General features: G+C 43.6%; 3 protein-coding genes and 1 pseudogene across 7 annotated transcripts; 3 read left to right on the forward strand and 1 right to left on the reverse strand.

Annotated features, from left to right (window-relative positions):
- The first annotated feature begins 7,085 nt into the window (after positions 1-7,085).
- TTL (tubulin tyrosine ligase) lies at positions 7,086-51,639 on the forward strand. 2 transcript variants are annotated; one of them, XM_063695707.1, is made up of 7 exons: positions 7,086-7,435; positions 10,895-10,973; positions 19,108-19,340; positions 26,460-26,595; positions 28,182-28,451; positions 39,524-39,667; positions 40,454-44,527. In XM_063695707.1, exons 1-7 carry the CDS (start codon positions 7,279-7,281, stop codon positions 40,536-40,538), a joined length of 1,104 nt encoding a protein of 367 aa, XP_063551777.1. In that variant the 5' UTR covers positions 7,086-7,278; the 3' UTR covers positions 40,539-44,527. The 2 variants fall into 2 exon arrangements, with proteins under 2 accessions (XP_063551777.1, XP_055234254.1); XM_055378279.2 differs by lacking the exon at positions 40,454-44,527 and adding an exon at positions 47,939-51,639 and having other exon boundaries at positions 7,089-7,435.
- Positions 51,640-61,072: 9,433 nt separating this feature from the next.
- On the forward strand, positions 61,073-98,248 carry POLR1B (RNA polymerase I subunit B). Of its 2 annotated transcripts, none has more exons than XM_004031616.5 (15): positions 61,073-61,861; positions 66,170-66,337; positions 66,579-66,725; positions 68,428-68,560; positions 70,191-70,327; positions 71,101-71,324; positions 72,034-72,205; positions 77,301-77,472; positions 78,684-78,965; positions 83,717-83,850; positions 87,381-87,551; positions 88,160-88,316; positions 91,983-92,179; positions 92,982-93,235; positions 94,258-98,248. In XM_004031616.5, the coding sequence occupies exons 1-15, from the start codon at positions 61,685-61,687 to the stop codon at positions 95,138-95,140; spliced, it is 3,408 nt and encodes a 1,135-aa protein (XP_004031664.2). In that variant the 5' UTR covers positions 61,073-61,684; the 3' UTR covers positions 95,141-98,248. The 2 variants fall into 2 exon arrangements, with proteins under 2 accessions (XP_004031664.2, XP_063551776.1); XM_063695706.1 differs by having other exon boundaries at positions 61,853-61,974.
- A 4,136-nt stretch (positions 98,249-102,384) lies between these two features.
- CHCHD5 (coiled-coil-helix-coiled-coil-helix domain containing 5) lies at positions 102,385-108,497 on the forward strand. 3 transcript variants are annotated; one of them, XM_004031620.4, is made up of 4 exons: positions 102,385-104,033; positions 105,352-105,492; positions 105,578-105,743; positions 108,323-108,497. In XM_004031620.4, coding segments are annotated over exons 1-4 (333 nt in total). In that variant the 5' UTR covers positions 102,385-104,031; the 3' UTR covers positions 108,347-108,497. The 3 variants fall into 3 exon arrangements, with proteins under 3 accessions (XP_004031668.2, XP_018877664.2, XP_018877665.2); XM_019022120.3 differs by lacking the exon at positions 102,385-104,033 and adding an exon at positions 104,115-104,299; XM_019022119.3 differs by lacking the exon at positions 108,323-108,497 and having other exon boundaries at positions 105,578-105,926.
- A 31,471-nt stretch (positions 108,498-139,968) lies between these two features.
- Positions 139,969-140,383, reverse strand: LOC109025294 (small ribosomal subunit protein uS10-like; annotated as a pseudogene).
- Positions 140,384-143,625: the final 3,242 nt, after the last annotated feature.

Genomic DNA, 143,625 nt, shown 5'->3' on the forward strand with positions numbered 1-143,625 from the left:
TTTTGTCCTAGTTTTGAGAAATACTTGGAGGGACATAAAGTCAAGGCACCTGCCTCAAGGGACCTTACAACCTAGTACACCTATGTGGTGTCTGTTGGCTTCCTGAGTGAGCTGGCTGAGAGCAGTGAAGAAGGGTGACAGATTGGTTCAGTAAATATTTATACATTATGTAACATATTATATATATTAAGCAGCAGAGACATCTTGGCACCTGTCTCAACGTAAAGTACAAAGAAACAACCCCAATCCCTGCATTATCAACCATTGATAAACTTTGTGGCTTCCTCCAATCCTTCTGTTCCATAGACATGATTGAAACACACCACCCCAAGCCTTCCTGTTCCCATTTCCATTGCTCTGTATGATCCTTTCCGCAGTTGGAAGTAAGTATCTTCCTTGTCCATGTTCATGGGTCACGACCTGCATACTCATCTCACTCTCAGAGTCAGGTGTAATCTGATGGGGAGAAGCTGTCTTGTGCAGAGCTTGCCTGGCTGTCTTAAAAGGACAGCACCTGGGACATGCAGTGGGGCCTTGGTGATGTGGGATAGGTGAGAGAAAGTGTTAAAAGATGTGTAAAGGCTGGGTGCAGTGGCTCACACCTATAATCTCAGCACTTTGGGAGACTGAGGCGGGTAAATTGCTTGAGCCCAAGAGTTTGAGACCAGTCTGGGCAACATGGTGAAATCCCATCTCTACAAAAAAATTAGCCAGGCTTGGTGGTGCATGCCTGTCCCAGCTACTTAGGAGGCTGAGGTAGTATTACCTGAGGCCAGGGAGGTCGAGGCTGCAGTGAAAGTGAGCCATGATTTCACCACTGCATTCCAGTCTGGATGACAGAATTAGACCCTGTCTCAAAAAAAAAAAAAAAGTAAGTGTGTGTGTATATATATATATATATATGTGTGTGTGTGTGTGTGTGTGTGTGTCTGTGTGTGTGTCTGTGTGTAGTTGAATTTCACCAATTTAACTATGTGCCTGGGGGCAGTCCCTTTTGCATAGAAAATGAAAATGTTCCTGCTCACCAGCAGGGACATCCCCACTCCACAGGCTGCTTTCCTTCTAACAGAAAGGTATTTTTGGTCTATTATATAAGTGCAGCATCTAAACTTGGTAACTTCTTATTTACAGACAGTTTATTATATGCCAGGCGTGTACTAGGCATTTTACATGTCATTTCATCCTCACAATTGTGACATCATTAGTCCATTCCTGAAAGACAGAATTTGAGGCCCAGAGTGGTCAAGAAACCTATTTCGAGTCACACAGAGAGTAACTGCAGATATGGGATGTTAGAGTAACTGCAGATATGGGATGTTAGAGTAACTGCAGATATGGGATGTTAGAGTAACTGCAGATATGGGATGTTAGGCCTGGTTGGCCCCAGAGCACCACTGTCTTCATCGCTCTGTCACACGGCCTGTGCAGAATTACAAGCCCAGACACAGTTACTTTCCAACTAAAGTGGCTACAAGCTCCATCGTCCCCTTGGAAACCTCAGTCCTCATGATTTCTGATTGACACCATCCCAAAACCCAGGTCCTGGTTCTGGAGTTTAAAGCCTCTTTCCATGTCTCGAGCTCTGGGTGGCCTGGAATATACTCTTGAGAAATTCCAGTCCCTCTTTGGGGAATTTTAAATGATAAGAGAGCGAAGAGGGGAACAGTTTGCTTGAGCTGAGAAAACTGTCTCCAGAGGGGTTGAAATCTTTGGTAGAGGTGCATGTGGGTGTTTGTGGAGGGGTGCAGAGCTCCCCCATTCTCCCTCTGGGATGTCCATATTCAGGTGTACTCCCATTCCACACACCATTGATAACCTGGCTGTGTCTCTTCCCTGACACTTCACTGGAAGAAGTGTATTCCAGGAACTGCATACAGAACCACCCTTCCTTCCAGGGCCTTTCCCTGCTGGACAAGCTCAAGCTGTCATTAAATGGCCCAAATCCACTCTTGTGGAAGAATGGGCATAGCTGGGATTTACAGGCTGAATAAGGAGAGCTCATGCAGAAACTTTGTATTAAAAAGACACTCATTATCCATAAACACTTGTGCAGCAAGATATCCAAGGGGGACCAGGCGCGGTGGCTCACGCCTGTAATCCCAGCACTTTGGGAAGCTGAGGTGGGCGGATCCTTGACTTGAGCAATCTTCAGCTCATTGCAACCTCTACCTCCCCAGTTCAAGTAATTCTCCTGCCTCAGCCTCCTGAGTAGCTGGGATTACAGGTGCATGCCACCATGGAATCTTAAAATCTTAAAAATCTTAAAAATCATGCCACCATGAAAATCTTTAAAAAGATTTTCAGTCTTTTTTAAAAAACATATGGCCGGCTAATTTTTTTGTACTTTTAGTAGAACTGGGGTTTCACCATGTTGCCCAGACTGGTCTCGAACTCCTAACCTCGGGCAATTTGCCCGCCTTGGCCTCTCAAAGTGCTGGGATTACAGGCATGAGCCACCGCGCCCAGCCAGTCCCTTGCATTTCTATATAAATTTTTGAATTACCTTGTCAATTTCCATGAATGGCTCTGCAGAGATTTTGTTTGGGATTGTATTGAAACTATAGATCAATTTGACACCTTAACAATTTTGAGTCTTTCACTCATGAACATGGTACATCCTTTCATTTATTTTATGCTTTTAAATTTTCTCTCGATTATGCTTTGTAATTTTCAGTGTAGAGGCAATGCACAGCTTTCATTAGATACTCCTAATTATTTCACATTTATATTGATGCTACTGTAAATCGTATCTTTTAAAAATTTTTTTTCTGTTTCTTTGTTGTTGACATATAGAAATACAATTTATATCTGTATATATACCTTGTATCTAGTGACTTTACAATGTTCAGTTATTCATTCAATTAGTATAGGTTCTTCAGGATCCACTATGTATAGAACCATATCATATAGGAAAAGTGAGTTTTATTTTTTCAAATTTTCCCTTAATAAATGGGTTATTTGATGGTACTATAAATGAAATTGTTTTCTTAATTTTTTCTTGGATTATTTTGGGCTGTTCCAAAAGTTTGCTGAATGTATTAATTCTAATTTGTTTATTAATTCTAACATTTCGTGGGTATGTATGTGTGGGTAGTCCTTAAGGGTTTTTTTGGTAGAATTTTCTACATATATGTTATCTGCGAATAGAATCAATCTCTTTAATAGGTGTGAAATTATTCAGATTTTGTATTTCTGTGGCATTTTTGGTAAACTGGATTTTTCAAGGAAGTAGTCTATTTTGTCCACACGTCAAATTCATTTGCAAAAATTGATCATAGGATCTTCTTTCTTTCTTTTTTTTTTTTTTTTTTTTTTGAGACGGAGTTTCGCTCTTGTTGCTCAGGCTGGAGTGCAGTGGCGCGATCTTGGCTCACGGCAACCTCCGCCTCCTGGGTTCAAGACAGTCTCCTGCCTCAGCCTCCCGAGTAGCTGGAATTACAGGCATACGCCACCATGCCCAGCTAATTTTTTGTATTTTTAGTAGAGACAGGGTTTCTCCATGTTGGTCAAGCCGATCTCAAACTCCCGACCTCAGGTGATCCGTCCGCCTTGGCATCCCAAAGTGCTGGGATTACAGGCGTGAGCCACTGCGCCCGGCCGGATCTTATTGTTTTTAATACCTTCAGGATCTCTAGTGATGTTTCTTTTTTCATTAAAAAATTTGTTTAAAAATATTTTTAAATCTTCTTGCATCTGACCTTTTTCATTTTAACTTTGATTGTTCTTCCTTTCATTTGTTGGTCTTGAATGCTTAACAATTTAAAATTTTTTAAATGTACCCCCTTTGCCTTTGTTGATTTCTTTATTGTACATTTATTTTCTACTTCCTTGATTTCTTCCCTTATGATTTATTTCCTTTTACTTACTTTGGGTTTTGCTTATTATTCTTTTTCTAGTTTCATGAGATGGAAGCTTAATTGATTTTCAGTCTTCTTTTAAAAACATACGTACTTGGCTCACGCCTATAATCCCAGCACTTTGGGAGGCCGAGGCGGGCGGATCACGAGGTCAGGAGATCAAGACCATCCTGGCTAACACGGTGAAACCCCGTCTGTACTAAAAATACAAAAAATTAGCCGGGCGTGGTGGCGGGTGCCTGTAGTCCCAGCTACTCGGGAGGCTGAGGCAGGAGAATGGCGTGAACCCAGGAGGCGGAGCTTGCAGTGAGCCAAGATTGCGCCACTGCACTCCAGCCTGGGCGACAGAGCCAGACTCCGTCTCAAAAACAAAACAAAACAAAACAAAAAAAAACACATATGTACTTTAGACTGTAATTTTTTTATTAAAAACAGCTTTAGCTGTATCCTACCAGTTTTGCTATGCCATATCTTTATTGTCATTCAGTTAGAAAATACTTTCTCATATTGTGATTTCTTCACGGATTCATGGGTTATTTAGCAGTGTACAATATCACTTAATCTCCATGCAACTTAATTCCACTATTGTCAGAAAAGTGTTTAGAATTATTTCAATCTTTTGAAATTGCTGGAGTTTACTTTATAATCCAGGATACAGCCAGTTTTGGCAAATTCCTTACATTCTTTGTTCCAATATTGCTGCTGACTGTACGTACTGTCTCCAGAAGAAGAGGGCACATCCAAATTCTAAGGTCTAAGCTAGGAAGTGATACATATCACCTGCTCACATTCTACTGGCAAGAGTATATTCACATATCCACATGGCTTAATGCTAGGAGCTTAATGCTTACTGCTAGGGGCTTAATGCTAGGGTGGAGGCAAAGCTGAATTTTCAGAACAGATTCTCCCTCTATAAGACAGCAAGACAGTGGCAAGCTGTCCCACACAGATAGTGTTCCATCAGATTGGTCTGATTTGGACCAGTTTCCTACGTTTTACCAGTCGCTGTGGCAAAAGGGATAGAGAGTAATCCTGTTGGACCAAGCCTGGATATTCATTTCCTTTATCAATAACAGACACTGTTAATCCCACAAGAGCCATAAAAAATGGGTTCCAAGGGGGTCAGGCGCTGCGGCTCATGCCTGTAATCCCAGCACTTTGGGAGACCAAGGCGGGCAGATCACTTGAGGTCAGGAGTTTGAGATCAGCCTGGCCAATATGGTGAAACCCTGTCTCTACCAAAAATATAAAAAGTAGCCAGTACAAGTGGCCTGTGCCTGTAGTCCCAGCTACTCAGGAGGGTGAGGCAGGAGAATCTCTTGAAACCCGGAGGTGGAAGTTGCAGTGAGCCGAGATCACGCCATTGCACTCCAGCCTGGCCGACAGTGCAAGACTCCCTAACAGACACACACACACACACACACACACACACACACACACACACACACACACACGTTCCAAGGAGGAAAGATGAGTTACCTTACAAAGAAAAGGGAATAAGCTGGGTGTGGTGGCTCACGCCTGTAATCCCAACAGTTTGGGAGGCTGAGGTGGGAGGATGGCTTGAGTTTAGGAGTTCGAGACCAGCCTGGGCAATATGGTGAGACCCTGTCTCAAAAAAAAGTGGGGTGGGGAATAAGTAGTACCGTACAGAACCTACAGCTAAAAGAAACAAAAATGGTGCTCACTACAAAAAGTGAGAAAAAGGAAAAAGGTAGCTTCTGGATTTGGAAATTCAAAGGTCACTGGTGTTCCTAATGGGATCCACGGTTGTGGAGTGGCAGAGAGAAGCCACCTGTGGCGCAGGAGTCGTCAGTAGGAGTCGCAGGAGGAATTGATGCAGCATGGTGGGAGTGGACGTCACTTTCAAGGTGATCAGCTGTGAAGAGCGGCAAACACAGCGTCGTGGCTCGAGTTCCCCCAAACGGTGCCCTCTGGAACAAGAATTTGAGCACAAGTACAGTAGTTTTTTGGGAGGTGATCCCAAGAAACATCGGTAGTCAGGGAAAGGAAGGAAGCCAACAGAAGATGCCTTGATGAGCAAGTTACAGCTGTGGACAACTGCAGCCGTGCCCTACAGAGGACCACCGCAATACGCCTAGGACACACGCCTCCCCGCAGGGCACGTGCGGAGGGCGAGAGAGCCAGGGCGTTCTCGACCAACTCTATCCCTCGTGGAGGGAGAGCAGCTGGGAAGGAGTGCAAGTACCCAGCACCTCTAAGTCTGCCCCATTTCTGCTCTGAGCAGGCTCTCCACAGCCAGCGATTGCCTACAGGTGGAGCCGGTGCGCAAGACAGGCGAGTGAGTGCCTGGCCGCCCTGTGGAATTTGGGCAACGATGGGAAGGAGAAGGGCGCTTTTACAATGTGTTCGGGTAGATACCGTGAGCATCGGGGAACAGGAAGGGGAGAGGCCCCAGGGTGTTCTTTATCTAAAGGAGAGTAAAAGATGCAAGGCGCAGGGCTGATGTGGGTAATTTATGAGGGACTGTAGGAAGTTTGTGGGAACTCTGATGATCATTGCCTTCTCTTTGTCTCTCAAATGCAGCAGCACAGTTTTCAGAGTGGGCTATCAGAACCGAAGGGACTTTTAAGAGCCACTCTCCGCCGCTCATAAGGGGAAATCGAGGTCCGGAGAAGGGAAAGCAAGTGGCTGAATGCCGGTAAAAGGCAGGAAAAGAGCGGAGCCCAGGGCTCCAGGGGGTCGGTTTGGGACCTGCTTCCACCAGCAGAGTCTAAGGTCATCCCCTTGGCCGTACGCCACCCTGGTCTCAGCCGAAGGAAGGAGCACTCGACACAAACAAAACCGACGCTCCGAGTCTCCGTAGTCGTTAAGCAAAGAGGAAGAGGAAGCGCTTCTTCACTAGGCCACAGGACCGGGCCTTAGAACTTTTGGGTTTTATCCATAAAAGGTCCTTTGGCAATAGAAGAAAAACCCAGATCGAGCCCTGCAAACTGGGATCTTCCGCCGGCACCGCCCCCCGGCTGCGACCCGGGGCTCGGAAAGAACCACCCCAGGCCCGGGCTCCGGTTCCACTGCACAGTCCGCCCGCTGCAGTAAAGCCGCGCCCACCGCCGCGGGTCTCCAACCCTGCGCCGCCGCCGCCCCCGGGGAGGGTACGGAAAGAGAGCGCCGCCGCCCACGGGCCCCTCCAGAGCGCGGCGGGGCCGGGCCGCGCGGAATCACGGGCCAGAGGCGGGGCCGCGCCGGGGTGGGCGGGCGTGCGAGCGGCGCTTTCCTCTCCGGCACCCGGCGGGCGCCCGGGCGCGGCGCCGCCGGCACCCGAGAGGCGCGGTAGCCGGCGCGGGCAGCGGGGGCCGGGCCGCGGCGGGCGCCCGGGCGGGGTCCGCGCTGAGCCGCCTTCTCGGCCGGCTGGTCCCTGCGGCGGCTGCCCGGCGGCCCGGGCGCGCGGCCCTTCGCCATGTACACCTTCGTGGTACGCGATGAGAACAGCAGCGTCTACGCCGAGGTCTCCCGGCTGCTCCTCGCCACCGGCCACTGGAAGAGGCTGCGGCGAGACAACCCCAGATTCAACCTGATGTTGGGAGAGAGGAATCGGCTGCCCTTCGGGAGACTGGGTGAGCCCTTCCCCAATTCCCGTCTGCCCTCCTCGGAGCGGCCCTGCGCGCCTCCCGCGGCCCGTTAGAACCAGCGCTTTTGTTTTTAAAGGTCATAAATTTTCCCCTCTGTCGCTTGTCGGGCATATCAAAAACGGATTCAGAAAGATCGAAACCTGTCGTTTTTAATGCTTTCTTGTCTCCTAACTTGGATTTAGAGTCGGAGTCGCGGTGCGGCCACTCGGGGCCGCAGCTACCTCCTGACAATGACCGGTCCCTGCAGCCCGGGAGACGTTGGCCGCCGGGGCTGGGACCTGAGGCGCGAGTATAGCTGCTCCCCCGGGCCGAAGCCCCCAGATTTGGCAGGTCCGCCGCGCGGGGCGCGGCGCGGGGCGCGGCTCCGCAGAGCCGGCGGCTGGCGTCGGCTGGAGTCATCTTGCAGCTCGTCTGCACTGAGGATTTCTCCCTGCTTGGCGTGGGCGCGGGAGGGGGAGCTGTAGGTGTTGAAACCCCTGAGGCTTCTGCCACCCGAAGGCGCGGAGGAACGATCAGAGGATTTGGAAAAGACCCCTGGATTCCAAAAGCAGGAGCTGCAGAAGAGACCCTAGCCCAGGGAAGTGTGGAGGGATGTCTGATTATAAACCTTTCCTTAGTTTCACCAAATAATGTGTTTTCGCAGTTCTGCATTGGATTAAGATCTTACACGAGGCTGCGTTCGCCCTCCCTGTCTTCCCTGCTCTCCCCGAGGGAATTACCTTCATCCACATGGTTGAAGCTGGCTGGGCACCACCATACCCACATGTCCACGGGTAGGAAAGCACAGGAGATAGGAGGGGACTAGCGGCTCCTTTGTAAGTGATGTCATCCAGAAGTTGCCCAGATCGGTTCAACTCACATCCTATTGACCTGAGCATAGTCTCATGGCCTCCCTCTCTGCACAGTCATCTGGGAATTGCATCTTCTCTTCGGGGAGCCATGTTCCTTGCCAGAATTCACCAGAGGTGGGGGCCAATTGTATTCCAAAGACAAGGGGAGAATCCATACGGAGGAAGAGTCACCTCTACCTTGGAGGGCAACCCAGAGAGAGCAATGTTCTATGTCCAGGAGAGAAAACAGTTTTTAGAAATAGGTGTGGTCAGAATTCAAATGGGTAAAAACTGAATACGGGCCATTTGGAATTGACTGGTCATTTATGAGCTTCCATAGACAGAGCCTTTGGGAGGGGGCTGTGTAAAACTCAAATCGTTGGAGGAATGAAGAGCTGCAGTGTAAAGTTGCTGGATTTTTTTCTTTTGAATAGTACCTGGGACAACTTTTCATTGGTATACAAGTTTATGATGTGGAATGGTGACTCCATGGAAGGACCCATTTGAACACCCAGAAATCTTAGAATATGGAGACTGTGCCTGGAGACTCCCTTTTGTTAACCGGTGTCAGGAAGACCCTAGCAAAGAGAATTCATGATCTGAAAGGAGAGGAAGAATTGCTTATAGTTGAGAACAATTATTTGTTCCTTGCATTGTCCACTTCCCCTTCCAGACTTCCTGACTTCCCTCTATATTCTTGGCAGTGCCTAGCTGTGAAAGCTTAGGTGGAATCATAACATTAAAAACAACAAACATGGCTCCGCCCAGGCAGAGGTAGGAGTGACTGGCATTACCCTGGTGCTTAAGCCTAGGAGTGAGAAGCAGAAGCCTCCAGAATTTGAATCCTGAACAGATACCACAAATTCAGGAGATGATCAGTAAACGTTTGAGCTTTTTGTTTGTGTGTGTTTTTGTTTTTTTTTTGTAGTTTTGTTTTTGTTTGTTTGTTTTGCGACAGAGTCTCACTCTGTCGACCAGGCTGGAGTGCAGTGGTGCAATTTCGGCTCACTGCAACCTCTCCCTCCTGGGTTCAAGCAATTCTCCTGCCTCAGCCTCCCAAGTAGCTGGGATTACAGGCGTGCATCACCATGCCCAGCTAATTTTTTGTATTTTTGGTAGAGACAAGGTTTCGCCCTGTTGGTCAGGCTGGTCTCGAACTCCTGACCTCAGGTGATCCACCCACTTTGTCCTCCCAAAGTGCTGGGATTACAGGCATGAACCACCGTGCCCGGCCAACATTTGGTTTTTATGGGAAAGAAAACAGCATCCTACAACAAAATTGGTTATATGCCATCACTGTTAAGGGATATTTACCTTTTGCTTAAAGTGTACTACATGAAAGCCAAGGAGAAGATTTATAGAGCTAGGTAAAGGCTCAGGAAGGCAGGTGCCCTGTGGATAAGAACGTAGGCAGTTCAGGTGGGAATCAGGTCTGTCTGCTCAGGGAGACCAGTGAGAGCCAGCTAATGCCTGCCTGAAACTTTTGATTTGACTGTATGCCATTCTCAGAGAAATTATTCTTTCTTCTGGCATTTTCAACTGAAAATTCCTTTGTTTGGTCTTACTTTGATTTTGTTACTGGAAATACAGTGTGTTTTATTAAGATTTGAAACAAAACATTTTTTATTTTATTTTATTTTTGAGATGAAGTCTTGCTCTGTCGCCCAGGCTGGAGTGCAGTGGTGGGATCTTGGCTCACTGCAACCTGTGCCTCCCAGGTTCAAGTGATTCTCATGCCTCAGCCTCCCAAGTAGCTAGAATTACCGGTGTGCGCCACCACGCCCAGCTAGTTTTTGTGTTTTTAGTAGAGATGGGGTTTTGCCATGTTGGCCAAGCTGGTCTTGAACTCCTGATCTCAGGTGACTTACACACCTCAGCCTCCCAGAGTGCTGGGATAACAGGCATGAGCCATTGTGTCTGGCTGAAAATACTTTTTATTTTTAATAAAAATTGTTTTTCTTTGTGTCCTTTCTGCTCTAATTCTATTAAAAAAGGCCACATGTAATAAGAGCTGTTGAAAATGAGTTTCCCCATGGAATGTGGCACAGAAGAAAGCTCTCAGGGCTTCTGATTTTGTAGACATGGCCTCTCCACTACCTTCCTTCACCTAGAAGCTTGCAGAGATAGACTTGTTTGAGACCAGCATCATTCTAGTTCTCCTTCCTTCCTTGGTATGGAAAGCCAGGTTACGGATGTGGAAAGCGTGACTGTTAAAGTAGCCTTATTGTACAGAGTGACAAGTCTATATGTGTTAAGCCAGGAGCGGAATGCAGTGTGCAGTCAGGGAGAGGTGAAATGAAAAAATACCCTCAATACCCTCTACCCTAACAAGAAAAAACAGACAAAGGTAGAAGCAGTTTTGGCAAACCTACGATGTTGATATAATATCCACTGTGGGGAGAATGAAGGTTGCCAGCAGAATACTGAGAGAAAGAGGGTCCCTGGGGACAGAGAAACAAAATTGTTCCATTTTCCATTTTCTAACAGCCAATCCTGAGATGAGAGAGAGAAAAGCTGGGCATGACACAGCTGTCCTCTCTCCTGCTTGCTGGGGCTGACATTGTCATTCCCCACCTGTCCTGTGTCCCTTCTGAGCCTCCTCTTTCCTTCCTAGGTCACGAGCCCGGGCTGGTACAGTTGGTGAATTACTACAGGGGTGCTGACAAACTGTGTCGCAAAGCTTCTTTAGTGAAGTAAGTGTTAAGACCGCTGTTTTCCATTTTTTACCTAAATGAAGCACTTAGGCAAAAATGTGGGGTTGTTTAAAGGACAAACATACTTTTATTTTAAAAGCCAACAACTATCAGTTCAGAAGCTTCCTCTAAGCCCCTTTGGTTGCGGTCCAAAACATGGTGCTTGATAAAGCCTGTCTGCCTCTGAGGTGAGGCTCCTAGAAGCAGAGCCTGACTCAGGGTCTCCTGTGTAAGTGATTTCCTGGGGTAGGGTTCTTAAGAGACAGCCATCGGGAAGCAAGGACAGGGCAGGGCAGGGGGAGAACCAAGTAAAGAGGTGGTTTCAGCCGAAGTCTTGCCTCTCCTGACTCCAAGGAGCACCAGAGTGAATGGCACCTCAGAGTTGTCACATTTTGAGCAAGGACCAGGCCTCTATGCTCCAGTATCAGTCAGCCATTGGCTGTGGGAAGAGATGGAGGGCTTATCTTCGCAGGCATTTCTGGGCAGGGGCTGGTCCCCAGAGAAGGGCATATATAGCCCGTAGCATCCATCTCTCATGGCTGTAAGGGGTCCCTCAGAAAGGATATCTGGGCAGGGTACAAGAGCATTCACTGCACTGCCCATCTCTGAGCAGTTGGATTATGGCTAGGTATCACAAAGTGGAAGGAGACGGTGTTAGACAACGATTAAGATCTAGGGTCAAAAGTGTAAGTTTTCACCCCAGCTCTTTCTCTCACTAGCTTGGGCAGATCTCCTCATCCCTCTAAGCCTCAGTGCCTCCCTCGTAAGGCTATTATGAGAATTAAATAAGGTGATGCATGTAAAGTTTATATAGCACAGTGGCCTGGTACATAATGAGAATTTGACACTATCTTAATTTTCTTGGCTGTAAAATGGGGAAATAATAATAACTACCTAAGGTTGTTATGAGGATTAATTGAGCTAATTTAGCTACGGGCTTTGAATAGTGCCCGTCTTGTTCATACTGTATAAGTGAAAGCACTCCTTATTATTGCTATTAGTATAGTTGTCATTGCTATTACTGTTATTTCAGTAGGAAACACTGGGTCGGGCCACTAAAATCAGGGCTGTCGTGGGCCTCCAGTATTCTTTCCATGATGACTGGTGAACATGTGTGTGTAGCCAGGAAGATATGACTCAATGCAAAATGCTCTTTTCCCACTAACATTTCTTTCTGGGCTCTAGATATTTACTAGGTTGGGTGCTCATAGGAACATTTCTGCTTTTTGTTCACTCATTGGCCCTGGTGACTTATGTACCCACTCCTCTCTATGATGGGTTTATCATGATTCATCCCACTCCTGAAGGAGAGTGAGGCTTCCTGAAGTCATTTTGTGACATGTTTGTATATTTAGAATGCAAATGACTGTTACATGGAATCAGGAATAGAAGTGGGACATGCTTGTTTATTCAAATTATTCACTTAGAAATTCTTATTAAATATTTATTAAACCTTTTCTGCTACAATTTTTCCCCTAAAGATAAAGTAGGAAGCAGAGGACTCAGTAAAAAAAATAATGGTTTCCATGTTTGTATATTTTGCAGTTATAGTGAAGCAGAGTGAGTACAGGGCTGGAGTCGTGACCAAGTGTGATAAATATCTGTGACCTTGGAGAGCACCACTCAGAATCCCCGTGTCTCATCTGTAAGATGGGGATGGATGGTGGTGACAGTACCTGCCCCTTGCCCCTCGGAGGCATGCAGTGTGATCTGTGATAGCACCTTGTAATGGTGACATGACCTATGCAGGCTGGAGGTTGCATCATCCTCATCAGCTTCCATCTTTGTCTCAGTTGTCCTGTGAGGGGCTTGTAGTAATTCCAGGATATGATGCTTCCCTTTATCCATTTGTCTCTCTCCCATGATTTTGTATGGCTTGAAAGGGCTCCAGAGAGTTAGAAATAAAGTCTCCTTGATTTTATAGGACAAAGTGGCAGTTCAGAGAGGACAGCCAGGTTGCCCATGGCCATAGTAGCTCCTGTTAAACCAGGACAGTTTTAATCTGCACAAATGGGACCCCTGGCCATTGTGACTGTGCACCCTTGGGAGGCTTCCCAGAGCCTTGGTGGGGTTCAGTGCAGGACCCTGTGCAGCCCAGTCCTTCCCCCTGTCACTTCAGGGAGTTCTGGAAATTTCACTGAGGCCTCAAGGCCATAGTCTTAGAACCCTGAGGGGCTCTCTTCTCCTGGTACAGATCAGAAGCTATCTTTTCCTCTCCTGAGCATTGCTGTTTTATAGATGTACATAAATCTCCATTTCTGATTACTTCCCAAATGGGCCCATGAGGAAATGGGACAAAAGCAAAGGACTTCCTGCAGAGCCTGGTCTTGGTTCTGTGCAGGAAATGAGGGCTTCCAAACCAAGGTCATCTTACAGACCAGCACTGTCCAACAGAAATAGGATGCTACCCACACATGTAATTATAAACCGCCTAGTAGCCACATTAAAATAAGTGCAGAGAAACAGCTGCAAGCCGGGCGTGGTGGCTCACGCCTGTAATCTCAGCACTTTGGGAGTCTGAGGCGGACAGATCACTTAGGGTCAGGAGTTCGAGACCAATCTGGCCACATGGTAAAACCCCATGTCTACTAAAAATACAAAAATTAGCTGGGTATGGTGGTGGGTACCTGTAATCCCAGCTGCTCGGGAGGCTGAGGCAGGAGAATCGCTTGAACCTGAGAGGTGGAGGTTGCAGTGAGCCGACATCATGCCACTGCACTCCAGCTTGGGAGACAGAGTGAGACTCCTTCTTAAAAAAAAAAAAAAAGAAAAGTAACAGCTGCAATTAAATTAATAATTTATTGCCGGGCGTGGTGGCTCACGCCTGTAATCCCAGCACTTTGGGAGGCCGAGGCGGGCGGATCACGATGTCAAGAGATTGAGACCATCCTGGCCAACATGGTGAAACACCGTCTCTATTAAAAATATAAAAATTAGCTGGGCATGGTGGCAGGCGCCTGTAGTCCCAGCTACTTGGGAGGCTGAGGCAGGAGAATTGCTTGGGCCCAGGAGGTGGAGATTGCAGTGAGCTGAGATCATGCCATTGCACTCCAGCCTGGGTGACAGAGTGAGACGCCGTCTCAAAAAATAAATAAATTAATTTAAAAAACCCAAATAATTTATTATATTTAACTAAATAAATCCAAAATGTTATTTTGACATGTAATTAATATAAAAAGCTATTATATTTTACGTTCTTTTATTCAGAGTCTTCAAAATCTAATGTGAATTTTACATATGTAGCACATCTTAATTCAAACAGTAAATTTTCATTGGAAAGCTTTGATCTGAATTTAGATTACATAAAAAATGTATGGTTGAAGAAGTAGATTTATGTACTCAAGTTGTACATAAAAGTTTTTCAACAACTTTGAAAGCCAGAAGATCTATTTCCTTTAATATTGCACACACATTTTCAAAACTAGTTCATCTTTTCTAGAAGAATTGATTTGACTATGAAGCAAAAGCTTATTTTCAAAATAATGTCCAAGTTAAGTAAATTCACCAACTCTTGTGTTAGTTCGATACTATAAATATCAAATTCAAAGATGTATTGAATATATTGGAAAGTAACTCTAAATTTATCAGTGTCAACAAAGTGTTCCTCAGATTTCTTTTAGTTTTTGCAGCCAATTTTCATAATGCTATTACAATTAACATTTTTTGCATACTGAATCATGTTGTAAAAATATGTGAAATCATTATTATCAACTTATGAAGTTGGAACATAAATTCTCACACCTGTCTGGGTGGATCATAAATAAGATCTTCTCTTCCCTTCCTTGGAGCTTTAAATTTATCTTGTTTATATGCAGTATAAAAATAGATGAGAAAATGCAAATGGCAGTCATTTTTTATTTTGATTATTGAAATAATGAATTACTGAGTGAAAATGATGATTTGACAAACATTCCTTTTATTTTCAAGAAAATCTGAATTGGAGTTGAAAAGTAAATCTTTATTTAAAAAGACCCTTCCCCTTCTCCATCAGTGAATACTGGCAGAGAACACAGTATCATTAAATTCATTGTCTTCTGTTTCCATGAACTGGAGAATCATTGAGTATATACAGAACCATTTTAACAACTGTATCTGTGACACTTAGAGTCTGCTTCAGAAAACCTAGCACAAGGCTGGACGTGGTGACTCACACCTGTAATCCCAACACTTTCAGAGGCCAAGGCAGGTGGATCATTTGAGGTCAGGAGTTCGAGACCAGCCTGGCCAACATGGTGAAACCCTGCCTCTTCCAAATACAAAAAAAAAATTAGCTGGGCATGGTGGTGTGCGCCTGTAGTCCCAGCTACTTGGGAGGCTGAGGCACAAGAATCGCTTGAGCCGGGGAGGCAGAGTTTGCAGTGAGCCGAGATTGTGCCGCTGCACTCCAGCCTGGGCAACAGAACCAAACCTCGTCTCGGATAAACAAACAAACAAACAAAAAGCAGACCTAACACAAATGTTTTCAACATGTAACACATAATGCAATGAAGCAAATGTTTCCAATATGTATCATACAATAAAATGAAGTAGTAAAGGAAACATTAGTCTACTAAAATCTTAGTAAACCTTTTTTTTTTTGAGATGGAGTTTTACTCTGTCACCCAGGCTGGAGTGCAGTGGCACCATCTCAGCTCACTACAACCTCCGCCTCCCAGTTCAAGCGATTCTCCTGCCTCAGCCTCCCAAGTAGCTGGGATTACAGGCACCCACCACCATGTCTGGCTAGTTTTTTGTATTTTTAGTAGAGACTTGGTTTCACCATGTTGACCAGGCTGGTCTTGAACTCCTGACCTCAGGTGATCCACCTGCCTCGGCCTCCCAAACTGCTGGCATTACAGGAGTGAGCCACTGTGCCCAGCCATAAATCCATATTTTAATACAACCTAACTGAAGTCCTATCTGTCATGATAGAATTTTTTTGCATGTAGGTAAAATTCTGTGACAGATGTAAAAGATTTTAAAATATCTATACTATGAGTTTGCGTGTGTGTGTGTGTTAGATGGAGTCTCACTCTGTCACCCAGGTTGGAGTACAGTGGCACGATCTCGGCTCACTGCAACCTCCGCCTCCCGGGTTCAAGCAATTCTCCTGCCTCAGCATCCCGAGTAGCTGGGACTACAGGCAACTGCCACCACACCCGGCTAATTTTTTGTATTTTTGGTAGAGATAGGGTTTCACCGTGTTAGCCAGGATGGTCTTGATCTCCTGACCTTGTGATCCGCCTGCCTCAGCCTCCCAAAGTGCTGAGATTATAGGCGTGAGCCACCACTCCCGGCTGAGTTTGATATTTTTTAAGCTGCAATTTGACAGCATTTTATCATACATTTGGAAATCCTTTGAGGCAAAACACCCAAAGTATTAATTGGACAGCATCTTTTATGTCACACAGTTCACCTAAAGCTAAAGAAAAATACTTAATATTTTTCAAATTTTGAGTCAATCTTTGATATTGTTAGAAAGGTTTTGTAGTCTGTGGGCAATTGTGAGTCAGCTGAAGATTGTTCATTTTTTGTAAATTATATTTTTAAGTCTTTTCCTTAAAATAGTTTTTTAAAACTACATTTGCATCTAAAATGGTTTTCTTTTTGTGTAAGAATCCAGGCCATTTTATAGTTGCCCAAAATTATAAACCCAGACTCTGTAAAACATTTGCTTAAAAAATGTGTTGGATATTGTGATTTTAGCCACTAGTTTCATTAATTTTTTTGAGCATTGAGAGGAAAATACTTATCAAGTTTATTATGTATTTGCTAAAAATGTCTCCTTTACACAACCGTTTTTTCATTTTACTTTTACCATAGCCTATTGCAGTCACCATTTCTTGTGAATCTGTGGCATACCTCCTTTCAGTTCTTTTTTTTTAAATCTCTTACTGTCCTTGTCATAGTTCTAGCTTCTGTGTCCCTACTCAATTCCACGTCAGTAGTATGCCTTTGTTTTAAATTTAAATTTTTGTCCAAATATTTTTTTAACTAGGAAGAAATTCTATTTCACCTTAGTCCCAATTGTGGTATATGTAGCTAGCACTGTAATTCATGCTCTCTGCATAGTAAACATATCATAATGTTTCATCACTGCACAGAAATCACTTGATCTGAATCAATCTATTGTCCCTGAATAGAATAGCGATGTGTTTGTGTGTGATACTAGAAATGACACATGGCCCTGATGTGCATGCTGCGATAACAAGAAAGTGAAGTATTATCTCACCATATTAATAAAGTTGTGCTTAATGGAAAAATATTTTATAATGCATCCATTTTTAAATTAAAGGCAAATTAAATGTTAGGCCTGGCACAGTGGCTCATGCCTGTAATCCAGCACTTTGGGAGGCTGAGGTGGGTGGTTTACCTGAGGTCAGGCGTTTGAGACCAGCTTGGCCAACATGGTGAAACCCTGTCTCTATTAACAATACAAAAATTAGCTGGGTGTGGGCCGGGCGCGGTGGCTCAAGCCTGTAATCCCAGCACTTTGGGAGGCCGAGGCGGGTGGATCACAAGGTCAGGAGATCGAGACCTTCCTGGCTAACACGGTGAAACCCCGTCTCTACTAAAAGTACAAAAAAATTAGCCGGGCGTGGTGGCAGGTGCCTGTAGTCCCAGCTACTCGGGAGGCTGAGGCAGGAGAATGGCGTGAACCCGGGAGGCGGAGCTTGCAGTGAGCCGAGATCGCACCACTGCACTCCAGCCTGGGCGACAGAGAGAGACTCCATCTCCAAAAAAAAAAATTTGCTGGGTGTGGTCACGGGCGTCTGTAATCCCAGCTACTCGGGAGTCTGAGGTGGGAGAATGGTTTCAACCCGGGAGGTGGAGGTTGCAGTGAGCCAGGATCGCACCACTGCACTCCAGCCTGGGAGACAGAGTGAGACCCCGTCTCAAATAAAAAAAATGAAAATAAAATAAAAAATTAAACTTTAAATTCAGTTCCTGAGTCACACTGACTACATTTCAAATGCTCAGTAACCACTTGTGGTTGGCTAGTGGCCACTGGATGGGACAATGCAGATACGGAGTTGAACTTTCAGTGAGTTAAAAATTTATTTATTTTGTTCCTTCAAGTTCAAGTAGCTTTTCAGTTCTTTCCCTTATGCTTTAAAATAAATTTATTTTTAATATCTATCTACAATGTCGTTATTTCCACCATTTCTTCACAGACTGGGTTTTGTAGGTGAATCTTAACATGGACTTGGCATTAACAGTTCTGTTCTAAACAGAAGAGGGAGCACAGCTCAGGGAAGGCCAGTGCATGTCTGTGGGCAGGTTCCTCCCTGTCTCTGATTCCTGGGGAGTAAGCAGGTTTCCAGTTAAGACTTGGGGGTTTTGTAGTAGCTTGAGCTGTTAAAAAAAAAAAAAAAAAAAAAGACTTGGGAGTTCGGGCCTGCATGTTGGCTGGTCCTCACTACCTTTATGATCTTAGGAAGTTTACTTCTCCATGACCCAGTTCCTAATTTGTGAAATGTGATGCCAGTGCCTCTAGCTCCAGGGGTCTGATTGCAGAGTAGATGCAGAGGGAAGCCCCTGTGTGCTAAGTGCCTTGCCTGACTTTATCTTCTGTGGTGTTATGGTATTTGGGGAGCAGGAGGTATATTTCACCATGACCACTGGTGTCCTATGTTCCGTTAGAAAAATACCTTTTTTATTCTGTCACCAAAGCCAGCCTGAGCTAAAAGCAAGAGCTTTAAAAAGTCTTTAGATAATTCAGATTCCTATGTAGCCTTTTCTCCCATAGAGAGTTGGGCCAGGATAGTCTTTTTGCTACTTAAATTTTCCTCTCTTCCCCATTTCATTTTTTTAGTATGGGTCTGGTTCAACAACATATTTGCTGAAAATATATCGGCTCAGGATTATGTCCAGTTAAGTTTCATTAGAGATGCATTTTAAAAAGAGCAAAAGTGTTGGACATTAAGCCTTTTGAATTAATTGGGGTATGCCTTTAAAGTTGCATCTAACAGCTGTGCGCTCCCCAGTAACGCATTTGAGCTTTGTCCAGGGAGACTAAGAGCAAACAGAGATGTTAGAAGACCAAGTCATGCTTTGCCTCCCGGAAAGTCTCTGGGGGAAAGGAGTGGCCTTTCTGAAGGGAGTGACAAAGTGCACTAAGAAGGGAGGCTGATCCTCTTCTGTCATCTGCCAGGCTAATCAAGACAAGCCCTGAACTGGCTGAGTCCTGCACATGGTTCCCTGAATCTTATGTGATTTATCCAACCAATCTCAAGACTCCAGTTGCTCCAGCACAGAATGGAATTCAGCCACCAATCAGTAACTCAAGGACAGATGAAAGAGAATTCTTTCTCGCTTCTTATAACAGAAAGAAAGAGGATGGAGAGGGCAACGTTTGGATTGCAAAGTCATCAGCCGGTGCCAAAGGTGAGTTGGCACTGCTGTCCCCTTCTCTATTCCTGGTAAGTTGCTATTGTGATGTATTTAGATGAATGACCCTATGTTAATCTGAATCATCGAAGGTTGAGACCGTGTCTAGTTACATAGTTATAAATACCCATCTATGTACTGATGCCTTCTAAATGTGTATATCCAGTATGGTCTTTTCCTTTAAGCTCTAGATCCATTGACACCCTCACCATCTCTAAAAGGCATTTCAAACTGAACACATCTGATACAGAACTTTTCATTTCCTTCCCAACTTTGCCCACGCCAGCCTGCTCCTCCTTCACGCTTTCCACTTAGTGTATGATCCCACTATTCACTCAGTCTCTGAAGCTTAAAACCTAGGATTCATCCTTGACTACTGTATTCTTTACAATCTACTCCTAATGCATTAGCAATTCTTGCTAGCTCTACCTTCAAAATATATTCTGAATAGACTGTTTCTTGCCATTTCCCCTGCTTCGCCTCTAAATCAAAACCCCCATTCTTTTTACTGTGTGTAACTGCCGAGCCTGCTCTCAACCAGTTCTCCTTCCAGACAATAATGTTTTCAAAACGTAAATCTAATCATGTTACTTCCTACTTAAGACTTACCAGCTGGCTTCCTAATGCAATTAGAATGAACTCCGGATTCCTAATGGTAGCCTGCACCATTTGACATTTGCCCATATCTCTGATCTCATCTCCTTCTATCCTCAGCTTTGCTCTCTGCACTGTAGACACAAAGACTGCCTAGTATCTCTCGAATATTCCAAACTTGTCTCTGTACCTAGAATGTGCTTACATGGATTGTTTTGTTTCTCTCACCTCAGATGCTGGCTCATCAGGGAAGGCTTTTCTAATCTAAAATAGCCTCCGTGTCCATTGCTTTCTTTCCCTTTCCCCTGCCTCATTTACCTCCTGGCATTAACCTTTTCCTGGCACTATACTACTTCTCTGTCCATCTCTCCTATTATTCTGTAGGCTTCACACAAACACAGACATTCTGTCTTATTCATCCTTGTACCTTCCTCATAGGCACTCAACAAATATGTGTTGAATGAATGCATGTAAGGGGTGAGGTTTATAATGTTAACTCAGGCTGAAAATAGAGGCAGTTCCCAATGTAATGAACACATAAACAATCTCTGTCTATGTTAATGCCCTCATACGCTCTTTATAAAACCATTCTGGCTGGGCATGGTGGCTCACTGCCTGTAATCCCATCACTTTGGGAGGCCGAGGCGGGCGGATCACAAGGTCAGGAGATTGAGACCATCCTGGCTAACACGGTGAAACCCCGTCTCTACTAAAAATACAAAAAATTAGCTGGGTGTGGTGGCGGGTGCCTGTAGTCCCAGCTACTCGGGAGGCTGAGGCAGGAGAATGGCGTGAACCCGGGAAGTGGAGCTTGCAGTAAGCTGAGATCGCACCTCCAGCCTGGGTGACAGAACAAGACTCCTTCTCAAAAAATAAAAAAAAACCATTCCATTTTGAACTCACTTCTTGTATTGCCTTGGAAGACATCTGGCCATTGGTACTCATTTCTGTTCCGGGTCGAAGGAACCTCACCTTCTTTTCCACCAGCCATGAGACAGGAAGGCCTCAACTGGTATCCCTGAAAGGGGGAGAGTTGGACTCTTGCCACAGGTCAGGTATCTCACCTACTTCTCTCTCCCCTCTTGTGACCTTTTCTCAACTACTGCCCCCTAGTGTGGTTCCAATGGTAAATGACGGAATTGGAAGAGGAAATAGACATCCCTTCTCCTGTGGGTTTGGGATTGGAGTCAGAATGGCCACTGTGAGGACACCTGGTGATCCCTGGACCCTCACTAAGACAAGACTCAGAGGGACACCAAGCAGCAGGGGAAAGTCAAGAGAGAATAAAATGCTAAAGACTTTTTGCTTTAGGAGTTGAAGAGATATATATTTGATATATATTTATTATGTTTGGAAACCATAAAATGAAACCAATAGGATGAATGAATGGCTTTTATTCTTGTTAAACAAGTATTTATTTGGTACCCACTACATGCTTTGTATAGTGGGCTCAACCTTCAAACTCTACCCATTATGAACCTACTGTTTACCATGTCCACTGCCTATCTCTAATCTAGCCACCTTCACCTCTCACCTGGAGCATGGGAACACACTACATCTATAACAGAAAATTATTGTTTAGAAACAACCCCATTGTTCCACTATTACAGATAACAGTAGTAAATGTCTTTGCTGTAGATCACCCTTGTTTCTTTTTTAATTTTAATTTTTTATTTTATATATATATGTGTCTGTGTGTGTGTGTGTGTGTGTCTGTGTGTGTGTTTTTGAGACAAGGTCTCACTTTGTTGCCCAGGCTGGAGTGAGATGGCATGATCTCAGTTCACCACAGCCTCGACTTCCTGGGCTCAAGCGATCCTCCCAATTCAACCTCTTTTTTTTTTGAGACAGAGTCTCACTCTGTCACCCAGGCTGGAGTGCAGTGGTGCCATCTCAGCTCACTGCAAGCTCCGCCTCCCAGGTTCACGCCATTCTCCTGCCTCAGTATCCCGAGTAGCTGGGACTACAGGTACCCGCCACCACACCCGGCTAATTTTTTGTATTTTTAGTTGAGACAGGATTTCACCACATTAGCCAGGATGGTCTCGATCTCCTGACCTCGTGATCCGCCCGCCTCAGCCTCCCAAAGTGCCGGGATTACAGGCGTGAGCCACTGTGCCCAGGCCCGCTCCCATCTCAAGCTCTTAAGTAGCTGGGATGACAGCCGTGCACCACCACACCCTGTTAATTTTTTGATTTTTAGTAGAGATGAAGTCTCACTATGTTACCCAGGCTGTTCTTGAACTCCTGAGCTCAAGTGATCTTCCCACCTCAAGCCTCCTGAAGTGCTGGGATTATAGGCATGAGCCATCACACCCAGCCTTGACTCTTGTTTCTTCTTAAAAATTTCATTAGAGTAAGTTTGAAACATGAGATTACTTGGTCAAATGATATGAAGCCTTTATGGCTCTTGCTATGTGTTATCCTCTTGCTTTTTCAAAGGGCTGTGAGCTAACAGGGAGCAGTTCATGACGAACTTTTACTAAAAGTATCACCATTTTTGTTTTCTTATTTTGTAGGTATAAAACGATACATAAAATTCAAATTTATTTTATAATTTTTGATACTGTTGTATCAAAAAATCTGAGTCTGATTCCTAAGGGAGATGAAACAGCATGAGTCATGTGTGTAGGGAAAGAGAAGAAGGGAGCTTTTCCAGGTTGATTTGCAGTTTCTTGTTCAAGAAGCTCACCAGATGGTTGAACAAGTGACAGGAAGAAGATAGTTGAAAAGGGCGTTAACGTTTGGGAAAGGTGGATCATTGAATTAATGAACTGAATTGAATTCATTTCTAAAGAAAGCATGGGATCCAGGTAGAAATCAGCTATAAATCTAAAGCATAGATCAGAAGATTCTAGCAAACTGAAACCACAACGAACTGTCACTACACTTTTATTAAAATGGTTATAATAAGAAGTGGTGACAACTCACTAAAGAGTGAGTTCAGCCATGTTACGGGATAGGAGAGCAACACACAAAACTTAATCACATTTTTATATGCCAACAATGAACATGTGGAAACCAAAGTTAAAAACACAAAACTACTTAGCTGGGCGCAGTGGCTCACACCTGTAATCCCAGCACTTTGAGAGTCCAAGGCGGGCGGATCACCTGAGGTCAGGAGTTTGAGACCAGTCTGGCCGACTTGCTGAAACCCTGTCTCTATAAAAATACACAAATTAGCCGGGCTTGGTGGCAGTCACCTGTAATCCCTGTTACTCAAGAGGCTGAGGTGGGAGAATCGCTTGAACCCAGGAGGCAGAGGTTGCAGTGAGCTGAGATCACACCATTGCACTCCAGCTTGGGCAAGAGAGCAAAAATTCCGTCTAAAAAAAACCAAAAAACCACAGTACTACTTACAGTCACCCTAGAGAAAATGTGATGCTTGGGTATAAATTTAACAAGACATGTATAGGCTCTGTATGCTAAAAATAGTGAAATGATTATGAAGGAAGTCAAAGAGGACCTAAAGAAATGGACAGACATACTGTGTTCATGGATTGCAGGACAGTATAGTAAAGATGTCAGTTCACCCCAAACTGGTCTATAGGTTTATGTAATTCTTATCAAAATCTTAGCAAGATTTTTGTATAGACATGGAGCTTCTTTTAAAATTTACATGGAGGGGCTGGGCACGGTGGCTCACACTTGTAATCCCAGCACTTTGGGAAGCCGAGGCGGGTGGATCATGAAGTCAGGAGATCGAGACCATCTTGGCTAACACGGTGAAACCCCGTCTCTACTAAAAATACAAAAAATTAGCCGGGCGTGGTGGTGGGCACCTGTGGTCCCAGCTACTTGGGATGCTGAGGCAGGAGAATGGCGTAAACCAGGGAGACGGAGGTTGCAGTGAGCCAAGATCATGTCACTGCACTCCAGCCTGGGCAACAGAGCAAGACTCCATCTCAAAAAAAAAAAAAAAAAATTTACATGGAGACCAGGTGCAGTGACTCACGCCTATAATCCCAGCACTTTGGAAGGCCGAGGCAGGTGGATTACCGGAGGTCAGGAGTTCGAGACCAGGCTGGCCAACATGGTGAAACCCTGTCCCTACTAAAAATACAAAAATTAGCCACGCATGGTGGCGGGCGCCTGTAATCGCAGGTATTTAGGAGGCTGAGGCAGAAGAATCGCTTGGGCCCAGCCTAGGCGACAAGACCAAGACTCCATCTCAATAAATAAATAAATAATAAAAATTCATATGGAAAGGCACAAGCCCTAGAATAGCTTAAACATCTTGAAAAAGAAGAATATAAGTGAACATGCTACCTGATATTAAGATGTATTTTAGAGCTGTAGTACTTAATACACTGTAGTATTCATGAAAAAATAGAAACATAAATCAGTGGGGCCAGGCACGGTGGCTCTCGGCTGAAATCCCAGCAGAGGCCAAGGCGGGTGAATCACCTGAGGTCAGGAGTTTGAGACAAGCCTGGCCAACATGGTGAAACCCCATCTCTACTAAGAATACAAAAAAATTAGCCAGGTGTGGTGGCGCATGCCTGTACTTTCAGCTACTCGGGAGGCTGAGGCATGAGAATTGCTTGAACCAGGGGGCAGAGGTTGCTGTGAGCCGAGATCACACCACTGTGTGACAGAGCAAGACTCTGTCTCAAAAACAGAAGAAACATAAATCAGTGGAAGAGAATAGATAACTCAGAAATAGACCAAAACATATATGCCCATCTGATATTTGAAAAAGGTGCAAAAGCCATTCAATAGAGGAAGGATAAACTTTTCAACAAATTGTACTAGATAAGGTGGATATCAACAGGCAGAAAAATGAACATCAACATAAGCTTCACACCTCATACAAAAACTAACTCAAAATGGATCGTGGACCTAATAATTTTTCAGAAAAAAGGAGATAGGGCTTGGCAAAGAGTTCTTGAGCTTGACTCCAAAAGTGTAATCCATAAAAGTAAAAATTGATAAATTGAACCTCATCAAAATAAAACTTCTGCTCCATGAAACACCTCATTAGAGGATAAAAATGAGTTACAAACTGGGTGAAAGGATTTTTAAGTCATACATATGACAAGGGACTCAGATCTAGAATATGTAAACAATTTTCAAAACTTAACAGTAAACAACAGACACACAATCCAATTAGAAAAAGAGCAAACAGTAAGACCCCAGCTCTACAAAAAAATACAAAAATTAGCCAATGTGGTGGCACACACCTGCATACGTAGTATTCCTGAGAATTGAAAATATATGTTCACAAAAACTTGTATGCAAATCTTATAGCAGCATTATTCATAAGAGGCAGACAAGAATGGAACCAATGCAAACGTCCATCAATTGATGACTAAATGAACAAAAATGACTCTTCAGCCATAGAAAGGAGTGAACATGATACTAATACACACTTCAATGGGGATGAGCCTTGAAAACTTTGTGCCTAGTGAAATTAGACACAAAAGGCCACATACTGTGTGATTCCACTTATATGAAATGTCCAGATGAGACATCCATAGATACAGAAAGTAGATTAGTGGTTGTCAGAAGCTGGGGTGAGGAGGGAGTGGTGAGTGACTGCTAATAGGTACAGAGTTTTTTTGGGGGGAGTGGTGAAACCGTTCTAAAATTAAACTGTAGTAGGCCGGGCATGGTGGCTCACACCTGTAATCCCAGCACTTTGGAAGGCCAAGGCAGGCAGATCACGAGGTCAGAAGACCAAGACCATCCTGGCCAACATGGTGAAACCCCATATGTACTAAAAATACAAAAATTAGCCAGGCATGGTGGTGCACGCCTGTAATCCCAGCTACTTGGGAGGCTGAGGCAGGAGAATTGCTTGAACCCAGGAGGCGAAGGTTACAGTGAGCTGAGATTGCGCTACTGCACTCCAGCCTGGGCGACAGAGTGAGACTCCATCTCAAAAACAAACAAACAAACAAACAAATAACAACAACAAAAACTGTAGTAATGGTTTAAAACTCTTGAATATACTCAAAGCCATTGAACTGTGCACTTTAAAAGGATGAATTTTTTGGTATATGAATTATACTTCAAGCTATTAAAAAGGATATATCAATTATTTAATGTTAATGGACAATTCCAATGTATCCAGTTTTTTCTATTGCAATGCTGCAAGGGACGTACTTGAACATTCATCTTTATGCCTTTATCTTCCTGGTAGTTCTATAAGATACAGTGAAGGAAGGGGATTTATTGTTGTTATAGTCTTTATTGTGGTAGCCAGTGACCAGTAATAGAATGGTATTTATTTTGAGTGCTTAGGCACTTCGAATTTCTGTAAAACTGAGGTTTCATGGTTGTAGCCAGCCAAGATAGTGTTGACAACCCATATGGAGAAAGAGTTGGTAGGATAATCCTGGGTGCTCTTGAGGGGAGAAGGGAGCATGTGGGAGACTGGAGTAAGGAAGGGAGGGAAAAAGGTGAGCAGGACATTGAAAGCCTCTTGTGGGGTTTTTGCTGTTCGTATTTCCTTTCTGGCTTTATAGAGAGCTCTTAGTTTGAATTGGATTGGTTTGTCTTTTGCTTTTTCCGTGTTAGGTGAAGGCATTCTCATCTCCTCAGAGGCTTCAGAGCTTCTCGATTTCATAGACAACCAGGGCCAAGTGCACGTGATCCAGAAATATCTTGAGCACCCTCTGCTGCTTGAGCCAGGTCATCGCAAGTTTGACATTCGGTAATGCATTCATGTCCATAGCTTTTGTTTTTATTCATCTGAAAAAACTGCCATGGTATGTGGTGGGAAGGGGGACATGGAATATGAGGAAGCGTTTGACCATGTTTAATATGTTACCAAAATTGAGCACAGCTGAATGGAACTTACCTTCTGTACCTAATTTTCTATTTTTCTTTCTTGTTTTTTCCATCTAGAAAATGTTACTACGATTATGGATTTTCTTTTTTAAAAAATATTCTTTTCTGGCTGGGCACAGTGGCTCACGCTTGTAATCCCAGCACTTTGGGAGGCCAGGGTGGATGGATCACCTGAGGTCAGGAGTTCGAGACCAGCCTGGCCAACATGGTGAAACCCCGTCTCTAGTAAAAATACAAAATTAGCCAGGCATGGTGGCAGGCACCTGTAATCCCATCTACTCAGGAGGCTGAGGAAGGAGAATCACTTGAACCAGGGAGGGGAGGTTGCAGTGAGCTGAGATTGCACCATTGCGCTCCAGCGTGGGTAACAGAGTGAGACTCCTGTGTCCAAAAAAAAAAAAAAAAAAAAAATCTTTTCTATGAAAATGACTTGTGGATTCAAAGAAATGAATATAAATGTATGGTCTTGCTCATGGAATAAACTGAGAGATGTGCATGGAACACGTAATTCAGACACAACAGGTTGTGCAACCTTGCCAAATAATTTCTCCTCACTTCATTGTTTGTGTCCCACTCTGTGGATTTTATGACCACACCTCAGGGGATTTTAAGTTTCTGAGCAAAGGGCTTGGCATGGAGAAAGAGGTTGTGTGGTGCATTCTAAAGCTAAACAGCCCTCCCTCTCCAACTTACCCTTGGCCTTGCTGTCAGCTCCTTGCCAAGGACTCTGTCTCCTTGATTGCTTCATAACGATTTGTCGCTTCTTGAACATCAACCCTATGTCAGATCATCTTCAGGAGGAACACTCTTTAAGATTACTCAAAGAGGAGACATAACAAATGGAGGTTTCATAGGTTAACCTTAAAATCCAACCCATCCAGGGCTTGGTGTGGTGGCTCATGCCTGTAATCCCAGCACTTTGAGAGGCCAAGGTGGGTGGATCACCTGATGTCAGTATTTTGAGACCAGCCTGGCTAACATGGTGAAACCCTGTCTCTACAAAAAATACAAAAATCACCCGGGCGTGGTGGCATGCGCCTGTAATCCCAGCTACTGAGGAGGCTGAGGCAGGAGAATTGCTTGAACCCGGAAGGCGGAGGTTGCAGTGAGCCGAGATCACACCATTGCACTCCAGCCTGGGCAACAAAAGCAAAACTCCATCTCAAAAAAAAAAAAAAATCGTCTGAATCTCTTCAAAATGCTTTATCTTTTGATCAAAATTTCCCTGTTATTTATGGTAAAATGTTTTGTTTGCCTCATTGTAGTGATAACTCACTATCTTAGCTAAATCATAACATGCCTTTTATAGTTTTAGAAACTTCCTCCTTCCCTAGTTGCCTCCCACTCCTTACCTACCCCATAAAAGAAGTCAAGATGTGGGGATTGATGTATATAATATGCAGAAACTTTGGATGACTTGAGTAAAGCAGTGTTTTTGTTGAATTGCAGAAGCTGGGTCTTGGTGGATCATCAGTATAATATCTACCTCTATAGAGAGGGTGTGCTTCGGACTGCCTCAGAACCATATCATGTTGATAATTTCCAAGACAAAACCTGCCATTTGACCAATCACTGCATTCAAAAAGAGTATTCAAAGAACTACGGGAAGTATGAAGAAGGAAATGAAATGTTCTTCAAGGAGTTCAATCAGTACCTAACAAGTGCTTTGAACATTACCCTAGAAAGTAGTATCTTACTACAAATCAAACATATAATAAGGTAACTTAATTGTATCTTTTTGGATTACGTGTTTCTTCTTGAAGGAGCTTTGGCGTCTATGCCTTTCAAAGAATTGCTTCATATAAGTTGTCTAATTTATGGGCAAAAATTTTTTGTAATATTCCTTTATTTTCCTTTTAATGTCTGCAGGTTCTGTAATGATGTCTCCTCTTTCATTTCTGATAATGGTTATATGTGTGTGTGTATGTGTGTATATATATATATATATATATATATATATATATATATATATATATATTTATTTATTTTTTTTTTTTTGAGGCAGGGTTTTGCTCTTGTTGCCCAGGCTGGAGTGCAGTGGTGCGATCTCGGCTCACCACAACCTCCACCTCCTGGGTTCAAGTGATTCTCCTGCCTCAGCCTCCCAAGTAGCTGGGATTACAGGCATGTGCCACCTCGCTGGGCTAATTTTGTATTTTTAGTAGAGACGGGGTTTCTCCATGTTGGTCAGTCTGGTCTCGAACTCTTGACTTCAGGTGATCTACCCCCCTCGGCCTCCCAAAGTGCTGGGATTACAGGCATAAGCCACCATGCCCGGCTAATTTATATTTTCCCTCTATTTTGCTTGGACAGATTGACTAAACATTTATCAATTTTATCAGTCTTTTCAAAAAATTAGCTTTTGGTTTTATTGGTTTTCTCTGTTGTTTTTCTTTTCAGCTTCTTTGATTTATGCACTTTATCATTCTCTTCCTTTTGCTTTTTGGAGGATATAATTTACTCTTTTTCTAGTTGTGCTTTTTGTTTGTTTTTTAAGAGATGGTGTCTCATTTTATTGCCTAGGCTGGAGTACAGTGGTGTGATCATAGCTCACTGCTGCTTCAAACTTTTAGGCTCAAGGGATCTTCCTGTCTCAGCCTCCCAAGTAGCTGGGACTACAGGTGTACACCACTGTGCCTGGCTAATTTTTTAATTTTTTGTAGAATTGGGTCTCACTGTCTTGCCCAGGCTGGTTTCAAGCTCCTGGACTCAAGCAGCCCTCCCATCTTGGTCTCCCAGAGTGCTGGGATTATAGGTGTGAGCCACCATGCCCAGCCTATTCCAGTTTTTAAGGTGAAAGTTTAAATAATTGATTTGAGATATTTCTTTTTTTTTTGAGATAGAATTTTGTTCTTATTGCCCAGGCTGGAGTGCAATGGCACGATCTCGGCTCACTGCAACCTCCGTCTCCTGGGTTCAAGTGATTCTCCTGCCTCAGCCTCCCATGTAGCTGGGATTACAGGCATGTGCCACCACGCCCGGCTAATTTTGTATTTTTAGGAGAGATGGGGTTTCTCCATGTTGGTCAGGATGGTTGAGATATTTCTTTTTTAAAAAAATAAAAGCATGTCTCAGTTTCCCTTTATCAGTTTCCCTCTAAATATTGCATTAGCAGAATCCCACAGATTTTGCTATGTTTTCATTTCCATTTTATTAAAATATTTTCTAATTTCCCCTATAATTTTATCTTTGATTCATGTGATTTAGAAATTTTTGTTTAATATCCAGATATTAGGTCAGGAAGAGACTTTGTCTGGTTTCATCTTTAAAAGTTGCTAAGGTTTGTTCCATAGCCCAGAAGGTCTTTTAATGTTCTATGTGCACTAACAGAATGTGTACTTGGTTATAATTGGGCAGAGTGTTGTTTTTTATTTTTATGTTTTTTGAGACAAGGTCTTACTTTGTTTCCCAGGCTGGAATGCAGTGGCACAAACATGGTTCGCTGCAGCCTTAACCTCCTGGGCTCAAGCGTAAGTAGCCTAGGTAGCTGGGACTACAGGTGCATGCCACCAGACCCACCTGATTTTTGTATTTTTTTTGTAGAGACAGGGTTTTGCCCTGTTGCCCAAGCTGGTCTCGAACTCCTGGGCTCAAGCAATTCTCCCATCTTGGCCTCTCAAAGTGCTGGGATTACAGACATGAGCCACTGCACCTGGCCTTATTCTGCTTGTTCTATTTATTACTCTTGATCTTAGCCAAAAGGCCGAGAAGCGATGTTTGTTCTATTTATTATTGAAAAGAGAGGCACTGAAGTCTACAAGTATAATTATGGATTTGTATATGTCTCCTTTCAATTTTATCTGTTTTTGCTTCATGTCTTTTGATGATCTGTTATTAGATGCATATATATTTAGGATTGTTATCTCTTCTTTGGGAATTGACTCTTTTGTCGTTATGTAGTTTTCTTTTCTTTTTTTTTTCTTTCTTTTTTTTTTTTTTGAGATGGTCTGACTCTGTCGCCCAGGCTGGAGTTCAGGGGCATGATCTTGGCAAACTGCAGCCTCCGCCTCCCAGGCTCAAGCCATCCTCCCACCTCAGCCTCCTGAGCAGCTGGGACTACAGGCACATGCTATCATGCCCGGCTAATTTTTGTATTTTTTTTTTTTTTGTAGAGACAGGGTTTCACCATGTTGCCCAGGCTGGTCTCGAACTCCTGGGCTCAAGCAATCTACACACTTCAGCCTCCCAGAGTGCTAGGATTACAGGCGTGAGCCACCATGCCCAGCCAGTATTTCTTATTTATTTATCTAATTTTTATATAACCAATCTAGCTTTCTTTTGATTAATGTTTCCATGGTATGTCTCCATGTTTGGAGTATGTTTCCATCCTTTTATTTTCATTCTATTCTATTCTATTCTATTCTATTCTATTCTATTCTATTCTATTCTATTCTATTCTATTCTATTCTATTCTATTCTATACTGTCCCTAGGTATTATATTCTATATTTAAAGTAGTTTTCTGGTAGACAGCATATAGTTGGGTTTTGTATTTGTATTTTATTATTATTATTATTATTATTATTATTTGAGACGGAGTTTCACTCTTGTTGCCCGGACTAGAGTGCAGTGGCGCGATCATGGCTGACTGCAACCTCTGCCTCCCGGGTTCAAGTGATTCTCCTGCCTCAGCCTCCTAAGTAGCTGGGATTACAGGCATGTGCCACCACGCTCAGCTAATTTTGTATTATTTTTTTTTTTTGAGACAGTGTCTCACTCTGTCACTCAGGCTGGAGTGCAGTGGTGCAATCTCCACTCACTGCAAGCTCTGCCTCGCAGGTTCACGCCATTCTTCTGCCTCAGCCTCCCAAATAGCTGGGACTACAGGCGCCCGCCACCATGCCCGGCTAATTTTTTGCATTTTTAGTAGAGACAGGGTTTCATCGTCTTAGCCAGGATGGTCTCGATCTCCTGACCTCGTGATCTGTCCACCTTGGCCTCCCAAAGTGCTGGGATTTCGGGCATGAGCCACCACGCCTGGCCTAATTTTGTATTTTTAGTAGAGATGAGGTTTCTCCATGTTGGTCAGGCTGGTCTGGAATTTCCGACCTCAGGTGATCCGCCCGCCTCAGCCTCCCAAAGTGCTGGGATTACAGGCGTGAGCCATCTCGCCCGGCCCTGTATTTTAATTTTAATCCAATATGATAATCATTGTCATTTAATTGGTGTGTTTATACCACTTAAATATAATGTAATTATTGTATTGGACTCACATCTGCCATCTTATTATTTGTTGTCTGTCCCCTCCTTTATTGTAGTTTTTGTTTTTGTTTTTTTGTGTCTCTTTTTCCCATCTTCTTTTTAATTATGTGAAATATTTTTAGAGTTTTATTTTAATTTTCTTGTTGAGTATTTGGCGCTATGTCTTCTTTTATTTTTTTTTAGTGCTTTTTTTTTTTAGTGCTTGCTCTAGGAATTACAGTATACATATCAATTATTTCACAGCCTTCTTAGAGTTAATAATTTACCACTTCAAATAAAATGCAAAAACCTTATAACATAGTTCACTAACTCTTGCCCTCTGTTATAGTTGTCATAAGTATATATCTACACATTGAAATCTCTACCACATAATGTTATTATTTTTGCTATCAACAGTTTTATATATATATTTGCACAGGTATGATAGATTATCAGATTGGATTATTTTTAAACTATAAAACAAAACTCTATACTGTCTATAAGAAATCCACTTTATAAAAGGAGAAAAATATTCTTTTATATTTACCTAGATACTACTTTTGTTTTTCCTTCAGTTGTGAAGTTCTGAGATTCTCTCTGGTATCATTTCCCTTCAGACTTAAGCATTTCTTTTAGAGTTTTTATATTTACCCATATACTTCCTTAAGTTTTAAAGTTCTGACTCTCTCTCTTATGCATTTCTTTTAGAACAGTTTTGCTGCTGATAAATCCTCTTAGTTTTCTGTCATCTGAGAATGTGTTTATTTCACCATCTTCCTGAAGGGTATTTTCACTGGATTTACACCCATATAAATATAAATATTTATACAAATATAAATATACAAGTATAAATATTTATACAAATATAAATATACAAGTATAAATATTTATACAAATATAAATATTTATACAAGTATAAATATTTATACAAGTATAAATATTTATACAAATATAAATATAAATGTTTATACAAATAATATTAAGCAAAAAAATGCAAAAATACAAGCTATATAGAAGATGCATACAAATTTATTTCACTTACATAAGTTAAAAAACAAGTAAAATTAAATAATGTTTTATTTAGCTGAATACACATGTATGGTAAAAATGTAAAGCAAAATGAAGAAGTGATAAACATAAAATTCAAAATAGTGGTTATTCCTATCCCTAGAAGGAAAGCAGAAGGGACACAGGGAAGAGGCTTAAAGATAGTGGATGGTGGGTACATGGGGAATAATTAATATTACATATATTTTAAACTCACAAGACAGCATTCCTATGATTATAGATAGTTAATATTCATTTAGAGTTCCCCACATTTTGACCATTTATGTTGTTTCTCTTCCTTTCCTGCATTTGCTTGCTTTTATCTAGGATTATTTTCCTTATTGTTAAGAAACTCATTTTTAGGCCAGGCGCGGTACCTCACACCTGTAATCCCAATACTTTGGGAGGCTGAGGTGGGCCGATCACTTGAGGTCAGGAGTTCAAGACCAGCCTGATACATGCTGAAACCCCATCTCTACCAAAATATGCAAAATTAGCTGGGCATGGTGGTGCACACCTGTGGTCGCAGCTACTCGGGAGGCTGAGGTAGGAGAATAGCTTGAACCTGAGGGGTGGAGGTTGCAGTGAGCCAAAATTGTGCTGCTGCACTCCAGCCTGGGTGACAGAGCGAGACTCTGTTTCAAAAAAAAAAAAACTAATTTTTAGTAGTTTTTAAGTAAAGTCTGCTGTGATAAATTAGTTATTATTTGTCTGAAAATATATTTTGTCTTTTTGTTTTAAAGGACATTTGCTCTGGACATAGATTTCTAGATAAGCAGTTAATTTCTTTTCCCACTCTGAAGGTTGCATACCATTGTATTCTGGCTTCCATCTTTTCTGCTGAGAAGTCAGGTGAAATCTTAGTATTGCTCTTAATGTATCTTTTCTCTATTTTTGAGATTCCTTTACATTGGTTTTTATAAATTTTACTATGAGATGTGTGTAGTTTTCTTTGTACATATTCCTGCATTTGGGTTCATAGTGCTTCTTGCACCATGGCTCGATATCTTTTACCAGTTTTGGAATATTCATGGACATTATACTTTCAGTTGTGTCTTTTCATCCATTCTCCTCTTCTTCTAGGTCTCTAATTACATGATTGTTAATGCTTTTCACTGTTTCTCACACTTTTATGGCATTTTTGTATCATTTTATCTCTCCATGGTTGTACTCATTCTTTTCGTCTGACATCTTTGTTTGCTAATCCTTTCTTTATCTATTAAAACCTATTAACAATTTTTACAAGGTAAGAGCTTTTAAAAGCTGCTGTTAAACTCACCTATTGAGTTCTTGATTTTAGTTAGCGTGCTTTTTAGTTCTGAAATTTCCATTTGTTTCTTTTTTTCATATTATAGTTGTCTTATGAAATTCTCCCACTTGCCTCATATTTTCTTGAAGATAATGGCAATTCTTTAACATCCTTATCTGATAACTCCAAAATCTAGATTACCCATGGCAGAGTAATCCAGAGTATGCCCTGTGTATGGGCTGCATATGGCCTATAGCTTGTTTTTGTAAGGTCTGTGGGCAAAGAATGTTTTTTATATATTAAAGATTGTAAAAATGAGAATATGCAACAGAGGTGGTACATATCCTGTAAAACCTAAAATATTTACTGTCTGGCCCTTTATAGAAAAAGTTTGTCAGCTCCTGACTTTTAGGTCTGTTTCTATTGTCTCTTTTTTCTCTTGGTCTTATTTCTAAATATGCCTGGAAGTAGTATTTTAGCATTAGTGTTCACTTACTACAGTTTACTAAGTCTAGTAAAGATTTTTTAAATGAGGTGTAACATCCACAAAGTGTACAGTCTGGTGAGTTTTCAGTTATGCATGTACTCATCTAGCTGTGATATACATAAAAATATAAAACATTTACAGCATCCCAGAAGACTCCTTTGAACTCCCTCAAAACATGTATTCCCTGCCAGGCCAGGTGCGGTGGCTCACGCCTGTAATCCCAGCACTTTGGGAGGCCGAGGCAGGCAGATCACAAGGTCAGGAGATTGAGATCATCCTGGCTAACATGGTGAAACCTCGTCTCTACTAAGAAATACAAAAATTAGCCGGGCGTGGTGGTGGGCGCCTGTAGTCCCAGTTACTCAGGGGGCTGAGGAAGGAGATTTGCTTGAACCCGGGAGGTGGAGCTTGCAGTGACCCAAGATCACGCCACTGCACTCCAGCCTGGGCAACACAGCGAGACTCCATCTCAAAATAAATAAATAAATAAATAAATAAATAAATACCCTGCCAAAGACAGCCACTTTTCTGACTTTTATCACCTTAGATTCATTTTGCTTGTTCTTAAACTTTATGTAAATGGAATTATACCATATTTCTTGTTTTATGTTCAGCTTTTCCCAGTGTTACATCTGTGGCATTCATCCATGTTATTGCACATAACAGTAGTTTATCCTTTTTATTACTGTGTAATATTCCATTGTGTAAATATTTCAGTTTATTCCTTCTGTAGTTGGTAGACATCTGGGTTTTATCTCTTATATTTTAGAACTATAATCTATCTGAAGTTGTTATATATCAAGTTTCATGTCTTTCCACAAGGATATCCCATTGACCCAGGGCCACTTGTCCTTTCCCCGCTGCATTGTGGTGTGTCTTTGTTACAAATCAGGTGGCTGGCTGGGCACAGTGGCTCACACCTGTAATCCTAGCACTTTGGGAGACCAAGGTGGGTGGATCACAAGGTCAGGAGTTCAAGACCAGCCTGGCCAATATGGTGAAACCCTGTCTCTACTAAAATTACAAAAATTAGCCAGGCATGGTGGCATATGCCTGTAATCCCAGCTACTTGGGAGGCTGAGGCAGGAGAATTGCTTGAACCCGGGAGGTGGAGGTTGCAGTGAGCCAAGATCGCATCACTGCACTCCAGCCTGAGCAACAGAGCAAGATTCCATCTCAGAAATCAATCAATCAATCAGGTGGCCATTTATGTGAGGGTCTGTTCTATGATCTCCATTCTGTCCCATTGTTCTACCATCCACCATGTCAATGCTACCCTGTCACAATGACTGAGACTTTTTCCTTACTGTATTCTCACGTAGAGCCCAGTAGAATAATTACAGGGCTTGGAGTCCCATTTCTTCAGGGAATATAGGTGGTTGGAATTCTGACACCAGATAAATCAAGTGTGCTGGAAAAAGAATTCCTATTTTAGGCAAAAGCTTTATTGGAAGTTTGCGGCATCCTTTCCGCATTGTTCATTGCTGTTCAGAGTGTTGCTGCTGTGGTGCTATAAATGCTCCCAGCAGCTCTCAGGTTTTCTTTCCTTCCAGCTAGCCTCCCCCTAACTTCCCACTCCAGCCAAAAAAAGATGCACTGTATAAGTCTCTGATAAGGGAGAAAAATCCTTTAAAGTGTATTATTAATCTTGAGCTTTCAGCAAAAAAAAAAAAAAAAAAAAAAATTGGTTTTGATTTGCTTCTGATTCTCAGGTTTTTCTTTATGTTGGAATGTAATACTTCTTTCAATTTTATTTTATCTTATTTTTTTGAGACAGAGTCTTGGTCTATCACCCAGGCTGAAGTGCAGTGGTGCAATCTCATCTCATTTCAACCTCTGCCTCCCGGGTTTGAGCAATTCTCCTGCCTTAGCCTCCCGACTAGCTGGGATTACAGGCATGTGCCACCACTCAGTGCTAATTTTTTGTATGTTTAGTAGAGACGAGGTTTCACCATGTTGGCTAGGCTGGTTTTGAACTCCTGACCTCAAGTGATCTGCCTCCCTCAGCCTCCCAAAGTGCTGGGATTACGGGCATGAGCCACTGTGCCCAGCCCCCATTTTATATTTTAGTATTTTTTTCTCTCTCTCTTTTTTACCATAAGCATCTGTTAAACTTTTAAATCTTCCTTAATTATAATATTTTAAAGAATATTCTAATTAAAACAGGCTAAGTACGGTGGCTCATGCCTCTAATCCCAGCACTTTGGGAGGCTGAGGCAGGCAGATCACTTCAGCCCAGGAGTTCAAGACCAGCCTGGGCAACATGGCAAACCTCTGTCTCCAAAAGTTACAAAAAAAATTAGCAGGGTGTGGTGGTGCGAGCTTGTAGTCCCAGCTACTTCGGAAGCCTGAATTGGGAGGATCGCTTGAGCTCGGGGAGGTCAAGGCTGACTGCAGTGAGCCATGATTGGGCGCCTGCCCTCCAGCCTGGGCGACAGAGTGAGACCCTGTCTCCTGCTTTTTTTTTGGAGATAGGGTCTCGCTCTGTTTCCCAGGCTGGAGTGCAGTGACATGATCTCGGCTCACTGCAGCCTTGGCTCACTGCAACCTCTGCCTCCCATGTTCAAGCGATTCTCCTGCCTCAGCCTCCTGAGTTGCTGGGTTGCTGGGATTACAGGCATGCGCCACCACAGCCAACTAATATTTTTTTTTTTTTTTAAGTAGAGAGCCAGGGTTTCACCATGTTGGTCAGGCTGGTCTCAAACTCCTGATCTCAAGTGATCCATCTGCCTTGGCCTCCCAATATGCTGGGATTACAGGTGTGAGCCACCTCGCCCAGCCAAGAGTATTTTAATTAAAGCAAAAGTTAAGGGTATTCTTGTGTAGAACAGGGATTTTTTTTTTTTTAATGTGATGTGTGCTTGTCAATTCAGGTTGAACATGAATGGGAGAAGAAATTTTTATTATAATTAGTTTTTAAATGACTCATCTTAAAAGAACCATTTAAGCCAAAATAGTTTTTAAAGGTTTAAATGTATCAATTAAAATATTTTTCTTTTTAGGAAAAAAGAAAAGGAGATTGAAGTTTGTGGAGGGCTGAGGGAGGAGGATTGACCCTGGCTCCAAGTTCACAAAGGCCTCAGTTCTTTATTAAAGTCATGAGTCAAAACCTGCATCTAGAGCTACGTCTTAGAGTTAGTCACATGGACGGCAGTACCCTGTATCTTTTTCTTTTTCTTTTTCTTTTTTTTTTTTTGAGACAGAATTTTGCTCTTTCACCCAGGCTGGAGTGAAGTGGCACAGTCTTAGCTCACTGCAACCTCTGCCCCCTGTGTTCAAGCAATTCTCCTGCCTCAGCGTCTGGAGTAGCTGGGATTATAGGCACCTGCCACTATGCCTGGCTAATTTTTGTAATTTTAGTAGAGATGGGGTTTTGCCATGTTGGTCAGGCTGCTCTCGAACTCCTGACCTCAGGTTACCCACCCGCCTCGGCCTCCCAAAGTGGTAGGATTATAGGCGTGAGCCACCGCGCCCGGCTGGCCCCTGTATCTTTTTCCTTCCAAATACACAGCTGTGTAGAAGGACAGTTATCTCTGGTACCCCAGAGTCATTGTAGCACATTTTATTTACTGAGAGAAATATTTTGCCCCAGCATTCAGTTGGGTGAAAAATCAGGGAAGATCTTTATAAAACAGAAATGGCATAGGTTTTCTGGGATAGTTGTAGATAAGAGGTATTTATTATTCCTAAATAATAGATATATGGTTCTCATAATGAAATATGATGAAAAATTGTTCATAACAGTAACATTTATTAAATGCTTCCTAGGTTCCAGGAGTTATGACAAGTTCCTTATGTAATTATCTCATTGAACAATCACTTGTCCAAGATTTTGGTCTGACCTGAGACATCATGTACTTGTTCATTGTATTTCCGAGATACACCTTCAACTTTTTTTCTGTGTCACTAAAATCCTGCCATTTTTCCATTCATTGTTGCTAATAATACTTCTACATTTCAACATTTAGTTTCAACATGTATAGCTCTTAAATCTTTTAATTAGCAATAATTTGCCATTGGAACTAGAACTAGTGACATCGTGAGGTCAACATGTTTTTTTTTTTTTTTTTGCAAATCCTGCCCTTCACGAAAGGGCAGTCCACTCTTTACATGGCAAAAATACATGGAAATGTTTTATGTGTTATAAACAAACATGGCAGCAGCCCAGCTGTTGGAAGAATCTTCATTTACAGAGGCCACAATGACTCGGCACTCTACAGCTTCTTGAGACATGGGAAAGTGGCTTTTGCCTGGAAGAGCACGAGTGGTTGCAGAGTTTTCTAACAAATGCTTGATAAGTAACATTCTCTTGAATAACCTAATGGTAATAAGTTGAAAAGAGAGAATTAGGCCGGGTGGTGGCTTGCACCTGTAATCCCAGCACTTTGGGAGGCCGAGGTGGGTGGATCACCTGAGGTCGGGAGTTCGAGACCAGCCTGGCCGAGGTGGGTGGATCACCTGAGGTCGGGAGTTCGAGACCAGCCTGACCAACATGGAGAAACCCTGTTTCTACTGAAAATACAAAATTAGCTGGGTGTGGTGGCGCATGCCTGTAATCCCAGCTGCTCGGGAGGCTGAAGTAGGAGAATCTCTTGAACCCAGGAGGCGGAGGTTGCCATGAGCCAAGATCATGCCATTGCACTCCAGCCTGGGCAACAAGAGCAAAACTCCGTCTCAAAAAAAAAAAAAAAAAAAAAGGAAACAGAGAATTTAAGCTGATAAGCTGATATTTGTATTCATCTCATATAAAATCTTTCAAGCACACCTCATGTCTTCCTTCTCCTTTGACCGCCCTGTTCTAATGAGCATTTCCCCTCCTGCCTCATAGGAACTGCCTCCTGAGCGTGGAGCCTGCCATTAGCACCAAGCACCTCCCTTACCAGAGCTTCCAGCTCTTCGGCTTTGACTTCATGGTCGATGAGGAGCTGAAGGTGTGGCTCATTGAGGTCAACGGTGCCCCTGCATGTGCTCAGTAAGCCTGCACGTCATTGTGTTTTTACAAGTGGGAAGTTGGTTCTGCAGTTGGGATAGTCTGTGGGTACAAGTGTAGTCACTTTGACTGCTGTGAGGGAGGATGCCACAGTGATAGGAGACCCTTGGGAGGACTCTGTCTGGCAGGGGGCTTTGCTGAGTCACTTCCTTTCCTATTTCCCCGTGTATTGTAACCAGATAGGCCCAGTGTGGTAGCTCATGCTTGTAATCCCAGCACTTTGGGAGGCCAAGACAGGTAGACTGTCTGAGCCCAGGAGTTCAAGACCAGCCTGGGCAGCATGGCAAAACCCCATCTCTACAAAAAATACAGAAATTAGTCAGGCATGGTGCTGTGTGCCTATAGTCCCAGCTGCTCGGGAGGCTGAGGTGGGAGGATCACTTGAGCCTGGGAGGTTGAGGCTGCAGTGAGCCATGACTGCACCACTGCATTGCAGCCTGGGTGACAGAGAGACCCTGTCTCAAAAGTAAAAAATGTAAGCAGATAGCCTGTGCTCAGGTGGGTGGGAGATGCCATGAGAGTGTTAAAGTTCATTACTGCCAGAGAGACCCGTGTGACAAGCTGAGTGAGCAGGATCCTATGATGTGGCGACCCAGAAGTTCAGAGCCTCCTGAGGCAGGAAGGAGTCAGAGAAGGCATCTTAGACATGGGGGGTCTGGAGCTGGGGTGCAAGAAAAGAGGGTTCCGCTGCACCAAAGGTTGGTGGGGAGAGTCTTCCAAAAGAGGTGCAGCGTCCTGTGGGCTCTCACCCTGTCCCGGGCTCTGCAGGTCTGGGAGATGCCCAGAGGAACAGAAGCTCCTGAGAACCTGCTCTCTGGAACTTCTGCTTCTCTCGGGAGAAGGCTGGTTGTAGCATGAGCGTCATGGAGTCATTAAGGAGGAAGGAAGGTAAGAGAGGACCTTCTGTGGAAGGCCTTACGTGTCAGGGAAAGTCACTCGGACTTGTGCTGAGGGTTCTTCTGAAGATCCTCTTTCATCATGTCAAGACCCTTTCGTGGTTCCCATCTACATCTTGAAGAAATTGAGTGATTTTTCAAAATGTTTAAGAGAAAGTCCTGTACCTGCAAGGGAGGATGTCAACACACCAAAGTTGTTCTTTACTTAGAAGCTAGGCCTTTGCCATTGCCTGATGGTTACGACAGGCATGATTGCATGATTCCATCTTGTTCATCAGTCTCTGCAGCCGATAAGTGCTTATTAGGTGCTGCCTACCTGGCCAGGCTCTGTATGAGGCCACGGGTTCACAGTGGGGAGCAAAGAGAGACACAGGCCCTACCTTTCGTGGGGAGAGACTGTGAGCAGACAGATACCAGGCAGATGTCAATTACAAGCGAGGACAAGTGCTTCAATGGAGAACAAAGGATGTTGAAAGGTAATGTAACTGAGCCAAGGGCCCACGATGGGAAGTGATGTTGGAACTGAGATCTGAAGGCCAAACGCAAGTTAGATGGGCTAAGGGCAGAATAAGGCAGGGCTCCGCACCTTCCCTCACCAAATCAACAGTGGTGTGCCCAGTCTCACCCACTGTCCTTTCCTATCAGGGGTTTGTCCCTCCATGGTGCTCTAGACCTTATCCTCCTCCCGCTCCTGTCCTCTCATCTGGCAGTTAACATTGTCACCTTTTTCCCTCTCTGATGCATAATTCTTGTCAGCATATGCAGTCCCAGCAGATTTTCCCAACTATTCAAAAAGATGTCCTCCCCTGATGCCACATCCTGTTCCAATGATCACGCCTTCTCCAGTTCCCTTCACAGCCAAGCTTCTGGAGAGCAGCTTCTGCACAAGCTGTCTTCTGTTCCTCTGTTCCCATCCATGTTCCAGTCCATTCCAGGCTGGCTCCCATCCTGATTGCCTCACAGAAACTGTTCTTTGCAGGTCCCCAACCAAGTCCTTATTGCCACCTCCAGCAGCCTCTTTCTGTCCCCACCCCCTTGGACCTGTCAGCAGCATTCGAGGCAACTGACAGCACTCGCTGAGCTGCTCTCCTGTCGTGGCTGGACACGTGGTGCTGGGCAGGCTTGCCTGGTGAGGTGTGGGCAAGCTGGACTCCGTCTTCTTCATCCAGTGCCTCTGGTCTTAGGCCTGGGTGTTTGTCTCCTCTCTGTGTATGTGATCTCATCCAACTTCATGATTTTGAAATTACCAAATTACATCACAGCCCAGAGATGCAGACTAGTATCTGCACCTGCCTTCCCTGCCAGAATGTCTCCCGTCTGCCTCCCAGACTTACCCATCTTGGTCGGTCACCACCCCCTGCTCCCCCCAGAGACTAAGCTCGAACCTGACAGTGATCCTGCCTCTGCCTTCCCTTCCCCTCAAGTCCTGCCCATCAGGGCCCTGTGGTTGTACCTCTAGCCTCCGGAGTCCTTTGCCCTCCATTTGCACTGTCACCCCTGCAAAGGGTGTCTTCCACCATAGTGAAGGTTTTGGCATGGAGCCTTCTAACTGGGGTGCACTTCTGCTCTTGCCCCAGTGAAATCCATCCTCCCAGAGCAGCCAGTGTGTAAAGTCGACACCAGACCATGCCATTCTCCAGACTTGCCATTGCATCTGGGACACAAACCAGACTCCTCCCTCCACCTGCAAGGCCGCTGCCTTACCCACCTCTCCAGCTTCATCCCAAGTCACCATTTCCCTTGATTGCTCTTATCTGCAGTGGGCCTTTGTGCTTTCTGTTACCTGTGTGTGGAATCCCCACCACCATTACCACCACCACCACCAGCCTTACCATGGCTGGCTTCTTCTTTACCAAAACATCTTGAGGAAGCTTTCTCTGAACAGTCCTAGCTCTGATTTTCTCTAGGCAGAGCCTTTGCAGTTTCCTTCATTGCACTAACTGCCATCAGATTAACTCATCAGAAGAAATTGTTTGTGGGTGTGTGTCTGTGTGTGTGTGTGTGTGTGTGTGTGTGTGTATCCGCCCCTTCTTCTTTATTTCTACCCTGTCATCCATTCTCTGTCTGTCTTCTATTCATCCCTGGGTCTTGGCTTAGCTGCCACTGGAAAGTCTTCCCCTGTCACTGGGGAGTCTTCCTCTGTCACTGGGGAGTCTTCCCCTGTCACTGGGGAGTCTTCCTCTGTCACTGGGGAGTCTTCCCCTGTCACTGGGGAGTCTTCTCCAGTGTCCCTTCAATTATGCTGAGTTGGTCCTTTTCCTGGGTAGGGCCTGCCCCTCTCTGTAATGCACGGTGGCTCTTACATGCTCTTGAAATGCCTGCCTTCCCTGCCAGTTGTGTGCCTTGTTCACCTGCAAGGCCTTCCGTAAGTATTTGCTGAGGGAATGCTTTATCTTCGTGCAAAGCCTTCTGAAGCATTTGTATATACAGTGGCAACCAGTTTTTTCTTTTCTTTATTTTTTTGACATTTTGTTATTATTATACTTTAAGTTCTAGGGTACATGTGCACAATGTGCAGGTTTGTTACATATGTATACATGTGCCATGTTGGTGTGCTGTACCCATTAACTCATCATTTACATTAGGTATAACTCCTAATGCTATCCCTCCCCCCTCCCCCAACCCCACGACAGGCCCTGGTGTGTGATGTTCCCCATCCTACGTCCAAGTGGTCTCATTGTTCAGTTCCCACCTATGAGTGAGAACATGCAGTGTTTTGTTTTCTATCCCTGTGATAGTTTGCTCAGAATGATGGTTTCCAGCTTCATCCATGTCCCTACAAAGGACATGAACTCGTCCTTTCTTATGGCTGCATAGTATTCCATGGTATATATGTGCCACATTTTCTTAATCCAGTCTATCATTGATGGACATTTGGGTTGGTTCCAAGTCTTTGCTATTGTGAATAGTGCTACAATAAACATACATGTGCATGTGTCTTTATAGCAGCATGATTTATAGTCCTTTGGGTATATACCCAGTAATGGGATGGCTGGGTCAAATGGTATTTCTAGTTCTAGATCCTTGAGGAATCACCACACTGTCTTCTGCAATGGTTGAACTAGTTTACAGTCCCACCAACAGTGTAAAAGTGTTCCTATTTCTCCACATCTTCTCCAGCACCTGCTATTTCCTGACTTTTTAATGATCACCATTCTAACTGGTGTGAGATGGTATCTCATTGTGGTTTTGATTTGCATTTCTCTCATGGCCAGTGATGAGCATTTTTTTCATGTGTCTGTTGGCTGCATAAATGTCTTCTTTTGAGAAGCGTCTGTTCATATCCTGTGCCCACTTTTTGATGGGGTTGTTTGATTTTTTCTTGTAAATTTGTTTAAGTTCTTTGTATATTCTGGATATCAGCCCTTTGTCAGATGGGTAGATTGTAAAAATTTTCTCCCATTCTGTAGGTTGCCTGTTTGCTGATGGTAGTTTCTTTTGCTGTGCAGAAGCTCTTTAGTTTAATTAGATCCCATTTGTCAATTTTTGCTTTTGTTGCCATTGCTTTTGGTGTTTTAGACATGAAGTCCTTTCCCATGCCTATGTCCTGAATGGTATTGCCTAGGTTTTCTTCTAGGGTTTTTATGGTTTTACGTCTAACATTTAAGTCATTAATGCATCCTGAATTAATTTTTGTATAAGGTGTAAGGAAGGGATCCAGTTTCAGCTTTCTGTGTATGGCTAGCCAGTTTTCCCAGCACCATTTATTAAATAGGGAATCCTTTCCTCATTTCTTGTTTTTATCAGGTTTGTCAAACATCAGGTGGTTGTAGATGTGTGACATTATTTCTGAGGGCTCTGTTCTGTTCCATTGGTCTATATCTCTGTTTTGGTACCAGTACCATGCTATTTTGGTTACTGTAGCCTTGTAGTATAGTTTGAAGTCAGGTAGCATGATGCCTCCAGCTTTGTTCTTTTGGCTTAGGATTGTCTTGGCAATGCGGGCTCTTTTTTGGTTCCATATGAACTTTAAAGTAGTTTTTTCCAATTCTGTGAAGAAAGTCATTGGTAGCTTGATGGGGATGGCATTGAATCTATAAATTACCTTGGGCAGTATGGCCATTTTCACAACATTGATTCTTCCTATTCATGAGCATGGAATGGTCTTCCATTTGTTTGTGTCCTCTTTTATTTCGTTGAGCAGTGGTTTGTAGTTCTCCTTGAAGAGGTCCTTTACATCCCTTGTAAGTTGGATTCCTAGGTATTTTATTCTCTTTGAAGCAATTGTGAATGGGAGTTCACTCATGATTTGGCTCTCTGTTTGTCTGTTATTGGTTTATAGGAATGCTTGTGATTTTTGCACATCGATTTTGTATACTGAGACTTTGCTGAAGTTGCTTATCAGCTTAAGGAGATTTTGGGCTGAGATGATGGGGTTTTCTAAATATACAATCATGTCATCGGCAAACAGGGACAATTTGACTTCCTTTTTTCCTAATTGAATACCCTTTATTTCTTTCTCCTGCCTGATTGCCCTGGCCAGAACTTCCAACACTATGTTGAATAGGAGTGGTGAGAGAGGGCATCCCTGTCTTGTGCCAGTTTTCAAAGGGAATGCTTCCAGTTTTTGCCCATTCAGTATGATATTGGCTGTGGGTTTGTCATAGATAGCTCTTATTATTTTGAGATATGTCCCATCAATACCTAGTTTATTGAGAGTTTTTAGCATGAAGGTTGTTGAATTTTGTCAAAGGTCTTTTCTGCATCTATTGAGATAATCATGTGGTTTTTGTCTTTGGTTCTGTTTATATGCTGGATTACATTTATTGATTTGCGTATGTTGAACCAGCCTTGCATCCCAGGGATGAAGCCCACTTGATCATGGTGGATAAGCTTTTTGATGTGCTGCTGGATTTAGTTTGCCAGTATTTTATTGAGGATTTTTGCGTCGATGTTCATCAGGGATATTGGTCTAAAATTGTCTTTTTTTTGTTGTGTCTCTGCCAGGCTTTGGTGTCAGGATGATGCTGGCCTCATAAAATGAGTTAGGGAGGAGTCCCTCTTTTTCTGTTGATTGGAATAGTTTCAGAAGGAATGGTACCAGCTCCTCTTTGTACCTCTGGTAGAATTCAGCTGTGAATCCATCTGGTCCTGGACTTTTTTTGGTTGGTAGGCTATTAATTATTGCCTCAATTTCAGAGCCAGTTATTGGTCTATTCAGGTATTCAACTTCTTCCTTGTTTAGTCTTGGGAGAGTGTATGTGTCCAGGAATTTATCCATTTCTTCTAGATTTTCTAGTTTATTTGTGTAGAGGTGTTTATAGTATTTTCTGATGGCCATTTGTCTTTCTGTGGGATCAGTGGTGATAACCCCTTTATCATTTTTTATTGCGTCTATTTGATTCTTCTCTCTTTTCTTCTTTATTAGTCTTGCTAGCGGTCTATCAATTTTGTTGATCTTTTCAAAAAACCAGCTCCTGGATTCATTGATTTTTTGAAGGGTTTTTTGTGTCTCTATCTCCTTCAGTTCTGCTCTGATCTTAGTTATTTCTTGCCTTCTGCTAGCTTTTGAATGTGTTTGCTCTTGCTTCTCTAGTTCTTTTAATTGTGATGTTAGGGTGTCAATTTTAGATCTTTCCTGCTTTCTCTTGTGGGCATTTAGTGCTATAAATTTCTGTATACACAGTGCTTTAAATGTGTCCCAGAGATTCTGGTATGTTGTGTCTTTGTTCTCATTGGTTTCAAAGAACATCTTTATTTCTGCATTCATTTCGTTATGTACCCAGTAGTTATTCAGGAGCAGGTTGTTCGGTTTCCATGTAGTTGAGCGGTTTTGAGTGAGTTTCTTAATCCTGATTTCTAGTTTGATTGCACTGTGGTCTGGGAGACAGTTTGTTATAATTTCTGTTCTTTTACATTTGCTGAGGAGTGCTTTACTTCCAATTATGTGGTCAATTTACTTCCAATTATGTGGTCAATTTTGGAATAAGTGAGATATGTGGTGCTGAGAAGGATGTATATTCTGTTGATTTGGGGTGGAGAGTTCTGTAGATGTCTATTAGGTCTGCTTGGTGCAGAGCTGAGTTCAATTCCTGGATATCCTTGTTAACTTTTAGTCTCATTGATCTGTCTAATGTTGACAGTGGGGCGTTGAAGTCTCCCATTATTATTGTGTAGGAGTCTAAGTCTCTTTGTAAGTCTCTAAGGACTTGCTTTATGAATCTGGGTGCGCCTGTATTGGGTGCATATATATTTAGGATAGTTAGCTCTTCTTGTTGAATTGATCCCTTTATCATTATGTAATGGCCTTCTTTGTCTCTTTTGATCTTTGTTGATTTAAAGTCTGTTTTATCAGAGACTAGGATTGCAACCCCTGCTTTTTTTGTTTTCCATTTGCTTGGTAGATCTTCTTCCATCCCTTTTATTTTGAGCATATGTGTGTCTCTGCACGTGAGGTGGGTCTCCTGAATAGAGCACACTGATGGCTCTTGACTGTTTATCCAATTTGCCAGTCTGTGTCTTTTAATTAGAGCATTTAGCCCATTTACACTTAAGGTTAATATTGTTATATGTGAATTTGATCCTGTCATTATGATGTTAGCTGGTTATTTTGCCCGTTAGTTGATGCAGTTTCTTCCTAGCATCTATGGTCTTTACAGTTTGGCATGTTTTTGCAGTGGCTGGTACCAGTTGTTCCTTTCCATGTTTAGTGCTTCCTTCAGGAGCTCTTGTAAGGCAGGCCTGGTGGTGACAAAATTTCTTAGCATTTGCTTGACTGTAAAGGATTTTATTTCTCCTTCACTTTTGAAGCTTAGTTTGGCTGGATATGAAATTCTGGGTTGAAAATTCTTTTCTTTAAGAATGTTGAATATTGGCCCCCACTGTCTTCTGGCTTGTAGAGTTTCTGCCGAGAGATCCGCTATTAGTCTGATGGGCTTCCCTTTGCGGGTAACCCGACCTTTCTCTCTGGCTGAGTGGCAACCAGTTTTAGAAATGTGGTCATGACATAGAATTTCTAGGGCAGATCTTGGTAAAAAACAAAAACAAGAAAAACTGCCAGGCATGGTGGCTCACGCCTGTAATCTCAGCACTTTGGGAGGCCGAGGTGAGAGGGTTGCTTGAGCTCAGGAGTTCAAGAGCAGCATGGGCAACATAGCAAGACCCTGTCTCTACAAAAAATTTAAAAATTAGCTGGGCATGGTGGGGCACACCTATAGTGCCAGCTACTTGGGAGGCTAAGGTGGGAGGATCCCTTGAGCCCAGGAATTTGAGGCTGCAGTGTATGTACCATGATCGCACCACTGCACGCCAACTTGGGAGACAGAGCAAAACCCTGTCTCAAAAACAAAAAACATCTGTTTTTTTTGCTTGTACTTTGATGAACATCCTCAATGATATTTTTAAAAACACATTTCAGGAAGCTATATGCAGAACTGTGCCAGGGCATCGTGGACATAGCCATTTCCAGTGTCTTCCCACCCCCAGATGTGGAGCAACCTCAGACCCAGCCAGCTGCCTTCATCAAGCTGTGACGGAGGGCACTCCCTGCTGCCTTGGAAAAAGCACGGGGTCCTGCTCCAGGGAACGGTGAAATGACTGGATTGCTCTTTATCCAGCCCACAGCAGGGGAAAGAAAGGCAACTCGCAAAGATGAGATGGAAGAAGGCACGTGAGCAGAGGAGGCAGCTCCCAAAGAGAGGGCTGCTCAGGGGGCTTCCCAGGTGTAGCTCTCAGCAATGCTGTTGAGACTTTTGAAAATAACTTTGGTACACAAAGGCAGCTTTGTGAGCAGAGCTCCTTCCCCTCTCCCCGGGAACGGCAGGGCACTGGGACCTCTGGTCGGTGCCTCCCACCCACTGCAGCCCTAGTGCCTTAGCTCCATGCCCGGCTGCAGCCCCACTGCTCTGGACTATGGATTGGACGTCAGAGCATATTGGAGGTTGCCTGTGTGTTCCCCGCCCATCCCTTCGGTAACACTCTGCCACACTAAGCTCTGTACAAGCATGCACCAACAGTCCTTAGTTTTGTGCTGTGCACTGGCCTCTCAGCAAAGGTGGTTTCCCTCATCACCTTCCTGATGGTGTTTGGTCAGTCACCTGTCAGGGTTTGTGCGGGTTGGGCCCCAAAACAGCATATGCTGCTCTAAGTCTGCTCTCTGCATGTTTTAGAAACAAAGTGGCAAGTCTGCCCTGAACCTGTAAGCATCAAATAAGCATGAGAGAGAAAAAAACATGATATATTGCTTTACTTAATAGGTTGAATATGGTAGGTCTTTGAAAATATGATGATTCAATTTTCTCAATTTTCTTTGCTTTAACCAAAATTCTAAATGCAGTTTTGCCTAGTTCCCTTTTTTTTTTTTTTACTTTTTTTTAAACGTTTGTAAAAACCTCTTTGAGGATCAGGAGTCAGTAAAATTCCACTCCCCAAGTGGCCCTGCCCCAGACAAAGGTTGCTTTCCCCCTTTTTGTTCTTTTTATGCCCCCAAGCACTTTCTGCAGTAGCTAGAGGGACAGGTTTCCTTCCAGGAAGGATTCGAGTTCCTGTGCCTGTAGGTATTAGGAGAGTATATATCCTGCCTGAATGGGAAAGTCTTCTAAAATGGGAAAGAAGTGGTTTCATCTCCACACAGTGTCTTGTAAATCTCAACAAATGTGTACTGTTAGAAGTGGCTTCCACTTACTGGATTAACTAATACTTTATAGGCTTTTCAGGAGGCCACATCACTAGCAGTAGGGAGAACAAGATGTCATTTGTGTTCAGTGTAAGCTGAGTAAACAGGCCCTTCCTAGAGTGTCCTGGAAATCACAGCAACCCATTGAAAACTGCCTTCCCCACCAGAACGTGCTATGTTCTTTCTTCATGCCTATGTGTGCTCCATTCCTCGTTTCTAATTGGCTCAAGAAAACGTTTCTGCAGTCAGGTGAGACTTTTACAAAAGAGGAGAAAATCAATGCCTCCTTGAACATGATGAGATGTGAGAACTTACAATGAAAAAGGCAATAATGATAGAAATTATTTCTTAGGTACAGCAATAGTTGATAGGATGTGAGGGTGTTACCTTGGGGTGAAGTGGAGAAGGTCCCAGGTGAATTGGCTCTCATGGAAATTTGGAATTACAAAATAAACGTCCTGGGGGTTACCCAGAATACAGATTTAAAAGTTTGCCTGTAGAGCAAAATAAAACAGTCAGTTGTAGTCATTAATCCTTGAGGCCCAACGCAGCCGATGGGTTGGTGTTTGGGAAATTCTGAGATGGGAATGAGATCTGATCGGATCCTGGGAAGATGTATACCCAGTTAGAACGTGTAGGGTTCTGGGTCCCTGGCAAGTCTAGGTGGGCGGGTGACAGGGAAAGCATGGGCATTTTTGTATTGCTGTCACATGCTAACAGAGGTTTGTAATTATCTTTTGGACCCAAATTATAGAGACATTCACAAGTTTTCTAGCCCTCACAGTAACAGAGCTAAGAATTCAGATGTCAGGAAGTCTGTGAATCTTGATGGATTTTCTGAGAAACCTGACTCAATGGCATATATAAGAGGGAAGTAAGACTTTTAAGAAAAGAAAAAGTTATGCCTCATTCCTCATGTGGCTTCCAATAAGTATCTTAGGAACTTATTTCCTTTTTTAAAAATATTTTTAAAATTTTTAAAATTTGATTTTAAATTTTAAATAAATTTAAAATAAAATTTTACAGAGACGTGGTCTCACTATGTTGCCCAGGCTGGATTGCAGTGGCTATTCGCAGTTGTAATCATAGCACACTGCAGCCTCGAATTTCTGGGCTTGAGCAGTCCTCCCGTCTCAGCCTCCTGAGTAGCTGAGACTACAGGTGCACACCACCAAGCCTGGCTTTATGTATTTATTTCTGTTCATGTGGAATGATTGGTTCAGAACTGTTCCTTTCCCTTCCATGATGTCCTTGACACAGAAGGTCATGCCTGGCTCCCAGTCAGGCTTCATACTTTTGGTCCATGTAAGTGCTACCCGTTGCTGGGGGAGGAGTCATGGTTTATTTGGAAATGTCAGTTGCAATCATGGTTCTGTCATTTGACTGCACAGTATCAGAGGAGCCTGTTAACCTCTCTGTGCCTTAGTTTCTTAGCCCATGAAAGAGATCATTGCCTGACCCAGGGACTACCTCAAGGGCTTTTGATGAGGACAAGTGACAGTAGGAAGACGCAAGAGCCTTTAGTACCAAGGTTCTCAACACTGACTACATGCTGGAATGACTGTGAAGCTTTTAAAAAATGTTAGTGCCCACTCTTCCACTCTACCCCCGGCCAGTTAAATCAGAACCTCAGACAGCAATATGCCTTGAGATGCCTTGAACCATGCTTGAGAAGGAAGGACAAACACATTATTATCTTGGAAGAATTGCATAAGGCTTATGACTTAAAAAAAAAATTCTTTTTGGAAACACAAGCATTTCTTTAAGAATGACCGGATGTTGCCGTATGTATTTATGGCACAAGCAGGTGTTGTCTAAGCAGTTTCTCTGTTTGCTTGTCATAGCAGCATTTGGAAACTCAAACATGCTTTCATTTACGTAAATAGTTTATGAAGCTTTGACAGCAAATGTAAACAGACATGAAATTATAAATCTGCTAAATATGTATTAAGGGTATTAATTATTGAAAGTCCCTTTCCCCAAAACTCAACTCCTATGGCAATTATGAACTCCATTTTACCAAGAACATTTAAGTGCCTCAGCACCTGTATGATATAGTGGAGCAGGTGCTGACATAGGTACCAGCTGACATGATGTGTCACTAGCTCTGTGGGATGATTGCCACATACATGGAACACCTGGGAGTGCTGGAAATGTACTGGGATTGAAGCGACAAAGTGTGTTTTCATTCACAGTGGAGGCTACATCAAGCAAGGGGAGGTCCAGCCCTCTTGCAAGTGTGGTGAGAGGCTCTACTAGCAAAGACATGGGCACCAGAGTAGGTCCCGTGTAGCATGCGGGTGCTGTAGAGAAAATTCAGTGACGTACATGGCTCTGGTTCTGGACACAAAATCTGTACTGGAGAGGAAATGACTGCTGAAATAAGGCAATTGTATGAATATTTAAAATGCCTGGAACACTAAAGTAAAGTAATGATATTTCAAGTGTTTTTGTGCTCTTTGGTTCTTGTTGTAGGTATTGACTGTCCTGGGATATCACTGGTCATTTAAATTCACCATATAATTAGCCAGGCATGGTGGCATGTGGTGGTGGCTGAGGTGGGAGGATCGCTTGAGGCTGAGGTGTGAGGCTGCAGTGAACCATGTTCACACCACTGTACTCTAGCTTGAGCAACAGAGCAAGACCCTGTCTCAAAAGTAAATAAATAATAAAGTAAATATAAATCCATGATACCGTTACTCAGGGGTAGACAGACTTTCTGTAAAAGGCCAGATAATAAATCTGCTAGGCTTTGCAAACCATGTAGGGCCTTTGTTGCATATTTTTTATTTTTTTCTCCAACTCTTAAAAAATAAAAAACTATTCTTAGCTCATAGGCCATATAAAAGCAGGCCAGATGTGCAGTAATTTGCTGACCCCAGGATGTTACCCAATACATAAGCCAACAGATTGTCCTTCAAAACTGATGAGCTGCTCAGTGAAGCACTGAGACTATTTCAGCTGCCAAAGTCCCAGCCCATCGTTTCTTACGTGTCTTGTGTATCGAGTTCTTATAAAGCATTTCACCAAGGCCAGGTTTTTAAATACCTATAAACCTCACACACCTGAGGTGCTTAGTCTTGTGGATAGAAAGAGTTTCATTAATGCAAATTGTTATTAACTTGTAACTTCTTGTGCAATAAGGCTGAATGCTTTGGACATCTTTCCTTTGTATGGCTGGCCTGCCTTCTGTGGCTGCTTCCACTTCATAAATATACCTCTGGCACAGAGGAGGTTTCCATGCCAGAAGCCCTGTGTAGGCACTCCACTCCGAACAGGTTTCACATACACTATGACACATTCCCAGTGGACTCAGCAGAGATTGCATGGGCAGGGTGCAGGGTGCAAGCAGACATGGATCCAGGCAGGCAGCTACTTAGGACCCTGAGAGTGGACAGGCCCAAAGCCTTTGGAAGACTTCTCTTAAAGACTGGTCCCACTTGCTGTCAGTAGCTACACCTCCTCCTTAACCTTAAGTTCTCCCATAACCCATATTTTAGAAGTGTTTTCCCCAAAGCATCCCTCCATATCTTAGTCTATTTTGTATTGCCATAACAGAATGTTACAGAGAAGTGTATGCGGCTCACGGTTCTGGAGGATGAGAAGTCCAATATCAAGGGGCTATATCTGGTGAGGGCCTTCTTGCTGCCTCAGCATGGCAGAAGGCATCACATGGCAAGAGAGGAATGGAGTCTAACTCACCCTTTAACTAGCAACCCATTCCTGTGATAACTAACCCACTCCTGGCATAACATCATTAATTTATTCATGAGTGTGGAGCTCTCATGACCTAACCTCTTACAGGTCCCACCTCTCAACACTATTGCAGTAGAGATTAAGTTTCCAACACATTTACTTTGGGGAACACATTCAAACCATAGCAGTCCCTGAAGGCAAAGGAAAATGAACCCCTCTCCAATGCAATACATAGTAGCAGAACTTGAAGATTGTTGCAAGCATAATTCCTTTCAAAAATTATGAGAGGACATCAGTGGGCATAATAGAGTAACAACCTCTGAAAACCCTCTCTTCCATAAAAGCGATGAGAACACTAGCAAAACTGTCTAGACATTAACCAGAGGCTTGCAGCAATCCATTTATTCAAGAAAAGGCCTGTAATCCCAGCACTTTGGGAGGCCAAGGCGGGCGATCACGAGGTCAGGAGATGGAGACCATCCTGGCTAACACAGTGAAACCCCATCTCTACTAAAAATACAAAAAATTAGCCGGGCGCGGTGGCGGGTGCCTGTAGTCCCAGCTACTTGGGAGGCTGAGGCAGGAGAATGGTGTGAACCCAGGAGGCAGAGCTTGCAGTGAGCCGAGATCATGCCACTGCACTCCAGCCTGGGCGACAGTGCGAGACTCTGTCTCAAAAAAAAAAAAAAAAAAAGGAAAGGGTTGCATCTGAGTAAGAAAAGCAAGCTTTCTGACATTTTAATGTACCCTATTCCCAATCCCCCTTTCCCCAGCTCCACAACAGCCTCGGCCACACAATCATGCTGACATCCAGCAGCAGAGCAGCCACTGTAGGGCTCAGAAGGGGATTGGAACTCCTCCAAAGCTTCATTACCAGAGAATTGCCATTTGGCCTTTTTGGTAGTTCCATGTAAGTCCGTACTCCTAGGTCTTGTCTTTATTTGATGTGACTAAGAGGTTACCCAGTGTGAACAACCTTTTCCCTGGGTGCATTTGTCAAAAAAAATCAACAGCAATTGTTGAACATCTCAACTTCCTAAGGTGGCTGTAACAGTTGGAACAAACAAACTGACCAAAAGACTTAGAAAGAAAAACTGGGAATGAGATTTCTATAGGACGTTTTGAAAAGCTTCAACCTATTCCTAAGAATGCAGAAGGCCACACACATGTGTAGGACTGTGCACATGCCCAGAAGAGACCTGAGAATTCCCCAGCTCTTTCGTCTGACCTTAAGTGTCTGCACAAACAGAGAGGACAGAGGCAGAAGGAGGGAGAGAGGGAAGGAGGAAAGGTAGGAAGGGGAGAAAGAGAGAGGAAGAAAGAGAAAGGAAAGAAAGGCAGGCAGAAAGAAGGAGAAAGGGAGGGAGGGAGGGAAAGGAGGGAGGGAAGAAAAGAGAAAGATTGAGAGAGAAAGAAAAAAGAAAGAAGAAAGAAAAGAAAAAAGGAAAGAAAGTTAGTTTATAAAATAGAACCAAGTAGAAATTTTAGAGTTGCAAAGTACAAAAATGCAAATGAAAGATTTACTTGAGAAGTTTAAAAAAATGTTTGAACTGGTAAAAGAAGGAATCAGCAAATTAGAAGTCATTTGAGATTATCCAGTCTGTGCAACAGAAAAAAAAAATCAGCAAAGAAAAATGATCAGTGCTTCAGACACCCGTCAGACACCATCAAACATACCAACATACACATAATAGGAGTCCTAGAATAGATAAGTGAGAGAGAGGGAAGGGGATAAAACATATACTGGAAGAAATAGTGGCCAAAACCTTTCCCACTTTGAGGAAAAACATTAAAGTGAATCCAAGAAGCTCAACAAATTCTAAGCAGGAAAGACTCAAAGAGTCCACCTCAAGACACACCAGCCACTAAGAAAATAATTTTAAATATATAGTAAAAAATGACAAGGAAACGGAAATGTTACACTAGAAAATATATAAGAAAAGAGAAGGAAGTAATGAAAAATAGAGGAGAAAAAAAAAAGGCAAGAGGCCTAGGAAACCAACAGTAAAATGGTAGATAAATCCTGCCTTATCAGTAATTTCATTAAATGCAAATGAATTAAATACTGCAATCAGAAGGTAGAGACTGGCAAATTGATTTTTTTTAAATCATGATCCAACTATATGCTATCTACAAAAAAACACACTTCTTTTTTTTTTTTTATTATTTAGAGACAGAGTCTTGCTCTGTTGCCTAGGTTGGAGTCTAGTGGTGTAATGATAGCTCACTGCAGCCTCAAACTTCTGGTTTCAAGTAATCTTCCCACCTTAGCCACCCAAGTAGCTGGAACTATAGGTGCCTGCCACCATACTTGGCTAATTTAAAACAATTTTTTAAGAGATAGGACCTGGCTTACTTCAAAACTTGCCTGGCTAATTTCACTTCACATAACGATCTTCAGTTCCATCCATGTTGTTGGAAGTGACAGGATCTCACTCTTTATGGCTGAACAGTACTCCATTGTGTATAAGCAATATATTTTCTTTATCCATTCATCTGCTGAAGGACACTTAGGTCGCTTCCAAATCTTGGCTATTGCAAACAAGGCTGCAGTAAACATGGGAGTGCAGATATCTCTCCAAAAAAAAATTTTTTTTTTTTAGAGATAGGGTCGTACTGTGTTTCCCAAGCTGGTCTTGAACTCCCGTCCTCAGGCAATCCTCCTGCCTCAGTCTCCCCTAAGCAGCTGGGATTACAGGCATCAGCCAATGCACCTGGCAAAACACACTTTAGATTCAAAAACACAAACAGGTTGAAAGTAAAATGATGGAAAAAGATATACCATGCAAACAGTAACTCAAAGAGAAGTGGAGTAGCTATACTAATATTAGACAACATAAACTTTAAGAAAAAAATTGTTTCTATAGACAAAGAAGACTTTTTTTTAATAGTTCCAACTTTTGTTTTAAATTCTGGAGGTACATATACAGGTTTGTTACATGGGTCCTGAGGTTGGGGTACAGATCCCATTACCCAAGTAGTAAGCATAGTACCTAATAGTTAGCTTTCCAATCCTTGCACCCCTCCCTCCCTTCTCCCTCTTGTCGTCTTTAGTGTCTCTTGTTGCTATTTTTGTGTCCATGTGTATCTAATGTTTGGCTCCCACTTATGAGACTGTGCAATATTTGGTTTTCTGTTCCTGCGTTATTTCACTTAGGATAATGGCCTCCAGCAGCATCCATGTTACTGCAAAGGACATGATTTCATTCTTTTTTATGGCTGCATAGTATTCCATGGTATATATGTACTATATTTTCTTTATCCAATCCACTGTTGATGGGCACCTAGGTCGATTCCATGTCTTTGCTCTTGTGAATAGCACTGTGATAAACATATAGGTGCATGTGTCTTTCTGGTAGAACGAATTGTTTTCTTTTGGATATATACCCAGTAATGGGAGGCTATGTTGAATGGTAGCTCTGTTTTTTGTTTGTTTGTTTGGTGGAGTCTCTCTCTGTCACCCAGGCTGGAGTGCAGTGGTGTGATCTGTGCTCACTGCAACCTCCGCCTCCTGGGTTTAAGCGATTCTCCTGCCTCAGCCTCCCAAGTAGCTGGGACTATAGGCGTGTGCTGCCATGCCCAGCTAATTTTTGTATTTTTAGCAGAGACAGGGTTTCACCATGTTGGCTAGGCTGGTCTTGAACTCCTGACCTCAGGTGATCGACCTGCCTCAGCCTCCCAAAGTGCTGGGATTACAGGCATGAGCCACCATTCCCAGCTGCTCTGTTTTAAATTCTTTGAGAAATCTCCAAACTTCTTTCCACAGTGGTTCAACCAATTTACATTCCTGCCAGCAGTGTATAAGCATTCTCTTTTTTTCCTTAGCCTCTTCAGCATCTGTTATTTTTTGACTTTTTAATATAGCTATTCTGACTGGCGTGAGATGATATCTTGTTGTGGTTGTGATTTGCATTTCTCTGTTGATTAGTGATGATGAACATTTTCTCATATGTTTCTTGGCCACTTGTATGCCAAGGACATTTTATATTGATAAAAGGGTCAGTCCATTAGGAAAATATGACAATTATAAACATATGTACCTAGCAATACAGCCTAAAGATACATGACATAAAAACTTAGAGAATTGAAGGAAGAAACAGACAATTTAACTACAATAGTTGGAACCCTCAAAACTCCATTTCAATAATAGCTAGACCAACTAGGCAGAAGATCAGCAAGAAAATAGAAAACACTATAAACCAACTAGACTTGACAAATATCTACAAGGCACTCCACCCAACAGCAGCAAAATACACATCCTTCTCAAGTGCACATGGAACATTCTCTGGGGTAGATCACATGCTAGGCCATAAAACAAGTCTCAGTAAATTTAAAAGAATTGAAATTATACTGCATATGTTCTCTGACCATGTTGGAATAAAATCAGAAATCAGTAACAAATTTTGTTAACTTCTGTATTAATGAAGAAATATACAAGAGGTTGGACTAATAATAATTCTTTTAAAACTTCCCACAGGGAAAAGCCCAGGACCAGATTGTAAGCCAGATGGTAAGGAATTAACACCAATATTTCATAGAGTCTCCTAAAAAATAGAAGAGAAGAAAATACTCCTCAATTGAGAAGAGTGTCCTCAACTTTATGAGGTCACTCTTAATACCCTGATACCAAAACCAGACAAAGATGTCACAAGAAAAGCAAATAGCAGACCAATAATCTCTTGGGAATACAAACGGAAAAAATCTTCAACAAAATACTAGTAAACCAAATCCAGCAACATAGAAAAAGGATTATACATTATGACTAAGTGGGACTTACCCTAAGATTACAAAGTTTGGAATAACGCATGTTCTCTTATAAGTGGAAGCTAGGCTGAGCATGGTGGCTCACTCCTATAATCTCAGCGCTTTTAGGAGGCCAAGGTGGGCAGATCAAATGAGGCCAGGAGTTTGAGTCCAGCCTGGGCAACATGATTAAATCTGGTCTCTATTAAAAATACAAGAATTAGCCAGGCATGGTGGTGCATGCCTGTAGCCCAGCTACTCTGATGGCTGAGGCACAAGAATCGCTTGAACCTGAGAAGAGGAGGTTGCAGTGAGCAGAGATCGCACAACTGCTCTCTATCCTAGGTGACAGAGCAAGTCCTGTCTCAAAAAAATTAAAAAGTGGGAGCTAAACATTGGGTACACATGGACATAAAGTTGGGAAGAGGCCAGGCGCGGTGGCTCACGCCTGTAATCCCAGCACTTTGGGAGGCCGAGGTGGGCAGATCATGAGGTCCGGAGATCAAGACCATCCTGGCTAATATGGTGAAACCCCGTCTCCACTAAAAATACAAAAAATTAGCCGGGCGTGGTAGCAGGCGCCTGTAATCCCAGCTACTCAGGAGGCTGAAGCAGGGGAATCACTTGAACCTGGAAGGCGGAGGTTGCAGTGAGCCAAGATTGCGCCACTGCACTCCAGCCTGGGTGACAGAGACTCTGTCTAAAAAAAAAAAAAAAAAAAAAAAAAAAGATGGGAACAGCAGACACTGGGGACTACTAGAGCCAGGAGAGAAGGAGGGGAGCAAAGATTGAAAACTACCTATTGGATACTGTGCTCGCTACCTGGGTGACAGGTTCAACCATACCCCAGACCTCAGCATCACCCAATATACCTTTGTAACAAATTTGCACATGTACCCCCCTGATTCTAAAATAAACGTTGAGAAGGGGAAAAGAAAATGCAAGGTTTTTTTTAACATACAAAATTTACTTAATATACCACTTTAATAGAAAAAAGAGGACAAAAAGCACATGATCATTTCAATATACACTGAAAAAGCATTTGGCAATACACAACACTCTTTCTTGGAAAAAACCTTTCAACAAACTAGAAATAAATTACTTCCTCAACATGATAAAGAGCATCTTTGGAAAAACCCACAGCCTACATCATATTAATGGTGATGTGAAAGCTCCAGTTGGGAGCTTTCTTCCCAATATCAGGCACAAAACAAGTATATTTATTCTTGTCACTTCAACATTGTATTAAATGTTCTAGACAGAGCAATTAGACAAAAGGAAGGAAAGAAGACTGCGCATTCAGATTGGAAAGGTAGAAGTATGATGATCTCTCTTTGCAGACGACAAGATACCATATAGAAAAAGTCCTAAGAAATCCACTAACGCTGTTAGAACTAATAAAGAGTTTAGCAAGATTGCCAGACACAAGATCAATATACAAAACTCAATGGTATTTCTACATATTACAAACAATTTGAAGTTAAGAAAACAATTCCATTTATATCAACACCAAAAAGAATGAAATACTTAGGAATAAATTTAACAAAAGTTCATTTCTACACCAAATACTACAAAACATCTCTGAAAGAAATTAAAGAACACCTAAATAAATGGAAAGACATCCCATGTTTATGGATTGGGAGATAATTATTGTTAGGATGAAAATAGGCCCCAAATTGATCTACCAATTGAACACAATCCTGATCAAGAATCTCAGCCTTCTTTGCAGAAATTGACAAGCTGGGCCGGGTGTGGTGGCTCACACCTGTAATCCCAGCACTTTGGGTGGCCAAGGCAGGTGGATTACTTGAGGTCAGGAATTCAAGACCAGCTTGGCCAACATGGTAAAACCCTGTCTCTACTAAAAATACAAAATTAGCCAGGCATGGTGGTGCATGCCTGTAATCTCAGCTATTTGGGAGGCTGAGGCAGGAGGTGGAGGTTGCAGTGAGCCAAGATCATGCCACTGCACTCCAACCTCAGCAACAAGAGCAAAACTCTGTCTCAAAAAAACAAAAAAACAAAAAAACAAAAAAAGAAATTGACAAGCTAAGCTGACGCTAAAATCCATATTGAAATACAAAGGATCAAATAAATCTGGAGAAAGAAGAACAAAGTTGGAGGATGTGCACTTCCTGATTTCAAAATTTATTACAAAGCTATATTAATCAAATCTGTGTAGTTTGTAGACAGATATACAGATAAATGTAGATAGACATACAGATCAAGAGAATAGAACTGAGAGTCAAAAATAAACCCTTGCATCTATAGTGAATTGATTTTCAACAAGGAGGCTAAGACAATTTGATGAGGGAAAGAATAGTCTTTTTAACAAATGGTGTTAGGACAACTGGATATCCACATGCAAAGGAATAAAGTGATATGCCTTTCTCACACCATATACAAAAATTAGCTCAGAATGAGTCAAAGACTTAAATGTAAGAGTTGAAACTACAAAACTCTTAGTAGAAAATATAGGTGAAAATCCCCATGATTGAAAAATATCTAGTATTTGATAGCACAACAGGGTGACTGCAGTCAGCAATAATTTGTTGTACCTTTACAAATAACTGAGGAAGTACAATTGGAATGTTCATGACAGAAATGATGAATGCTTGAGGTGATGGAAACCCCATCTACCCTCCTGTGATTATTACATCGTATGCCTATATGAAAACATCTCATATACCTCATAAATATGCTAATTATGTACCCATAAATTTTTTTTAAATCCTCATGACCTTGGATTACACAATGATGTCTTAGATATGATATAAAAAGACAGGCAACAAAAGAAAAAAACTACACTTCAAAATTAAAACGTTTTGCTTCAAAGGACACCAGCAAGAAAGTAAAAACCCACAGAATGGGAGAAAAATATTTGCAAATCATGTATCTGACAAGGACTAGTATAGGCTATATAAAGAACTACAACTACTCAGTTGGCCGGGCGCGCGCGGTGGCTCATGCCTGTAATCCCAGCATTTAGGGAGGCAAAGCGAGAGGATCACTAGAGGCCGGAAGTTCAAGACCAGCCTGTGCAACAGACTCCCGGCTCGAATTTTTTATAAAAAGTGATATAGGAATGAAAAGTACCAGCTGAACTAGGAAAGGGGAAGTTGACAGTAAGGAGGGACTATCGGGGCAGGAAGATACTGGGTAGTGGTGGTTTAATTCATTGTTTTAATTGTGGTGATGGCTGCATGGTTGTATACATAGGTCAAAACTTAACGCGTACACTTTAAATGTGTGGTTTATTGTATGCCAGTTATAACGCAATATAGCTGTTAAACACAAACACAATAAAGTTGAAAACCCAGCAGGCATTCCCTGATTAATCAGTATTCTGGGGAGGTAAGGGGCTCACAGGAACGCAAAAGAAATTCCGGCTGTAAATCCAGTTGGACGCCCCGCTGCCCCATCCCCTCCATCTGGGACCGCCCGACTCCTCTCCCACCTCCTTCCCCAGGCCTCCCCCAGGACTCCAGTCCGGAAGATGCGAGGAGGTTAGCGGGGCCCGACCACTCCTTGGCTTCCCAGGGGTGAGCCTCGCGAGTTAGGAGTTGGGTAGAGAGTCAGCCCGGGGCCCGGCATCCGCTTTTTCGTTGAAGCAACGACTTTGGCCGGATGACTCCCCAGGGTCGGCATCAGCGTGGGACTGGGAACAGGTTAAGGGAAATAGAAGAGAACCTGAGAAGACCGCTCTCCTCCAATCCTAATTGACTGAGCCAATGAGAGCCAAAGAGGTCACATGCTCAACTGGGCGGGGAGCGGGTTTCCACCTGCGGCATCTTTTGCAGAGCGGGGAGATGAGTGGGGCGGAATATGGGAGAAAGGGAGGGCCCGCCACGCTCTGGCTGGACACGGCCTTAATCGGCCCGTTCACTCGACGTTTTTGGTTCCACGTTGACCCCAAGAAACCGAAACCGCAGGGCCTAGGGCGGGTGGAACGAGAGGGGACTACATTTCCCAGCAGGCTGCGGAAACGGGACTCCGGCCATTACTTCCGGCGTGTACCAAGAGACTGGCGTCCGGTGTGCAGGTGGCCACATGGATCCTGGCAGCCGGTGGCGGAACCTGCCCAGCGGGCCTAGCCTAAAGCACTTGACTGACCCCTCTTATGGAATCCCGCGGGAACAGCAAAAGGCAGCGTTGCAGGAGCTGACGCGGGCGCATGTGGAGTCCTTCAACTACGCTGTGCACGAGGGTCTCGGCCTCGCGGTGCAGGTGAGCGCGGCGTCCGCTGGCGCCCTTGCCGCGGCGAGGCCAATCCCAGGGAGATGGCTGGGAGGTCACAGTATGACCCCAAATGCATGTGCTCCTTGATCCTGACAGGCTTGGTGGGTAAGCGGGAGAGCACATGTTAAACAGAACGCGGTACTGGCCTTCGTGAGACTTGTAGTCGAGACGTCTTAAGAGATGTATTCGTGATTCTGGAGTGAAAAGTGATTGTGAACTGTAGTTTGGACAGTTTCGGGGTGCTGTGAGAGTGAGGAAGTGGCTTATCTGGGGTGTGCTTCACAATGCACACGGCTTTATATCACTTGAAGACTTACCTCTCCAAAACGTACCTCAAAAGATTCCGAACGTATTTGTAGGTACAGTGTAATGTTCAGGGTTATCCTTCAGTTTCCTTCTCTTAGAGCTTTAAAGAGAGAAACTACTCGTCATTTGTTATGAATTAAGCAGGTGCCGAGGAAGGTATAAATGAGTCATAAAAGCAAGATTGACTCGAAAAGTGTAATTGCATTATTAGCGTAGAGTAATGGTAGCAGAATTCAAGTGAGTATGGTGGGGGAAAGTTTCGTTTATTAAGCATCCCCAGTGTCTCCAGGCAATAGGCTCAGAGGATGTGGAGGAGGCAGTCCCGTGTACGAGACAGTTCATGCATTTAAGTGCTCCCTGTCGTGTTTGGGGGTTGAAGGGGTGAAGATATGAAAGCAGTCCATGCCAATGTTCTTGAGAACTGCTCTGCCAAGGGATTGTGTGGGCTACTGTGGGAGCATATGGGCGGCGCAACTAATCCAGGAGTTTGAGAAAGAGCAGGATTAGATGAGTTCAAGAAGTGAGAAACGTGCATTTCGTCCAGGGGAAGAGTAGAGCAGAGTCACATGCTTAGGGGACCCTACCTGTGGTTTTGTTGGGTAAGATTTGTGTTGTGCGAGATAGGGATACAGATAATGTGGAGAGCTTTGATTGCCAGTCTGATTCTTGAACTCTATTCGGCAAATAATATGGGAGCCATTAAGATTTATTGTTTAGAAAGACTAGAGAGGTGGGGGTTGTTTGTATTGTGCCTGGATTGTTACAGTATCATGTCTGTGAGAAAAAATACCTAATTAAAAGTTAATCGGGCTGGGTGCAGTTCCTCACACCTGTAATCCCAGGACTTTGGGAGGCCAAGGCAGAAGGATGACTTGAGCCCAGGATTTCAAGACCAGCTTGGATAACATAGTGAAACCCCATCTCCATAAAAATTTAAAAATTAGTGGGGCATGGTGGTGCGCACCCAAGTAGCTGGTCCCAGCTACTCGGGAGGCTGAGGTGGGAGGATAAGTTGAACCCAGGAATTTGAGGCTGCAATGAGCTATGATTGTGCCACTGCACTCCATCCTCGGTAACAGCGTGAGACCTGTCTTTAAAAAAAAAAAATCCAATTGAGAAATTTTAGAAAAGCACTAATTTAAAAATAAGCCAGTCGGCTGGGTGTGGTGGCTCTTGACTGTAATCCCAGCACTTTGGGAGGTCAAGGCGGGTGGATCACTTGAGGTCAGGAGTTCCAGACCAGCCTGGCCAACCTGGTGAAACCCCATCTCTACTAAAAAATACAAAAATTAGCCGGGCATGGTGGCACATGTCTGTAATCCCAGCTACTCAGGAGGCTGAGGCGCGAGAATCGCTTGAACCTGGGAGGCGGAGGTTGCAGTGAGCCAAGATTGCGCCACTGCATTCCAGCCTGGGTGACAGAGTGAGACTCTCCCAAAAAAAAAAAAATACGTAAATAAATAAACCAATTATATGTTAACATTTTTAAGAAAAATATTTTCCAAAGCAAAAAAGAAGTTAGATGAATTGTATTATTAAAAATCTTTTTAATGTCTGGCTTAATGAAAAGACAACTGGATTCTCATGTCTGCTTGTGCATTCAGTCCCTTGTGATAATTGTTTTGGTTGAAGTAGATGAAGAAAATTTGGCCCTGCATAGAAAATGATGCCACAACTTAGCTAGGACTATAATAATATAGTATTTGAAAAAGTTCTGTAAAACACAGTAACATAAATAACTAATACTTATAAAGCCAAGGGAAAAAATAGTTATCATATTTTTTACTTACGAAACATAATTTTACCAAATTTCTTTGGAGTGAATCCCTCCTTTCTGTGAGTCAGAATTTATGTGTCTGTCTTTTCAAAATACAATTGATTTTTATTACTTGGGGATTCTATATTTGCAAATTCACCTACTCACTAAAATTTACTTCTACTCCAAAAGCACCATGCCCAGAAGCAGCAAAAAAGTTGAGTTGCTCAGTGTCCATTTTCCCAGCTGAGATCTAACAAGGTGATGCTCGGCCTTCTTGTTTTAAGTTCTTAAACTATAAACAGAGGTTGTCTTCACTATCTATTTAGTGCCGTGTTTTGTGCTTTTTGTTGGTGATTTTGCTGTTTAAAATGTCCCCCAAGCAAAGTATTAAAGTATTAAAGTTCTGTATAAAGTTCCTAAGCACAAGAAGGCTGTGCTGTGCCTTTAGGGGAAAATATTAATACATGCATTTAACATAGGCTTTGTTCAGGCATGCGTTAGGGACTCAATAATATATATTAAATAAGCTGTCCTTAAACAGAAACCCACATAATGCAAGGTTGTGTATTGATCAGTGGATGAAATCATAGGCTTTGTTCAGGCATGAGTTACGGACTCAATAATATGTATTAAATAAGCTGTCCTTAAACAGAAACACACATAATACAAGATTGTGTATTGATCAGTTGATGAAATGTGACCAGAGGCTCGCAGGAAGCTAACCATGTATTTACCCTAGGAGCAGTGGTTCAGTATTGGCTAATTCAGTGTTTATGGCAACTGTATAGAACATACCTATTACGAATAATGACAGTTCACTGTATTTCTTTCTAAATAGTGCAGCTGCGTCTTGAGAAAGCAAATCGTCTAACTCCATTCTTTTTTTTTTTTTTGAGACAGGATCTCACTTTGTCACCTAGGCTGGAATGCAGTGGCATGGTTATAGCTCACTGCAGCCTCGACCTTCCAGGCTCAAGTGATCCTCCCACCTCAACCTCTTGAGTAGCTGGGACCACAGGCATGCACCACTATGCCCGGCTAATTTTTTTATTTTTATTTTTTGTAGAGACAGGGTCTCCCTATGTGGCCCAGCCTGGTCTCAAACTCCTGAGCTCAAGTAGTCCTCCTCCCTCGGTCTCCCAAATATTGGGATTACAGGTGTGAGCCACTGCATCTGGCTTTTATTTTTAAATAAAATATGAATTTCTAAAATAATACCAGCTTTAGATAACATTTTAAAATTTAGAAAAGGTAAGTTAACTCACGTGAAGGTGGAGAACCTCCTTGGTATTCTTTCTTGGTTCCATTTTTTCATTTTCATTATTCTAAGACTAAGTCTAGGAGGTTGCTTGTAATTAATATATAGGAGAGCTTGGTGATGCCCCTTCCTCAGAACAGCAAAGCTTCCCCTACAGAATGGTACAAAGAAGTAACTTCTGTGGAAGGGGAAACCCAGCCTGGCCGCCATCTTTTCCTTTGCATGGCTCTGGCTTCAGTTTGACGTTGCCATTGTACATTAAGCATCTAGTCTTAAATCCTAAAGGATGTTTCCGTATCCTTGCTCTATTAGCAGTAGTCCCATTTGTCTTGCTATGCACATAGACAAGTTAAGAATACACAAGGCTCTTGGTTCAGAGAACAGAAATTTTGTTCTGTTCACAGCTGTATCCCTAGAGCCTACTACAGTCTCTGACACATGTGGTCACTCAAAATGATCTTGTACTAATAATGCATTGTGGTTTTAAGTATTTAGTGAAGTTATGAGTAGACTGGAGGTAGCTTTTTTTTTTTTTTTTTTTGAGACGGAGTCTCGCTCTGTCGCCCAGGCTGGAGTGCAGTGGCGTGATCTCAGCTCACTGCAGGCTCTGCCTTCCGGGTTCACGCCATTCTCCTGCCTCAGCCTCCCGAGTAGCTGGGACTACAGGTGCCCACCACCACGCCCGGCTAATTTTTTTTGTATTTTTAGTAGAGATGGGGTTTCACCGTGTTAGCCAGGATGGTCTCGATCTCCTGACCTTGTGATCCTCCCACCTCGGCCTCCCAAAGTGCTGAGATTACAGGCGGGAACCACTGCACCCGGCCAACTGGAGGTAGCCTTAACTGTCCTTTTTAGGTGTGTCATGGTGGCATCACAGGCATCAATGTTTCTAGAACACATAAGATTTGGAAGAGTCTTAGAGAAAAAATGCCTTGGAAATGCAAGCAATTTAATAGTGTGAATTGCATTTCAGGCTATACCTCCCTTTGAATTTGCTTTCAAAGATGAGCGTATCTCTTTTACTATTCTGGATGCTGTTATCAGTCCACCTACAGTTCCAAAAGGGACCATCTGCAAAGAGGCCAATGTTTATCCAGCAGAATGCCGGGGCCGAAGGAGTACCTACCGTGGGAAGTTGACAGTGAGTACTAGTGATGCTGTGTGACTCTCAACACTGCACATATTTGGGAGTAGGGCGGGTGCCTAATAAAGTTTATGCCAGAAATTGCTTTCTTGGTGCTATTGTCTAAGAGATCCCACCTTCTAAATCTAAGGCATAAAATAATTTAATTGATCTTCTTCCTCAGTCTTTGAAAATACTCATTTGTTCTCGTAAATGCAGATATTTCTGTTAAGTAACTTTTTCTCTTGTTTTCATTTAGGCTGATATCAACTGGGCAGTGAATGGAATCTCGAAAGGAATCATTAAGCAGTTTCTTGGCTATGTTCCCATCATGGTGAAATCCAAGCTTTGCAACTTACGTAACCTTCCCCCACAAGCCCTCATTGAGCACCATGAGGAGGCAGAGGTAATCACGGGCGTCCAGGCATGAGGCAGTAGAGAAGGCCTGGGTTGGGAGTAAGAAGACAAGAAGTGTGTCAGTGTTTTCTTTCTGTGCTCCAATTTCTGGATAGGTGAAAGAGATATCAGTATCTTGCCTGCATACAGTGTATGGCTCTGAATAGCTATCAAATTAGACAGTATGAAAAAGTGGCTGTAAAATTAGAGAATATTATTGTTTGGGGGGAAGAACTGGTAGGTTTTTCCCTAATTTTCTGAATGATAGAGACATACTTCCATGAAATTTGTTTTTTTTTTTTCAAGCTGTCTTAATCCACAAAGCTATTGTCAAAAATGTCTATTTATCTGGGCATGGTGGTGGCATGGATCTGTAGTCCCAGCTAACTGGGAGGCTGAGGCAGGAGCATCAGTTGAGCCCAGGAGACCTGACTACAGTGAGCCATGATTGTGCCACTGCACTCCAGCCCGGGAGACAGAGTGAGACCCCGTCACTAAAAAAGTAAAATAAAAATGTCTGCTTTGCTAACAGTAAGATTCTGTGCGCATATTAAATGACTTATATGCATTCCCTTCATCATTTCTTTCAGCTATATTAGGTGGCTTTGCAGTGTTGAGTTGAGGTAATCAAGATGAACAGACAGTGCCTACTAAATAGGTAGATGGTGTTATGTGGTGGGAAGAGGGTTTTGGTGTCAGATCTGGGTTTGACACACAACTCTTCCGCTTATCAATCTTGTGGTTTGGGGAAGTTAATCTCCCTGAGCCTCAGTTTCCTCTGCTGCAAATGGGTATAATAGCTACCCCACTCATTGTTATGAGAATTAAATGTTATGATAACATAGAGCACCTACTATAATATGCCTGATTCATAGTAGGCAATTCGTAAATAGTAGCTGTTTATTACAGAAATGTGATATTGAGCAGAGCTATTAAAAATATTTTTCTATTTAGCTAATCCAAATTTCTGGTTTCCAGAGCTTTCATACAATCAAGTTTTTGAACTTATTTGGGAAACCATACTCGAGTATGGAAGCAAAGTGGTTACAGTTTTTATCTTTCTTTTTTTTTTTTTTGAGACAGAGTCTCCCTCTTTCACCCAGGTTGGAGCGCAGTGGCACAATCTTGGCTCACTGCAAGCTCCGCCTCCTGGGTTCAAGCCATTCTCCTGCCTCAGCCTCCCGAGTAGCTGGGACTACAGGTGCCCACTACCACGCCTGGCTAATTTTTTGTATTTTTAGTAGAGATGGGGTTTCACCGTGTTAGCCAGGATAGTCTCGATCTCCTGACCTTGTGATGCTCCTGTCTTGGCCTCCCAAAGTGCTGTGATTACAGGCGTGAGCCACCACGCCCGGCCCAGTTTTTATCTTTCAACACCTCTTTGGAGTAAGTTTTTTTTAGTGTTGTTTGAAGACTGAAGTCATTTTAGGGGACAGAAAGGCAAGTTAGGTTGAGCCTGTCTGATAAAGAGAAGTACCCTGTTTTTCTTCCATACTTTTTTCCCGTGTCCCTAGGACCTTTGTAATATACTTGAGAAAACTGTTAATTCACACAAAGACAGTGTCTGTGTACTGTTTTCAAGGGATCAGTAGTACATTTCACCTCTGTGTTCCTATTCTGTGTGTTGTACTACCTTTGGCTAGGAGTGAGGTTCATGTTTACAGTTAGTCATGTATCTTTGTTTAACAAGTTGCAATTCATCTTTTTGGCAGGAAATGGGGGGCTATTTTATAATCAATGGCATTGAAAAAGTCATCCGAATGTTGATTATGCCTCGGAGAAATTTTCCCATTGCAATGATAAGACCAAAATGGAAAACCAGAGGGCCTGGTTATACTCAGTATGGTAAGTTCTGGAGATTATTAGAATATTTTTTAAGGAAAATTTAAAACTTTTTTTTTTTTTTTTGAAGTAGATGCATCCACATGGTCTTTGATATTTTTGTTTCTTTTTTTTTTTTTCTGAGACAGGGTCTCACTCTGTCACCCAGGCTGGAGTGCAGAGTGGTGTGATTACAGCTCGCCATAGCCTCAACCTTCCCAGGCTCAGATGATCCTCCCACCCCAGCCTTCCGAGTAGCTGGGACCACAGGCACGTGCCACCATGCCTAGCTAATTTTTTTTTTTTTTTTTTGGTAGGGTTGGGGTTTCACCATGTTGCCTAGGCTGATCTCGAACCCTTGGGCTCAAGCAGTCCTTCTGCCTCAGCCTCCCAAAGTGCTGAGATTACATGCATGAGACACCGTGTCTGGTCTTTCTTTTGTTTTTTGTTGTTTTTCTATTGAGCATTCTTGTGTTAAGTTTTCATAATTGGGATGGAAGAAGAAATGGAGAGATGTTAGAGGATACAGACTTGCAGTTACAAGATGAATAAGTTCTGGGGATCTGATGTACAGCCTGGTGATGATAGTAATACTGTACTGCTTAAAATTGATGAGTACATTTTAAGTGTCTCAACCACACACGCGTGCACACGTACTACAGATGATAACTATGAGTGGTGATTGATGTTTTCATCAGTTTGATTGTGGAAATCATTATAATATATGTATATGTATATTCAAGGTATTGTACACCTTGAATATATATGATTTTTATCATAAGCATTTTAAAATTCACTTTTGCTAACTGAAAGAGCATGTGTATTTTTGTTACTACTTATGAAGATGAAAGCTAGTCTGGCTTGGCCATAAGTGGGTGTGGGTCTTGGCTGTCTTCTGGTTCAGGCTGCTGCACTTTTGCAAACTGAAAGAGCATGTGTATTTTTGTTACTACTTATGAAGACGAAGGCTAGTCTGGCTTGGCCATAGGTGAATGTGGGCCTTGGATGTCTTCTGGTTCAGGCCACTGTGGTACACCCCTCAGGGTCTCTGTCTGACAGCCACCTGGCCTCTGTTGGAACATTCTCTTTGACAATGCCTAAGACAGCATGTTGTATTCTTGAGCAACCCTGACAGTTAAACAATTTGTCCTGATAGTTGAGCTAAAAATCAGACCTTAATTATAGCCATACATACTATACCTAGAAAAACAGCATACCCGAATGTCTAGTGATTTTCTTTTGCATCAGTTGATGGTAGTATGTCTTAGCAGTCTTTGCCTGAAACTGAAATAAAATCTAAAATTCTACTTTTCTCCATTGAAACTATTAGATCAAGCACCATGTCTTGACCAGACTCCACAGTTTAAGGCGGATATAAAGTGCTAAAAGATGTGGACTCTGTCCTGGAGGGAAACTTTGAAGTTTGCTTAAATTCATAGTTTCAGTTATTTTACATTAGTGTTTCTCAATCTGGGTAGATTTTGCATGCAAGAGGACATTTGCTGAGGTTTAGAAACATTTTTGATTGCCAGTCTTGGCTAAACTTAGTGATTTGGCTTTAATTGTGTCTAAGAGGGTAAGATTGTTCAGAAAGAAAATGGTTGAAGCAATTAAGATATCAATGAGTTTCTGATTTTTTTGTTTGGTTCAATAGGAGTTTCAATGCACTGTGTGAGGGAAGAACATTCTGCTGTCAATATGAACCTCCACTACTTGGAAAATGGCACTGTTATGTTGAACTTTATTTACCGGAAAGAACTGTTTTTTCTTCCTTTGGGATTTGCACTTAAGGTATGACTTAATGAATGCATTCTTTTGTTATGAAGAAATTCATTGGGGTTAGTATCCTGTGCACATTGGATGGATTCTCCTTGTTAAAATAATACTGTACTAGTTGTCTACTGCTCCAAAACAAATTACCTCAAAATTCAATAGCTTAAAACTCAATAAACATTTCTGTCTCACAGTTTCTGCGGGTCGGGAGTTTGGGAGTGCTTTGGCTGGGCAGTTGTGGCCCAGGGTCTCAGGAGGTTGCATGGAGATGTCAGACAGGACTGCAGTCATTTTGAGGACTTCCAAGGTGGCTCACTCACATGGCTGGCAAATCTGCTGGTTGTTGGCAGGAGGTCTCCTCATGGGGTTGCTCTCTACATGGCCCTTTCTGTAGGCTGCTTGAGGCAACTGTCTTCCTCCATATAGTTAGCTGAGAGAACAGAGAGCAGAAGATGCAGAAGGAAAAAGCTGCAGTGCCCTTTGTGATCTAGCCCTGGGAGTCTCCCATTATCTTTTTCACCACATTCTCTTGGTCAAGCAGGCCAGCCTTGATTCGGCATGGGATGAAACTACACGTTTGTGAACACCAGGAGATGAGGACCCTGGAGGCAATTTTGCTGTCTGGCTATCATACAAAGAATGCTTTATTTTAGAGAGTTTACTTTGATTCAGCAATAGCAGAGTGCTAATTTTCCTTGGGTATTAAAAAAATGAGAGAAGATAATTATTAGTGAATAGATAAAGTATTTTAGTTATTAGTGAGCAATTAAACCTTTTATTTTCTATTCTAGGCACTTGTCAGCTTTTCTGATTATCAGATCTTTCAGGAGCTCATCAAAGGAAAAGAGGATGATTCTTTCCTTAGGAACTCTGTTTCTCAGATGTTAAGGATTGTAATGGAAGAGGGTTGTTCGACACAAAAACAGGTCCTTAACTACCTAGGTGAATGCTTCAGAGTAAAACTCAATGTTCCTGACTGGTACCCAAATGAGCAAGCTGCGGAGTTCCTGTTTAAGTATGTGTGCTTTGTCTAAACTGTTTTTGGAGGGGCAGAGGGCTGTCAGTGGTTCTTTGTATTGGTTGCAGTTTGGGCGGGCGAGTGATTTGGGAATGAGAATGAATCTTGGGGTAGAATCCTGGTCCTTGCTAGCCGGGGGCTACCTTTGTTTTTGCGGCCCTCCTCACTTGTATTTTTTTAGTAGTTGTGTTTTATTTTATAGTACTTTTTAACTTTTATTTTGAAATCATTTCAGACTTCCAGAATAATGTCCAAATAGTACATTGGATTTCAAACTTTTATTTTGAAATCATTTCAGACTTCCAGAATAATGTCCAAATAGTACATTGGATTCTAATTGTGAACATTTCATTCATTTACATTTACTTTTTTACTTTCTGTGTACACAGATGTACATTTTTCTTTCTGTACAATCCCTGAAAGTTGCAGGGATTGTATCACTTTATTTCTCCAAAGCAAGGACTTTGTCTTATATAACCACTGTATAATTACTAAAGAAGCCAGCTCCATACTGGTGCTGTCCAGTGCATAGCCACCAGCCACATGATAAGCACTTCAAATGTGGCCAGTGTAGCTCAAAAACTGAATGCTTAATTTTATTTAATTAAAGTTAAGTAAGCATGAGTTGGAGATCTTGGTTAATAGAACATTAAGTAGTATTACCAACTGAATTGTTTTAAGCTTTTTTTTTTTTCTGTTTTCACAGCCAGTGCATCTGTATCCACTTGAAATCCAATACTGAAAAGTTTTATATGCTTTGTCTCATGACTCGAAAGCTCTTTGCTTTAGCCAAAGGAGAGTGCATGGAGGACAATCCTGATAGTTTGGTGAACCAGGAAGTCCTCACACCGGGTCAGCTCTTCCTTATGTTCCTGAAGGTAAATGCGTGCTATGTCCACCCTTGGCCAGTGGTACCACTTGTGGAATGGTGTGACTTTGTCCAGCACTACTGTTTTCTGCATGTTTATAGTTTCTAGTTTTGGCATTTTGTGTGGTCTCTTTTTTGTTTGTTCATTTAGCAGTAAGGGAATCAGAAATCCTAGCTTACACCAGGTTTGGAAATTTGCTTAATATTTTTATATAAAGATCACATCAAATCTTGGTCACAGTGTTAATGATAAAAAGCAAATGGCCTGTATTTATACATATGGTTGATCCTCATTATTTGTAGATTCTGTATTTGTGAATTCACTCACTGGCTAAAATTTATTTGTAACCCTAATGTCAGTGCTCGGTGCTTTCATGACTATTCACATACATGAGCAGAGCAGTGAAGAATTTGGGTCTCCTGAGGCAAATGTGACAGCTGAGGCGGGGCAGGGCGATGCTCTGCTTTCCGGTTTCAGCTCATACTATAAAGAGGGTCCTTTTTGAGGTGCATTCAGTGCTACGTTTTTCACATTGTCTTGCTTCTTATTGGTGACTTTTTTGTTTTTTTTTGAGACAGGGTCTCAGCCTCAACCTCCCAGGCTCAAGCAATCCTCCCACCTCAGCCTCCTGAGCAGCTGGGACTATAGACATTCACCACCACACCCGGCTAATTTTTAATTTTTTTTGTAGAAACAGGGTCCCACTATGTTGTACAGGCTGGTCTCAAACTACTGGGCTCATGTGATCCTCCTGTTTCAGCCTCCCAAAGTGATAGGATTGGAGACATGAGCCACTGAGCCTGGCCAGTTTTTGCTGTTTATAATGGTCCCCAAGCATAGCACTGAAGCGCTGTCTAGTGTTCAGTTTTAATGAATTAACAAGGTATGTTAAATAAGGTGCCTTTCAACAAAAGCTTACATTAAACAAGATTGTATATTGATCCGTTGACCAGAATGTTATGACCAGAGACTTGCAGGAACCCAGGCCTGTATTTTTCCCCAGGAGTAGTGGTTTTATATGTGTTAATTCAGTGTTCATTAGAACATAACTACTGTGAGTAGTGAAATTTGACTGTAGATATATATAGAGAGAAAGTTGGCATGGCACAAAAATGATTTCATAAGAATATTGATTCAGTGGCATTTTATATTTTGCATCTTATCCTCAAAAAGATGTAATCTAAGAGTTAATATATTTTTAGTAGAGATGGGGTTTCACCATGTCAGCCAGGCTGGTCTCGAACTCCTGACCTCAGGTGATCCACCTGCCTCAGCCTCCCAAAGTGCTGGGATTACAGGTGTGAGCCACTGTGCCTGGCTTCTAATTTATTTTATTTTATTTTGAGACAGAGTCTTGCTCTATGTCCCAGGCTGGAGTGCAATGCTACGATCTCAGCTCACTGCAACCTCCACCTCCCGGGTTCAAACAATTCTCCTGCCTCAGCCTCCCGGGTATCTAGGATTACAGGCGCGTGCCACCATGCCCGGCTAATTTTTTTATTTTTAGTAGAGACGGGATTTCACCATGTTGGCCAGGCTGGTCTCGAACTCCTGACCTCAAGTGAGCCACCCACCTTGGCCTCCCAAAGTGCTAGGATTACAGGCGTGAGCTACCACACCCGGCCTTCTAATTTCTTATCTAGGTAGTAATTCTTATTTACATTCTTCCCGAAAGGTAATAATCTTTGTTTCTGTTTGCTCTGTCCATAAAATTAGATTGAAAAATTTCAGCAGCCTAGAATTTTCGTGACAAAAATTGAAAGCAGGCAGCGTAAGTTTTCTCTTATTAATTTAATCTGTTATTAAATTAACCTTTCAAGTAAAGGTTAATTTACATTTCCCATCTACTTAAAGTGAAGCATGGTGGGCTCATTGTATTCCACACTTATAAATGTGTCTTCATTCCACATCAATTCCTAATTAGGAAAAAAAAGAAAAGAAAAAGAAATGAGACCAGGAGTACAGTGGCTCACGCCTGTAATCCCAGCACTTTGGGAGGCTGAGGCAGAAGGGTAACTTGAGCCCAAGGAGTTTGATACCAGCCTGGACAGCACAGAGAGATCACTACAGAAATAATAAAAACTATTAGCAGTGGCTGGGTGCCGTGGCTCACACCTATAATCCCAGCACTTTGAGATGCCAAGGTGGGTGGATCTTCTGATCTCAGGAGTTCAAGACTAGCCTGGGCAACATTGCAAATTCCTGTCTCTACAAAAAATATAAAAATTAGCTGGGCATGCTGGCATGCTGCTGCAATTCCAGCTACTCAGGAGGCTGAGGCAGGAGAGTTGCATGAGCCTGGGAGACGGAGGTTACAGTGAGTTGAGATCATGCCACTGCACTCCAGCCTGGGCGACAGAGCAAGACCCTGTCTCCAAAAAAAACCTGTTAGCTGGGCATGGTGGTACATGACTGTGGTCCCAGCCACTTGGGAGGCTGAGGTGGGATCCCTGAGCCTAGGAGGTCAAGGCTGCAATAAGGGGTGATTTTGCCACTGCACTCTAGCCTGGGCAAAAGAGCAAGACCTTATCTCAAAAAGAAAAAAGAAAAAAACACCTGGTGCGGTGGCTCACACCTGTAATCCCAGCACTTTGGGAGGCCAGGGTGGGAGGATCACTTGAGCCCAGGAGTTTGAGATCAATCTGGGCAAACAGCCCAGAGACAAAACTTCGTCTCTACAAATAATTTTTAAAAAATTTAGCCAGGCCTGGTGGGCCACACCTGTGGTCCCAGCTACTCAGCAGGCTGAGGTAAGAGGATTGCCTGAGCCCAGGCGGCGGAGGATGCAGTGTGCTATGATCACGCCAGTGCACTCCAGCCTAAGTGACAGAGCAAGACCCTGTCTCAACAGGAAAAAGAAATGAGTCTTCTGTAGCAAGGTGTTGCTAAGGTGACCTGTGTCAGCAACAAGAGAAACCAAGGGAAAATTGGGGCTTTTTCAGAGAATTCATTGCCGAGTATCTGATTTCCTTACCAGCTATGTTAAAGCTTTTAAACCTTTGAGTTTGGAGCATAAAAACAATCTTCAGAAGATACATAACCATGACATAAGATGAATTATAGACTGTTAAAAATTCACATTGTATTTACATTGAAATAAGCAATATAAAATTGAAAAATAGCAACCATATTTTCTGTATTATTGTAGATTAACCATAAAACACTTCAGTTAGCTTTTCTGGTTTTGATTTTAAACCCAAATAAGGAAGTAGACATAGTTATGAAAAAAAAGGGAGAAGAACACAAACAAATCAGTTGTCAAGATCCAGGACTTCTTATTCCATCTTGACTGTGAAGATGAAGTGTTCAGTGTACACCTGATAAAAACGTTTATGACACAGGAAGATGTAGGCTCAAGAAAGGAATCTAAACAGCAACCAGCAGAGGTGGAGCAGTGATGCCAGGCTCTTCCACTCAAACTTGATTCTCTAGTTTCACTTGATAAAGTCCAAACCTACATTAACACCCTTGTTGGGTGAGCTAACAGCTTCCTTCACTCCCTGGTAATTCCCTTATCTGTACATTACAGATTTTTAGCAGTGTACTTACAAATCCTACTAGTGTGTAGTCAGTTGTGAGATTCATTGTAACATTTTATAAAATATATTCCTTCTTCCCACACCTCTCCAAAATTTATTCCTTCCAAGTACTGAAAATTTAATATTACTGCACCACAGTGATATTAAATGCAGTGTCAGTGCCAGAGAATATGCAGAAATGAAATGTGTCACTTCCAGTGCTGTCTTCTAGAAGAAGAGTTAGGTCTTCCAAGTATGAGTGTTCAAACACTGATAGTTTGAAGAGGTGGATTATCAATAGTCAATGGCTAATGTGTTGACTCAGGGGCCTGCTGGAAAAGGTATATATTAGTGACCTATGTACATCTTCCATGTTTTCTTCCAAATATCAAATATAGGAGAGAACCTATCTCAAACATTCTCTTAGGTATTTTCAGTGGTTTCTGAACCACCCATAGAAAGCGCTGATGGTGTATAGTCTTTTTTTCTTTTATTTTTAGTTGACATGTAATAACTGTGCATATTTATCAGGTATACAGTGATTTTTCCATATATGTCAATAATGTATAATGATCAAATCAGAGTAATTAACACATTCATCACCTCAAACATGTATCATTTTTTTGTGTTGTGAACATTCGAAATCCCCTCTTCTAGCTTTTTGAAAATATACAATAAGGCTGGGTGTGGTGGCTCACGCCTGTAATCCCAGCACTTTGGAAGCTGAGGCAAGAGGATTGCTTGAGCCCAGGAGTTTGAGACCAGCCTAGGCAACAAAGTGAGACCCCCATCTCTACAAAAAAAATTTAAAAATTAGCCAGGCATGGTGGCACATACCTATGGTCCCACCTACTTAGGAGGTTGAGGCAGGAGGATCCCTTGAACCCAGGAGGTTGAGGCTGCAGTGAAAAAATATACAACAAATATAGTTAACTGTATTCAACCTCCAGTGCTGCAGAATACCAGAACTCATTCCTCCAGTCTAGCTGTAATTTTGGAATTGCAGGCTGTTTTAGGCTTTTCACTTAGTGTTGGCAGCATAGATTAAGATGGACTGTGTAGTTCGTGTGATTGGTTTTAGATGTATAACAAGTATAATGGGTGAAGGAGGGCATCCCATTGAAGAGCTATCCTTTCTGCACCTGAAAAGCCCTCTTTCAGGTTTTTGGTTTTGATGTATGTTAGTAGACCTTTGTTAAAGATCGTACAGATTACATGGGAATAAATATGAAGTTTGTGATAATTGAAACACATACTATTTTATTTTATTGAGAATAGGGTCTTGCCCTGTTTCCCAGGCTGGAGTGCAGTGGCACAGTCATGGCTCACTGAAGCCTTAGGCTCCTGGACTCAAGCGATCCTTCCGCCTCAGCCTCCCAAGTAGCTGGAACTACAGGCACGCCCCACCCCCTCACCCCACCCCCTCTGGCTAATTTTTTTGTAGACAGGGTTTTGTTTCACCGTTTTGCCCAGTCTCGTGTTGAACTCTTGGTCTCAAGCAATCCACCCAATCCTGGGATTATAGATGTGAGCCACCACACCTGGCTCACATACTATTTTATATTAATTTTTTTTTCTTATTTCAGGAAAAACTGGAAGGTTGGTTAGTGTCTATTAAAATAGCTTTTGATAAGAAGGCTCAGAAGACCAATGTTTCCATGAACACTGACAATTTGATGAGGATTTTTGCAATGGGCATAGACCTTACAAAACCATTTGAATACCTTTTTGCTACTGGGAATCTGCGTTCTAAAACAGGTAAAATTAAATAGATCGTTTTAGTTATGTTTTTCAGATTATTTGCTTAGTGTAGATTTGCCTGTCCCTGAGAGTTCTTTTTAAAAGCAAACCCCACGAAAAAAGTAAATTTCTCGTAACTATGACTTCGACAACTATTGGTCTAAAGGGCTTTAGACAAGGTGTCTGTATAGCTAAAATTTAATTCAGATAACTGAATACATTTTCTCTGCTTCCTTCTAGAAAATGAAAGACCACTTAGACTTCTGAGGAAGGCTTACCTAACAGGAATTCTAGATGGGTTGCTGTACATGCCCATCTCTTAAACCATTTGCCTTGCCTCAGTGACCTGAGAGGCGAGGTGTGGTGGCTCATGCCTGTAATCCCAACACTTTGGGAGACCAAGGTAGGAGGGTCACTTGAGCCTAGGAGGTCAAGGCTGCAGTGAGCTGTGATTGCACCACTGTACTCCAGCCTGGTGACAGAGTGAGACCCTGTCTCAACAAAAAAGAGAATGACCCTAGAAACTTAAAAAGTGGTAATTGGGAATTCAGAATTTTTTTTTTTCTTTTTTGAGTCAGGGTCTCACTCTGTCACCAAGTCTAGAGTGCAGTGGCAGGATCATGGCTCGCTGCAGCCTTGACTTCCCAGGCTCAGGTGATCCTCCGACGTCAGCCCCACGAGTAGCTGTGACTACAGGCACAAGCCACCACACCTGGCTAATTTTTGTATTTTTTGTAGAGATGGGGTTTCGCTATGCTGCTGAGGCTGGTCTGGAACTCTTGAGCTCTGGTGAACCACCCACCTTGGCCTCCCAAAGTGCTGGGATTATAGCATGAACCACTGTGCCCGGCCTTTTTTTTTTTTTTTTTTAAACCCATGTTACTGTTGCCGATTCTTTCATTAGCCTGCTTTCTTGCTTGTCTATTATCTGACTCTCTCAGATGAATTTAACTACTTGCTATTTTATTAACTCATTTAATATTCACCCACAAAGGAGGTCATAGAGGAGACAGGGAACTAGTTGGGGCTAATACAGTTTGTGAAATCCTGGGATTATTTTACATATTTTTTTGTGAACTCTTTACACTCATCAGAGCTAGGAGAATAAATGTTGTAATAATTCATTCTATGATCTGTAGAGTGCTCTGAGGTTTTGTCGTCATAAAGCCTTAACAGTTTCTGTTTTTTAAAAGATTGGCCCATTTTTGAATGACTTTTGTTTTATTAAGGTCTTGGCCTCCTACAAGATTCTGGACTTTGTGTTGTGGCTGACAAGCTGAACTTCATACGCTACCTCTCCCATTTCCGCTGCGTGCACAGAGGGGCTGATTTTGCCAAGATGAGGACCACCACAGTACGCAGGCTGCTGCCAGAGTCCTGGGGCTTCCTTTGTCCCGTGCATACCCCAGACGGGGAGCCCTGTGGCCTGATGAACCACCTAACTGCCGTATGTGAGGTTGTCACACAGTTTGTGTATACGGCATCTATTCCAGCTTTACTGTGCAACTTGGGTATGTAGTGTACAGTGATAAACATCTTGTTTGGTTATGTGGGTTTTTTTGTGTTTTTTTTGTTTGTTTATTTTGAGATGGAGTGTTGCTATGTCGCCCAGGCTGGAGTGCAGTGGCGCGATCTTGGCTCACTGCAAGCTCTGCCTCCTAGGTTCACGCCATTCTCCTGCCTCAGCCTCCCGAGTAGCTGGAACTACAGGCACCCGCCACCACACCCGGCTAGTTTTTTGTATTTTTAGTAGAGACAGGGTTTCACCGTGTTAGCCAGGATGGTCTCGATCTCCTGACCTCATGATGTGCCTGCCTCGGCCTCCCAAAGTGCTGGGATTACAGTTGTGAGCCACCGCGCCCGGCCAAGGTTACGTGGTTTTTAATCTGTTAAGTTGTGCTGCTTTTGGAGATTCAGCAGAGATTTTCTGTAAGAATTCTTTTTTACTCTTCTGTGCAGGAGTTGGGCTGCTTTCTTGGCTCTTCTGTAGAAGGCTGAATGCATTCTTTGAAAGTGAAAACAGGAGAAACTAAGTGTTATAGGTATTTTGTTTTCTTTGGGAAAAAAAAAAAGATAATGGAAGTGAGGATCGCTTGAGCCCAGGGATTTGAGGCTGCAGTGAGCTGTGATTGTGCCGCTGCTGAACTTTAGACTGGGTGAGAAAGTGAGATCCTATCTCCAAAATGAAAAATAAATGAATAAGAATGATACCAAAGCATTTGAAATAGACTAGTCATTAATATTGGAAGTATAGAAGCTATTGAGTAGTTTTTTGGGTCATTTCTTTTTGCATCTCTTGGTGGATCTTTGCATTTCTAAATAGAAAACAGTGTTGGTTTGCAGGAGGACAGTTTAAAAGGAGGTTTCCCAGTCTACCCTGATGTCATCAGATATATAACGTTTTTTCCTGATAACCTTAAAGCTGCTGTCTCTGTCTCTGCTTGGCTTGATACTTGGTTTGAATTTACCTTCATACCTAAAGATGTCAGCCTTCTCTGCAGTCTTCTAGTCCCAGGGTTCTCCATTTATGATTTGGAGACTAGAAATGTTCTGTCTTTGGTGGTCTGTGGACAGGGTCCTCAGTGGGATTAATATGTGTACAGTAAAACTTCCAGTTCATGGGGATCAGATGATAAGTGTTCTCAAGCAACTAGAAGGGCATTGACTCAAGAAAGTTCTGCTTAAAAGTACTTCTACCAATTAGAGTGGCCTGGCCGGGCGTGGTGGCCCATGCCTGTAATCCCAGCACTTTGGGAAGCCGAGGTGTGCAGATGACTTGAGGTCAAGAGTTTAAGACCAACCTGGCCAACATGGTGAAACCCCATCTCTACTAAATATACACACACACAAAAATTAGCTGGGTGTGGTGGCATGTCCCTGTGGTCCCAGCTACTCAGGAAGCTGAGGCAGTAGAATCACTTGAATCCAGGAGGTGGAGGTTGCAGGGAACCAAGATTGCACCACTGCACTCCAGCCTGGGTGACAGAGTGAGACTCCATCTAAAAAAAAAAAAGAGAGAGAGAGTGGCCTATAAGAAGAAGGCCCTACAGAAAGTAATCAAGAAATACTCAAGATTCAGAAGATGTAATCAGTGTAATTTGAAGGTTTATCCTCTACGAGGAAAAGAATTTTGTTACTTGTAATTCAAAATGTCAAAGTCCAGGAGAGGGTAGAAAGGAGAAAAGAGAAAGTGGAGAGGTAGAAAGTATATCCAACTGCAGAAAAAGAGATGGGGAAGGGTTTTTTGCTCTAGCACTGGAGAAGAAGACAGAATCGCTACCTAACTTTCGATAGAGATGTTCATATTGTGGTGACAGATGAAACACGAGGTGAGTAACTTCTGACACTCTAACAAACACTTGATGTCTTCAGAATGTATTTATGGTTCATGGAAGAGTGTTCTTTTTTTTTTTTACTTAATTTCAGTTGATTCTCATTATTTGTAGTACTCATCTTTAAAGTCACCAGTGAATATTGAACCATTGTGCCTAGGGGAAATACAGGGTAAGGTTCCTTCAAGCCTCGGGTTACATTTTTGTTAGCTGATCAATATGTAGCCTTGTTTTTTGTGTGTTTCTGTTGAAAGACACCCTTTAAAAATATATATTGTTCACGTGGTAACACTGAATTCTCAGCCAACAGCACTGTAATTATAGGCTTATCTAACACACATGTTTTTCTGTTAGGCACATCACACCTTTTTGCATTTATGAACACTAGGCAGCACTTCAGTGCTGCACTCGGAGGCAATTTGTTTTTTTTGTTTGTTTGTTTGTTTTGTAGAGATGGGGTCTTGCTATGTTATCCAGGCTGGTCTCAAACTCCTGGCCTCAAGCATTCCTTCTGCCTTGGCCTCCCAAAGTGCTGGGATTACAGGTGTGAGCCACCATGCCAGGCCTGGAAGCTGTTATTTAAACAGTGAAATCACACCAACAAAAAGCACAAAAATGCTGAAAACGTGCCAGTGAACAGACTGGGCAAGGGACACTTGTTTATAGTATGAGCTGACAAGAAGGCATGGCATCGTCTTGTTTGACTTCAGCTGCGGGGAGCATCTGCATCAGGGGACTCAAAGTTTTTTGCTGCATGTTCTGAAATGACTTTGAAAGCATCCCCAGTATTAATTTTGTGGTTACAGAGATAATGTAGCAAGTAGGCAAATGTGCACATAATGAGGATTAACTGTAATTACATTTTGGGGGTTAGTGCATTTAATACATTTAGGAGGCTTAGAAATAAAAATATTAAGACATACAGTGAAATGCTCCCTCCCATAGGCCCCTGTCCCCTTGCTACTTCTTTCCTGTGTGTCCTTGCTGAAGCGATTTAAACTTCCACAAGCAATACAAAAGCCTTCAGGCTTACCCCGGAGATATTGCAGGTTTGGTTCCAGAGCGCTGGAATAAAGTGAGCCACATGAATTTCTCGGTTTCCCACAGTGCATGTGAAAGTTATGTTTACACTATGCTGTAAATATTTCAATTTTAAGAATACTTTATTGCTAAAAAATATTAAATCATCTGATCCTTCAGTAAGTTGTAATCTTTTTGCTGGTGGAAGGTCTTGCCTCAGTGTTGCTGGCTGCTGACTGATCTGGGCGGTGGTTGCTGAATGTTAGGATGGCTTGTGACAATTTCTTTTTTTTTTTTTTGAGACAGAGTTTCGCTCTTGCCCAGGCTGGAGTGCAGTGGCGCGATCTCGGCTCACTGCAACCTCCACCTCCCGGGTTCAACTGATTCTCCTGCCTCAGCCTCGCGAGTAGCTGGGACCACAGGCATGCACCATCATGCCCGGATAATTTTTTTTGTATTTTTAGTAGCGACGGGGTTTTTCCGTGTTGGTCAAGTTGGTCTCGAACTCTCGACCTCAGGTGATCTGCCTGCCTCGGCCTCCCAAAGTGCTGGGATTACAGGTGTGACTGCACCCGGCCAGCTTGTGACAATTTCTTTCTTTTTTTTTTTTTTTTTTGAAATGGAGTCTTGCTCTGTCACCCAGGCTGGAGTGCAGTGGCGTGATCTCGGCTCACTGTAAGCTCTGCCTTCCAGGTTCACGCCATTCTACTGCCTCAGCCTCCCGAGTAGCTGGGACTACAGGCACCTGCCACCACGCCCGGCTAATTTTTTTGTATTTTTTATAGAGACGGGGTTTCACCGTGTTAGCCAGGATGGTCTCGATCTCCTGACCTCGTGATCTGCCCGCCTCTGCCTCCCAAAGTGCTGGGATTACAGGCGTGAGCCACCATGCCTGGCCTGTGACAATTTCTTAAAATAAAACGAAGTTTGCGACACCAATTGAATCTTCCTTTCACACAAGATTTCTCTGTAGCATGTGATGCTGTTTGATAGCATTTTACCCACAGAGGAGATTATTTCCAAGTTGCAGTCAGTCCCCTCAAACCCTGCCGCTGTTTTATCAACTAAGTTTATGAAATAATCTAAATCCTTTATTGTCATTTCAACAATGTTTACAGCATCTTCTCATTTCTTGAGATCCCATCTCAAGAAACCATTTCTGCTGGGCACAGTGGCTTAGGCCTGTAATTCCAGCACTTTGGGAGGCCAAGGCGAGAGGATTGCTTGAGCCCAGGAGTTCGAGACCAGCCTAGGCAACACAGGGAGACCCTGTCTCTACAAAAAAAAAATTTAAAAATTAGCCAAGCATGATGGCACACATCTGTCAGCTACTCGGGAGGCTGAGGTGGGAGGACTGCTTGAATCTGGGAGGTTGAGGTTGCAGTGAGCCATGATCATGCCACTGCACTGCAGCCTGAGCGACAGAGCAAGACCCTGTCTCAAAAACAAAACAAACACATTTTTTTTGCTTATCCTCTAAGAAGCAATTCCTCATCCATTCAGTCTGATTATGGGATTGCAGCAATTCACTCATAGCTTCAGGCTCTACTTCTAATTCTAGTTGTCTTGCTATTTCTACCACATCTACAAGTTCAGTAGTAACATCAGAGATCACTAATCACAGATCACCATAACAGATATAATAATAATAATATTTGAAATATTGCAAGAATTACCAAAATGCCAGCACAGAGACACAAAGGGAACACTTGTCGTTGGAAAAATGGCATTGATAAGCCTGCTTGAAATATCTGAAGTGCAGTTAAAAGAAATAATGCCTGTACCTATTTTAGAGACAAGGATAATTTGATATCTGAACTGATACAGCAGCTGTTGACCCCATCTGGAGGGAATCTGGAATGTTGGATGAAGCATTCTGATGTGATTGTGCTGTTTGTTCCCTTTACCAGGGGTCACTCCCATTGATGGAGCTCCCCACCGATCATACAGTGAGTGCTACCCTGTCCTGCTGGATGGTGTCATGGTTGGCTGGGTGGATAAGGATCTTGCTCCAGGCATCGCGGATTCTCTTCGTCATTTTAAGGTGGGCTTGAGGCTTTGTGAATTGTCCTATCCCTTGACCTTAGGTTTTTCAGTTCCTTTCTAGTTTTGGGGTTAACCCCTGGGTGGTCTAGAGTGATCAAGTGGTCAGGGGGTCACAATGTCCAGAATGCCTGTGCATTCCCTCTGGTGACAGAGGCTTGCCTTATACTGGCCTCATTGGTTGGGGTCAGTGACAGATATTTGACCCATATACATTCTTTGGCAGTTTCATTGAGGCACCTCAGTCTGCTTATCTAACTAATTTTAACTTTTTTCCCCCTTCTTAATACTAGTGGCATAGAAGGGATCTCAAAATACAGATATTTCAGTAATATTCAAAATATGCAAGGTAGAAGTTATACCCCATTGCCTCCTAGGTTTTGAAAATATATTTTTAAAAAGTAGAATGACATTCTTTGAATAACTTACCTTTGGGATTTCCTCCTAGTGAAGAGTATTTGTTGCTTTGATAATGGCCATTGAAAGAATTATCCTTTGGCAACAGGCTGAGTTTGTGGTTTATATTCTGTTCTGTGTTTTTATTTTTAAAAAATGTTTAAACTAATTTTAGTTTTCGTTTAAGTGCTGTATCGGACACTTGGGTTGTTTCTACCTTTTGGTCATTGCAAATAATGCTGCTATGAACATGAGTGTACAAATATCTATTTAAGTCCTTGTGCTTTTAATTCTTTAATTCTTATATTCCTATAAGTGGAATTGTGGCTCATTTGATATAATTTTACACTTAGAGCAAAGATGTTTAATCAGTACATGGGACCCGCCTGTATACACATTACCCAAATCCACCAGTTGCTATGCTTTGCCCTACATCCTTTATCTTCTGTATACTCTTTATAATTTTTTTCTTTTGAACCATTTGAGAGCAGTATTGAGACACTGTCTCATTTTCCATAAAGATTTTAGTGTACTTTTTCTAAGAACAAGGACTTTCTCTTCAATAACCACAGTACATTTATGAAAATCAGAGAAGGTCATGTGGGTGGGATCCATAGTTGATACTCAGATTCCACCAGCTGTCTCAGTAATGCTCTCTTTTTTTCTTTTCTTTTCAAAGAGACGGGTCTCACTCTGTTGCCCAGGCTGGAGTGCAGTGGCACAATCACAGCTCACTGCAGCCTTAGTGCCCCAGGCTTAAGTGATCCTCCCACCTCAGCTTGCGAAGCAGCCTGACCACAGGACTGTACCACTGTGCCCGGCTACCCTGACCCAGTCCTTTGGGTTGTTATGGAGGCTTTATTACATAGGATGACTGATGGAATCATTGGCCATTGGGGATTAGCTTAACCTCCAGCCCCTATCCCCTTCCTGGAGGTTGAGGGTGGGGCTGAAAGTCCCAATCCTCTAATCCTGGCTTGGTCTTTCTGGTGACCAGCCCCATCCTGAAGCCACCTAGATGCTGCCAACCACCAGTCTTTTATTTTTATTTTTTTGAGTCAGAGTCTTGTGCCTCAGCCTCCTGAGTAGCTGAGACTACAGGTGTGTACCACCACGCCCGGCTAATTTTTTTTATTTTTAGTAGAGGTGGGGTTTCACCATTTGTGTCAGGCTGGTCTCCTGACCTTAACTGATCCACCCGCCTTGGCCTCCCGAAGTGCTGGGAATCACAGCTCTCCTGTAATTTAGGTTTATGTTTTGCTTCCTCATGATGAGATTCAAGATATTTCAGGAAGCACATGACATTGGTTTGTCCTGTTACGACTCATGTTAACTGATCCCTTCAAAGTTGTGTTCTTTAGGTTAATTCACTGTACAGTTTCTGTTTTTCTCTGTAATAAGTAACTTGTGGAGAGATAGTTGAAAGCTATGTGGAGCCCCCTTTCTTCATATTTTCACCCACTAGTTGATGGATTATTAGCTGAATTACTATTCCATTGGTGGTTCTTTGCTGAGTTAATATTACTGTGATGGTTACCACATGGTGTTTTCCCCCACCAGCATTTTTTCTATGTTTATTTGTTGCTATTCTGTAAGGGAGGGCTTTCTTTTCTATTAGTTGTTCATTTATTTATGTTAGCGTAGATTTATAGATGCTTGTTTAATTTTGTGAATATTCTGTTACTACTTATTTTGATGCTCCGAAAGTGTATGAGATTTGATCTAGTGTACAGTTGAGGGTTTTAAGTACATTCATGTTGTGGAGTCATCATCATCTTCAGAACTTTCTCATCATCATAAATTGAAACTCTGTAACCATTAAACAATCATTGTGGAGTCATCATCATCTTCAGAACTTTCTCATCATCACAGATTGAAACTCTGTAACCATTAAACAATCATTCCTCTTCTTTTTTTTTTTGAGGCAGAGTCTTGCTCTGTCGCCCAGGCTGCAGTGCAGTGGTGTGATCTTGGCTCACTGCAGCCTCCGCCTCCCATGTTCAAGCAATTCTCCTGCCTCGGTCTCCCAAGTAGCTGGGATTACAGGTGCACACCACCACGCCTGGGTAATTTTTGTATTTTTAGTAAAGATGGGGTTTCTCCATGTTGCCCCGGCTGGTCTTGAACTCCTGACCTCAAATGAGCTGCCTGCCTCATTAGTCTCAGATTTTATCTTTTTTATAGGGAATTTATTTTCATTCTCTTTTTTTTGGTTAGCATTGTGGAGCATCGGAGGATGAGGACACTTAAGATCTGCTCTCTTAGTAAATTTCAAGCATGCAATATAGTATTCTTAACTATAGTCACATGCTGTACATGAGATCTCCAGAAACTTAATTTTGTTGCATAACTGAAGCTTTATACTCTTTGACCAACATCTCCCCATGTCCCCCTCCACCAAACATTCTCTCATTTTTAATGATAATGCATTTAGCTGTGAATCCCCATGAGTTCTGACACATGGGTTTTGTTGTTGTTGTTGTTGTTGTTGTTTTCAGGTTTCTGTAATTTAGGTTTTTATTTCTCCTTTCACCCGGGAATTTGTTGGAGTTTTTTTGTTTTGTTTTTGAGACAGGGTCACTCTGTCACCCAGGCTGGAGTGCAGTGGCATGATCATGGCTCACTGCAGCCTCAACCTCCTGGGCTCAAGTGATCCTCCCACCTCAGCCTCCCAATTAGCTGGGACTACAGGCACGTACCACCACACTCAGGTAATTTTTTAATTTTTGTAGAGACGGGGTTTCATCATGTTGCCCAGGCTGGTCTTGAACTTCTGGGCTCAAGTGATCCACCCACTTTGGCCTCCTAAAGTGCTGGGATTACAGGTATAAGCCACCCCCGGCCCACCCATGAGTTTTTGGTTTATTAAATTTACAAATAAAACCAGTAATCTACTGTATTTTAGATCACAGAGGACAGAATTTCCTTTAGTGTATCGACACGTGCATTCATGGTGTGCTTTATCCTTAGCCTCAGTAGTTAGTGATTTGCCTACTAGCTGGGGTGAGCACCCAAGGAAGTAGGGCTTTTACCATGGCTGAGTGTGGATGAGTGGTATTCCATGGGGCATAAGACTGGCAGCGACAGCCATGGCCGTGGGACAGGTTTGTTAAACTCTGTTTTTGTTAAAAACAGGTGTTGAGAGAGAAAAGAATTCCTCCCTGGATGGAAGTGGTCCTTATACCCATGACAGGAAAACCAAGTCTGTACCCAGGATTGTTCCTTTTTACCACTCCTTGTAGACTGGTACGGCCTGTGCAGAACTTAGAATTGGGCAAAGAAGAGCTAATTGGAACTATGGAACAGGTAAATACATATGTGTGATGGATGAGTGTATGTGCTTGTTTGTATAGTATACAACTTTCAGAGACTTAACTCTTCCTTTTTTAAAAGGGTTGTTAATGTTACAACAACAGTTGGACATTTGAAAGAAAGTCAGACTTTCCACCTCCTCTGTGATCAGCACAGAGTAATTTCCATGTCTGATCTCACTCCACAGAACCTGAGAGAGGGCTGGTGGTCACATTACCTGCCTCCCATCTTATCTAGCTCCCAGAACTCCTTTGTACCTGGCTCTGCCTCAGCCGTGAAGTGAAAACATTCCATTAGATTCACACTCAATCTTTGCCTACATATTTACAGTTGCAAAATTATAGGCTTTGTGCTACTTAAAAATTTTTCTTCCTATTCCCCTTCACAATTGGTCTGGGGTAGTTTTAGAGTGAGATATGTAAAGCAAGTGGTATTTCTAACTGGTCGCTTCCCTGTGCTTCCCAGTTGATCCCTTCAGCACTCATGATGCTGGGTGGGGATGGTTTTCTCTTGAGTCTTTGAGTACTGAACTCTGAGAAATGGTAAGAGTAAATGTGTAAGCAGTTGCAGTTATTTTGTGCCTTGGACATCTGCTCTTCCAGATCTTCATGAATGTCGCTATCTTTGAGGATGAGGTTTTTGCTGGAGTTACCACACACCAGGAACTCTTTCCACACAGCCTGCTGAGTGTGATTGCCAACTTCATCCCTTTCTCTGATCACAACCAGAGTCCACGGAACATGTACCAATGCCAGATGGGTAAGGAAGAGGGATGATGTTATAGTCACAATCAGGAAAGTAAACTTGATACTAGCATATTCTTTTATTGTCCTTATTTACATATGCTGACCATTTGTTCCAAAAATACAGTTTATGGCAAGTTTTTCTTTTTTCTGTGCCACAAGCAACCAGCCCAGGATCACTCATTGTATTTAGTTGGCATGTCTATTTAGTTTCCTGTAATTTATGACAGATCTTTAACCATTCTTTGTCTTTGACATTGACATTTTTGAAGAAAAAGGTATAGAATGTCCATAGATTTGGGTGTGCCTGAGGTCTTATTATTTGATGTTTTGAAGAATACAAGCAATTATAATCACCCGCATATTTATCACTTCCAGTCCTCTTCATTCCTGCTGCAAGATTCAAGTTTTCATTGCATACAATTTTCCTTCAGCCTGATAATCTTCCTTTAGCATTTTTTTATAGTGCAGGTTGCTGGCCACAAATTCTCTTTGTTTTCATTTATCTGAAAATGTCTTTATTTTGCTTCACTTGAAGAAGGAATCTTTCACTGGATATACAATTCTGAGTTGACAGTTATTTTTCTTCCAACACTTAAAAGTTGTTGTTACACTGTCTCTTCTTAGTCTCTGTCATTTCTAGTTAGAAGGCAGCAGTCTTCTGAATATAGTGTGTTTCTTTTTTTTTTTTGAGACAGAGTCTCGCTCTATCGCCTAGGCTGGAGTGCAGTGGTGTGATCTTGGCTTACTGCAACCTCTGTCTCCTGGGTTCAAGTGATTCTCCTGCTTCAGCCTTCCAAGTAGCTGGGTCTACAGGGACTCACCACCACACCCAGCTAATTTTTGTATTTTTAGTAGAGACGGGGTTTCACCATGTTGGCAAGGCTGGTCTCGAACTCCTGACCTCAGGTGACCTGCCCACTTTGGCCTCCCAAAGTGCTGTATTACAGGCGTGAGCCACTGCGCCCAGCCTCAAATTTTTTTTTTTTTTTTTTTTTAGTTTAATTAAATTGCTAAACTCTTCTGTCATTATTTTTAAAAACATTGCTCCTATCCTTTTCTCTCTTTCCTCCTCTTCTATCAGTTATTCATATATTTAAACCTTTTGATATTGTTCCATAAGACATTGAGTTTCTGTTCTCTTTTTTCTTTATTTTCTTCAGATTGGATCTTTTTTTTTTTTTTTCCGAGATGGAGTCTCGCTTTGTTGCCCAGACTGGAGTGCAGTGGTACAATCTCGGCTCACTGCAACCTCTGCCTCCCATGTTCAATAAATTCTCCTGCCTCAGCCTCCCGAGGAGCTGGGATTACAGGCACACACCACCATGCCCAGCTAATTTTTGTGTTTTAGTAGAGATACGGTTTCACCATGTTGGCCTGGCTGGTCTCAAACTCCTGACCTGAAGTGATCTGCCTGCCTCAGCCTCCCAAAATGCTGGGGTTACAGGTGTGAGCCACTGCACCTGGCCCAGATTGGATTATTTTTATTGACCTATTATCACAGTCACTTTTTATTCTGTCTTCTACTGAATTTTGGCTTACAGTCATGTGCCCTTAACGACAGGGATACCTTTGAAGAAGTGAGTCGTATGTGATTTTGTCGTAGTGTGAACATCATAGAGTGAACTTACACAAACCTAGATGGCAGAGACTACTACACACCTAGTATGTGGTATAGCCTGTTGCTCCTAGGCTACAAACCTGGGTGGCATGTAACTGTACTGGGTACTGTCTACAGTTGTAAGACAATGGCAAGGATTTGTGTAGCTAAACATAGAAAAGGTACAGTAAAAATATGGGATCACCATAGTATATATGCCATCCTGCATTGACTAAAACATTGTTATGCAGTGCATGACTGTATTTTTCAAGTCCAGCACTTCTACTTGTTTCTTTTTTTTTTCTTTTTTTTTTTTTGAGACAGGGTATTGCTCTGTCACCCAGGCTGGAGTGCAGTGGCATGATCTTGGCTCACTGCAACCTCTGCCTCCCCAGTTCAAGCAATTTTCCTGCCTCTACCTCCTGAGTAGCTGAGATTACAGGCATGTGCCACCATGCCCAGCTAATTTTTTGTATTTTTAGTAGAGGCAGGGTTTTATCATGTTGGCCAGGCTGGTCTCAAACTCCTGACCTCAAATGATCTGCCTGCCTCAGCCTCCCAAAGTGCTGGGATTACAGGCATGAGCCATTGTGCCTGGCCTGACTTGTTTCTTTTTTTATAGTTTCTTTCTTCTCTAAGATTTCTTATCTTCATTCATTGTGGGCATGTTTTCCTTTATATTTTGAGCATAGTTTTATATGATGGGTGTTGTAAAATCATTATCTGCAGATTCCAATGTCTGGGTCATCTTAGTATCAGTCTCTTTGAGTATAAGTCAAGTTTCACCATTTCTTTGTATGCCCAGTAATATTGGATTGTATTATGAACATTGCGAGGAGTATGTTTTAAACCCTGGATCCTGTTAGGGTCCTCTGAAGAGGATTGGTTTTGTTTGTTTTTAGTGTGGTGTTTGGCCTTCAATTACATTTTAATTTTTTTCATTTTATGTCTTTCCTTCTTAATACACAGTCCATCACCTGGCTCAGTGCATGTCACCAAAAATTCTCCAGGGGAAGAGGATTGGTTTTTAGTTTTCACTGGTACTTAACTTGGTGAACGTGGCAGTTGAAGTACATTCTTCAGCCTTAGGTGGGCTGCTGTGATCTGTCCCATGCATGCATAGTTCAGGAGTCCACCAAAGATTTGGACCCAATTTATATGCTGAATTTAAGAGTCTCCCTTTGTGGTTCTCTCATTTCTGAAATGTTCCCCCTTCCCAATTGTTGTCATGCTCAGAACTCTATTTCTTGGTTCTTCAAGCCAGTAAGACTGTGGGTTTCTATCTAAGTTGTAGCTGCCACACTGGGCCATAAGGCAAAAATAAATACATAAATACTTAAAAACCTGGAAATTCACCCAGTGTGTTCCTTTTGTCCAAGTAAAAATTCTTCTCAGCTTCTGACAGCTTTTGGTTACTCTCCAGTGCTATATGTGTAGTTGGGGGTCTGCGTCTCATACTGATGTGTTGAGGGTGGTCTTGTAAGAGTAACCCTTTATCACTGGAAGCTCTAAGTCTATCATTTTTTTTAAAATTTCACTTGTATGTATTTATATTTTAAAATCATTTTGTCGTGAAATGATTCTCTGTACTGTGAGGTAGTACACAGAGGAATCTCACCCCATGCTCCACTACTTAGAATTAAATACATATTCCGCTGTAAGAAAGTAATCTAATTACGTAATAATTCCTATCCCCTTTTCTCCCCCGAGTAGTGATAGCCTGTAATTTGTGTACTTCCTTTCTGTCCCCTTCTAAAGCTTTTATTACATCATACATGTATCCATAAACTAAGTGTAGAATTGTTTGGGGTGTGTTGCAAATACACATAAATCGTATCATATTAAATGTCAGTCTGCACTTTCTCCCACTCAGCATGGTTTTCCTGGTCTGGTCACGTTGATACATTTAGGTTTACTTCATTTTCACAGCTTATGTATTAGTCTAAAGTAAGCATCATTACCATGACTATTTATTTATTCATTTTCCTCTGATGAATATTTAGTTGTTTCCAGTGTTGCGTATCACACCTATAATCAAGATGAAAGAAGCAGAAAATGCTAAGATGTTTTTTCTCCATGTAGGTAAGCAAACTATGGGCTTTCCACTTCTCACTTATCAAGACCGATCGGATAACAAACTGTATCGTCTTCAGACTCCTCAGAGTCCCTTGGTGAGACCCTCCATGTATGATTATTATGACATGGATAACTATCCAATTGGGACCAATGCCATCGTTGCTGTGATTTCTTACACTGGCTATGATATGGAAGATGCCATGGTAAGTTTTACTGGGAAATGTTGTTCCAATCTTTTTATTTTTTAACTTGTTTGTTTACTGTGAAATCACTGAAGGAATATTTTTGTGTACCCAAGTACCTAGTATTTGGCACGTGATGTTCTATTAAATGATTAGTTCTTAGTCTAAGTTGAAAGTGGGCAAGCCTTGAGGAATATCCACTAAATATTCAGATACACGTATGTCTTGCATATTTGAGTGCATATTATGAGTAAATTTTGAAGTTTGGTTTTGGATCTATCTTGTTTTATATTTAACTATGATTAGATTTTAAGCTATTTCTGTGTGCCTGGATTTTTGTTTTTCTTGTTTTTTGTTTGTTTGTTTTTTGTTTTTTATTTTTGAGACGGAGTCTCGCTCTGTTGCCCAGGCTGGAGTGCAGTGGCATGATCTTGGCTCACTGCAACCTCCACCTTCTGGGTTCAAGCAATTCTCCTGCCTCAGCCTCTCGAATAGCTGGGACTACAGGCACCCATCACCATGCCTGGCTAATTTTCATATTTTTAGTAGAGATGGGGTTTCACCATGTTGGCCAGGCTGGTCTCGAACTCCTGACCTCAAGTGATCCACCTGCCTTGGCCTCCCAAAGTGCTGGAATTACAGGTGTGAGCCACCGTGCCCAGCCATGTCTGGGTTTTTGTAGTTAGTATCAGTGATTTGGAAAATGTGAGGAAAGTTAAAATGTGATGCCAGTTATCCTAAACCAAGTATCATAGTCCCACCTAGTTTTATTTTGAAAATCCTCAATTGGCCTCAGTGTTTTAACGATTCTTTTACTTCACAGATTGTGAATAAGGCCTCTTGGGAACGAGGCTTTGCCCATGGAAGTGTCTACAAGTCTGAGTTCATAGACCTCTCTGAAAAAATTAAACAAGGAGATACTAGCCTGGTGTTTGGAATCAAACCTGGTGACCCACATGTTTTGCAGAAGTTAGATGACGATGGATTGCCGTTTATAGGAGCAAAACTGCAGTATGGAGATCCTTATTACAGCTACCTAAACCTCAACACCGGGGAAAGTTTTGTGATGTACTATAAGTAAGTTTGGGTATCCAAGCTGTTTTTTTTTGTTTTTGTTTTTGTTTTGAGACAGGGTCTCAGTGTGTCAGCCAGGCTGGAGTGCAGTGGAGTGATCTCAGCTCACTACAATCACCACCTCCCGGGCTCAAGCAATCCTCTCGCCTCAGCCTTCGAGTAGCTGGGACTCCAGGCATGGACCACCATGCCCAGCTAATTTTTTGTATTTTTAGTAGAGACGGTTTCACCATGTTGCCCAGGCAGGTCTCGAACTCCTGGGCTCAAGTGATCCACCTGCTTCAGCCTCCCAAAGTGCTAGGATTACAGGCGTGAGCCACCGTCCCTGGCCTATTTGTGCTTTTTTTAAAAACTGTATTATCCAAACTTTGTCATCTTTCTCATATACAATGTTAGCAATGTTTCCTAGCCAAAATGTTGAGCTCATACCTCTTATTAGAAATGTCTTATTTTAGCTTATTTTACAATATAATTTATTTCAATAGGCTTTCATAATAATTTTTCAGTTGCTTTTGTTGCTAGTTTTCTTTCAGATGAACATAATTCTGTAGTGAATATCCAATAGCTCTATTCATACCATCTCTGTTTGTATTGGAGAATAAAGGTAAGAATGAGTTTTGCAGGCCAGGCACAGTAGTTCACACCTGCAATCCCAACACTTTGGGAGACCAAAACAGGAGGATTCCTTAAGCACAGGAGTTCATGATCAGTCTGGGCAATGTAGTGGGACCCTATCTCTACAAAAAAAATTTAAAGACTAGCCAGGCCTAGTGGCATATACCTGTAGTCCCAGCTACTCAGGAGGCTGAGGTGGGAGGATTGCTTGAACCCGGAAAGTCAAGGCTGCAGTGAGCTGTAATTGCACCACCGCACTCCAGCCTGGGCAACAGAGTGAGACCCCATCTCATTAAAAAAAAAAAAAAAGTTTTACAAATATCCTTTATGAAGCACTAATTATATCAATGAAACTTATCTCCATAAGTTAAAACAAATAGGTTGACCTTATACGGTTTACTTTTTCCTAGGAGTAAAGAAAATTGTGTTGTGGATAACATCAAAGTGTGCAGTAATGACACTGGGAGTGGAAAATTCAAGTGTGTTTGCATCACTATGAGAGTGCCTCGGAACCCAACTATCGGAGATAAATTTGCCAGTCGCCATGGGCAGAAGGGCATTTTAAGCAGATTGTGGCCGGCTGAGGACATGCCTTTTACTGAGAGTGGGATGGTCCCAGACATTCTGTTCAATCCCCATGGTTTTCCATCCCGCATGACCATTGGGATGTTAATTGAGAGTATGGCCGGGAAGTCTGCAGCTTTGCATGGTCTCTGCCATGATGCTACCCCCTTCATCTTCTCAGAGGAGAACTCGGCCTTAGAATACTTTGGTGAGATGTTAAAGGCTGCTGGCTACAATTTCTATGGCACCGAGAGGTTATATAGTGGCATCAGTGGGCTAGAACTGGAAGCAGACATCTTCATAGGAGTGGTTTATTATCAGCGCTTACGCCATATGGTCTCAGACAAATTTCAGGTAAGGACAACTGGAGCCCGAGACAGAGTCACCAACCAGCCTATTGGGGGAAGAAATGTCCAGGGTGGAATCCGTTTTGGGGAGATGGAACGGGATGCGCTTTTAGCTCATGGTACATCTTTTCTCCTTCATGACCGCCTCTTCAACTGCTCAGATCGGTCGGTAGCCCATGTGTGTGTGAAGTGTGGCAGTTTACTCTCTCCACTGTTGGAGAAGCCACCCCCTTCTTGGTCTGCCATGCGCAACAGAAAATACAACTGTACTCTGTGTAATCGCAGTGACACTATCGATACTGTTTCTGTGCCTTATGTTTTTCGGTATTTTGTAGCTGAACTGGCAGCTATGAACATCAAAGTGAAACTGGATGTTGTTTAACTTGATGTTGACCTTTTGGATTAAGAGGACTATCAGATTAAAGCAAAATGTAATTTTAATTCAATGAAGATATCATTACCATGTTACTCTTGAGATTTTTCAAGGGTGTTAGAACTCTCAACCAAGACCTGAAAACCAAGAATGCAAGGTTTCTGAATCTCTCTGGTAGATTAACTGTTGACAATGATTTTCTGTTATCTTTGTTCAAAAAGTTCATGTCTTCTCAAAATATGAAATATTGATAAATGGAAGAGCATACGGTGACAAGTCTCCTTTCCAACCCCAGGTTCCCTACACCCTGCTCTCAGCAGGCAGTGACTGTCACACACCTGTTAATCCATCTTGAGCAGGACAGTACTATACAAATAGAATGCAAGCTGTAATGTAATTTTATATTTTCTTACAGCCACATTGAAGTAAAAACAAACAGGTACAGTGTTTTTTACCAGCTTTATAGAAGTACAGTTGTTACATATTTAATGAATGCAATTTGATGGGTCTGACTATATGCACACACCTTTGATACCATCACCACAATCAGGGTAATAAACATATCTGTCATCTCCACAAGTTTCCTCCTGCCCCTTTGTTTTTTGCTTTTTGGTTGCTGTTGAGTTTTTGTTTTGTCTTCTGTGGTAAGAACACTTAACTCAAGACCTACCCTCTTAACAAATCTTTAAGTGCACGATATGGTATTGTTAATTACAGACACCATGTTGTACAACAGATCTTTAGACCTTACTTGTCTTGCATAACTGAAGCTTTATACCTGTTGAACAACTCTCCATTTCCCTGGCCCCTAGCAACCACCCTTCTACCCTGTTTCTACGAGTTTGACTATTACAGATATCTCATATAGTGGGATCATGCAATATTTGTCCTGTGACTGGCTTATTTCACTTAGCATAGTGAAATAAGATTCATCCATTTTGGAAGCCAGGCATGGTGCTGTGCATCTATAGTCCCTGCTATTTGAGAGGCTGAGGTGGGAGGATCATTTGAGTGCAGGAGTTCAAGGACAGCCTGGGTAATATAGGAAGACCCTGTCTTAAAGACCCTGACCTCAAGTGATCCACCCACCTCGGCCTCCGAAAGTGCTAGGATTACAGGTGTGAGCCACTGTGCCTGGCCTCCGGTGAGTATTTTATATTTAGTCTACACTTCCATACTTGGCTTTTTTCTGCTTTTATATTGATCTGCTTTCATAGCAGTGTGTAGAGTGCCACTTATGTTTTCTTTCTTGTGTACAGTATTTTATTGTATGGATTTACCATCCCCTGTGTATTTAAGTTGTTCCATTCTTTGGCCATTATAACTTTTTTCTGCAAATATTCTGGTGACTTATCTTTGGCCATTATAAACTGTTGATAATAGATCATCTTGTATATACTTCTGCAATTATAAGATGCTTTTTTGATGATGAAAGCTTTCCTAAGGTAAGTCTTTCCTGAGTTTGGTTCAGATGGTCTGCCACTAATTATAAGGCAGATAGGAACAGACAGAAAAATCTATCATTTCAAGATAGGCTTAGCAGGATGGGCGCAGTGGCTCACGCCACTAATCCCAACATTTTAGGAGGCCTAGGCAGGAGCAATCACTTGTGCCTGGGAGTTCTAGACCAGCCTGGGCTGAGACTTCATCTCTACAAAAAAAGCAACAACCACAAAAAAAATTAGCCAAGCATAGTGGCACACCCCTGTAGTCCCAGCTACTTGGGAGGCTGAGGTGGGAGGATTGCTTGAACCCAAGAGGTCGAGGCTGCAGTGAGCCAAGATTGTGCCACTGCACTCCAGCCTGGGTGACAGAGCAGGACCCTGTCTCTATTTTATAAATTAAAAAAGGCTGGGTGTGGTGGCTCACACCCATAATCCCAACACTTTGGCTCAGCAGATTGCTTGAACCCAGGAATTCAAGTCCAATCTGGGCAACATGGGGAAACCCCAGCTCTACAAAAAAAAATTAGCCTGGTGTGGTGGCACATGCCTGTAGTTCCAGCTACTCAGAAGGCTGAGGTGGGAGAATCTCCTGAGCCTGGAAGGTCCAGGCAGTGAGCCAAGATTGTGCCACCACACTCCAGCCTGGGCGACAGAATGAGACCCTGTCTCAAAAAAAAAAAAAGGGGGGGGCATAAGAAAAAAACAATTTAATAGAAAAGATAGGCTTTGCTTCAGGAAGCTGGTTGAGAAGAATAAGGAAAAAGTCGATTCTACTGACTGACGTTTCCCCCTGCTGTTAAGAATCCCAACCACACACTTTCACACACTATTCCAGGTTCTGGCTACTGAATGATCCCACAGCTGAGGTCTATTGTCATCTCTCCACTTCTATTTTTAGCAGCACTAAAAACATTTCCAAAAAAAAATGTTTTTTAGCTTTTAAACTGTAGATTCACCACTAAGAAATTGACATTGGAACAGTCCACAGAGCTTATTCAAATTTCACCCATTTTACATGCACTCATTTGTGTTGCATGTGATATATAGTTCTATTTCATTTTATCACCTGTGTAGATGGATGAAAACAGCAACATAAGCAAGATACAGAGCTGTTCCATCATCACAGACCTCTGCCATACTATCCTTTTATAGCCATCTCTACCTCTGTCCCCCATTTCTAACCCCTGGAAACCACTAATCTGTTCTTCATAGTTTTCTTATTTCAAGAATCTTACGTAAATGGGATCATGAAGTATAACCTTTGAGAATGGCCTTTTCACTCCATTCCCTTGAGATACATCCAGGTAGTTGCATGTATCAATAGTTAATTCCTTTTTATTGCTACACAGTACTCCGTAGTATGAATATACTATGTACATAGCATATATGTTCATAGTTTAACCATTCACCTTGAACATTTTGGTTGTTTCCAGTTTGGGGGCATTAACAATAAAGCTGATCTGAACAATCAGGTATAATAGTCCCCCTTTATCCTTGAAGATTATATCCCAAGACTCCCAGTGAGTGTCTGAAACCATGGATAGTATATACACTATCCATATGTGCTATATGTACTATATGTCCTCTATATATTTTTTGTATACATACATACCTTTGTTTAATTAAGCACTGTAAGAAACTGACAGCAATAAATAGAACAATTATACTGTAATTGAATGTGGCCTCAAAATGTACTGTTCTCACATATTTTCAGACTGTGGGTAACTGAAACTGCATAAAGCAAAACTGGCTGGGTGCGGTGGCGCACACCTGTAATCCCAGGACTTTGGCAGGCTGAGGTGTGCAGATCACTTGAGGTCAAGAGTTTGAGACCAGCCTGGCCATCATGGGGAAACCCCGTCTGTATTAAAAATACAAAAATTAGCTGGGTGTGATGGCACACGCCTGTAATCCCAGCTACTCAGGAGGCTGAGACAGGAGAATCACTTGAACTCAGGAGGCGGAGGTTGCAGTGAGCCAAGATCACGCCACTGCACAGCAACCTGGGCAACAGAGCAAGACTAGAGTCTCAAAAAAAAAAAAAAAAAAAAAAAGGAAAGCAAAATTGCAGATAAGGAGGACTACTATACAGGTTATTGTGTAAACATAAGTTTCATTTCCCTGGGACAAATGTTCAAGATTGGGATTGCTAGGTCATATGGTAGTTGCATATTTCATTTAATAAACTGCCAAACTTTTCAGAGTGGCTGTGCCATTTTACATTCCTACCAGCAATGTATAAGTGATTCATTTCTTGGCATTCTGACCAACCAGCATTTGGTGATGTCACTTTTTTTCTAAGGCTAGTCAAGTGAAGCAGTGGGAGTGGAAAAAGAACAAATAAATCTGTAAGTGGTTGTGATCAATTTGTTGCAAACACCATTGCACTTGGACCAGCCCACTATTTCTTATTTTAGCCATTCTGATAGATGTGTAGTGATATCTCATTGTGGCTTTAATTTGCATTTCTCTAATGGCTGAAAATGTTGAACATCTCTTCATGTGTTTATTTGCCATCTGTATATCTTCAGTGAAATGTCTGCTGTTCATTTTTTAATTGGATTGTTTGTCTTCTTACTGTTGAATTTCAAGACTTCATTATATATTCCAGATATAAAGCCTTTGCCATACAAGTGCTTTGCAAATATTTTCTCCCAGTTCATAGTTTGTCTTTTCATCCTCTTCACAGGTATTTTGCAGAGAAACAAATTTAAATTTTGATGAAGCCCAACTGACAGGTTTTTGGTGTTGTGTCTAAGAACTCTTCACCTAGCCAAAGATTTTCTCATATTTTCTAAAGGTTTTATAGTTTTATGCTTTATATTTAAATCTATGATCCATTTTCCACTTAAGAGTTCATTTTTGTACAAACTGTAAGGTTTAGATCAAGATTTTTGGTTTTTTTGGTTTTTTTGGCCAATAGATATCCAATTGCTCCAGGACTGTTACTTGAAAACGATCCTTTCTCTATTGAATTACTTTTGCACTTCTGTCAAAAATCAGATGGCCATAGGCCGGGTGCAGTGGCTCATGCCTGTAATCCCTGCACTTCGAGAGGCCGAAGTGGGATGATTGCTTGAGCCCAGGAGTTTGATACCAGCCTGGGCAACACAGCCAGACCCCATCTCTACTAAAAAAATTAGCTAGGGATGGTGGTGTGCACCTGTAGTCCCAGCTCCCCAGGAGGCTGAGGTGGGAGTATCGTCTAAGCCTGGGAGTCGAGGCTGCAGTGAGCCGTGATCACGCCACTGCACTCCAGCTGGAGTGACAGGGTTTAAATCAGATGGCCATACTTGTGCGGGGCTAATTTATTTTGTATTATTTCATTTTTATCTCCTTTGTTGGCTTATTAACCCTACCTCCATTTTCATTTTGTTGTTTCTCTTAAAATTTCTAGTGTACATCTTTAGACTTGTCATACTTTTATGTAATATTCTACCACTTCACAGGTAGTAGAACAACTTAGCAACAGCACACACTTTCCTGTCTCTTGGCCTTTGTGCTATTTTGTCATAAGAGTTATATTTACTATATCTGGAGATCTTGATTTCATATACCAGATTTCCATTTTCCTTCGAACTGAGGGCTTGCTTCAGTGTTTCTGAGCTTACTTAGGTGAGACCAGAGCAGCCATTAGGGCTAATTTTGCCTCACTAGAGAGGCAGTATCTTTGAGTAGTTTAGCCAGTGCCCAGTGATGGTCTCCACTATGGCTCCAGGGATTGCTCTGCCTGCACCTTCCTGGTGGTTCCCTTGGTTTCCAGGAGTGTGTTCACAGGCATGCTGTGCGCTACACGTGCAGGAAACCTTTTGCAGGCCTGTGCCGCGCTACTCTCTGGTACCCTGCCTTACAAACTAGCTGCCTTGGCCTCTCCAAATTCTCAACTTTGTCCCAACTCAGGGACACCCCTGGGCTATGTAGCCTAGAAACTAACTCTCCAGACATAAGCCGGGCCACTAGGGTCACTTCATTTGTCTCCTTTCTCTTGGGGACCACTGTGCTACAATGCTTGTTTCCAATGTCTGAACTCTGTTGTCTCCTATTTTGCCCAGATTTTTTAGTTGTTGATGTTTGAAGGATAAATCTACTACCTATGACATCACCACACCCGGGTAACTTTTGTACTTTTTGTAGAGACAGAATTTTGCCATGTTGCCCAGGCTGATCTCAAACTCCTGGGCTCAAGCAGTCTGGCCACCTCAGTTTCCCAAAGTGCTGAGATTTATAGGCATGAGCCACTGTACTTGGCCTATGTTTCTAATGCAGAAGCCACCACCGTATGCCACACCTGTGACTCTTTCCCATATTTGTTGTAGTAAAAGGGACTGCAGGCCAGGCGCTGTGGCTCATACCTGTAATCTCAGCACTTTGGGAGGCCGACATGGGCGGATCACGAGGTCAGGAATTCGAGACCAGCCTGGCCAATATGATGGAACCCCGTCTCTACTAAAAATACAAAAATTAGCCTGGCGTGGTGGTGCGCACCTGTAGTCCCAGCTATTTGGGAGGCTGAGGCAGAAGAATCGCTTGAACCCGGGAGGTGGAGGTTGCAGTAAGCCGAGATTATGCCACTGCATTCCAGCCTGGGTGACAAAGCGAGATGCTGTCTCAAAAAATAAATAAATAAAATAAAAATAAATAAAAGAGGCTGCAGTACATGACACACTGGCAGCACCAACTCCTGCCTGGTGGATGACATCTATCTTTAGACATCCCCACTCCAGGGTTGCCGGGGGTCCATCACCATTGTTGACACTTCTTCAGGTTATGATGTTATCATCAGTCCCAGTGCTATCAGTCAACTCTACAATCCTAGGTAGTCCTTGAATCTACATTTGACCCTTAAACAATGCAGTAGAAAATCGACATATAACTTTTGACTCCCCCAAAACTTAACTATTAATAGCCTACTGTCGATCTGAAGTCTTACTGATGACATAAACAGTAGATTAACACATATTTTGTACATTATATGCATTATATACTGTATTCTTGCAATAGTAGAGAGAAGAAACTGTTATTAAGGAAATCGTGAGGAAGATAAAATATACTATTCATTAAGTGGAAGTGGATCATCATAAAGGCCTTCATCCTTGTCCTCTTCACATTGAGTAGGCTGAGGAGAGGAAGGGGGGTTGGTCTTGCTGTCTCAGAGTGACAGAGGCAGAAGAAAATCTGAGTATAAGTGGACCAGTACAGTTTAAATCCATGTTGTTCAAGGGTCAACTGTAAACTGTTTGATTTAATGGGCAACCCACGCACCCAAGTGGTTATAAGTGGTACTACAAAATGTATTATAAAAATACCGTAGAATTTTTTTTTTTTTTTTTTTGAGACAGAGTCATGCTCTGTCACCCAGGCTGGAGTGCAGTGGTGTGGTCTCGGCTCACTACAACCTCCGCAGCAATTCTCGTGCCTCAACCTCCTGAGTAGCTCCAGGACTACAGGTGCCTGCCACCATCCCTGGCTAATTTTTTGTATTTTTTGTAGAGACAGGGTTTCCCCATGTTAGCCAGGCTGGTCTCGAACTCCTGACCTCAAGCGATCCGCCCACCTCGACCTCCCAAAGTGCTGGGATTACAGGCATGAGCCACTGCACCCAGCTGAACACAATCTTTACCTTCCATGTACTGATTTATGTCTTTGTCTGTAACTCCTGTCCACCTAAAATGTACAAAACCAAACTGTAATTCTACTGTCTCAGGCACACTTTCTCAGGACCTCTTGAGCCTGTGTTCCCCAGGCCATGGTCACTCATATTGGCTCAAAATAAATCTCTTTAAAACATTTCAGTTTGGTTTTTCTGTTAACAGGTGGTTAATTTTTCCTAGTTCTTTAATGAGATCCCTAGAAACCGGGTTTAAGACAATTGATTTTTTTTTTTGCTTTCTCGGTCAGATAAGAAAATTTCAGAAACTCCCTCCCTGTGCACCTGTGGGCATTCCCACCCCCACACACCAACAAGACAAGGTTAGACAGATCTTCTGAGGCAGCTTCTAAGGCCTTTCAGCATGTCAAAATGCATCTTTGGGGTATCCGTTTCTGAGTACCAACAAGGGAACGGAATGGGTTAAGATTTCATTCTCCCAGTAGAGGAAAATCTAGGGATTCGTTCTACATTTGAAGCCAAAAACAGTTATCTGACTCCTTCCAGAGCCTTTAAATGTTGATCCCTTCCCCTCTTCTCCCATCAAACATACACTTGGAAGTTTAAGAAGAATGGAGGGATCTCAAGGTGTAAAGTTTTCTTTCTGTGCGATGACCAGTGCTGGTCCTCGGATGTCAACCGCCAACCAGGGTAGCTCATGGTTACAACCTCCCGTAGAGCTCTCACTTATCCAGAACTACTGAGACTCCAAGCTCAGTATCAAACTGTTCACTTGCACTATGTCCTGTATGATGTCACTGTCATCATTTTACAGACACACTGCGACTCCAAGTGGTCGTTACTAGTTCACAATCAAGTAGCTCTCGTTCATCTTCTCGTTCATCTTCAACTCTATGATTAACTGCAAAATGTTCTGCTCATTTTGACTAGAGTCTTGAAAGATCTGCAGACTAAACGGCATGACTGATGCTCAGTTCTCTGACCAGGGGATATCCAGTCTCTTATGTGGGGAAACTCACGCCCAGGTCTAACCTCACACTTTTAAGACAGATGAGAAGGAAGGGGGAAATGTTGCTACATTAGGAGGAATTAATTACAAAGAGAGGAAGTAACTAGCTTGATAGTCTCATGGAGTCAGGATTAAACGCCATGTCTGTCCTGGCGTACGCTAAGGGATGGGGAAACGTCTGGGTCCCAGGCTGGGTAAATGGCAGGCCCAAGCCGAATTAGTTAGGCTCTTGGTTTGACTCCCTCTTCCCTCCTGTTCCAAGCGCTCGCATGAACCAGGGTGCCAGGGGAATTATCAGCGTCTGCGCAAGGCCGATGGTGGCAGCGCGGCGTTAGGAATCAGGCCCCCTATCCCTGAGCCCAACAGCCTACCGCCACAGCACCCAACGAAAATGGGAACAACATGTTGAGACGCTGCAGCAACAGCAGGCGCTTCCCACCAGCTACAGTCGGAGATTTGGAGCGCTTTTGTCTGAGGCTCAATCCCGTCAGGTGCCGCGCAACTCAGCGGCGCATTCTCTTTGGACCCGAGGCACCACCATACTTTCCATTGCTTACTTCCGTTAAACCCCGAGCGCTGCCATGGCAAGCCGGAAATAGGGATAAAGCAATTTAGCCAGAAGAGGGCGGAAGTGGCTACTCAGGGCGCCGCCATGACGAGCCGCGCCGGAAGAAGAGGCAGGGCGCCACCGTGACAGATTAGTCCTAAAGGGAACGGGGTTGTTAGTTCAATTGGCTACCGGAAAAAACCAGGCTGGGCTGGGCGCCGCCATGACAACCGATACCGGAAAAGGCGGGTCGGTCCCCCCGGAAAGCCCTACGCCGGCAAAGGTCTCGAGATGTGAGTAGTGAGAGCGCCTACCCCATACGTGTTGCCGCCCCCCTTCTTTTACCCAGTGATCTAGACCTAGTCTAGGACCTCCGGAACTAGGACCAGCCTCCCTCCTTGGAGATCTGACCCTCAGGATTCAGCGCCTTCCCTCACGAGCTCCAACCCTCCGCATGCCCAAGCCCCGCCCTCTAAGCGTTTAGGCCTCGCCCCCTCTCCCGCTGCTTAGGACTTCGGTCCAGTCACTCTTCACCCAAGCTCTGCCCGCAGTACCCCAGGTCCGGCCTTCACACTGAAATCCTAAGACTACAGACTTATTTAGGGACCTCTATGACTCCTACACCCATCCTCAGAGCTCCAGGTTCCTCCCCCTTGATCACCAAACTTTACCTTTTGAACCTTCCAGATCTGTCTAGGACCCCAGTCGTCATCTATAGGGTCCATAGACTTGTTCCTAGACCACTCTGACCTTGCCCGGGATTCCCAGAGCACCAACCTCATCCAGGGCTTCCAGACCTCAAGCCCCTGGGACCTTGAGTCCCGCACCAGGGCCTTAGGTTTCATCTTGAAGACTCTTTGGCTAAGACACTCTTCCCCAGGACCTGAGACCCCCACCTCTTGGAGCTCCAAACCTCACTTTTAGAACCCCCAAACCCATTAAGGGCTCTCAAGCTCTCCCTGGAATTCTAGATCTTTCTTCTAAGGCCCCAAGTCTTCTGTGCATGATCCCCAGGCCTACTGGGGGATGCCTGGATTTCAAGGCCTGTCTTCTAGGACCCTGAAGGCCTACCTTACATTAATCAGACTTTGTTTTAGAACCTCCACTCTCTCCCCAGAAGCTCCCCTCCTGCTTTACAAGCCCCAGGGCTGGGCCTCACCTCTACACTTCTTTGGCACCATCTCAGGATCCTTCAGATTCCCACATCTGCCCTGAACTCCTAGTCCTACTTCAGACCCAGACCAGAACTCCCTTTCTTTGCCGAGCACCATAGCTTATGCCTGTAATCCTAGCACTTTGGGAGGTCTAAGCAGGGGGATCGCTTGAGCCCAGGGGTTCAATACCAGCCTGGGCAACACAGCAAGACCCTGTCTCTACAAAACATAAAAAATTAGCTGGGCATGGTGGCTCATGCCTGTGGTCCCAGCTACTTAGGAGGTTGAGGCAGGAAGATCACTTGAATCCAGGAGTTGGTGGCTACAGTGAGCTATGATCGTGCCACTGCATTCCAGCCTGGGCCACAGTGAGACCCTGTCTCTAAAAAATAAAAAAAAAAGAATTCCCTTGCTTGCCTACTGCCTGGAATGATCCTCAGCCCATCCTGTCCCACAGGCAGGCGGCCCTAGAGGTCACCGCTCGCTACTGTGGCCGGGAGCTGGAGCAGTATGGCCAGTGTGTGGCGGCCAAGCCGGAATCCTGGCAGCGGGACTGTCACTACCTTAAGATGAGCATTGCCCAGTGCACATCCTCCCAGTGAGTGTGGGCAAGTATGAGACCGTGTGGGGGGTGGGCAGTAGGGTGGGAATCTGCCAGGGGCTGAACTGCCCTACCCCCACAGCCCAATCATCCGCCAGATCCGCCAGGCCTGTGCTCAGCCTTTTGAGGCCTTCGAGGAGTGTCTTCGACAGAACGAGGCAGCTGTGGGCAACTGTGCAGAGCATATGCGCCGCTTCCTGCAGTGCGCTGAGAAAGTGCAGCCGCCACGCTCACCTGCAACTGTGGAGGTAAGAGGGGCTCACCTCAGTTCATCTCTTTTCTCCATAACATCCCCTTCATCCTTCTGGTTGTTCAGGGTAAAGACTTTGGAGTCATCCTCAGCCCTACCCCACCACCACACGGGCCTTTGCCATGCATCCAGAATCCAGAACATCATCACTTCTTGCCCCATATAGCCCCTGCTTTAATCCACCACCACCCTCACCCTCCACCTCCAGGATACCTGCCCCAGCCTTCTCCCTGGTCTCCCTTCCTCCCTCTTTTCTTGCCTCCATAAAGTGGCCTGGGTGAGCATGTAAGGACTGAAATCTGGTCTCATCACACCTATGCTTAAAGCTCTCCTGTGGCTTTGTGTCACATTGAGAACAAAAGTCCAGGTCCTTGCTGGGTTCTCTGTGTTCTTCCCTAGGCTGACTTCATCTGCCTCCTGCCTCACCCTCTCTCTTCTTTCTCACTACTCCTCATCTGCAACTGCAGAGGGGCTGGGCTGGGGTGGCCAAAAAAAGGTCACTCTTTTAAATGTATCTAATATGTAAACCAGGTATACAGTATATCTGTGATATGTAAGTTTCATGGTTGGGCAATTAGAACAAAAGTCTAAAATGACTCCTTGAGGAGAGGCAGTAACGGAAAAAGGTTGAAAAATGCTCTTTTAGATGTTTACTACCCTCCTCACTGGACTGTGAGCTCCAAAGGTGAAAGTCACATCTTTCCCCAGCCCCTGTGAGTACCCTCTCCTGGGGCCCTCTCTCTGCCCCTGCAGCCGTCTTCTCTCTTGGGCCACCTAGCCATCCTTCTCCTGGGCCCCATGCTCCATCTTGACTTTCCAGTCATTCTTGGTGATCATCCTAGACTGATCTCAGAGGAAATCTGACCATGTTCTCCTTCTACTTACAAACCTTTCCATGGTTCTCAATTCCACCAGCCCAAGTCTTAATGCCAGCACAGCCCACAGGGCCCTGTGGGATGCAGTCCCTGCGACCCGTGGTCCCACCTCTCCTCTCTTTCCCCCTTAAGCTCTATGTTCCAGCCCCAGTGAACATGCAGTTACTCAAGTGCACGTCTCCGCTGCTTTTGTCCAGCTGTTTCCCTCTGCTGGGACTGCCCTTCCTAATCCATCTCCTGGCTAATTCCTATTCCAGCTTAGACGGCACATCTCTCAGAAAACCTCCCTGATGTCCCACCCACTTCCCGCCCCTGTCTTCAAGTTCCCAAGGTCCCTGAGCCCCTCCATCAAGGCTCACATCCTATGCCTGTGTCAAGGGAGCTCTTGGCTGAAGATTGGGGTGATGCCCTTCTTACCAGGCCCTATAGGCATTAATTGTTTCTGTAAGGCAAGGAAGGATAAGTGAATAGTTCAGACCCCTAGGGCAGAAACTACGACCCCTGAGAGCCGGAAGGAACTTAATTCTCCTCAGGAAACGTTACCTAACGATCACATACTGTTCTCAGGCAGCTGCTGGGGACATTTCTGTCTTTCAAGTTTTTTGGGCATCTGAACAGTAAAGACCCCATCCTCCTATCTTAGAGCCATTTGCTGCTTCCCTCCCTGGACCAGCAACCAGCCTCTCTCTGGTCTCCTTGTGGCCACCCCTGCCCTGACAGTCTTCTCTTCCCTGGCAGCCAAAGAAGCTTTTAAAAATGGGAATTAGGGCCGGGTGCGGTGGCACATGCCTGTAATCCCAGCACTTGGGGAGGCCGAGGTGGGTGGATCACCTGAGGTCAGGAGTTTGAGACCAGCCTGGCCAACATGGTGAAACCCCATCTCTACTAAAAATACAAATATTAGCCAGGTGTGGTGGCAGGTACCTGTAATCCCAGCTACTTGGGAGGCTGAGGCAGGAGAATTGCTTGAACCCAGGAGGCAGAGGTTGCAGTGAGCCAAGATTGCACCATTGCACTCTAGCCTGGGCGATAGAGCGAGACTCTGTCTTCCAAAAAAAAAAAAAAAAAAGGGAATTAGGTCACATCTCTCCCCTTTAAAACCTTCTTGTGGCGGCTTTCCAGTGCACTCAGAGTAACTACAATCAGCTCCTCATCATCATCCCCTCCTTCCTGGGGATGGCATCCCAGTTACAATTTTTCCTTCCTAGCTAGGGGCAGTGAGATTTGGGTGTCCCACGTTGTCTGGTCTACACAATAGCAAACACAAACATTCTCATCTCCTACAGCATGGCATACAGACTTTACAGAATGTCCTGTGTTTTTGTGGCTGACAATCAAAGTGGTACATGTCCCTCCCATTCCGCACACACCTCTGCTCTTTACCCTGATTAAATTTTCTTCATCGAATTTCTTGAATGTTGACATATTTATTGTCTGTCTCTCCCTGCTTGAGTCAGAGAGTTTTGCCTGCTGGGTACACGGCAGGTGCTCAGTAAATACAGCAGAATGGCGCGTTGCCTGCCTCCCGTGACACTTCACCACAGCTGACTTTTTCACATGGCTCAGGGCCAAGGTCATTGCCCGACACCCTTCTCCCTCCAGACTGTGGGCTCTGCAGGGTCTCCCTCTGTGGTGTCTACATAGGCTCCCCAAGCTGGGCACAGAGGAGGTGCTACTAGATGTTGATGTACTTTCTCCACAGGCACAGCCACTTCCTGCCTCCTGAGGACTCCTCTGACGGCAGGAAAACTGGACATGAATGACTGCCCCCCCGCCCCTCCCCTGCAGAATGGCCAGATGGAGTCCTGAGCCCTGGACATGGGCCTGGCTTTCCTGGATATCAGGACTTCCAATAAATAAAGACTCTGTATACTGGGCTTTGATTCCTACCATCCGTACCTGAGAGGGTCCTAGGAGAGCTGGCTGGGCAGAGTCATCTGTTCCCCAGCTTCACCAGGTGTGCCAAGGAAGTGCCTGGGAAGAGCAGGACTCTGCAGCTGTGCCCCAGGGTTGAGACTACCCTGCCTCCCTTGTGAACTCTGCCACACAGCCATTTCCTGACTTCTGCTGCATGTGCCTGGGGGAAAGACCCTCACTCCCTTCCACTCTAGCATTCCCCAAATTGTTATTTTTTTTAATATATATATTTTTTATTTTATTTTTATTTTTATTTTTTTTTTGAGACAGAGTCTCGCTGTCGCCCAGGTTGGAGTGCAGTGGCACGATCTCGGCTCACTGTAGGCTTCGCCCCCCCGGGGTTCATGCCATTCTCCTGCCTCAGCCTCCCTAGTAGCTGGGACTACAGGCGCCCGCCACCTCGCCCGGCTAATTTTTTTTTTTTTTAGTAGAGACAGGGTTTCGCCGTGTTAGCCAGGATGGTCTCGATCTCCTGACCTCGTGATCCGCCCGCCTCGGCCTCCCAAATTGCTGGGATTACAGGCGTGAGCCACCGCGCCCAGCCTATATATATATTTTAAAGACAACGTCTTGCTCTGTTGCCCAGGCTGGAGTACAGTGGTGCGATGATAGCTTACTGCAGCCTCGAACTCCTGGGCTCCAGTGATCCTCTGCCTCAGCCTCCACAGTAGCTAGCACTACCGTAAGCACTTGACACAGTGCCTGGCTGCATTCTCCAAATCTGTTTTCAGTTTTCTGGAGGCTTGGGGGGTGATAAATAATATGCCTCTTTCCCTGCTGAATTCAGAATCAACTGGGCAACAGTTAGAGGCATTAGGCAATGGAGATGAAAATACTGGCTTTATTATTGAAAACAACCGCATGGAAGGATGTATGGCTTAGAAGGCTATGTACTGGATTTCTTTTCTTTCTTTCTTCTTTTTTTTTTTTTTTCGAGACGGAGTTTCACCCTTGTTGCCCAGGCTGGAGTGCAATGGCGTGATCTCGGCTCGCTGCAACCTCTGCCTCCCGAATTCAAGCAATTCTCCTGCCTCAGCCTCCTGAGTAGCTGGGATTACAGATATCCGCCACCATGCCTGGCTAATTTTTGTATTTCTAGTAGAGATGGGGTTTCACCATGTTGGTCAGGCTGGTCTCAAACTCCTGACCTCAGGTTATCTGCCCGCCTCAGCCTCCCGAAGTGCTGGGATTACAGGCACCCACCGCCATGCCCGGCTAATTTTTGTATTTCTAGTAGAGACGGGGTTTCATCATGTTGGTCAGGCTGGTCTGTAACTCCTGACCTCAGGTGATCTGCCCATCTCAGCCTCCCAAAGTGCTGGGATTATAGGCGTGAGCCACTGCTTCTGGCCTATGCACTGGATTTCTGTTCTTAGTTTCCAGTTTTCTAGAAGCCAACTCAGAATTTGAGTGCAGATGGTAATTTGAATTTGATTCCAGAAACACTGATAGAGGAATGGAGAAGGGAGACAATAGAGAGGAAGGCAGCCAATAAAAGGTGCATTATCAAGCGAGTTACCACTCTGGGCAACTGGGACTCAGTCCCACTGGGGACCTGTGGGGGACTTTATAGAACATAACCCAGTTACCCTATCAAGGAGCAAGGGAATTGTGTTTATCTACCAACTTCCCATCTGTCATTAAGGGGTATTTTCATGGGCATTGACTGGTACTTCTGGCCTGCCCTTTATAGGCCAAGTTCACTTCTGCCATCAGAAGAGGGCCGTAAGCAGAGTATAATGGGATCAAGTGAGCAGCCTTAAACCTGCGGAAGAGATGCTGAGTGGATCTGGGCAGGTACCAACAGTGGCTGCTGTGGCTTCTTCATGCTTCTCAGGAATACAGGCTCCTGCTGTTTGATACAGGCTCCCCAGTAGGACCTGGTCCTAAAGAATAGAAAGCAGACAGGCATGTATGCAATAGAGGAGGAGACCCCAGAGTGCTGAGCTGAGCATGCCCATGGCCTGCACCCACATTCACCATTCAGACGAGGCCCTCCTCCCTGGAGGTGATCCCAAACCTCTGGAAATTGGAGTAACTGGCCATTTGATACCCAAGGGTTATGCTCAGCTTGGAAGAATGAGCCTGGCCTATGGGAGTCTCTCCTAGGGATTAATCTCCAAGACAAAGGAAGTTGTTCATTGGTTTAGGAGCCGGGTAGAAATCCTGCAAGCTCAGGGTTGCAAGATTTTATACGATTTGTCTGAGCTAGGAGGAAACCCAGGTAGTGGAGAGAGAATTGTGATCAGTTCCTGTAACTTGCCACAATCCCTGGTGGACTGAAGAAAGGGGGGCGAATGCGGGAATAAAAGACAAGAGACAAAAGAGTATATTTGGAAAAAGGGGTCAGGGGGCACCTTGCCTCTAGTGAACAAGGGCCCTGAGCTTTACACAGCTTTCTGTATTTATTAGGCAAAAGAGATAGCGAGAAGGTGGGTAGAAGAAGAGGTCAGCTTGTCCAGAGTAGGCTTGCAAGACTGCATTCTCTAGATGTCCCAGTAGATAACCTCAAGTAGCTCGGCGCCAGGAAGCGACTGCCCTCATCAAACCTTCTGGGGCAGGCACAGAAGTGAGTTTGTCCACATTCCGTATTAATGGTAAACAGTTTGCTGTTTGATCATATAGCCTCAGTGGAATGCTGAGTTGGTCACATCCCACAGGCCTTTGGCTCCCTGCAAGTTCCTGTCCCTGAAAGGGTCTGGATCCTGGTGGCTTTTTGTTTCCATCTCTAGTTTCCATGGGCTGTGGTGGATGTTTTCAGCCCACTCCACTTGCTTGAGTAAGCTTGAGTGGGGTTCTATGCCATGCAACTAAAAGAAGTGTGATTAAAACAGACAAAATGGAGATCCAGACTACACTTTAGAACATCTCTATGTGTCCTGTCTTAAAATAGGCTAGACTAGCTTCTTTATATGATGGTCTCAGGGGTCCAAGAGAGTGAAAATGGAAACTTCAGACATCACTTTTACCACATTCTATTGGTCGAAGCAGTCATGAGCCCAGCTGAGATTAAAGAGATGGGGAGACTTTACTTCTTGATAGCATTTGGCTGCAAAAAAATTGTGCCTATATTTAAATTACTGCAACAACTTCATAGTGTCTCTTCTTGTGTCAGTTTTGATATTTGAAGGTGGGGGTCTTTGGGAGGTAATTAAGATTAGACAAGGTCATCAGGGTGGGGCCACCATGATGGGACTGGTGGTTTTATAAGAAAAGGGAAAAAGACCTGAACTGGTCTGCTCTTGCCCTTTCACCATGTGACGCTCTCTGCCATGTTATGATGTGGTACGAAGGCCCTCACCAGATGCCGGCACCGTGCTCTTGGACTTCCCACTCTCCAGAACTATAAGGAATAATTTTCTTTTTAGTAAATTACCCTGTCTATTGTATTCTGTTATAGCAACAGAAAATAGACTAAAACAAACATCTACATTTTCAAATTGCCATCAACTTGTTAATAATATCCTCATAGTATATGTTTAAGGTTTGTAGAATCTGTAGTGATAACCCCCTTTTCATTTCTGACATTGGTTATTGGTATGCTCTTCCTTTTTTTTTTAATCGATTTTGAGAGAGGGTTATCAATTTTGTTAATCTTCACAGAAATTACTTTTGGCTTTGTTGACACTTTATTTTGTACATTTGTTTTTAACTAGTTCTCTTCTCACTCTGTTGCCCAGGCTAGAGTGCTGTAGCGTGATCTTGGCTCACTGCAACCTCCGTCTTCCAGGTTCAAGCGATTCTCCTGTCTCAGCCTCCTGAGTAGCTGGGATTACAGGTGCCCGCCACCACACTTGGCTAATTTTTGTATTTTTAGTAGAGACAGGGTTTCACCATGTTGGCCAGGCTGGTCTCAAACTCCTGACCTCGTGATCCACCCACCTTGGCCTCCCAAGGTGCTGGAATTACAGGCGTGAGCCACCACGTCTAGCTAGTTCTCTTATTTTCTTCTTTCTTTAGATTTAATTGTCTGTTTCTACCTTTTTGAAATGAATGTTTAGCTCACTGGTTTTCAGCCTTTTTTCTTTTTTTGTTTTTGTTTTTTTGTTTTTTTTTGAGACAGAGTTGTGCTCTGTTGCCCAGGCTGGAGTGCAGTGGCGCGATCTTGGCTCACTGTAACCTCTGCCTCCCGGGTTCATGCTGTTCTCCTGCCTCAGCCTCCCGAGTAGCTGGGATTACAGGCGCCCGCCACCACGCCCGGCTAATTTTTTGTATTTTTAGTAGAGACGGGGTTTCACCATGTTAGCCAGGATGGTCTCGATCTCCTGACCTCATGATCCACCCGCCTCAGCCTCTCAAAATGCTGGGATTACAGGCGTGAGCCACCGTGTCCGGCTTTCTTTTCTAATACACTTAAATTTGCCACAAAGCGTGACTTAGTTTTTTTTTTTTCAAGATATATAATTTTACTTGTCCCATAACTGTGAAGAAATAACAAATCATACTTCAAAATAGAAGATAAAATAACTATAATAACAACAAAAACCCATGAATGCATTGTTGTTAACTGAGCCAATAGTCACGTTTCCTTCTTGCCATCTCTGCCTATAGTAGTCCTGCTCCTTGGATGTCTTTGTCTTTCAATCCTCCTTTTGTTCCTTATTTTCCCTTCTCTACTCTCTTTTGATTTCTCCATTGACCTCAGATTGTTTAGAAGTTTAGAGTCGTATTTCTTAATTTCTAAACATAAGGAGGGTTTTTTTTTTAGGTATCTTGCTTAATTGCAATTGGGTTGGGAACATTTTATATGGTTTTAATCTTTTGAAATGTGTCGAGCCTTTATGGCTTGGCATATGCTTAGCTTTTGTTAATGTGCCATATGTGCTTGAATCATAATCCTTGGTTCATGATGCACCGTCTTAGCTCAGGTTCCCCCAGAAACAGACCCTGGGACAGAGAATTAGAGGTTGATCCCAGTAAGCATTACTAGGGCAGTGGGAAGTGAGACAGGGACAGTCGTCTTGAGTACAATTTTCCATACTGTTTTAACAAGTGTCAGAATAATTTTTTAATGGCCCTCCACATTTCTACTCTTCTTTCATCTTTACATGGACTCTGCAGGTTTCCTCCTAGCTCTCTGGCTATGCCACCACCTTCTCCCACCCAGCCGTGACATAATGATTTTCTTCAAGGCTTACACCAGGCCTCTTCTTATTCTCTCCTCTGTGCAGTGATCTCCTTCCTAGAGAATATCAGATAAGTCATTGGTTCACAGATGGTTATCTCCAGCCCTGGCTTCTGCCTTGGGCTTCCACCTGCTGCCATGGACCTTCATATAGATGTCTCAAAGGGAGCACTAAGTCCCAATGTGTCCGGAATTGCAGCAGGCATTATTTTCCCCAGCTTGTCATTATCACCACCATTTCTTTGCACTCTGCCCCTGCAGAAGGTTTGGTATTGTTATTGTTGTTGCTGTTCTTTTTCTTAGAAGGCCTCACTCCATCTTAAGCCTGGATGTACAATTCCCCTTTTCATTTTTTTAAAATTTTTTTTTTTATAGTCTGGGTATACAGTTCCCCTTTTGTTCATTTTATTTGTTTGTTTATTTATTTATGAGATGGGGTCTCACTCTGTTGACCAGGCTGGAGTGCAGTGATGTGATCTCGGCTCACTGCCACCTCCACCTCCTGGGCTCAGATGATCCTCCCACCTCAGCCTCCTGAGTAGATGAGACTACAGGCACGCATGCCCAGCTAATTTTTGTCTTTTTAGTAGAGATGGGGTTTCACCATATTGTCCAGGCTGTTCTCTAACTCCTGAGCTCAAGAAATCTGCCTGCCTTGGCCTCCCAAAGTGCTGGGATTACAGGAGTGAACCACCATGCCCAGCCCCTTTTGTTTATTTTAAAGCTGAAATGAGGACTCAGTTAATTTTGTTGTAGTCTTGTCTGGTGAGGGGCGATTCTTCACCCTTGCTGCCGTCCCTCACACTCTTCCTATTTTCTAAATATGCAGTCAGTCATTTAGATCACATCACCTGTATGAATAAAAGCCTTTCATGTCAGGTGCATTCTTCAGGCTTCTAACTTCTTGCAATTCCTCAGTTACGTCTAGTTACATCTGTGGATTCCTGCACCATTGCAGATGCGAAGCAGGAGAAAAGAAGGGTTTTCTTTTCATCTTTTTTTTTTTTTTTTTTCTGAGACAGAATCACTCTATGGCCCAGGCTGGAGTGCAATGGCGTGGTCTCGGCTCACTGCGAGGACTGTCTCCCGGGTTCAAGCATTGCTCCTGCCTCAACCTCCTGAGTAGCTGGGATTATAGACATGCACCACCACACCCAGCTAATTTTTTTGTATTTTTAGTAGAGATGGGGTTTCGATATGTTGGCCAGGCTGGTCTAGAACTCCTAACCTCAAGTGATCTGCCCTCCTCTGCCTCCCAAAGTGCTGGGATTCCAGGCATGAGCCACCACACCTGGCCTTCATTTTTGTTTTGAAGGAATTACCTCCTACCCCTTAAGTCCTGCAGTCCCTGAACTTGACCTTATCTGCAGCAAAGATGAGAAAGGGGGAAGGTATGATAAAAGGAGAAAACACTTGCCAATGTTTTCTAAATTAACCCATGACATTAAAATTTAACATTTTCTGCACTTCCTGATCACAGTCCTGTCTTTTACTCAGTTGTGGGCGTGCACTTTTTTTTTTTTTTTTTTTAAGGTGGAGTCTCGTTCTGTTGCCCAGGCTGGAGTGCAGTGGCGCAATCTCAGCTCACTGCAACCTCCATCTCCCGAGTTCAAGCGATTCTCCTGCCTCAGCCTCCTGAGTAGCTGGGACCACAGGCATGCACCACCATGCCCAGCTAATTTTTGTATTTTTAGTACAGATGGGGTTTCACCATGTTGGCCAGGATGGTCTCAATCTCCTGACCTCGTGATCCACCTGCCTCGGCCTCCCAAAATGTTGGGATTACAGGCGTGAGCCACCGCACCCAGCCTGGGCATGCATATTTTATGGATCTTAACTCGACTTTTAAATTTTCTTTGAGCATCTGGGAATTTTGTGAAAGCACTTTGTTAGTTTCTATTAGTGTCCCCTATGTCCAAAATTCTCATTAAAGAATGCCGTTTCCCATCTCTCAAGAATTTATCAATTCAGGCTGGGCATGGTGGCTTACGTCTGCAATCCCAGCACTTTGGAAGGCCAAGGTAGGCTGATTGTTTAAGGTCAGGAGTTCAAGACCAGCTTGGCCAACATGGTGAAACCCCATCTGTACTAAAAAAACAAAAATTAGCTGGGCATGGTGGCAGGTGCCTGTAATCCCGGCTATGCGGGAGGCTGAGGTAGCAGGATTGCTTGAGCCCGGGAGGCAGAGGTTGCAGTGAGCCGGGATCACGACGCCGCTGCACTCCAGCATGGGCGACAGACTGAGACTCTGTCTCAAAAAAAAAAAAAAAAAAAAAAAAGTATGAATTCACATTGTGCACAGGAAGAAAATTATGTGAATATCCTTCCTAACAGGGAGAGGCCTTCCCTGGCCTTGCTCCCCTTGGGCTGCCATCTGCATGGGGCTTTCTTAGGTATCAAGGCCACCTCAGTTTGGAGAGATGCCAGAAGTGGAAGTGTCAGCCAGACCATGTTTTCATTCTACTTGTCTATATTAGATCAAAGTCAGAGAGAGAATCTCAGTTCATAGAGGGAACACTTTATAACCTGTGTTTATGGAGGAGAATCACATACCAAGTGGAATCACCTTGAAGCAAGGCTTGTGTGCCGGGGGCGATGGCTCGTGCCTGTAATCCCAGCACTTTGGGAGGCTGAGGCAAATGGATCACTTGAGGTCAGGAGTTTGAGACCAGCCTGGCCAACATGGTGAAACCCTATCTCTACTAAAAAATACAAAAATTAGCTGGGCGTGGTGGTACATGCGTATAATCCCAGCTACTCGGGAGGCTGAGGCAGGAGAATCGCTTGAACCCAGGAGGCAGAGGTTGCATTGAGCCAAGATCATGCCACTGTACTCCAGCCTGGGCTACAGAACAAGACTCCATCTCATAAATAAATAAATAAATAAATAAATAAATAAATAAATAAATGGGATTTCGAGACCAGGCTGTCCAACATGATGACCATGTTTGTATTAACTTAGCTGGGCGTGGTGGCGCATGCCTGTGATCCCAGCTACTTGGGAGGCCGAGGCAGGAGAATCACTTGAACCCGGGAGGCAGAGGTTGCAGTGAGCTGAGATCATGCCATTGTACTCTAGCCTGGGTGACAAGAGCGAAACTCTGTCTCAAAAATAATTAAAAAAAAAAAAAAGTGGAACCGTTTAGTAGATAATAATCACATAAAGAGTTATCAACTCTTTCCCTGTGTCAATGTTAAACATTCCCACCTCCACCTTCATCACATACCCTGTTGGAGAAGGGTACTTCTCTGACCCATAGCCAGGGCTGGCTGGTGAGATTTGTGTTAGCCAATGAGAGGTGAAAAGATGTGACATATGCCACGTCTGGGAGGAAGTTTTGAATGGCATGCATCTTGTAGCTTTGCATTTTGTGTTTCATCTGTACGTTGTGGGAATGGCCTTAGAGGATGATGCTCATTCAGCCCGGGACCAGGAATGAGAATAGAAACTGAGCAGAGCTACAGGTCAACCTCAGTCCTCATTTAAATGATCAAGAACTACATGCTTGTTGTTGTAAGCCACTGAGATACTGTGGTTATTTGTTACAGCAGCAAAACCTCAGTGATACAATAGGAACAGGCAACTCACAAAAGAGGAAAGGAAAAATATGCAATCTCTCTAACCATTAGAGAAGTGTAGATTCCAGTGAGATTTTTGGTCCTTCAGATTGGCAAAAACTAAAAAGTCCGATAATATCTAATGTTGGCAAGAAAATGTAGAACTAGGCTGGGTGCAGTGGCTCATGCCTGTAATCCCATCATGTTGGGAGGCTGAGGTGGGTGGATCGCTTGAAGCCAGGAGTTTGAGACCAGCCTGACTGACATGCAGAAATCCTGTCTCTACTAACAGTACAAAAATTAGTCGGACGTGGTGGTGCATGCCTGTAATCCCAGCTACTCAGGAGGCTGAGGCACAAGAATTGCTGGAACTCAGGAGGTGGAGCTGAGATCATACCACTGCACTCCAGCCTGGGTGACACAGCAAGACTCTCTCTCAAGAAAAAAAAAAAGAAAGAAAAAGAAAAAGAAAATGTAGGCCAGGCGCAGTGGCTCACACCTATAATCCCAGCACTTTGGGAGGCCGAGGCCGGCGGATCACCTGAGGTCAGGAGTTCGAGACCAGCCTGGCCAACATGGAGAAACCCCGTCTCTACTAAAAATACAAAAATTAGCCAGGCATGGTGGCACATGCCTGTAGTCCCAGCTACTCAGGAGGCTGAAGCAGGAGAATTGCTTGAACCCGGGAGGCAGAGGTGAGCCAAGATTGCGCCATTGCACTCCAGCCTGGGCAACAAGAGCAGAATTCTGTCTCAAAAGAAAAAAAAAGAAAAGAAAAATTGAAAAGAAAATGTAGAAATAGGGCCAAGCGTGGTGGCTCACACCTATAATCCCAGCACTTTAGGGGGCCAAAGTGGGAGGATAGCTTGAGGCCAGGTGTTTGGGACCAGCCTGGGCAACATAGTGAGACCCCATCTCTAAAAAAAAAAAAATTAAAATAAGTAGAAAGTGTAAAAATAGGTACCTCATAAGCTATTGTTCATGGTACACACATTTTGGAGGAAAATTGCTGATACATTCCAAACTGTGCATGCATGTTTGTGCCCGAGTTCATTTGAGATTGGGAGGGGAACTGAAATCACAAGAGAAATATTCAAGGGGTTCTTACACTCTCTTTGTATTGTTTGAAATCTTGTGACAATTAATTTATGTATTACTTCAACAGTTTGTAGGAAGCTTAATTTTTTTTTTTTTTTAGATGGAGTTTCGCTCTTGTTGCCCAGGCTGGAGTGCAGTGACACAATCTCAGCTCACTGCAACCTCTGCCTCCTGGGTTCAAGCGATTCTCCTGCCTCAGCCTCCCAAGTAGCTGGGATTACAGGCGCCCACCACCACACCCGGCTAATTTTTGTATTTTTAGTAGAGATGGGGTTTTGCCATGTTGGCCAGGCTGGTCTCAAACTCCTGATCTCAGGTGATCTGCCTGCCTCAGCCTCCCAATGTGCTGGGATTGCAGGCATGTGCCACCACGCCTGGCCAAGTTTTTATTTTTATTTTTGCTGTATTATTTATTCCTAATTACTTTGAATCATGCTAGTTCATGTGGTCTTTAAAAGTTTTTACTCTTTTTGATTAATTTTTATGTGTTAGTCTTGGATTGATTGACATTTTAATGTTAATTCTTTTGTTGCCATCATTTAGATATTTGTACCCTTCTTTTGAAGTTATACCTATCCTTCACTTAATGACTAATTTATTCCTAAAAACCTTGCTGCTAAGTGACAAACCTGCATATGAAAAAAAATTTCTATTAATTTTAATGAGAAAATACATCATTTATCTCAATCCAAGACACGTGAATAATTTTAATAGAAAAAAATCAACCAAATAAAGAAAACATATTTATGTCAGTAGTAAACAACAATTTTTTTTTTTTTTTGAGACGGAGTCTCCCTCTGTCTCCCAGACTGGAGTGCAGTAGCATGATCTTGGCCCACTGCAACCTCCGCCTCCCGGGTTCAAGCAACTCTCCTGCCTCAGCCTCCTGAGTAGCTGGGGCTACAGGCACGTGCCACTACGCCCGGCTAATTTTTGTATTTTTATTAGAGACAGGGTTTCACCATGTTGGCCAAGCTGGTCTCAATCTCCTGACCTCGTGATCCACCTGCCTCGGCCTCCCAAAATGCTGGGATTACAGGCGTGAGCCACAGCGCCCAGCCCAACAAGTTTAATGTAAATAAATATTATGTGCATTGAACTTCGTGTAATGTAGATATGTTGCCTTCCCCAAAAGAGGAACTCAGGACTTGACCATGGGGGAGGGGGCATTTTTCATCTTGCACCATTGTCCTCACCAATTTTTCAATCTTTTGGGAGCTCATGATTACACTGCCCTCAAACTTTACAGAAAATAAACTTATGGCACCCCAAATACGTTTGAAACAAAATTAAGGCTAAGCAAGGGCGTTTCCTAGCATGGAAGCATGCATGGAATTAAGATGCTGGCTCTGCCGCCGACCAGGAGGTGGCGCTGTCCCACACAGACCAGAGGCAGCTGCTTCCACGTGAGGCCTCCGGCTGGGAACTGCGCATGGAGATTTTGGGGTGTGTCTTTGCTGGAAACCCTAAGGTCAAGTATTACTTCTTACAGTGTACTTATTTAGTGTGTTTTTGGGGAGTCATTATACTGTAAAAAGGGAGTCATTACAAAAAGTGGCATAACTTTAGTTATTAACTGAATGGTGCTATGTGCAGATAAGTCCATAGCCCTGTATTTTAAAGATAATAGTTTATTCTTTCTACTTCTTAGGTTGGACATTGATTACACACATGTTTATTATAATATTTTTAAAAACACAAAATAAATGAAAGCAGGGTATGTATAGAATGGTGATGAGAGTGTATTATGAAACAGATTTTGATCTATCTAAGTCTGAGCTCTCTTGAGGTACAAAAATTAGAAGGAATTAGTAAAATTAAAACCTGATGTGAATAAAACAGGAAATAAAAACAAGGCAAAAAATGATTGAAAGGATTAATCTCAAATTGCTTCTTTCAGGATAAAGTATATGCACCCTTCAGGAGACTGAATAGATAAAGAAAGTAAAAGGTTAAAAACAGATGCATTTAGAAATCAGAAAGGAATGTAATCAGAAATTGTCTGGAGGCTACTGCATGCCACTCTATTAAAAATATTTCCTGCTGAACTTCTAAGGATCATATTTGACACAAGATGTAGAAAACACAAGTGTCCTAGTTACTGTGGAAAAGTTTGGAAAGGTGATTAAAAAAACGTTGTTTTTATTTTTTGAGACAGAGTCTCACTGTATCGCCCAGGCTGGAACGCAATGGCGTGATCTCGGCTCACTGCAACCTCTGCCTCTCAGGTACAAGCGATTCTCCTGCCTCAGCCTCCCAAGTAGCTGGGATTACAGGTGTGCAACACCACGCCCCGCTAATTTTTGTATATTTATTACAGACAGGGTTTCACCATGCTGGTCACGCTGGTCTCAAACTCCTGACCTCGTGATCCGCCCACCTCTGTCTCCCAAAGTGCTGGGATTACAGGCATGAGCTACCATGCCCAGCCAAAAAAAAAAATCGTTATATATATATAAAATCTCCTTTACTCAGATTTTCCTCCTGTGGACATTTTGCTTTATTTGCTTCATTGCTTTTCTTTCTCTCTGTTCTTTTATTTTTGGAGACAGCATCTTGCTATTGTTCAGGGTGGCAACAGCAGTGGTGTGATCATGCAGCCTCGACCTCCTGGGCTCAAGTGATCGTCCTGCCTCAGCCTCCCACATAGCTGGGACCACAGGTATACACCACTATGCCCAGCTAATTTTTTTTTTTTTTTGGTAGGGGTCTTGCTATGTTTCCCAGGCTGTTCTCAAATTCCTGGGCTCAAGGAATCCTCCCACCTCAGCCTCCCAAAGTGCTGGGATTACCGGTGTAAGTCACTGTGCCCGGCCTCTCTCTGTTCTTAACATTTTTTTTCCCTGAACAATTTGAGAATGTGTTGCACACATCATGGCCGTTTACCCCAGATGTAGTGTAGAGTGCACTAGTGAGCGAGCTTCTGGTATCAATGGGAAACTCACTGGTGGAGTCTCCGTAGGCTAGGAGTGACAGTGAGATATGATGCCATTGAACTGGGCTCCCTAGGGTTAATGGGAGTGACAGGATTCTGAAATAGCAGAGGCAGGTGGAGGCACTTAACCATCAGAGACAAAGTGAGTACAAATTACTGGAATGGGCAGCAAGCCTGGACTGGCAGTCAGGGTGCCGTGATACGCAGATACCTGTGGCAATGGCCAGTGGTCCACACAGTCCCCTGGGGAGAACACCATCCCATGGGGGATATTGCCTAGAGTATTATTTGACTGTATAACCAGGAAAAATGAAGATCTGGGGAGCAGAGCCCTATGTCATCTTCCACAATGAAAATCACAAGTCCGGCCAGGCACCATGGCTCACACCTGTAATCCCAGCACTTTGGGAGGCCAGTATGGGTGGATCAGGTGAGGTCAGGAGTTCAAGACTAGCCTGGCTAATATGGTGAAACCCCGTCTCTACTAAAATACAAAAATTAGCCGGGCGTGGTGGTGGGGACCTGTAATCTCAGCTACTCACGAGGCTGAGGCAGGAGAATCGCTTGAACCCAGGAGGCAGAGGTTGCAGTGACCCGAGATCATGCTATTGCACTCCAGCCTCGGCGACAGAACAAGACTCCATCTCAAAAAAAAAAAAAAAAAAAATCACATGTCAGTTCTCAAGCTCAGACCCTGTTGACAGAAGGGCAGCCCAGTTCCCCCGAGGAAGAATCCGACAATGCTACTGCAAATACATGCAGCAAGTATTCCTCTAGCTCTTTGTTAAAGGGACCGAGCCATGTTCTAGGGTAACTGTCCACTATAGAAAGGGAAGTACCTAGATTTCTCAAGGGCCATGGAATACCAGGTTCATGAAATCGGTACCAGAGGATCTGAAATGCCACTATAGATCCCTGCCTAGAGTGGGCACGGGAGACAAAGTAATAAGCGGAGTCCTGCCTCATGTTTGTCTCATGTTTGTCCAGTGGGCCCACAGTTCCCTCTTGAAGTTATTTCCAGGTCTCTTAATTGGGGTGGATATACTTAGCAGTTAGCAGAACTTGCATATTAGTTCTCTCACCAATTATGTTAGGCAGGTCCAAGCATCAAGTGTCAAGATGATAAATAAAAAATAATACCACGTCTGGAGAATTGCAGAGATCAGCACCTCCATCAAAGACTAAAGATGCAAGGAGGATGGTTCCTATCATATCGCCATTTGGCTCATATGTATAAAAAACCATATGGATTGTGGTGGATGACTGTGGGCTTCCATCAACTTAACCAAGTGATAGCCGAAATTGTAGCTGCTAGGCTGGATCTTTACCTGAACAGATCGATACGGCTTGTGGCACTTGGCATGCAGCTATTGATCTGATCAATGCATTCTTTTCAATCCTCATGAGTAAAGAGACTCAAAGTTATTTTGTTCATATGTAGGGAAGGCAGCAGAATAGGTTTACCATCTTGCCCCAGTGCTATGGTCACTCTTCTCCTCTCTATCACAGTATGATCCACAGGGACCTGATCATCTTGACATTCTACAGAACGTAATGCTAGCTGGACTTGGTTGAACAAAATATGGCAAGTACTCTGAATGACCAGATGCCAGTTGGTGGGAGACAAGACTCCCCTCCCCTAAAATTCAGAGGCTTTGCCATATTGGTGACATTTGTAGGGGTCCACTGGTCTGAAACAAGTTGCTGTGCCTTAAGCACCCCCTATTGCTAAGAAAGAGGCATTTTGAGGCATCATATACCACACTGGCAATATAGCATTTACTCATTTATTTCCTAGTTCAAATAATACCCAAACAATGAGACCCTGCAGCAGATCCAGGGTGTGGGGCAAACTGCCCTGCTCTTTGCCTTCTGTGCCAGTGGGCTCAGTGATGCTAGTGTAGGCATAGTAGATCAAGATGCCATGTGGTGTTTCTGGAAAGTCCACTGGGAGAATTGCAGCACAGACCCCTAGAGATCTGGAGCAAGACTATGCCTTCTGTAACAGACAATTATTTGCCATTCATTGGAAAAGCAATTCTTGTCATACCATTGGGCCCTAAAAGAGATTTTGAAATTGACCATGGGGCATCAAGTGACTTTGCACCTGGAGCTGCCTTTCAAGTATGATAGAAATGGTCATTCAGGAGCAGGTCGAGCACATAAGTAAGTTAAATGGACACATGGCCCAGATCCCCAGGTCATCCACCTCGGTTGCATTGAAGCCATTGACTCAGCTGATGTCCATAGCCTCAGGTAGGTGTGTATGATCAACTGATAGAAGAACAATCCTGGGCCTTGTTGGTGTGAGCTGAAATAGACTGTTATCCACTGAAATACACTGCTATCATACTACAGCCCCACTCAAGGTGGCCCTCAAAATAGTCATGAGGGGAAATCTTCCCAGCAATCAGAGCTGAACAGTGTATTTGGCCATCCACTTTGTATAGAGGGAGAAGAGGCCTGAAGTAGGTATGAGTATGGACTCCTGAGCTGTGGCAAATGGCTTGGCTAGTTGGTCAGGGAGCTGGAAGGACCAAGTTAGGCAAAAGGGAGACAAGGAGATTTTGTATTTTTAGTAGAGATGCAGTTTCACCATGTTGGCCAGGCTGGTCTCGAACTCCTAACCTCAGGTGATCCGCCCACCTCGGCCTCCCAAACTGCTGGGATTACAGTCGTGAGCCACCACGCCTGGCCTAGTAATTAACTTTACATATTTTGACATTCATAATTAACATGTATAAAATCAAGAAATAGCTCTACTGTCCTTCAACTATATAAGGATATTTGATTACATTAACCTCACATCCTCTCCCCCTTACATGCTGTGTTTCTCTTGCTCTTTTGGGCCCAGAAGACATTCTTACAGTGTACTGTACCATCAGTGTTCTTTGTTCTTTCCTGCGTCTCTGATCTTCCTGGATTACTCTTCTGCATAAGCACATCCTTCAGAATTTATGGCAGCTCTTTTTGGAGCAAACCCTCTATATCGTTAGCCCAAAAATGTCTTTATTTTACTGTCATTCTTGAAATATATTTTTGTTGAATATATAATTCCAAGTGAACAGCCTGTGTAGAAAAAAGTTAACACAGCAGGCCTGAGCCTGCTATTCTCGGAAAAGTCGGCTTGCAAGGTTGGCCCTTGGCTGGCATCTAGTCAGTTGGATTTCCATCATTCTCTAATCAGAGTGTCTCACTGTATCTGAAGTGTTCAGCTTATGCTGAACACCTCTTTTCCTTCTGAGAGTCTAGAATTTTGGCACATGCCAGACAGTGGACGCCAATGTAAGTACCTTCCCTGCATTAAAACCTTACACACTGAGTCTCTAATGAGCCTCCCTGGTAGACAATGTTTCACATGTGTTGTCATAACCTGTTGCTGGAGGAATTACGTGCATCCTGTGGATTCCATTGGGAAAGGACTCTTGGAAGCTTGTGTTGCACCCAGTAGGAGCTTGGCCTGGCCTGGTACCCCATGTATTACCTGGCCCCTTTAATGATGATGTTTGAGTCTCTGATTTTCAATGTTAACTTGGATCCTGTGTCCAATAGTTCCTGAAATGTCGATTATTCCCTTTTCCCCAGTGTACATTTACCTGAGTACATGCCCTCAGGTCTTTCTGGAGAAGGATTGGAGGGAATCATTACCACATACATTTGCCGTGATGTAGGATCCTCCCTTATGTGGGCTGGCATCCCATTCAGTCAAGGGGTACTGGCTCAGGTCTAGAAACTGATCAAAGGATCATAGTTTTTTATTGAGATGTGTCTTGAGCCTTTATCATCTTTTCTGATTCCCTCTGATTGCATAAATTAAGCTGTATTTTGCCCTTAGGAAAATTATGTCCTATTATCATCTCTATAATACTCTCTCTCTTTTTTTTTGAGACAGAATCTCATTCTGTTACCCAGGCTAGAGTACAATAGCACCATATCGGCTCATTGCAACCTCTGCCTCCTGGGTTCAAGCGATTCTCCTGCCTCAGCCTCCTGAGTAGTAGGGATTATAGGCACCCACCACCACGCCTGGCTAATTTTTTGTATTTTTAGTGGAGACTGGGGTGTTTCACCATGTTGGCCAGGCTGGTCTTGAACTCCTGACCTCAGGTGATCCACCCACCTAGGCCTCCCAAAGTGCTGGGATTACAGGCGTAAGCCACAGCGCCTGGCCCATCTCTATAATTCTCTATGGGAACAGACTCCCCTGCCTGTCATACATTACATCTGTTCTTGCCATGTATTACAGCAATCTCACCCAGCTTTCTTCTGGCAGTGAAGTGTTGTCACCTGGCCTCTATTATTTCAGGACTCATCCTCATTAGTATTGGGAACATAGCGCTGTAACATCATCTCCCACTATCAGCCCACAGTCACCACCAAGCTTCTCGCTGATGCTGGTGGCCCCATTCAACAGCACATTCCTCCTCGTTTGGATAAACAGAAGGTGCCCATGGCTCCCCTGTGGACTGCGGTGATCTGGTGGGTTTTCTTTCCTCAGTAGCATATCCACTCCAGCATGCCTGCTTCTCTGAGCCACCTCATCCCTGTATCCACTATTGCACGGCATTTCTGGCAGTTCTACTTTCCTGGGGGATATTGCTTTTTCCAAGCTTCCATGAGACCGTTGAGTGGAGTGTTAGTACTATCTTCACCTCCTTGCTGGGGTGTGAATCCCATACCCCACAGCAGCACTCTCGCATCAATAAACTTCCCTTTATCCAACTTTGTCCCACTTGATGCAGCATGAGGAGAGCCAGCCCCGTGTGTCTCCCCAGCACCTACTGGACATTTGGCCACGTCCTGTGGTTCCTTCATGTATCATTCTTTCCTCCCTTAGTAGACTGAGTATCTTCCTGTCAGGTGGCCAAGCAGCAGCCCCTAAGCAGCAGCCTGGGGGAGCCACAGCTGCTATGTATCAAGCACAAGGGAAGGCCTGGCTGACATGCATGGTCAGGAAAGCAACAAGGAGCCATTTTTTAGATCAGGCAGTTTATATTACTCATACAGATGGTGAAAGCGCAAATAGACAGAGGTGCCAGGTCCCTGTGACCCTTGCACAGGGCAACACCAAAACAAAAGGGGCCAAATGGCAGCAACATGAGTGCCAGGTGAAGCCCATACCACACTGCAGCCAAGCAGCTTTATAGCTGGTAGGTATGCGCATGCTCTCAGGGATGGGAAGGCATAATTCTAGGTGGTCCCCCAATTCCCACTCCCTCATATACATGCCTTGTATCATCGCCTCCCGTCGAGTGTGGGTGCTAATTCTAAGCTACAGACAAGCATTTTCCCCTTCCTTCCTAAGCTACAGCCAAGCCTGCCTACCTGCCTGCCTGCCTTCCTTCCTAAGCTACAGTCAAGCCTGCCTGCCTTCCTCCCCTCCCTCCCTCCTTTCTTTCCCTCCCCTCGCCTCCCCTCCCCTTCTCTCCCCTCCCCTCCCTTCCCTTCCCTTCCTTTCCCTTCCCTTCCCTTTCCTTTCCCTTCCCTTCCCTTTCCTCCTTCTTCCTCCCCTCCCCTCCCCTTGCCTCCCCTTCCCTGGCCTCCCCTTCCCTTCTTCTCCCTCCCCTCCCCTCGCCTCGCCTCCCCTCACCTAACCTCTCCTTCCCTCGCCTCGCCTTCCCTTCCTCTTTCTTTTGACAGAGTCTTGCTCTGTTGCCCAGGCTGGAGTGCAGTGGTGTGATCTCATCTCACTGCCTCGCCTCCTGAGTAGCTGTGATTACAGGCATGTGCCACCATGCCCAGCTTCTTTTTTTTTTTTTGTATTTTTAGTAAAGACGGAGTTTTCGCCATGTTGGCCAGGCTAGTCTCAAACTCCTGACCCCTAGTGATCTGCCCACCTTAGCCTCCCAAAGTGCTGGGATTACAGGCATGAGCCGCCGTGCCTGGCCCAGCCAAGTGTTTTCTAGTCTGCAGCTATACTCAGAGGAGGGCAAGGCATGGAGTCTCATGCTTACCAGAACCAGGGAAGCAGGTGATAAACTGGCTCGGGAGAGTTCTGAAGAAGACTGCCCATCTTGAAACCGCCTTTGCCAAAATTATGGGGAATTATGACAGTGAAATAGATCAGACCTAACTGACTCCATCTTGCTTCTAACCTCTAAACTGTCCTTATCCATTCCTGGGCATAGGCCAAACTAGCCTTGGGAAGGAATTTAGTTTATAGTTTAAATAACAGCCCTTCCCAAAAGCAAATCTGTTCTTGTAAAATGAATGAAAGGCCACCAGCCACCAAGTTAGGATGAGAGGGGCTGGAACTCTAAATATTACCAGCTGTTACGTGGAAGGTCATGAGATTTGCAACTTCCCTGATTACTCTTGAAGATAACATCACCATTGTGAACCTGAGATTGGCCTTTTGAGATGTCTTTTCAGGTTTTTCCATTTCTGACAAGTGGTTGGCCCCACCTGGACCTGCCAACCAGTTCTGTGGCACTCACCCAGGAACTGACTCAGCATAAGAGGATAGCTTCGACTGCCTATGAGTTCATCCTCAAGCCAACCAATCGGTGCTCCCGACTCACTAGACCCCTACCCACCAAATTATTCTTAAAAACCCTGATCCCTGAGTTTTCTTTTCTTTTCTTTTTTTTTTTTTAATTATACTTTAAGTTCTGGCAAACGTGTACATCGTGCAGTTTTGTTACATAGGTATACACGTGCCCTGGTGGTTTGCTGCACCCATCAACCCGTCACCTACATTAGGTATTTCTCTTAATGTTATCCCTCCTCTAGCCCCAGACCCCCTGACAGGCCCTGGTGTGTGATGTTCCCCTCCCTGTGTCCATATATTCTCATTGTTCAACTTCCACTTATGAGTGAGAACATGTGGTGTTTGGTTTTCTGACCTTGTGATAGTTTGCTGAGAATGATGGTTTCCAGCTTGATCCATGTCCCTGCAAAGGACATGAACTCATCCTTTTTTATGGCTGCATAGTATTCCATGGTGTATATGTGCCACATTTTCTTAATCCAGTCTATCATTGATGGACATTTGGGTTGGTTCCAAGTCTTTGCTATTGTGAATAGTGCCGCAATAAACATACGTGTGCATGTGTCTTTATCATAGAATGATTTATAATCCTTTGGGTATATGCCCAGTAATGGGATTGCTGGGTCAAATGATATTTCCAGTTCTAGATCTTTGAGGAATCGCCACACTGTCTTCCACAATGGTTGAACTAATTTACACTCCCACCAACAGTGTAAAAGCATTATTTTTCCACAACCTCTCCAGCATCTGTTGTTTCCTGACTTTTATTTTTTTTATTTTTTTTATTGAGACAGAGTCTCGCCATCTTGCCCAGGCTGGAGTGCAGTGGCACGATCTCAACTCTTTGCAAGCTCTGCCTCCTGGGTTCACGCCATTCTCCTGCCTCAGCCTCCCGAGTAGCTGGGACTACAGGCACCCGCCACCATGCCTGGCTAATTTTTTTGTATTTTTAGTAGAGACAGGGTTTCACCGTGTTAGCCAGGAGGGTCTCGATCTCCTGACCTCGTGATCCACCCGCCTCGGCCTCCCAAAGTGCTGGGATTACAGGCTTGAGCCACCGTGCCTGGCCTGTTTCCTGACTTTTTAATGATTGCCATTCTAACTGGCATGAGATGGTATCTCATTGTGGTTTTGATTTGCATTTCTCTAATGACCAGTGACGATGAGCATTTTTTCATGTCTGTTGGCTGCATAAATGTCTTCTTTTTAGAAGTGTCTGTTCATACTCTTTGCCCATTTTTTGATGGGGTTGTTTGCTTTTTTCTTGTAAATTTGTTTAAGTTTTTTGTAGATTCTGGATATTAGCCCTTTGTCAGATAGATAGATTGCAAAAATTTTCTCCCATTCTGTAGGTTTCCTGTTCACTCTGATGGTAGTTTCTTTTGCTGTGCAGAGGCTCTTTGGTTTAATTAGATCACATTTGTCAATTTTGCCTTTTGTTGCCATTGCTTTTGGTGTTTTAGGCATGAAGTCTTTGCCCATGCCTATGTCCTGAATGGTATTGCTCAGGTTTTCTTCTAGGATTTTTATGGTCCTAGGTCTTACATTTAAGTCTTTGATCCATCTTGAGTTGATTTTTGTAAAAGGTGTAAGGAAGAGGTCCAGTTTCAGTTTTCTGCATATGGCTAGCCAGTTCTCCCAACACCATTTATTAAATAGGGAATCTTTTTCCTATTGCTTGTGTGTGTCAGGTTTGTCAAAGATCAGATGGTTGTAGCTGTGTGGTGTTATTTCTGAGGCCTCCGTTCTGTTCCATTGGTCTGTATCTCTGTTTTGGTACCAGTACCATGCTGTTTTGGTTACTGTAGCCTTGTAGTATAGTTTGAAGTCAGGTAGCATGATGCTTCCAGTTTTGTTCTTCTTGCCCAGGATTGTCTTGGCTATGCAGGCTCTTTTTTGGTTCTATATGAAGTTTAAAGTAGTTTTTTCCAGTTCTGTGAAGAAAGTCTGTGGTAGCTTGATGGGGATAGCATTGAATCTATAAATTACTTTGGGCAGTATGGCCATTTTCACGATATTGATTCTTCCCATCCATGAGCATGGAATGTTTTCCCATTTGTTTTTGTCCTCTCTTATTTCCTTGAGCAGTGGTTTGTAGTTCTCCTTGAGGAGGTCCTTCACATCCCTTGTAGGTTGGATTCCTAGGTATTTTATTCTCTTAGTAGCAATTGTGAATGGGAGTTCACTCATGATTTGGCTCTCTGTTTGTCTGTTATTGGTTTATAGGAATGCTTGTGATTTTTGCACATTGATTTTGTATCCTGAGACTTTGCTGAAGTTGCTTATCAGCTTAAGGAGGTTTTGGGCTGAGACAATGGGGTTTTCTAAATTTACAATCATGTCATCTGCAAAGAGAGACAATTTGACTTCCTCTCTTCTTATTTGAATACCATTTATTGCTTTCTCTTGCCTGATTGCCCTGGCCAGAACTTCCAATATTATGTTGAATAGGAGTGGTGAGAGATGGCATCCTTGTCTTGTGCCGGTTTTCAAAGGAATGCTTCCAGTTTTTGCCCATTCAGTATGATATTTGCTGTGGGTTTGTAATAAATAGCTCTTATTATTTTGAGATATGTTCCACTGATACCTAGTTTATTAGAGTTTTTAGCATGAAGGGGTGTTGAATTTTATCAAAGGCCTTTTCTGCATCTATTGAGATAATCATGTGTTTTTTGTCATTGGTTCTGTTTATATGATGGATTACGTTTATTGATTTGCGTATGTTGAACCAGGGTTGCATCCCAGGGATGAAGCCAACTTGATCATGGTGGATAAGCTTTTAGATGTGCTGCTGGATTCAGTTTGCCAGTATTTTATGAGGATTTTTGCATTGATATTCATCAGGGATATTGGCCTGAAATTTTTTTTTGTTGTGTCTCTGCCAGGTTTTGGTATCAGGATGATGCTGGCCTCATAAAATGAGTTAGGGAGGATTCCCTCTTTTTCTATTGTTTGGAATAGTTTCAGAAGGCATGGTACCAGATCCTCTTTGTACCTCTGGTAGAATTCGGCTGTGAATTCATCTGGTCCTAGACTTTTTTTGGTTGGTAGGCTATCAATTACTGCCTCAATTTCAGAACTTGTTACTGATCTATTCAGAGATTCGACTTCTTACTGGCTTAGACTTGGGAGGGTGTATGTGTCCAGAAATTTATCCATTTCTTCTAGATTTTCTAGTTTATTTGCATAGAGGTGTTTATAGTATTCTCTGATAGTAGTTTGTACTGCTGTAGGATCAGTGGTGATATCCCCTATATCATTTTTTATTGCGACTACTTGATTCTTCTCTCTTTTCTTCTTTATTAGTCTGGCTAGCAGTCTATTTTGTTGATTTTTTCAAAAAACCAGCTCCTGGATTCATTGATTTTTCGAAGGGATTTTCATGTCTCTATCTCCTTCAGCTCTGCTCTCTTAGTTATTTCATGTCTTCTGCTAGGTTTTGAACATGTTTGCTGTTGCTTCTCTAGTCCTTTTAATTTTGATGTTAGGGTGTCAATTTTAGATCTTTCCTGCTTTCTCTTGTGGGCATTTAGTGCTATAAATTTCCCTCTAAACACTGCTTTAAATGTGTCCCAGATATTCTGGTACATTGTGTCTCTATTCTCATTGGTTTCAAAAACATCTTTATTTCTGCCTTCATTTCGTTATTTACCCAGTAGTCATTCAGCAGCAAGTTGTTCAGTTTCCATGTAGTTGTGCAGTTTTGAGTGAGTTTCTTAATCCTGAGTTCTAATTTGATTGCACTGTGGTCTGAGAGACTGTTTGTTATGATCTCTGGTCTTTTGCGTTTGCTGAGGAGTGTTTTACTTCCAATTATGTGGTCGGTTTTAGAATAAGTGTGATGAGGTGCTGAGAAGAATATATATTCTGTTGATCTGGGGTGGAGAGTTCTGTAGAGGTCTATTAGGTCTGCTTGGTCCAGAGCTGAGTTCAAGTCCTGAATATCCTTGTTAATTTTCTGTTTCATTGATCTAATATTAACAGTGGGGTGTTAAAGTCTCCCACTATTATTGTATGGGAGTCTAAGCCTCTTTGTAGGTCTCTAAGAACTTGCTTTATGAATCTAGGTGCTTCTGTATTGAGTGCATATATATTTAGGATAGTTAGCTCTTCTTGCTGCATTGTTCCCTTTACCATTATATAATGCCCTTCTTTGTCTCTTTTTATCTTTGTTGGTTTAAAGTCCGTTTCATCAGAGATTAGGATTGCAACTCCTGCTTTTTTTTGCTTGGTAAATATTCCTCCATTCTTTTATTTTGAGCCTATGTGTGTCTTTGCATGTGAGATGGGTCTCCTGAATATAGCACACTCATGGTTCTTGACTCTTTACCCAATTTGCCAGTCTGTGTTTCTAATTGGGGCATTTAGCCCATTTACATTTAAGGTTAATATTTGTTTTTGTTTTTGTTTTTGAGATGGAGTCTCACTCTGTTGCCCAGGCTGGAGTGCAACGGCACCATCTCGGCTCACTGCAACCTCCGCCCCCTGGGTTCAAGCAATTCTCCTGCCTCAGCCTCCCGAGTATTACGGGCACCTGCCACCAGGCCTGGCTAATTTTTTTATTTTTAGTAGAGACGGGGTTTCACCATGTTGGTCAGGCTGGTCTCGAACTCCTGACCTTGTGATCCGCCTGCCTTGGACTCCCAAAGTGCTGGGATTACAGGCGTGAGCCACCATGCCCAACCCAAGGTTAATATTGTTACGTGTGAATTTGATCCTGTCATTATGATGCTAGCTAGTTGTTTTGCCCGTTAATGCAGTTTCTTCATAGTGTCAATGTTTTTTACACTTGATATGTTTTTGCAGTGGCTGGTACTCATTGTTCCTTTCCATGTTTAGTGCTTCTTTCAGGAGCTCTTGTAAGGCAGGTCTGTTGGGAGGTCCGCTGCTCTCTTCAGAGCCATCAGGCAGGGACATTTAAGTCTGCTACAAGCCTGACTGGGCTGCTGCCTTTTTTACAGAGATGCCCTGTCCAGGGAGGAGCAATCTCGCAGTCCAAACACGGCAGCCTTGCTGAGCTGCAGTGGGCTCCACCCAGTTTGAACTTCCCAGCAGCTTTGCTTACACTGTGGTGGTAAAACCGCCTACTCAAGCCTCAGCAATGGCGGACGCCCCTCCCCCTACCACGCTCCACCGTCCCAGGTGGATCTCAGATTGCTGCTGTGCTGGAAGCGAGAATTTCAAACCAGTGGATCTTACTTTCCTGGGCTCCATGGGGGTGGGAACCGCTGAGCCAGACCACTTGGCTCCCTGGCTTCAGCCCCCCTTTCCAGGGGAGTGAACAGTTCTGTCTTGCTGGCGTTCCAGGCGCCACTGGGATATGGAAAAATAAAATAAAATAAAAGCTCCTGCAGCTAGTTCAGTGTCTGCCCAGTTGGCCGCCCAGTTTTGTGCTTGAAACCCACGGCCCTGATGGGGTAGTCACCAGAGGGAATCTCCTGGTTTGCAGGTTGTGAAGACCATGGAACAAGTGCAGTATATGTGCCCAAGTTCCTCAGGCTGAGACCCTCACAGCTTCCCTTGGGTCAGGGGGAAAATTCCCCGATTCCTTGCGCTTCCCAGGTGAGGTGACACCCCACCCTGCTTCCGCTCAGCCTCTGTGGGCTGCACCCACTGTCCAACCTGCCCCGGTGAGATGAACCAGGTACCTCAGTTGGAAATGCAGAAATCACCCACCGTCTGCATCGATCTCGCTGGGACCTGCAGACTGGTGCTGTTCCTATTCGGCCATCTTGAACCTCTCTCCTGATCTCTGAGTTTTCAGGGAGGCTGATTTGAGTAATAATAAAACTCTGGTCTCCTGCTCAGCCAGCTCTGCATGAATTACTTTTTCTCCATGTAATTCCCCTGTCTTGAAAAATGGGTTTTGTCTAGGCAGGGGGCAAAGTGAACCCACTGGGCGGTTACAGTCTCACCGTGTTTCAGGAGCCTCGGGTGTTCTTGCACAAGGGGAGTCAGACTGTGGTTGAGCCTTGTCTACATGGCCTAAGTGAAGACATGCAGGGTCGCCAGGGCACTGTGGAGTTGGCACTCCACACCACCATGCTGGACCTTCCACATACCCCGCTGATAATTCTTCTGGATATTCTTTTTTTTTTTTTTTTTTTTTTTGAGATGGTGTCTCACTCTGTTGCCCAAGGCTGGAGTGCAGTGGCACAATCTCGGCCCACTGCAAACTCTGCCTCCGGGTTAAAGCAATTCTCATGCCTCAGCCTCCTGAGTAGCTGTGACCACAGGTATGTGGTACGACACCTGGCTATTTTTTGTATTTTTAGTAGAGACAGGGTTTCACTATATTGGCCAGGCTGGCCTTGAACTCCTGGCCTCAAGTGATCCACCCACCTCGGCCTCCCAAAGTGCTGCAATTACAGGCATGAGCCACTGTGCTGAGCCTGGGAATTCTTTTTTTTTTTTTTTGAGATGAGGTCTCACTGTGTTGCCCAGGCTGGAGTGCAGTGGCACAATCTTGGCTTACTGCAACCTCTGCCTCTTGGATTTGAGTGATCCTCCCTCCTCAGCCTACCAAGTAGCTGCGACCACAGGTGTGCACCACCACACCTGGTAATTTTTGAATTTTTGGTAGAGGTGGAGTTTCACCTTGTTGCTCAGGCTGGTTTCAAACTCCTGAGCTCAAGTGATTTGCCCACTTGGGCCTCCCAAAGTGCGGATATTACATGTGTGAGCCACCATGCCTGGCCTGGAAATTCTCCATCACTTACCTTAGATGTACTGGTAGAAGGTTGGACCAAATCCTTTTTCTTAGGCAACATTAAATGAGAGTAACCATGACGATGACTCCCAGGAGGACAATTAGGCCTACTTGGAAAAAGATAGGCTGCAATCAGACTTCCCATCCAGAGCCAAGCCAGTTAGGTATGTCATTAATTCAGATGTCCTAGTTGGCTGGCTGGCAGAAAATCCAGGGCAATGTGATCATCCATTACCGCTCACACTTGATAGCCCAAACTAGGTGCGTGGTAGGCAATTATACGCCTGATATCCACCATAAGAAGTGCTATTCATTTGGGGCAAAACTGTAAGAGTGTAAGTCTCTGGCTATCGTAGCCCAACCTAGTCTCAATGCTATGTCCTGCTCAGGGTGAATTAGATTCTGCTAATAGGTTTGGGTGACCACAGCAGCAGCACAGTGCTGACGTGACGTCAAGGTCCAATTCTCACAAGACTGGAGGCTGGGATTAACAATATAAAGGAAATTTAAGTATCAGAAAGAGCCTGAAAGAAGGAATAGTTCCTGGAAGAATACTTCCAAAGTACTCAAAGGAGGAGCTTTTTTTTTTTTTTTTTTTTGAGGTGAAGTCTTGCTCTATCCCCCAGGCGGAGTGCTTTGGCACGAACTAGGCTCACTGCAACCTCCGCCTCCTGAGTTCAAGCAATTCTCCTGCCTCAGCCTCCTAAGTAGCTGGGATTACAGGCACATGTCACCATATCTGATTAATTTTTCATATTTTTGGTAGAGGCGGGGTTTCACCGTGTTGGCCAGGCTGGTCTCGAACCCCTGATCTCAAGTGATCGACCTGCCTCAGCCTCCCAAAGTGCTAGAATTACAGGCATGAGCCATCGAGCCCAGGCAGGAGGAGCTATTAAAGGTTTGTCAGCAGGGTCAGGAGGGGTAAGACAGATTGAGCAACACAAGGAAGTTTTGTTATTTTTTTTAGGTAGTGGAAGGGGACCAGAGATACCAGCAATAATAGGATAGGAGAAAGCAGGAAAGAAACCTAAGTGTCCAGAGAATTATTTTTTTTCTGATGTCTTGGGCAGAAGTTCTCCACTAAAGTTGGAGATCCTCGATTTAAGGTCTCTCGATAGAATGGGAGTAGTAGTTAGACTGAGGGCCGTGGTGATAGCCTGGACAACATGACGAAAAGATTCTGAGATGACAGGCCAAGCCAGGTGTTCTGCAGGCAAGAGCCAAGAGAGATCTAGAGTGTTCCTTCACCACCATCCTGGGCTTTTGATGTTTTTTCATGGCCATGAGATAGGTATAGCTAGTCCCTGCAGTCCTCACTCGGTCTAATACACACCATATGGCTGAGTTTATTCCTAAGCAGTGCAGCTTTGTGTGTGTGTGCGTGTGTGTGCGTGTGTGTGTTTGCAACTTGTGCCATCTAGAACATCTTCCACTCCCTCACATAGTGTGCCATGCCGGGACCACTCTGGGAGTCGTCACTTCATACTCATGATCAGTATCATCAGTATCTATAATTGCCCAGATCCAGGAAGCATAACTGGACAGTAAAAGCTGCATCAGGTTAGGCCGGGCATGGTGGCTTATACCTGTATTCCCAGCATTTTGGGAGGCCGAGGCAGGTGGATCACGAGTCAGGAGATCAAGACCATCCTGGCTAACATGGAGAAACCCTGTCTCTACCAAAAATACCTAAAATTTAGCCGGGCATGGTGACAAACACCTATAGTCCCAGCTACAGTCCCAGCTACTCGGAGGCTGAGGCAGGAGAATCTCTAGAACCAGGAAGGTGGAGGTTGCAGTGAGCCAAGATTGTGCCACTGCACTCCAGCCTGGGCGACAGAGCAAGACCCCGTGTCAAAAAAAAAAAAAATGCTGGGTGCTGTGGCTCACACCTGTAAATACCAGCATTTTGGGAGGCCAAGGTGGGTGGATCACCTGAGGTCAGGAGTTTGTGACCAGCCCGGCCAATATGGTGAAACCCTGTCTCTACTAAAAGTACAAAAATTAGCCGGGCGTGGTGGTGGGCGCCTGTAGTCCCAGCTACTCAGGAGGCTGAGGCAGAAGAATTGCTTGAACCCAGGAGGCGGAGGTTGCAGTGAGCTGAGATTGCGCCACTGCACTCCAGCCTGGCAACAGAGCGAGATTCCGTCTCAAAAAAAAAAAAAAAAAAAAAAAGGAAGCATTACATTAGAGTTTCCCACCCCCTGACTTTTTGGCTACTTGCTAATTCCAGTAGTTTGGTTTCCCCAGGGGTGAGCATGGGAGGGAAAGGAGGAATGAAGAAGGAGAGTACATTGTGTTGGTTTGGGTCTCTTACAGACAGTCTGGGCCTCCTCCCCGACTCCTCAAACTCACACAGATTCTATTTAAAAAGGAAGTTCCCTTTTGGGGTATTGGCACATTTAGAATCCATATTGTCTCCTTTAAGTGTGTACTCTATTGAGAATTGAGCTTTGGTTCTCTATGTACCCTTTTTAGCTTCTCCTTTAAGCATCCATCTCTCTCTTTTTTTTTTTTTTTTTTTTTTTTTGACACCGGATCCCATTCTGTCGCCCAGGCTGGAATGCAGTGGTTCAATCACAGCTTACCCTGCAGCCTCAACCTCCTGGGCCCAGGTGATCCTCTCACCTCAGCCTTCCAAGTAGCTGAGACCACAGGGGTGTACCACCACACCCGGATAATTTTTTGTATTTTATGTAGAGACAGAGTTTCACCATGTTGCCCAGGCTGCTCTCAAGCGATCCACCTGCCTCAGCCTCCCAAAGTATTGGGGATACAGGTGTGAGCCACGGCGCCCAGCCTCATTCCATCCTTTTATGGCATCTATTGCCTGTGGGTGATGAGGGTCCTGAGATGTCCTGGCAATGTCCAAGGTGGTTGGCCAGTGTTGGGTACTCTTGACTATAAATGTGCATCATTTGATGAGATACATTCAGGGAATCTCAGTATGTAACACAGGTCATCTGCGAGTCCCTAAATTTATGTTACATCTATCTCCTATCTGTGGTAAGGACCTACATTGCCATGCCATACCCAGAAAGGTGCCTACTGTAGGAAATGCTTAATTGCATCCCCAAGTGGAGCATTTAGGAGGTTATGTAGCCTATTTGACAGGACTGGCCAGAATCTGGTGTCCTGAGTTTATATGTGCCCTGGAGTTTTCTTTGCCCCTTGACTGACAGGCTCATTTACCAGACTTCGGTGGCTTCCTGTGCTGGAGTCATTCATCTTTGCTTTGGGTCCCAGTCCTGCATTGTAGACAGAATGTCGTGGCCTCTGTGATGGTGTATTCAGTTGTCCTTACCTGGAAGGCACAAGTCTGATCGGGTTTTGAATTCCACTCATGCTATTTCTATGGACATCCACATCCATAAAACAGAGGGCAGTGGTGTAGTATTAATAAAATCTGAGGCTGGGTGCGGTGGCTCACGCCTGTAATCCCAGCATGGGAGGCTGAGGCGGTGGATCACTTGAGGTCAGGAGTTCGAAACCAGCCTGGTCAACATGGCAAAAATCTCATCTCTACTAAAAATACAAAAAAAAAAAAATAGCCAGGCATGGTGGATCACCTGAGGTCAGGAGTTCAAGACCAGCCTGGTCAACATGGCAAAACCCCGTCTCTACTAAAAATACAAAAAAAAAAAAAAAAAAAAAAAATTAGCCAGGCACGGTGGTGCAAGCCTATAATCCCAGTTACTTGGGAGGCTGAGGCAGGAGAATCACTTGAACCTGGGAAATGGAGGCTGCAGTGAGCTGAGATCGTACCACTGCACTCCAGCCTGGGCAACAGAGGGAGACTCCATCTCAGAAAAAAAAAAAAAAGTCTGATACCATAATGTTCACTGCCATAGGGATTGAGACTTGATCAGTTAGTCTTGCTTCCAGGCACAGGCCCGCACTGCCAGCCCATTGGCTACCGTCTCTAAATCAATGAAAAAGCAGCAAGGAGCATTTTGGAGGGGTTTTTCAGGAAAACCACCACTGTCCCCAACTCTGTCCACTGGGTAGTACCTTTTTTGTGTGTGCAAAATTTTGAACAGCTTTTGTTTTCCCCTGTGGCTGCACAGCTGCAGGGGCCAAGAACAATCCGCCAGCCTGTAACTTAGCGGGCTCCATCTGTGAACCAGCTTCAGGCATCCTCAGGGACTTGGTGTATCAATGCCTCCATGAAGCTGGAGGTGCTGGCACAAAATGTTCCTCTGGGATCAAGGGATGTCTGGCCATCTTATAATGCCATTATGTGACTCCTTTGATGCCTGATGACCCCATTCTACAGAGTAGCCAGTCACTGGCACTTGTAGCTGAAAAGGATCATTAGAGCTAACTGGCCTGAGCAGAGTGCAGTCTGTACAGTCTGCCGGACACTGCTTTTTTTTTTAAGATGGAGTCTCACTCTGATGCCAGGCTGGAGTGCAGGGGCTTGATCTTGGCTCACTGCAACCTCCACCTCCCAGGTTCAAGCGATTCTCCTGCCTCAGCCTCCCGAGTAGCTGGGACTACAGGCACACGCCACAATGCCCAGCTAATTTTTGTATTTTTAATAGAGATGAGGTTTCACCATGTGGCCCAGGATGGTCTTGATCTCTTGACCTCGTGATCTGCCCGCCTCGGCCTCCCAAAGTGCTGCGATTACAGGCATGAGCCACTGTGCCTGGCCTGGACACTGTTCTTAAGCACGCTGGACTCTGCCAGCTCTTTTCCTCAGTGCAGTGGTCTTTTCCCTGCCTGTACTGCTTCACCCACACCACATGGCTGGGCTCAGGGAGCCCAGTGGGTCCTGGATGTGCTCTCAATCCCACTAATGCTGTTCTCACTGTAGCATTTTTCCAATGGCAACATCACTTGCCATTATGGACAGAAGTATTACATGTCCTTAGAACAGGCTGTGTGTCCCTGCACTGGGAAGGGTGCATGACCTTGGGTAAGACTATTCCTGTGGGCCAAGGGCATTCTTGGAAGAGGTTTCACCTGTGAATCATTAGCAGTCCATACTCTAGCAGCTCATGGAATCACTGCTTAGGTCCTGATGGGAAATTCTGAGAGGTATCCAAAGGTTCACTACACGTTGTAAAGTCATAGATGTGGAGCCCACACTGCCACCATAATTAAGGCTGCGGCAGGTCTTTCCACTACCTTCTGTGAAGGTGCCTGCTGCTAGGAGATGTGGCATGTAGTAAGCAGGAACTCCATAGCCATGGCCCATAGCTTAACATCTTTTATCATGAAAACATGCCCATGGACAAATAATTTGTATGTAAGACATCATTGCAATTGAATAAGCATTTGTAAATCTATGAATATATGGTGCTGGAGGAAGTGCTGTGGGCGGGATAAGCAAACCCATGAATATGTTTGTGTTAATCCACCTTCATTCTCCACCAACATTTGCCTCTTGCACTGACCAAATAGGTGAGGTAATAGTGGTGTTATGGAAATCAGTAGCCCTGCATCTTTCAAATCTTTATGGAACTAATTTCTGCAATGTCCTCAGGCACAGAATTTTTTTGTTTTTTAACAACTGGTAATCAATTTATTAAAATAGTTGACTTAAGCATCTGCAATGGTAACTTCCACCTCAACTCCTGGCTCAATACTGATGGAAGTAATCTGCTTAACAATCTCAGAAGGACTGTGCAAGTCAATGAGTCGCTTGTGAATTCTCATCTGGAAATGATCCCACGTCTTAGAATCTTCACCACAAGGAGTTTTTCTTGTAGTGATTCTCAAAGTCTTGGCAGGCATTCGAACCTGTCCTTTCACTTTGAGGTTCTTTTCCTTTGCGCCTCTGATCAAGTCAGCACACACCTTTTCCAGGGATTTTACATTGCGGCTTGTTAGGGTGATTCAAATTCGGTGAATTGCCACCTCTGGCTCCACGGGTGTTTTTCCGGTATCCTTAAAAGCCATGGCTGCTGCGCGGCTTCCTGACCGACTTGTTCCTCGGCGAGAGTGAACAGCGGTAAGTCAGGAGCAGGAGCGTCTGAACCAGAAATCCTCAGCACCTACGACCGCGTCTTCCTCCACAGAATTGTTTTTAGGTTATTATCTTGGTTGTAGGTGGCCCTTTCAAGGATTCTAACTGGGCATTCCCACCATAACAGACCGCATTCCGCGGATAAGGACAGCAAGGCTGGCAAAATAGCCACACGGTGTGCCTGGGATCCTACCTGACCCACTGTGAGGTGGAATCTGCCCAAGACCTATCTATCCCCTGACCTCCCTAAGCCTCTCTCCAATTGACCATAGAGATTCCAGGGATTAGGCTCAGATAATACCAGTATCTACACATGTGGCTTCCAGTAAAATGAGCACAGACTGAGATTACAGAACCCAATTCCTAGCCCTCTCTGCTGCTAAATATCTATCAGGAAAGATCCTCCCTGAGCTTGCTTACTCATCTGTAAGTTGGAGCCAAAAATGTTCTTTGGATCGTGTGTCATTTGTGCAGATGTGATAAGATTACACATGTCAAGTGCTTTACACATTGCCTAATAAGTACCATTCACCATTTCTTCTGCAGAGTGTAAAGAGGAAGATAAATTATCTATTACTATTTAGCAGTATTTTAATAACATATTTTATACACTTTTAATTTATTTCCAAATTTTTTCTTTTTTTTCTTTTTTCTTTTCTTTTCTTTTCTTTTTTTTTTTTTCAGTAGAGACAGAGACTCTCTTTGTTGCCCAGGATGGAATGCAGTGGCAATCATAGCTCACTGAAGGCTTGAACCTCTGGGCTCAAGTGATTTTCCTGCCTCAGCTTTCTGAGTAGCTGGGACTATAGGCATGCACCACCTATGCCTTACTATTTCTTTTTTCTTTTCTTTCTTTTTTTTTTTTTTTTGAGATGGAGTCTCACTCTGTCACCCAGGCTGGAGTGCAGTGGCTTGATCTCAGCTCACTGCAACCTCCACTTCCCGGGTTCAAGTGATTCTCCTGCCTCAACCTCCCAAGCAGCTGGGACTACAGGCGTGTGCCACCATGCTCAGCTAATTTTTGTATTTTTAGTATATTGATCAGGCTGGTCTTGAACTCCTGACCTCGTAATCCACCCACCTTTGCCTCCCAAAGTACTGGGATTACAGGGTGAGGCACCGCGCCCAGCCACCTGGCTATTTCTTAAAAAAAATTTGTAGAGATGGGGTCTTGATATGTTGCCTAGGCTCAAATTTTGTCATCTTTTAGATAACAGGATTTGGGGCTGGGTGCAGTGGTTCACACCTGTAATCCCAGCACTTGGGGAGGCCTAGGCGGGCAGATCATGAGGTCAGGAGTTCGAGACCAGCCTGGCCAATATGGTGAAACTCTATCTCTACTAAAAATGCAAAAATTAGCCAGGCATGGTGGCGGGTGCCTGTAATCCCAGCTACTCAAAAGGCTGAGGTGCGAGGAGAATTGCTTGAACCCGGGAGGCAGAGGTTGCAGTGAGCTGAGATTGTGCCATTGCACTCCAGCCTGGGCGACAGAGCGAGACTCTGACTCAAAAAAAAAAACCAAAAAAAAAATTTTTTAAAAATTAAAAAACAAAACAAAACAGGATTTAGGGATAAGAATTTAGGACTAAGTCAATTTTCTATGAATATTCTTACATGTCAAATTTCGAAGGCCCAGACTCAAATGACTTGATTCTTATTTTCAAATAATTGGGCTGTAAGATTTATCTGTTACTTCTTAACATATAATTTGTACACCTGTCTAGGATTTAACTTGGAAAAGATTTTTCAAAACTTGGTACAATTATATAAAATGTGTGCTTATGACCATAGCTGGTAGGCATGTGAGATGGTAAGGCATTTCCGCAGAGCAGAGGTTCATAAAAGCTTTATCATGCATCAGAGCTATCCGGAAGGCTTTTTAAAACACAGATTGCTCAGCTGGGCGCAGTAGGGTGCGCCTGTAGTCCTAGCTACTTGGGAGGCTGAGGCAGAAGGATCTTTTGAGCCCCGGAGTTTGAGGCTACAGCACGCTATGATTGTGCCTGTGAATAGCCACTGCACTCCAGCCTGGGCGGCATAGCAAGACCCTGTCTCTAAAACAATAACATCAACTAAAACAAAAGCCACACAGATTGCTGGACCCCAACCTAGAGTTTCTGATCCAGTAGTATTGGGGTGGGGCCTGAGAATTTGCATTTCTGACAAGTCCCCAGATGATGTTGATCCTTATTCTCCTGGCCCATAGACCACTTAATTAAAGCCAGCAAAGTAGTCATCAATGTTGACCCAGGATATAAGCTGAAGATGATGAACAGCGTTGAGGCAGTAAGGGAGGCCTGACCTCCAACATCAGGAAGCCAAGTGAAGGCGTGACTCACCAGGGCAGGGTGGGGTTCCTGCGTGTGAGAAACCAGAATTGAGAGCTGCACCAGCTGTGTGGCCCCAGGTTTCTCAGGGTGAGGAGAGGCAGCCCAGGGGAAAGGCACTCGGGACCACACCCCAACTCACCTACCCTGTGTAAGTTTTTTCCATTGCATGTATCAACATCTAACATGTCATATATTTGATTTACCTCATTTATTCTCTGACTCCTTGCCTCCTGTTAGAATATAGGTTCTCTAGAACAAGGATTTTTATATGTTTTATAGAAGAACAGTACCTGAATCATAGCAGGTGTTCAAATACTGACTGAATGCATGCCTATATACATATAACTATGTTCCTGATACTGTTTCTAGAAGGATCCACAAGAAAATGGCAGCAGACTGTCTCTGGGCAAGGGAAATGGGGGAATGGGTGGGGCGACTAAAACTTTTTACTGACTCTATAGCTCTTTGAATTTTTCCTTTTTTTTTTTTTTTTGAGATGGAGTCTTGCTGTGTCACCCAGGCTGGAGTGCACTGGCGCAATCTTGGCTCACTGCAACCTCTGCCTCCTGGGTTCAAGCAATTCTCCTGTCTCAGCCTCCCGAGTAGCTGAGATTACAGGCATGCATCACCATGCCCGGCTCATTTTTGTATTTTTAGTAGGGACGGGGCAGGGGGGTGGAGGGTTTCACCATGTTGGCCAGGCTGGTCTTGAACTCTTGACCTTGTGATCCACCCGACTCAGCCTCCCAAAGTGCTGGGATTACAGGTGTGAGCCACAGCGCCCAGCCGAATTTTTCCTATGTATCTCATCTAGCTAATCAAAAACCGATCTCTATTGTTGATTAGGAAATATAAATTGGAAGAGAAAT

Source organism: Gorilla gorilla, chromosome 12 (genome assembly GCF_029281585.2).
Source record: "Gorilla gorilla gorilla isolate KB3781 chromosome 12, NHGRI_mGorGor1-v2.1_pri, whole genome shotgun sequence".
NCBI classification, from domain to species: domain Eukaryota; kingdom Metazoa; phylum Chordata; class Mammalia; order Primates; family Hominidae; genus Gorilla; species Gorilla gorilla.

Coding starts and splice junctions, on each gene's coding strand:
- POLR1B (XM_004031616.5), top strand. CDS start 61,685: ATGGATCCTGGCAGCCGGTGGCGGAACCTGCCCAGCGGGCCTAGCCTA. Junction 71,325..72,033: donor GCTGCGGAGTTCCTGTTTAA/GTATGTGTGCTT, acceptor CTGTTTTCACAG/CCAGTGCATCTGTATCCACT. Junction 87,552..88,159: donor TAATTGGAACTATGGAACAG/GTAAATACATAT, acceptor CTGCTCTTCCAG/ATCTTCATGAATGTCGCTAT.
- CHCHD5 (XM_019022119.3), top strand. Junction 105,493..105,577: donor GCCCAGTGCACATCCTCCCA/GTGAGTGTGGGC, acceptor CTACCCCCACAG/CCCAATCATCCGCCAGATCC.
- TTL (XM_055378279.2), top strand. CDS start 7,279: ATGTACACCTTCGTGGTACGCGATGAGAACAGCAGCGTCTACGCCGAG. Junction 7,436..10,894: donor GCTGCCCTTCGGGAGACTGG/GTGAGCCCTTCC, acceptor TTTCCTTCCTAG/GTCACGAGCCCGGGCTGGTA. Junction 10,974..19,107: donor CGCAAAGCTTCTTTAGTGAA/GTAAGTGTTAAG, acceptor GTCATCTGCCAG/GCTAATCAAGACAAGCCCTG.